This window comes from Gadus macrocephalus, chromosome 2 (assembly GCF_031168955.1).
Source record: "Gadus macrocephalus chromosome 2, ASM3116895v1".
NCBI classification, from domain to species: domain Eukaryota; kingdom Metazoa; phylum Chordata; class Actinopteri; order Gadiformes; family Gadidae; genus Gadus; species Gadus macrocephalus.
The window spans coordinates 14,137,694-14,260,264 of NC_082383.1; the positions used below are offsets into that span (position 1 = coordinate 14,137,694).

The 122,571-nt window shown below is 43.7% G+C and overlaps 7 protein-coding genes across 11 annotated transcripts; 2 read left to right on the forward strand and 5 right to left on the reverse strand.

The window, feature by feature from the left end:
• Positions 1-8,223: 8,223 nt before the first annotated feature.
• si:dkeyp-113d7.10 (uncharacterized) lies at positions 8,224-43,098 on the forward strand. The gene is made up of 6 exons (XM_060042878.1): positions 8,224-8,338; positions 9,401-9,820; positions 30,569-30,874; positions 34,874-35,182; positions 35,654-35,952; positions 38,572-43,098. The coding sequence occupies exons 2-6, from the start codon at positions 9,457-9,459 to the stop codon at positions 38,857-38,859; spliced, it is 1,566 nt and encodes a 521-aa protein (XP_059898861.1). The 5' UTR covers positions 8,224-8,338; positions 9,401-9,456; the 3' UTR covers positions 38,860-43,098.
• A 6,022-nt stretch (positions 43,099-49,120) lies between these two features.
• si:dkeyp-113d7.1 (uncharacterized protein LOC407709 homolog) lies at positions 49,121-55,329 on the forward strand. Of its 3 annotated transcripts, none has more exons than XM_060042890.1 (3): positions 49,121-49,563; positions 51,012-51,769; positions 52,578-55,329. In XM_060042890.1, the coding sequence occupies exons 2-3, from the start codon at positions 51,335-51,337 to the stop codon at positions 53,688-53,690; spliced, it is 1,548 nt and encodes a 515-aa protein (XP_059898873.1). In that variant the 5' UTR covers positions 49,121-49,563; positions 51,012-51,334; the 3' UTR covers positions 53,691-55,329. The 3 variants fall into 3 exon arrangements, with proteins under 3 accessions (XP_059898873.1, XP_059898880.1, XP_059898879.1); XM_060042897.1 differs by lacking the exon at positions 49,121-49,563 and adding an exon at positions 49,627-49,784; XM_060042896.1 differs by lacking the exon at positions 49,121-49,563 and adding an exon at positions 49,890-50,264.
• Positions 55,330-55,805: 476 nt separating this feature from the next.
• On the reverse strand, positions 55,806-59,926 carry LOC132450805 (keratin, type I cytoskeletal 13-like). The gene is made up of 8 exons (XM_060042907.1): positions 59,302-59,926; positions 58,488-58,570; positions 57,938-58,094; positions 57,623-57,784; positions 57,248-57,373; positions 56,676-56,750; positions 56,301-56,449; positions 55,806-56,154 (listed from the first exon to the last, which is right to left on the reverse strand). The coding sequence occupies exons 1-8, from the start codon at positions 59,785-59,787 to the stop codon at positions 56,040-56,042; spliced, it is 1,353 nt and encodes a 450-aa protein (XP_059898890.1). The 5' UTR covers positions 59,788-59,926; the 3' UTR covers positions 55,806-56,039.
• Positions 59,927-62,373: 2,447 nt separating this feature from the next.
• LOC132450836 (keratin, type I cytoskeletal 13-like) lies at positions 62,374-67,497 on the reverse strand. Its single transcript, XM_060042968.1, has 8 exons — positions 66,884-67,497; positions 66,063-66,145; positions 65,478-65,634; positions 64,876-65,037; positions 64,389-64,514; positions 63,859-63,933; positions 63,079-63,230; positions 62,374-62,623 (listed from the first exon to the last, which is right to left on the reverse strand). Exons 1-8 carry the CDS (start codon positions 67,331-67,333, stop codon positions 62,497-62,499), a joined length of 1,332 nt encoding a protein of 443 aa, XP_059898951.1. The 5' UTR covers positions 67,334-67,497; the 3' UTR covers positions 62,374-62,496.
• Positions 67,498-76,544: 9,047 nt separating this feature from the next.
• On the reverse strand, positions 76,545-78,925 carry LOC132450858 (keratin, type I cytoskeletal 13-like). Its single transcript, XM_060043028.1, has 6 exons — positions 78,454-78,925; positions 78,210-78,292; positions 77,861-78,017; positions 77,561-77,722; positions 77,203-77,328; positions 76,545-76,890 (listed from the first exon to the last, which is right to left on the reverse strand). Exons 1-6 carry the CDS (start codon positions 78,841-78,843, stop codon positions 76,615-76,617), a joined length of 1,194 nt encoding a protein of 397 aa, XP_059899011.1. The 5' UTR covers positions 78,844-78,925; the 3' UTR covers positions 76,545-76,614.
• Positions 78,926-82,348: 3,423 nt separating this feature from the next.
• Positions 82,349-86,478, reverse strand: LOC132450865 (keratin, type I cytoskeletal 13-like). The gene is made up of 6 exons (XM_060043040.1): positions 86,011-86,478; positions 85,491-85,573; positions 83,407-83,563; positions 83,066-83,227; positions 82,854-82,979; positions 82,349-82,724 (listed from the first exon to the last, which is right to left on the reverse strand). The coding sequence occupies exons 1-6, from the start codon at positions 86,407-86,409 to the stop codon at positions 82,506-82,508; spliced, it is 1,146 nt and encodes a 381-aa protein (XP_059899023.1). The 5' UTR covers positions 86,410-86,478; the 3' UTR covers positions 82,349-82,505.
• Positions 86,479-113,951: 27,473 nt separating this feature from the next.
• On the reverse strand, positions 113,952-117,684 carry LOC132450847 (uncharacterized). 3 transcript variants are annotated; one of them, XM_060043005.1, is made up of 9 exons: positions 117,341-117,684; positions 116,827-116,961; positions 116,532-116,671; positions 116,215-116,313; positions 115,573-115,677; positions 115,247-115,483; positions 114,983-115,166; positions 114,423-114,550; positions 113,952-114,322 (listed from the first exon to the last, which is right to left on the reverse strand). In XM_060043005.1, exons 1-9 carry the CDS (start codon positions 117,420-117,422, stop codon positions 114,170-114,172), a joined length of 1,263 nt encoding a protein of 420 aa, XP_059898988.1. In that variant the 5' UTR covers positions 117,423-117,684; the 3' UTR covers positions 113,952-114,169. The 3 variants fall into 3 exon arrangements, with proteins under 3 accessions (XP_059898988.1, XP_059898978.1, XP_059898999.1); XM_060042995.1 differs by having other exon boundaries at positions 113,952-114,331; XM_060043016.1 differs by lacking the exon at positions 116,532-116,671 and having other exon boundaries at positions 113,952-114,331; positions 117,341-117,440.
• Positions 117,685-122,571: the final 4,887 nt, after the last annotated feature.

Genomic DNA, 122,571 nt, shown 5'->3' on the forward strand with positions numbered 1-122,571 from the left:
TTTTACGACTATTGGAGAATGTTTATGTCATAACGGTAACACATTATCAAAATAATAATCGTTGGTCCTCGAGATGGTTGTAAAACCAGCTTGAATATAGAATCAGGCGCAGGATAGTGGCTGGATCCTAGGGGGTTTGACTCCAAGCGCCAAAGACACTGGGTTAGAATCCCCATGTCACATTCTACCTACAGGCATCCTTGGGCAAGATGCCTGACCCCCTATACCTGGTCTCTAAAGAAGTGTATCTCAATTCCCTATAAGTCCCTTAGTTACTATTGAAAAGGTAACAAATAACGCCTCGCCCAGATTAGTTCCAAACATCACTGAAGGTCCACATCCAGCGTCTGAGACAGTGCTTGATGACATATGACGGTGGGGGAATGTGCAGCCTCACACTCTGCGTTGTGCTCCAGTGTTTGAATTATGGAGACAATTCAATAATTTGATCATTCGATAATTGATTCATGAGTTGGATGGCCAACAGACATCACAAGTCAATCCCTTGCTCCACTGATGTTGTGCTTTATTATCTATTGGGGATCACAAAGGATTCGGTAAAAATAGAATGTATATAGTAATATATCAGCAATACAAAACTCTGCCATATTGTGCAATATGTGTGAAATACAAAACAAACACAAAGACATCCACTTCAAACATAAGAGCAGACAGCTGCTGCAAGGGTCAAAACATACAGCACTTCAAAAACAGAGCACAGAGCATCATTGAAAACATGTTCCATCGCCACTAAATGAATCCAAGACAAATGTAACAGTAGAAATATGATGGAAGGCAGCAGAAGAGAAATTTACATCTGAAATACAGATGAACACACACAGTGGATCCAGATTTAGAGCTGCACACTCCAAATGAAACAATGCTGTGCTTCAATGCGTGTTTTCTGTTTTCACTGTTTAATTCCGAAGAGCACTTCTGCCAAAAATCCGCTACCTATTATTGGTTTGAAATTAAGAGCATGAAATGAAATTTAAGGAAGTGATGTTACTGCGTACTGAATAATATGTATAAAATATTTATTTTCATTTATCTACAATAATTGTCCTAATATTATGAATGTGTATTTTTCAAGACTAGAACCCATACCACCTGCACTTTCACGATCCACCAGAGGTACATGCCCCACAGGTTGAAAAGTGGTTACAGGCTGTTGGACTCCCAGTTGAAAGGGTTTCAGGAGGGTGTACCCCAATGTCCTCGGCCTCCCTGTATTACTAAAGGCCTCTTTGAGCGAGCTGCCTTTCTCCTATCCTTTGATAACTTTGCCTTTCCCATTCGTATCATAGATCAACGCACCCCTTCATGGTGAAGGATCACTGAATTCTTCCTGAAGGACTACTGATAAAGGCCTGCCAAGGATACCAATGTCATTAGCATCTTGGATCAATAAACCCACTGAATGTGATGAGGTAGGGAGAAAGCAGACTTTAATACAACAAATAGAACGCTCTAACAAACTAAATAAGGCCTCTCCCGCTGGTATGTTGACAGACTAAATCTTTCAATTTCCTAGTCCACGAATGACGTCAATTTAAGTTCAGGAGAAAGTTAGTCCGCCTGCCTACCGATAACCACCTGTGTTTAAACCCTCCTTTATCCACCTGTTTCTCTTATATGTTGCCATGCAAGACTTGAAGGTCCTAAAATAGCCATGGTGAGACCGCAGCGTACACACAGAAGGCTGGCCTATTTAGTCAGTCTATCTATGGTGTTCATCAACAAACTCTTTACTACCATGTTGTCCCTGTTTACACTGCTGAATGAATGCTGGGCTTTCATTCAGGAATAACTTGCATCGTTGGGCCAAAGGGGTTTCATGGCGTATCATAGACCGACAGAGATCCATGTAATATTAGTTTGGCATCTGCTTATCTGCTGGAGATGCAGAATTGGCTATCATGCTGAATTCATTCATCATAAGCTCCTCTTCCTTTAGAAATACGAATGCAATATAACCAAACCCCCCCCACCACCCCCCCCCCTCCGACCCATCTATATTTTGGGATAATCCAATATTCTTATCTTTACCACAGCATTTCCACTGTACTAACTCTCTCTCTGTCTCTCTCTCTGATTGAGCGGAAGGAGTAAGTTTTGCGGAGCGCGTGTGAGAGCGATTTTGGGAAGTTTTTGCGAACCCTTTTCATAGTTTTTTTCGGTAAATGTTATATATGGTTGGGTGAAGGTTTTGCGAGGTGTTTGGTGGTTTTTGGTGCTACTTTGGGGTGTTTTTTTCACGATCGACCAGTGGCCGCTAGTCGGTGCGCCTAGAGTATGGCGGTGTTCGAGGAGCTCAGCCGCAAGTGGCTTCAAGATCTCCACCACCTTCCCGTGTTCAGTGGAGGACTGCAGTCTGGCAGTGGCAGACGTTGTCGGGCACAGCAGCATCAAGTCCGCGGCCCGGATGAACGGAGGGGTCGTTATTTTTGTGGACGGCGTGGCCAAGGAATCTGGGATCGTTGTGAATGATTTGTTTGTGTCTGTGTCTCCGCTTACAACGCCGGCAGCGAGGATTACTATTTCTAACATCCCTCCGTTCATCGGCGACGAGGTTCTGGTTCGGGAACTATCGAGGCACGGGAAAATAGTGTCTGCAATCAGGAAGCTGCCGTCAGGCTGCAAGTCTCCCCTGCTGCGGCATGTTGTGTCACACAGACGGCAAGTGCACATGATTCTGAACAAGAAGGACAGTGAACTGAGTTTAGTTTTTCAATTAAGGGTGGATGATTTTGACTATGCTGTGTTTGTAAATTCTGGAACTCTGAAGTGTTTTGGCTGTGGGAAAGAAGGGCATTTAGTCAGAGCTTGCCCGGAAATAGCCCCCAAAAATCGGGCTGAGCCTGCTGAGGCGACAGCAGGCCCCTCCAAAGATGTGGACGCTGTAAAACAGCGGGCTGCAAGCATTGAGATCACAGAAGAAAATGTTGTAACTGCAAAGCAGTGTGGGGAAAATCCAGAAAAGGCTTTTCTATTATGTGTTGACAATGAAAAAAAGAGTGAGTGCGTTGTTCAGGAGAAGGGGGACAATATTATTACAGAACCAGCAGAGAGTGTAGAGGCTGGGCCCAGCTCTGTTGCAGTAGAGCAGAGTGACAGTGAGGGTGGGTTGATGGAGGAGGAAGACAGTAGGTGTAACTGTACGTCCACACCAGGAGCGACCAAAGCGTCAAAGACGCTCTGGTCGCTCACAAAGTTTCGCTGCGAATTTTTCTGTTCGCTTTGGTCGCTCAAGTCGCTCATGACGTACAATTCAATTATGCAGACGCATTTAAAGGAACCGTATGCGTTTAGTAGGCCCTACAGACAGCCACATCAAATAGTGAACTCTCCCATACACCTTGGCCATATTGCCGAGACGGTTTTGCTTGTTCGATAAAGTGCTTCGACAACAAGTAGGACAGTGATTCCCCCCAATATAAAAAAAATCTTAAAATGTAGGCTAATTACAACCGAGAACAAAAAACCCTGCGTGCTGTAGTAGTTAAAATATGTTTCACTGATCTGGATCTGCAAATCATGATCTGCACTCATTCGTCGCATTCAAAACAAATAGACGTTGGGACACATGGCTAATTTGCATACGTGCACAGGACTGGTTGGCTCCGCAAGGCAAATAATGGAACATATCTATCTATCTATCTAGGCCTTTCTGTCTATCTATCTATCAACGCGTGTCTAGTTTTAATGTGATGTATTGTGTGTATTATCCAGTCAGACTTGTTCTGTGTGGTATTGTAGGCTACTGTCCTGTGTGGGACGAACCACCTAAATGGATTCCCGACGATTTGTGTCGTTTGGTATTAATAAAGACTTGACTATCTATCTATCTAGACTATTTAATTAAAAATTATTCACCTCAGGCTCCGTGAATAGTGGGGAATAGAGGGATAAAAGACAAGAGATATATCCCTTGTCATTTATCCCTCGTCTTGTCGATTAGTTTGTTTATGTGACGATTTCAAATAGGCCTACTATTTTGGTTTTGTTTAAAGCATGCTACACGCGATTGGTTGGTTAGATTGGTGGCATGCAGAGCAAATTATAATGATTCCCGCTTAAATACGAACGTTCTAGATGTAGCCTATAAATACTCCCGCTTATCATCACTTGATATCCAAACCACTATGGCGTTTCGATCTCTGAACTGAAAAAGGGTGGGTTCGTACAACACCGGGTGCCCAGTTACAGCCGCGATTATACTTCAGCCGACATTTTGTTCAGTGAGTGAATAAAGGTAGGTAGGAACCAAAGTGCCTGCCGATGTTCCCTGGGATCCACGCAAGCGAAGAGCGTCTACATTCCGATTGGCTGTCAGTGTTTGGTCGCTGAAGCGAATAATAGTCATTTGCATAAAGTTAAAAAGTTTTCAACTTCTTTTTGACGCTCTGGTCGCTCAACTTTGGCCGCTGGTAGCGTTGGTCGCTTTGGTCGCTCTGGTCGCTCTTGCCCATAGAAAGTGAATGACTTCCGGCGATTTGGTCGCTCAATTCGCTTCTGGTGTGGACGGACAGTAAGGCTCCCCTTCTTAAAAGGAAACAGACCAGTGAAACCTGTGGCTCTAAAGCCAAGAAAACAGCAGATGGGGAGGAGAAGGAGGTGCAGACAAAGTCTAGTGGTGAAGAGACAGTCTAGTGAGGAGGAGGAGATGGTGGACTGTGTAACAGACAGACAGCCCCTCACTGACTCACCACTGGCTTCTGCTTCACAGCTGGATGGGATAATTGTTGAAAGAAACGTTGAATAAAGTTTTTTTCAAAAATCAAAAAAAAAATCTCGCTCTCGCTCTCGCTCTCTCTCTCTCTCTCTCTCTCTCTCTCTCTCTCGCTGTCACTCTTTCCCTCATAGACAGCAATTGCACTGCACTACAAGGGAATGGACAGTTAGATTGGAACTCGTAACGTCAAGGCGGACAGGAAATGGAAGCCCTAACCCTGGTAACAGGAATGCTTTTGAGCAACGCCACACAGGAAATGGATCCAGGTTTTTTGAGTTTTGAGGGGAACCATATTTTCTATGGTGAGTTGACTGTTAGGGTCAACATTGTAAAAACTTAGTTCATGGGTGTGCATGGTAGAGTTTCATATTTACTGGAAGCTTATTGGGTTAAGTGACATATAACTTGCCAGCAGAAGGCAGTGTTCAGAAATGTTTGTATTAGCTTTAAAGACAAATAGCAATGCTTTATAATCTTCACATTTTTTAATGTTATTCATCTTAATTATGTTTATGTTTAATATGTTTGAAAAATAATAGTGTTTGATTGACAAGCAGTCGTGGAATCTGCTTCAGTGATTCTCTGTCTAACCACAGAATGTGCTGACAAAAGCCTGCTGCTGCTGCCACCACAGCATGCAGATTTATACTTTGTGAACAAGAGCTAAATTAAGTCAGGAGGCCTCAATTGCTGCCAAGATGGTATTTTACTGAGTTGGTGGTTTGAAGGAATTGTGAAAAATCTAAAAACGACTAGATTTATGTTATATATTTTGTTCAGTTATGTACTTAAATGATCTATTATCGATCTAGCATAATACAATGTGCTACTTTGATATGTGGTCCAAGCCAGCTCCCAAACTATTGCAGATTTTCCCTCGGATAGACTTAACTTTGTTGGGTTATTCATTGTTTCATTTTTTTCATCCATCCAATAAACGATGAGATCGGCAACCGATTGTGTACACAATTAAAAATAATAATAATAATAATCGTATTTCATTTTAGAGGATCTCTCTCTCACTCTCTCTTTCTCTCTCTCTCTCTCTCTCTCTCTCTCTCTCTCTCTCTCTCTCTCTCTCTCTCTCACTCTCACTCTCTATCTCTCACTGACAACAAACCATCAAGCGCCTCTCCAATCGATCATGCGCAGTATCAAGGTGTTTTTATTGCTACTTACTTAGTACACACTATTGAGTATCTTTCTTTCCAAACTCCTGTTTGCGCAATTATTTATATTTTTTATTTTGGAACAAAAAAACTCCCACTATATGGTCACCTCACGCTGTAACTATAAGGAATCTATCTATTAGGAGGTATATACGTTTTAAGCATAGGAAGTATTATAATTGATTAGATTATAATACTTTCTATAATATGACAAAAAAAAAATGCTTCATTAGTCTGAAGTTTAAGTTAAGTTAAGTTACGTTTAAGTTTATGTTGGGGAAAAGCCCAAATATATCTTGATGGAATTATCATTTATTTGAGGCACCAGTGGTGGCAAAACAATCATCCACCTACTGCACCTTCCCCACACCCCCCGCCCATGACCTTCTTCGACCCCATCAAGCCATTCGACCTGGCAGTGAGTACCGGATCATTTACAAAGCCATATTTTTAAGAAAACTATTTTATCACTTTAATAAATATTCCTCTTTCAACATCTATCTATGCATTTATTTACTTTCCATTTCTAAAAAAAATACAATGATTTGAACTGTCTTAATTCAGAATATTTGCAACAGCTACAACATATGGAGGTGCTAGGTTCCATCCTATAAACAATAATTATCATACACACAGCTGTAGAGTACGAAAGCTGAGATTCCTTTGGCCTTACCTGGGTTTCTATCAAGCAGAGACATGCTAGCAAAGTGTTTTTAGCTTTACAAAACATCTTGAATACCGGCTTCTGTAGAATAAAGAATGAACCAGCACACTTGAACTACACACAAACCAAGCAAGAGGAAAAGAGATAGAGAGAGAGCGAGAGAGAGAGAAAGAAAGAAAGAAAGAATGAGAGGATCTGATAATCTGTCTAGTACCGTACAAAAGATTAGGCCTACATGCAAAAAATATATAGTGTAGTATTGTAACACAACTGCTTACTGTTCACAACTCTTAAAATCCTAAAAACTGACAGATTTAGTTGCGATAGCTAATACAAATAGTTTTTTTGGGGGGAATTTGAGGCATATGCCACCCTAGAACCCCTCTGGACACCCCCCCGGTGATAGTTAAAATGTATCCTAAACGGCTAGTTAATGTGTATGGCATGAACATAAGGATTAGCTGATTGACTGAGTATATAGAATAAGTATGTAGTGTCAAGGTATAATTTCCTATTCTTTTTTCCCTTCCTGTTTCTCTACCTACTTATTCTTTGAAAGAACTGTGATCTTGGAAAGTTATCGCATTCTATGTATCGCCAATAAAAGCGACATAAGCCTATTGCTTCAGCCACAGCAGTTAGGGCGCACATGTGCAATAAAACTGTCCACGGGGTCCCACTGCTGCAAAATAAACCGTTGGTTTTTTTCACCAGAAGAAAAAGCCTTCCACCATCGAACCTTGTTTCAAACTTACTTTACGTTAGGCTACTCCTGGTAATACAAACTATTATTTTATTGTTATATTATAATAATATTTATTATTATAACTCATTGTATCAGGATGCAGGTGTTTTGTGAAACGCATCAGAGAATGTGTCCCGCTGACAGCCAGGTTGGTTTTCTAAACAACCAAATGGGTCGATTCTGTCATACCGTACCATAAAGGACTTAACTTAACTTAACTTAATACTGTGCGGTATTACCACACTACACACAATCCGCCGCACACAATCTGATCGAACTGGGGCACCTCGGTCTCGAGATGAGCCCCGTACAACAAAGAGAAGGCACGCAACGAGCGACAGACATCCAGTGTGTTTGACGCTTGTTACCGTATAACAGACACTAAATGCGAACGTTTCAGGGGGAGTGCCCCGTCGCTGCGGTACGTTTTATGGAAAGTGTTGGGAGAGGCTATTGCACATGTATCCCGCCCTGCCAATGCGTGATATATGAGTGAACTATGTTTAGGCCTATATGTATAAAGTATGCTTTGTATGCAGCGCGTAGGTCTGTACAGACTAGTGTTGCCTACTGCAGATAGCTGCCTGTATATATCCTGTGCATATGTAGGCCATTGTATATTTTTATGTATGTATGTATGTTTGTTTGTTTGTTTGTTTGTAGGCCTATGTATGTATGTATGTATGTATGTATGTATGTATGTATGTATGTATGTATGTATGTATGTATGTATGTATGTATGTATGTATGTATGTATGTATGTATGTATGTATTTAATTATTTAGGTATATAGATATGTAGGTAGGTGTATGTAGCTATGTATGTAGGCTATCTACCTAATACGCATTTTATACGTGCATGTATGTCTGCATGTGCGTGTGCAGGCTATTATGTTTCCATGTGGGTGCGCGCGGGCATGTATGCGCGCGTTTGTTTAGGGGAGAGGGCGGCGTTTAAAATCATATAGGCTATCCATAGCATGTCTGTTGTCGTCTGGCTGGCTATACCAGATGTTGCTATACCAGGTAGGCTACTGTTTATGAACACAGAAAAACCCACCATTGGGATTTAGTTGGCAGAAACACGTTTACCCAGGTTTATGACGAGTTTGTACTTAACTTTAAGTGGAACAAATAACGGATTGTAACGCTTCAGTTAGGCCGTATCGTGTTAACACTGTGAGTTATCAAGCTGTGTTTTTTTCGGTCAAGGGTTCCATAATTTGAGTCGAAGGACTTGAGTGTTCAACTCCTTATTCCAAGGCAGTCGTATGCTAATTGACAGTTATTAGATGAATCTTTATTTTCATTACGCAAAGTAGTCATACAGGTACAACGCCAATGAAGCCAATTTAACAACGGGAATAGGCCTATACGTGATTAATGCCCTGTTCAACTTAGACATAAGGACATGAGCAATCTTTCTTATTTCTAATGACGTTTTTTCCTATGAATGGACAACATGCAACAGAAAGGGACACTTTAATTCATGAAGGAATAAGAACCAGTTGTGCTACCTGTAGGCCTAAATACTTTTAACTTAAGTTATGTTGTAACTTGGCCTCTAGAAAATAAGATCCTATTACAAGATCAGTGTTGCATTGAAAGATATAACAGAAGTTTTCCGTTGGCTTACATTCTAATATTAATTGATGATAGGATACGTACAATTAATTAATACAATGGTCTGTGAGTCGATTAATTATGACTAATTTGATTAATGGATTTTGACTGACTCAATCAATCCTACAGTGATTTGCTGGCCACGTAGGGTGTGAAAATATGCCCGCATTGAAAATGCCGTACATTTGATTGTGTGTGCTCCATCTTTGTATCAGGGTTTGGTTATAGTTCTCATAAGCAAAATGGCGTGGATGGGGAAGCACGGCATGTGTGCTGCTGATACCATTTAGCACGGGGAAAATATTTTTGCGCTTCCGCAAGACGTCCTACGGTAGCGTCTGAAGGGGTGTGCACCAGCCTTCTATGGCGTATACACGACGCATAGTGATAGAGGAGGCAGTCCGCCGTGCGTTTCAATTGCTGGAGAGCCGACTTTGTTTCATTTGTGTTCAATTTTCTTAAAAGGAAGCGGGGGCGCAAAAGAAGAATGAAAGAGCTCTCAACGCGAACGGGACGCAATCATGAACGGGTCCTTGTACATTTCTTTCTTCCAAGGACAACTCGAGCCTGTCTTGGAGCAAGTGGTGCAACTCGCAGTCCAGGAAATAAGCAAGACTGTGGGGTCGAGTCTCAATTCTATGTTACTGGAAACTGTTGTCAAAGAACAGGAGAACAAGCAACTTAAACTGCAGCTCCAGTCGCGGGAGAATGGAGGTGTTGCCGTCGATAATGGGTGCCCGATGCCCGCTAGCAAGGCGGCCGACAGCGCGGGCAGTGGCAGAACAAAGCTCGGGCCACTACCAGACTCACACGCCCCCGTCCACTGCACCGCGCGCGGCATGCCCGCAGATACACGCAGACTGGAGCAGAAAGGGCGAGTTGTGGGTAAGATTGTGTACTCCTCCGATATATGCACCCCAACACATGCAGACACTCTCTCATGGTACTCCTTTATTGTGCTATATACAACGCGGCACATTACGTAATATAGCAAGCACACAACCAGTGGAGTGTGGGCCACAGAGAGCCCATACGAAACCAAACAAGAGTTTCTTTATGCCTTTCTGACATATTGTATTGAGATATAATAAAAAAAGCAGCACCTTATTGACGGGAATAAATGTATTTCTCAGCGTCACAAAACGTAAACATGACTAACTTTTCATTCTATTTTGATTGGGACTATATAGTGAAGGAAAGAAAGTTTTAACACATTGGTAGTGGGCTACATCATATATCCTGTTCTCCTTCATACGTAGTTACCCTATGCATGCCTATAGGCCTGTAGTTAATCTATAGGTGGATGTCTGTTTCCAGTTCGCCCAAATTAATAATTAACAACCTCCTACAACAGTATAATTCTCCCAAGATCTTTCCCAGAAAAAAAGGACTTTCACCTGTTTTTGAATGATGAAAACCCTGGGTGTATATAAAATAGTTGCACACATCTTTACAATGAACAAGATAGCATACCTTGAGTATTGAGACCAAATGTATATATCAATGAAAGCATTATCAGTTGTGTGCTTTATGTCTGGTTAAGATAGTATAGTGTATAGTATATAGTGCATAGTAGTAGTATATTTAAGTTGAGTTACAGACAACAGATGTTAGTGGGGTGTCAGTGGGGCCTTGCATTCTTTCAACGCTTGCTGTAAATGAGTCTGTTTGTTTTGGGCAAAAAGGAGACGACACATGCATAGGCACAAAGGACACGAGAAAGTGCCTTAAACAAAATGTCGACACATGGTTGCACATGAACCACGGTGGAGAAGACGCACCAGACGTCTGCTCCACTCTTCCATTTCCTAACTGAACTAGTATCTGATTCTGGCACTCACATTCATCGATCATGAAACATCTCTAATCAGAGAAAAATCGAATGGGGGAAGGAATTGTTACCCAAATGTGAATAATTGTAACATATTTAACAGAAACGCAACTGAAGGAATGATTGCTTGGGTGGAATTTTTACGAGCCAACTAGCCCCGGGCGAGCTGCCTTTCTCCCCCTCTTTTTTAAGTCTATGCTCGGTTATATTGGTCTTCTCCGCATACAGGCTTAAACCGAGAGTCAGCAGGGGGACGTTACTATTCACTTTATTATCAGGAGCGAGATTTCCCATGGTCTCTTTGTGTACACAAGGACACAACACAATGCACTGGCTCACTCAGTAGAGACAACATACATCCTTTATCTTGTTGTTTAGTTGATTCTTCATTTGTCCATTACAGCTAATGTCAGATGGATGTTAAATTGAACATTACAATTGTTATTTCTGCTGTACATATATCCTAACGCAAATACACAGATAATACGAGTCTGGTTCTAGGCCAGGTGGCAGTAATTCCATTGTTGTATAGTGCTTACAATTCAATTGGCTGAGCCTAACCTAACCCCGTCATTGGCATCATCCAATTACCGTTGGCCACCGTAAACCCCACACAATCTGTTAGGGCAGGATACATGCGGACAAATGGTGGCTTAATAACGCACAGTGGGTCATCTTTTAGATATAGCATGATCTAAGAGGGTGCGCCGCTCAAAATTTAACTATGCACGCTAGATGGAGTGTTTTATAAGGACAGAACTTGTACTGTGTCCAGTCAAAGACGGAGATCCCCCCCCCCCCCCCCCCCATCTCCATCCCTGTTCCTCCTTGTTAATGCGACCATTATCTTTACATTCCTCTGTTCGGCTTCACGCTTTTTTGGCTAGACTGAATATAACCCAAAGAAATTGTTTCCTATTCACAAGAGACAATCGTTAGGTCCTGATTTGTGTTCCCTCTAGCATTTATCTCCTACAAACGTACAGCATGCGAGTTGTATGTTTACTTAATTTACTCTGTTAAAGACATTAATACATTCCTTTGCTGAGGGTAAGTAAGTCAGTTTGTATCTGTTTTCAGGGCTTATAAGGTTAGCTTTTACTTGAAATTGCAGGAAACTTGAGTGTATATAGCCAAAGGGGTGGCTTTTTTGCGTCTTTTGAATGTCAACCCAACCAAGTATGTTGAGTTGAAGTACTCAGCTTTATCACTCTCTTCCAGGGCTTTGCATCTCTCCTTTTGAGCATGATTCAGGGGTGATTGGGGCTGAAGTCGGCTTTGATTGTCGTGCACTGGGGGGTCTCAAAAATCGCAATATGGCCGCCCCCTGTTGAGTCGGGAGGAAAAGATGTTATCAAACTGATTAGATTTTATCAGGCCCAGCTTGCGTAGTGTGGAGGGGACAAAGTCTGAAATATGCAATTACAGTGGTAATAGCCAAAATGTGAACAATCAGACTTTAACCCATTATTTTCCTTTGTGTAATCTTGAATAGTTTAATCTAGGGCTGCAACAACGAATCGATAAAAATCGATTACTAAATGCGTTGGCAACGAATTTGGTCGTCGATTCGTTGTGTCGCGCGATTAATAAGTTACTTGTAGGCGCTGCACTGTTTGCAGTGGGGTCATCCCTATGTTCCCCGGGTCCTATGTTCCCCGGGTCCTATGTTCCCCGGGTCCTATGTTCCCCGGGTCCTATGTTCCCCGGGTCCTATGTTCCCTGTTTTTCCCAAAAAGGGTCCTATGTTCCCCTGTAGCCATACATACCGGGGAGCATAGGACCCTTTTTGGGAAAATCAATCAATCTTTAAAAATATTTCAACTTTGACGCGACATTCGCATGATGACAGCCAATCGGCGTTCAACAGCGTGGCCACTGAGTGACATGTGTAACGTAACAGCCAATCAGCGTTCAACCGGCCAACTCAGTGCAGCGCAGTCCGGGGTGAACTGCAGCATGGAGGATAAAGTGATTGTTGCCGTTTGCGACTCCCGGAGCTCTTTATATAATAGTATATAATATAATATAATTGTATAATAATACCACGGCCAATAATACCACGGGAGCTCTCTTAGGGCTTGGGCTTCTCGGGGTTTGTTTACCGGCGTATGAATAGACTGCGTCAGGTTCTCCGACGTCTCTCCCTCTTCCACAAAAGGTAAAGACATCCAATGGTAGTTATCTCTGCCGGAATTTGGCAGTTATGGTGGAAAAAGTAACAGACCGGGGAACATAGAACCCTTTTTTTTTAAAAAGGGTCCTATGTTCCCCGGTCACATACATATCGGGGAACATAGGACCCTTTTTGGGAAAAGCGGGGAACATAGGACCCTTTTTAAAAAAAAAGGGTCCTATGTGCCCCAGTCTCATACAAAGAGGGGAACATAGGACCCGGGGAACATAGACACGCTCCCTTTACAGCCAGCCGCCGACATGTTGGATCATGGTTCATGCACGTCCACATCGAGCTTTAGTGTGAGCGACCACAGCTTGTATTTTGGTCATATCTTAACACCGGACTGTAGGCCTACATAAAAGTGTTGTACCTTCACTGTCTTTGGGTTAAAAAAACTCCTTCAACTCAGTATCCGTCTAGTAGTCCAACCGAAAACTGTCAGCTGCTGCTGCTGCAGACGTTGTGCATACGGGCTCGGAGTCGGCACCGCGTGCATCAACAGTCATTCAAAGCAGCGGTAGTAATCACACAACCGGACGGTGTAGAAAGTCCCGTCGGTTAAAAATAGTGATGCAGTTTTTAAATCCATGTTAAAATTGGCAGGATATAGAGCTAGTTAGCTTAAAAAAAAAAACAGACCAATGGTCACAAACAGTGTTAAATGTGATGTGTTCACGTCGGCTCAGTAATATGGTTGATGCGTTCAAATGCAACAGATTTTTTTTTTTTATAATTGAGATTTTGGTGAAAACTTGTTTTCCCAGTAATATAAAATAGATAGTAAAGATAGAATTATGACCTGTTTAATGTCCTATCTTGAACTATCATCTTATCAGCAATTAAAGCAATATTACAAGTTCTATTTCAAGGAGTCTCAAAAATGGTATCAATAGGTTTGACCGGTTAACCATGGACATCCCTTATATACATATAAAAGTATATCATACATTGTATGTTTTTTCTTTGTGTTATCCCAGTTATGTTTTTTTAATTGTTTTATTATTTAATATTACTTTTAATAGTTCCGGGACGTTGGAGCAATAACCTGGTGTTTTTACACTTCAGTCTGCACTGTGAATTTGAAGTTATGTTCAGTTTTTGAATAAAGATGCGGCAATTACAAATGTTTTTTTTTTTTTTTTCGATTCATCGATTAATCGAAAAAATAATCGACCGATTAATCGATCATTAAAATAATCGTTAGTTGCAGCCCTAGTTTAATCTGCTGCTTTTAACTATAGCAATAATTCATTTTATCTAAACTTGCTAAATGCAGACCTTAAACAATGCTTGAAACATTTGTTTCATTAGGAAATGACTCATTAGAGAAGTTTAGTTAAATCCATATTCCATTTGTAAAGTTATTTTATTAAAATAGCAGTCATCATGGGATTGCTTTTTGGAAGGTAGAAAACAGAAAGACAAATGTATTCCTTGAAAATATTAGTGAGTCAGCAATTAGTAGAGAGACGGCAATTTGCACCGCTAAATATTGATCAATTGTGGTTCTGGCAACCAACCAACTTGCATGGTAAACATTAGGGATGGGCATTTGAAGGCATATCAATATTAGAATATTCAATAAAAATACATTTGAGTAACCGGTTAACCGAACTACAAAAAAAAAGAAAGTGTAGCGCACTCATAATGTAGCCTGAAGTTCTTCCGTGATCTGGCCTTACCTTCACTAAAACAAATGTATTATTTTTCCATCTATTAGTCAAATAAATAAGGAAATCAAATCCAATTTATTGAGCATTTTTTAAGGAAAAAAACACTCAATCAGTATGCTGAATCGAAACGAGTTGAAATGAAACCATCATTTTTGACAAGAATATGAATGAACAGTATTGCATACTTGGGGCACAAACTGAAATTAGATTAATGTAAATTTAAGGAACAAACTGAACAACAGCAAAAAAGTACTGGTGGGCTTGGATATCAACAGAACTTCACTTGCAGCGCATGGGCCTGCCTCGCATTACGCATGATGCGCATATAACAGAACATCAACAGAAACATATGTGCAAGACGGAAATACAGTATGTCTAAAACGTTTCCAGTTAAATTAACAGGCGTGCTCAGATTTACGATCAAGCCCGCCGTGGAATAGACTCTCCACTGGAACGGAGGTTACCGCCATCCAAGTTTTAAATGGCATTAGTATACACGTTTAATGAACACTATGTAATTGATACAGCTAATGAATATATTTAATTAACTTTAGGCAACATTGTTAAAAAATCCGCTACAGCTATTCGAATAACCGTGCCCATCCCTAGTAAACATTAAAATTGGAGATCGATGCGCATCAGTGAATCATTACATCCCTACTTTCTTCCCGAAGAGTTTTCCTTACATTTGTATCATTATTGACAGGTAAAGATAATGGTTGCTATTAAGTTCTTCAGTATATCCGGTTTTTGAACACTTGTTGGTCTTAGTCAGCAGAAAATCCATTTCAGAATTATAATTGAATACCGTTCAATGGGAATATTGTTTTTCTATCCATACTGTATTTATAGGGTTAGGGTTAGCCTAACCCTAACCCTAACCTTAACTATGAAAGCTTTCATTGTCATTCAGTGAAGCTCTTGTATATTTGTCTAACATATTTAATCTATTTATTCTGATAACTGACTGTATTTCTTTTTTCTCAATTAAATACAACCGTAGGGAGAATGAATTTTGAATGAGCCTACATGCCTCACTGTCCTATTTTACTAATTGCTTCCCCTCAAAATATAGCTCCTGCAAATCCCAAACACGGTTTTCCCCCTTGACAACCCTTTCCCTATTCATCCTCAATTTTTCACTTCAGTTCACATCACTAAAAGGATAGCCTTCTTTTCCCTTAGGACCACCCTTTACCTTTGACCTCTGCAAATTAATGACTCATTTCTATTGTTGAAGAAATGGGCTGTCAAAGGGCTGTTTTCTAAATGCATGTGTAATGGATGTATGACAATTGGGTCATGTCTCCACATGTTGCCTCGGAGGAATGCAGAGGGTAACATCTTTAGCACTAGCCCCTGAACTGGACCTTGTAAAGCAACTGCGAGCTCATTGAAGGACGATGTCTGGGGTGTCGGCGCATGCTTGTCAACATAGCATTTTGGTTTGCTGGTATGTAAAAGGGTTTTCAATCGAGCTTGCCAGCATGGCTCCTTTAAAACACAGAAGGTCCAAAATGTAGTTGTAGAAAGCCAGAGTGGAAAAATCAACCACAAAAGCAATTGTTTTAATGTGTAAATTCTTAGCATATAGTTAAATCTACCTCCCAGTGACGGGTGTTAATTTTAGCCCTGTTTCCGCATTCCTATCTACACCAATTTGTATACCCTTGCATTTAGGTTTTGACCTTTTTGGGTTGCAGATTCTATTTCACTTGTACAAATCCTTCCGTTTGGTATTTAAACAGCCCCTCTGGCTAGTTCAGTCAGGCCTTTTTGATTATTAATCCAAGCATAACTCAGCAAAGCTTCTAGCGAGCAACTGGGGAGGAAATGCCGATATGTCGATAATAAGCAACTCTAACTAACTTTGTTTCAGAAAAGAGTGCTCTGCCTCTTTCAAAATATTTATAGTTTACATTTCACTGCAAAACACTGGATATTATCAATGTCCTTCGCATGATGGAGAGAGGAATGCAAAAAAATATTGTATATTAGTATTCATTTCCTCCAATTGTGTATTATTATTATTATAAAATATATAGATGAGGTTGGGCGATCGTCACTATTTCCATATTGTCCAATCATGTTTATTCTAGATATACGGTCCGTTTGGCAGAGGGGCGGCGGGAGGAAGGGGTTACGTCAGCCTCAAGCAATATAGTTAAAGTTATGTGGACAAACACAAAAATAGGGTGACTTTATTTGTATTTTTATCTAAAATTAAATTTCAAGGTCTATATCAAACTATGGCTCCCTTTCCAAAAGTCTGTGTGTCCGATTGGTCAGCAATATCACAGCAAAATGTTCTGTTAACATCAACATAACCAATCCAAATCTTATCCATAACGTTAACTACTCTAATGGAGTGCACAGCAAAGTTTTGGTGAGCAGCAGGCATGTGGAAAACGGAGATGCGGGGTGACAGATCCATGGAAAAAGAGACGGCAAACTGGTTTTGAAATTCACTCGTCACCCATGCTGATTGACAAGGCTAATCGGGCAGACATTCTGCTCCCCCAGAAACAGTTGGGCACAGATTCTGCAGTGCACAGATTCTGATGTTACTCTACAAACAGAGCACACGTAGACTTAATCTGAAGGTATCTCGTCACTTTTTTTCCTGGTGAATGGTGATTTTGACATTCACCAACATACTGAACAATATCTCTTAAACGTTCACAATTTAACGATATTCCTGCGGTGGTTGCGGTAGCTTTAGTGTGAGCGACCACAGCTTGTATTTTGGTCATATCTTAACACTGGACTGTAGGCCTATATAAAAGTGATGGACCTTCACTGTCTTCGGGTTAAAAAAACTCCTTCAACTCCGTATCCCTCTAGTCCAACCGAAAACTCTGTCAGCTGCTGCAGACGGTTTGCAGACGGGCTCGGAGTTCAAAGCAGCAGTAGCAATCACACAACCGGACGGTGTAGAAAGTCCCGTCAGTTAATAATAGTAATCCAGTTTTTAAATCCATGTTAAAATCGGCAGGACATAGAGCTAGTTAGCTTAAAAAAAAGTTGCAAACAGTGTCGAAATATGATCTGTTCAGATCGGCTCAGTATTATGATTGATGTGTTCAAATGAAACACAAAAAAATAAAGAAAGTTGAGATTATGGCGAAAACCTCTTTTCCCAGCAATATAAAATAGATAGTAAAGATGGAATTATGAACTGTTTAACGTCCTATCCTGAACTATGATATTTTCTTATCAGCAATTAAAGCAAAAATACAAGTTATATTTCAAGGAGTCTCGAAAATGGTAACGATCTCCTGTCATCTGAGAGAATTTAAGATGATTTAATTAACTTGTAACCGTTATTATTTACCGGTTAAAGATCTTATCGGTTGACCGGTTAACCATGGACATCCCTTGTACACTGTATATAAATGTATATCAAACATTGCATGTTTTTATTTTGTGTTATCCCAGTTATGTTTTCTTATTTTTTTGTCATTTAACATTACTTTTAATAGTTGCGGGACGTTGGATCAATAACCTGGTGTTTTTACACTTCAGTCTGCACTGTGAATTTGAAGTAATGTTCAGTTTTTGAATAAAGATGCGGCAATTACAAATGTTTCTTTTTTTTATCCGATTCATCGATTAATCATAAAAATAATCGACCGATTAATCGATTATTAAAATAATCGTTAGTTGCAGCCCTAAATGTAATGCGGAACTATTGTTAGATATGCGAGTTCTTCAAAAGGGAAAACTAATGGCGCGTTTCCACCGGAGGGTGCGGGTCGGTTCAGTTCGCCAAAAGTGGGCGCGACCCGGACTGAGCCGTATTGAGCCGTACTCGTCTCGCTGTACTCCTCCGTTGGAGTACTGAGTACTTATTTTATTTACAAGTTACGTATGAAGTCTGGAGATCATGTGGGGTACTTATTGTTTACTGTTTACATCTTAGATTAACTAGGGCTGGGTATCACGGCCAAGTTCCTGAATCGAACTTAAAATCGATTAATTTCGATTCGATTCAATCCGAATCGGTTCCATCTGCTCCTAGATTGAATGATAATTTTCTTAAATTGTAAGGAAATATTCTTTATAGGCTATCATCGTTAATTCATCACTAAAATCATTAATTGTGACTAAAATCTTGTTGTTGTGACTGTTAATTAACATCCTTAGCAAGATTTTACATTCTATTCAACGTGATGGCCTGCCTAATTCAATATATTAATGAAATTATCTCCATGCAACACACTGCAAAAGACATGTTTTTATTTTGTAGGCTACATTAATGACAATCCAGGCAACTATAAACAAAACTGCCTCCATCTTCCTAAAAGATATAAATATAACCATTGTAAAGATTATACCATTTAAGATAAAATATTCAAGTATTATAAAACTCCTTAAATTCAAATTTTTTCAACACATTTAAAAAAATAAAATAATGCCCTGTGAATCGATAGCGTGAAATTTAAACGAAATCGATCCAAAATCGATTAAATCGATTTTTTTACCCAGGCCTATAGATTACACAGCTCAGGCTGTTGCAGCTAGCTCAGGGGAGAGACTGTATGACACTAGGTGGTACAACCTGAGGCATGCACAATAAAAACTTGCCTTCTGCATTTTTGTTTTTTCTTTTCCCTTCATTTTACCGAACTCGTACGAACCGTGATGTCTGAACTGACGTATGAACCAAACCGTGAGTTCAGTGTACCATTACACCCCTAGTTCCTATGGAAATTAACTATCATGAGGTGACATTCATTAGGTGTCAGCTTGTTCGACTAATTCACATCAAGTTGATGGACTGCGCAAAATGAATGCCCGACTTCCCCATATACTTATTCCTTAAATAATAGTGTTCCATTGTAGGGTTCACTATATAGGGAATAGGGAAAGAGGGAACAAGTGAGAGCTAATCAAACAAAGCCCATGTAGTCTAAGCATGTACACAAGAGCAAGGTAAACACAGCTTAAAGAAAAAATTAAGAAAGACAATGCAATGACAAGAAAGACCATATAGGACAATATAAAACCTCATGGAAATGAAAACAAGAATAAAACAAAGAAAAAAAAAATTGCCGGCCGTGTACCAGCTATGACCTGAAGTTTGTACTTTCTCTTCCATCCATGAGCAAAATTAAAAAAAACTGAGCACAAGGCGAGCCCCCCAAATGAAAGACCTTTGCTGTTCATTCATCCATATCTCCAATGCTCCGATACTTCCTCTGCAAATGGATGGTTTACTTTCTGCCATTATGGATCATCAGCTTTACTATAAAATAGGCAGGAGGACATAGACGGGGCCTCCCAATTACAACAAAATTACACTACTAAAAAAATGTCTAGTTGAAAAGAAAAATGTCTTCAAGACCACCAATCAAAAGGTCTCGCCAGACCAGGGAGCGACCTTGGCAGTTGCTCTCCCTGATCAAACTCTCATTTCATCACTTTTCATTCATGCTTGAGGTTTCTTTCCTAGCGGTCAGGTAGATTGACGTAGGCCATAACGCAGCTGTGAAACGTGCCCAAGATATCCCCCAAATAAGAAGGTTTCAGGTGGTAGGAGGGGACAGTTTCTCCTAAAAATGTTAGATAAAATCGATAGACAACTTGACCCTCCAAAGGTATCTGCATTGCCTCAGTCCCTTTTTATTAAATTGAAAGTTAAGCAACAATGTAGATTAAAATAATCGGTGATGTACATTCAGAGTCACAGCAATGTAAAGCCACATTTGTAAAGACATAGGATTTTCTCTTTTTTAGAATTCTTTTTCCAAAAGGTTGAGGGATTACCTCTCCAACAATGATGAAGAAACCGCAAATGAGGAAGAATACTTCTAAATCCCAAAAATATCTAAAAATAACCAAAAAAAGACAAAATTGCACACACTTTGCAATTATTACATAATGTAAAAGAGTAGACAACTGTTTGTTTCTAGAGAAAACCATAAAGGGCACTTAAAAACAAAGTCCAAACAACTGTGTATAAAAAACAAGGTCTGTTCAGCAATCACTGATGACCTTCAGTAATTGAGGGGCGTGTTGTACAGATTGTTGAAACCATTGTCCCTGCACCACCACCATTGTCTATAAACATCACAGTGGCCCTTTTCACAGAATGTTTCAATCGAGTGGGAACTCTTAAAACGATGGCTTGCTCACCTACGCTACCTGTGACAAAATGATATGATATATCAGCACATAGCTCTTGATTCCCTGGTGAGGTTTACCCACAACGGCAACAGATTAGACATCGAGCCGACTGGTCAGCTGAGTTCAATGGCATCCACGTTTCTAGATCATCATTAGCATATGTTCTATATTAAGAGTACAATGGAAATGGGGCAAAATCAGCAATATATGCTCGGCAGGGGGATTCTGTGGACCGCCTAGTTTGTGTTTGCTTTTCATCAGTTATTATGATTACATTTTAGTTTACTCCTTTATTCCACTAGTTAAAAATGCTACAATATATTTAACACTTGCCAATCAAATGAATACCAACGTCTCATGAGCAAAGGAGAAAGTAAGGTTTGCTGCACCTAGCCTGGTAGTTTGCTTACCAGCTTTTTCCCTACAGACGGTTAGCAGTGGTTGAGAGCCTATCATGGAGCAGTTTATTGGAAATTAAAGTGGGAAAACAAAGCTATAATCGACAACAGTTCTAGGCCAATGACTCTATAAGGCAATGTATTCCAACTGTTCGCTTGAAAAGGCAACACACTCATGGGTTTCAGAAAAGCCGATAATGGTTTAAAATAAATGCTGTAAAATAAACATACACAACTACGATTGAAATCTTAGTGAAACTGCTAACAATCAGCAAAAATAATTCGAAAATGTTGTTTTGGCCAACATCACATAGGACAGTAAGACCCTTTGGTTTTACCTGGATTCACTAGCCTGTCCGTCTATTTAAAAGTACAATACAGATACTATTATACTAAACTATGAGTCACATGATCTTGTTGAAATATGTGATCAAGTCCCTTACAAAAAACGCTACCACTGTCAAGTGATTTATGGTTAGTTTCGGAAGGCAACACATGCCGATGTCCTTTAGGAAACCTGCATTGGAGGTTATGGTCTGTAAATTGCAGCTGTGACCCCTGACCTTTGGAGTTGGCCCACAGTCAGACACCAACGGAAGGGATGTAGAATCTATGGGGAGTTGTCACACTCGCCATTTTGTAGCCATTTGGAATAGAAGATGAGCGTAAAAAATTTAGAAGCCATTCAAATTTTGAATGTTGCACCATTGGATTCTCTTATGAATATTGCATAGCTACCGGGGCATATTGTGGTCTGAGAAAAGTTGATAATCTCCTTATGTACTTTCCATCAAGTACAGTCCCACAGACAATGCATTGGCTCATTCCTTTAAGTCAATTAATTTAAAATGCTTTTGATATTTCCGTTAGTGGAAGGAGGTCTTGTCCAAGTTGTCTTTATAGGTTTATAGCTATTAACTTATTAACCCTGTAGTTCCCAGCGTCGGCTCAAAATCCACTCCTTGCTGCCGTCAAGGAGTGAACATTTTCCCTTCACAGTATTATATGCTGAGAACAGTTTGGACACCAAACATGCCTGCTGACCCCGTTGCTAGCATTTGCTTACTGGGACTTTCCCTTCATTTGCCATGATTGCTTACGTAACCTTACCGCTAACTTTTTATGCAGTAGAATGGTCAACGTCAAAGGTGACATTGGTCCCTTGAGGTTCACAGAACTATGAACCTGTCCCATAAATACTCTGCAATGTGGGCCTGACCTCTATAGCATTACACAAAAGATTCAGCTGCAACAAAAAAGATGTTTGCTAAATTTGCCAAATGACAATAAGTGGCCTGGCACCGCAGGTTATGTTAGTTTGTTCATCTTTGAAAAATTAACAATAAACCAATTTATGAAAAATAGTGTGTGTGTGTGTGTGTGTGTGTGTGGGTGTGGGTGTGTGTGTGTTATTCCAAGCAGCATTGTGGAGCGCTCAAACCATATTCCATCATGTCAGGACTTGAACCCTTGAACCCATCAATGGGAGCTGACACCATTATAATGGGAGAAATTGAGAGGAAATGTCTTAAAACTACCTTCCTCTCAAACTTTTTTCAGGGGTGCTAGACGGTCTTCCCCATACACATCGTCACACATGGACATGTTCGAGACCTCTGCTCCAGATTTGCTTTTGCGAAACAGTTTACTTGCTTGCATATAACAAGGCCTATAGTTTATTAGTGCATTTGCTGCATCTTCCTTTACACACACACACACACACACACACACACACACACACACACACACACACACACACACACACACACACACACACACACACACACACACACACACACACACACACACACACACACACACACACACTGCATTTGCCACACTGCAGAAGGCTGGTCTATGCTAGTTAAGGGGCCTCTTTCTTCCTCCCAGGACCTTGTCTTTTTTGGAGTCGGGTTTAAAAATGTGAATGAATGAATGCGTAGCGGATCCGGATTCACCCCATTGGCAGATTGACAGTAAATGTATAGAAGGTGATGCATACAAAGATTGTTAAGATGGGTTTGAGAATAGAGAGTTGGTAGAATGAGAGACAAAAGGACAAAGACACGTCACGTGATGGAATTAACGATGGGACATAAATCAAGTCTTTCCCTTCGTACAGATAAGTTTGTGTGATGCAACCTCCTTTCATCTTTCCTTTCAGATCCTCCATCCTTTTGATCGTTGTAATGATGTAATATATTCACATTACTCTGTTGTTGTAAAAGCGCTAACGTAGATTGCGGTTCTCTGGCGAAGAATCAACTGACGTATCGGTGTTCAAAGATTTAAAATAAGTAAGATTACCAACACAGGCAAAAGAAATGGCCTATAATTGAGATAATTGGGATTTAAACCTCTGAAATCATACTAAGCCTATTTCAGCGGGGGTGTTATCCACCACTCGAAACCGTAAATACAGGACGCTTGGGGCCGTAAGTCATGTATCTGTTGCTCGTTATGTATGGCTTACAAAACAAGCGGTGTGGTCCACGCTCCTATTTTGGAAACAACGCTGAGAGTGACAACATGCCTGAAATGCCACAAGTTATTGATCATATCGATCCTCATGCTGTGATGAATTCGCAGATTTTCGACAAAGTTTTAACGATAAACAAAAGCAAATATAATAATAAATATTCTGATTATTCATCAAAAATTTGTAAAGACTTTTTTTTAATGATGAAATATAAAAAGCTTATGTTAACCACAAGGGCAAATGTAGTGTTAACATAATGTTATATATATTATAACATTATTTCAAGAGTAGAACTGGTGGTGTCCTAATAACAAGTAATATTTAACCTTGATGCATAGAATCGAATGATGTGAAAAATAGTGGTGTGCATGCAACGACAGGTAAAGCCAGACTTCATTCACTTGGCTCGGCTAGCTGTCTAATAATATAATGATAATTTGTCTGTAATGAAGATCTTGGTACCAGCAATAGAAAAGTTGCCTTAACCTGAAACATATTGTGTAATGAAAGTTGTGGGTTTAATAATGACATATGGCATACGAACATTTAATTTGGGTTTAACAAGCAACATGTCTGAATGATTCCGAAAATAAAATGTGCACCTTCTTAAGACATGGCTTGAATGAGCATGCATCCGACATTATCTAACATGCCTCCAGTCGATTGTACTATCTAAACATGGGAGCAGAACAGTGTAATCAATATGTTTTAGTGTATGCTAACTGGGTGCCTCCCAGCTGCCCTGGACTCGCTGCCCCACAGCCCAAAACTGAGCACATCATCTGAAAGGCTAGGTCGGTGGTGAAATGCATTGCTCAAAGGCAACAATGTGGTAGTAAAGGACAAAATAATTGAGTTCACAAGCGCCTCTTAGGATTGAGAGATTTAATGTTTGGTTATCCGTATATTTATCTAGTATAAATTAATTTGGGATAATATCAAGACCTGCATCCATGGCTAATGGGTAATTCCCCATTTTATTTATTAATGACAGCACTTTGCCACTCAATGATGACAATGGCCCATCATTGTATAACAGCTTTTTTTATCGCCCTGTACTGTCAAGTCTGTCTCGATGATTGATGATTCGTCATAGTGCCCCAGGCACTAAACCAGCTGAAGTACACAACTATAAACACATTCATGCATACTGTTGACAGAAAGGTACATGACACACACACACACACACACACACACACACACACACACACACACACACACACACACACACACACACACACACACACACACACACACACACACACAATAACCGCCAGTATTACTTTTTACACTGTAGTTTATCCTGAGTTGGGAGCGTGCTCTTGCTCAAGGGTTCACAGGGAGCCGGTTTATTTGCACGATGTCCCTACTAGGCCTATAATTACTGGGGCGGTAGACATGTCTTTACTCTACTTATGCCTCTAGCCTTCTTATGAGGTGAGAAAAAAGGCGAGTGCTCAGCTAATCTGTCCTGGATAGACAATGGCTATGAAGAATCTTTAAGTTTACAGTTCAATGGCGGCTCTTGAATTAGGCTTGGACTGTGGGTATGCACACGGCTCCTCCAGGTAGCTATTGAAGTTCTCTGCTCCAGGACAGGTAGCATCATTATTTTCCACAAACGGAGCAACTGAAATCAGAGATACAAACTGGCAATACAGACTACACAAATGTTTATCACCTATTTTTATCTCACTGTAATATTTTTTTGGGATTATGTTTGTGTTGTTCTACGCATTACTATAAGCAGTATTGGCTATAATTTTTTTTATTATTTATATTAATATTCAGGGTACATATTTTATGCATATTTACTTATTTGTTAACTACTTCAAATACTTTTTTATGTATTACTCTTGCTACTAATTTTGAACATTAAATTAAATTCAATTTTATTTGTATAGCCCTTAATCACCATTACAGTCTCAAAGGGCTTAACAGGCCAAATATTTGTGACACCCCCCTTTACCCATGCCCCCACACGGGCAAGAAAAAACTCCCTTGAATCAGCAAGGAAGAAATCTTGAGAAGAAACGCAGTGTAGGGGATCCCTTCTTCCAGGGATGGTCAGGAGTGCAATGGGTGCCACAAATGGCATACAGGTAAATACATGTACATCATATTAAAATGGTGATGGGGTTCTGGCCGGTTATCCATGAGGAGAGTCCAGGCATCCAGTCCAGCACCCGCAGCACGCTACAACTGACAGAATAGTGAATTAGAACGGAAAAGTACATAGTGGGAATGTATAATGTAATAAGAAAAGCACAAGCAAACAGAGTAGTCTTCACTACGCATCTGTTGTTTTCACACTCCAAATGCAAGATTGTAGAGCGTTTTGAGCTTCCCTTTGAATAGCTCCACAGAGTCAGCTTCCCTGATCGCTGATGGCAGCCTATTCCATAAAAAGGGGGCTCGATAGGCAAATGCTCTCTGTCCAGCCGATTTATTTTTAACCTTCGGCAATGAAAGAAGGCCGGCTCCCGAAGACCGGAGAGACCGAGAAGGACTATAAGGAATAATCAGGTCCTTCAGGTACAATGGAGATAGTCCATGCAAGGCTTTATAGGTTAGCAATAGCACCTTAAAGTCTGATCTGAAAGTTATTGGTAGCCAATGTAAAGAGGCGAGAATAGGTGTAATATGATCAAACTTTCTCGTTCTGGTCAGCAATCTAGCTGCCGCATTGTGTACCAGCTGTAGACTCTTTGTAGTAGAGTTCGGTAATCCCGAGAACAGTGCATTGCAATAGTCCAGTCTTGACGAGACAAACGCATGAATCAGTGTCTCTGCATCCACTACAGATAACATTGATCTGATTCTTGCAATGTTTCTCAAATGGAAAAAGGCAATTCTAGTTATACTTCTTATATGCTGATCAAAGCATAGTTGAGGGTCAAACAAGACACCAAGATTTCTGACGGATGCACTCTGTGGGATGGCGAAGCCATCCAACCACAGAGAGACATCCTCAAACTTTTCCCGGTCCCGCTTCGAGCCGATAATCATCAGCTCTGTCTTCCCAGTATTAAGCTGTAGGAAGTTTTGTGACATCCAGCCCTTCACAGCAGCCAAACAGGACTCAACCTTTTGAATCTGGGCAGAATCCCCGGAATCGACAGGAATGTAGAGCTGGGTGTCATCCGCATAGCAATGGAAACTAATTCCGAAGCCGCGGATAACGTCACCGAGGGGAAGCATATAAATTGCAAAAAGCAATGGACCAAGAACCGACCCTTGTGGTACGCCAAAGCGCAATTTACAATGCTTCGATTCTGCACCCTCATGAAGCACAAATTGGGTTCTATCTGTGAGGTACGATTCAAGCCAACCAAGAGCCGTACCCCCGAAACCAACATAGTGTTCGACGGTGAAGAAGAGTGCTATGGTCAATCGTATCAAACGCAGCGCTCAGATCCAACATCACAAGCATTGTGCTTGTGTTTTTATCCAAAGCAAGAAGGATGTCATTTACAACTCTTGTAATAGCAGTTTCAGTTGAGTGGAAATTCCTGAACCCCGACTGGAAAGGTTCGAAGAGATTATTCCTCGTCAAATAATCAACAATTTGCTTTGCTACAATCCTTTCCTGTACCTTAGACAAGAAGGGCAGATTCGATATAGGCCGATAGTTCCTGACTAATTCAGGATCTAGGCCAGGCTTTTTGAGTAGCGGTTTTAACACTGCAGCCTTGAAATTGGAAGGAACAATTCCTGTTGAAAACGAAAGATTCATAAGCAAGAGGATAACAGGCCCCACCGTTGGAAAAAGTTCCTTAAGAACCCTAGAAGGGAGCGGATCCAACATACAAGTTGTTGGCTTTGAGGCCTTTATCACCCTTTCAAGTTCCACCAAGGAAATCGCCTTAAGCTCCAAAAGAGTTGCGTCAGAGTTCACCATCCTACTTGGCAGAACCCCATCCTGCCCCACAGGATGTGTAGGATTAGCCGCCCGGTAAGCATCAATTTCCTCTCTAATTGATTGAATCTTATTCTCAAAGAAATCCATGAATTCACCTGCCGAGATCGAGGAGCCTACGGTCTGATTCTGTTTCTGAGTGAGACTCCTCACCGTGTCAAAAAGAAACGTAGGATTATTTCTATTCAAATTAATGATACTAGAAAAGTAGGCGTTCCTGGCGATAGTCAGCGCACCCTTATAGGTGATCAGACTATTATGCCATGCAAGATGAAAGACCTCAAGTTTAGTCGAGCGCCATTTGCGTTCAAGGATCCTGCAATTTCGCTTCAAAATGCGAGTTTCTGCATTAAACCAAGGAGCTGGTTTTTTCAATGTTCGTTTTTTAGTTACGTACGGAGCAACTGAATCAATGGCAACAGACAAGGCAATGTTGAGGTCATCAGTAAGGCACTCCACAGAACCACTATAGTTACAGAGAGGTGCAAGTGAACCAGATAACTTATCTTCCATAGCTGTAATGGTTGCAGGTGTGATGCGGCGACAGCTGAAAGTAGCTTGCTGATCGTCGCAGGGGCAGGATACCACCACCTGGAAAGTGAGCAAAAAGTGGTCTGATAAAGCTGAGGTGTAGGAAGAGACCACTAGCTGCGAAATGTCAACACCGCGGGTCAGAACGAGATCCAACGTGTTTCCACCGATGTGGGTTGGTTGCTGGACGAGCTGTTTGAAGCCAAGCGTATCTGTAATGGACAGAAAAGCCCTTGTGAGGGCATCAGACGGGTTATTCACGTGAATGTTGAAATCCCCAATAAGCAAAATATTGTCTGAATATGTAGCCAAATCAGCTGCAAAGTCAGAAAACTCATCCAGAAAAACTGAATACGGTCCTGGAGGACGGTATACTACAGCTAAAACAAAAGAGTCTGGAACTCGTTTTGCTTCTCGAGGAGCTGAGGTGCAGAGCGCTAGCACCTCAAAGGATCTGAAAATATATCTATTCTTCGGCTTTAAATTAAGCTTAGAATTAGATATCAGGGCTACTCCACCACCTTTCTTAACTTCTCTAGATACTTGGGTGCTAACGTAATGGGGTGGAGTAGCTTCGTTTAAGGCTAGAAACTCATCTGGTTTTAACCAGGTTTCAGAAAGCCCCAGTATGTCGATCTTTTTATCAATAATTAGATCATGGACCAAGAGCGCCTTCGATGAAAGCGACCTTATGTTCATGAACCCTATTCTGAGTACTTCCCTTTTATTATTTTCAGAGGGAGTCTGGTTAACACTCAGCTCTGAAGCGGTCAAGGGGATACCGCGGTTTCGACATACTGGTTGCGGCCCTCGTCTGCGGGTTTTACACCTCGAGACAGCGCGAGGCCGCACCACCGTACATATAGGTACAGGGTTATTTTCAGAGGGAGTCTGGTTAACACTCAGCTCTGAGGCGATCAGTGGGATCGCCAGAGTTGGACATACTGGTCGCGGCGCTCGCCTGCGGGTTTTACACCTCGAGACAGAGCGGGGCCGCGCCACCGTACATATAGGTACAGTGTTAATTTCAGGGGGAGTCCGGTTAGTTGTTAGTATTTGATTTGACATGCGGTTTATCATGCGATTTGCCATGCGATTTTGCACGCCTGTACTAGGTACAGCGTTAATTTCTGAGGGAGTGTGGTTAACACTCAGCTCTGTCATGCGAGTTAACATGCGATTTTGCACGACTGTACATATAGGTACAGCGTTAATTTCATGCGATGCGTCATGCGTCATGCGATTTACCATGCGATTTGACATGCGATTTGACATGCGGTTTGACATGCAGTTTTGGCCCACCGTACAAATAGGTACAGCGTTAGTTACAGAGGGAGTCCGGTTAACACTCAGCTCTGAAACAATTGGTGCAATAGATCCTGGTTCAGCTAACCCATCTGCTATTCTAGACTCTGTTCTAGACTCTGCAACGTAGACTATCATGTTGCTAGCAGGTTTACTAAACTCCTGCAGCCCAGCGTGCTGTGAGTGGATGAGTCACGCCTGACTAAGACATCTATCTATGTTTTTTGACATAATTGAGGCACCTAACCCAGTAGGGTGTAGGCCGTCTCATGAGCACACCAGGGCGACCCCACAGGGAGGGCCAGTTATCTATGAAACCAAAGCCCTGCTCTGAGCTATATAGGGCCAGCCAGCGATTTAGAGACAATAGTCTCATGCTTTCTACTTTTTAATTAAACTTGTCTATCTTGCATTGATGAGGAGATTTTGGATAACAAAACTTTCATTTCCAACAAGGACTACTACCTTTTCTGTTGCGCATTTAACCAATTAAGAACATGAACGTTTCAAAGAACCACACTGACCTTGTTAGGGCTTTTAACTTGACTATTTAACTGACACTTTCCGCAGTCTTAAAATATCAATGGGCCCCTCCTTATTCAACATACATTTTGATTGAATACAAGACGCTATTTAGTTCATAATCTCGAGCAAATACAGTTATGTGCAGCCACAGAGGAGTGCAAGTGGTTTTCCCTTCCACCCTGCAGTGCTACAGGGTGATTGATTGTCTTCAAGCAGCTGCCATAGCAGTCAGGTCTAAAACAATTGGGTTCTCTCAAAGCATTTCCATCTTCAAGACGGGCTGGTCAGCGTTGTGTAGTGACTACCATGTTACTTAACCCCCCTCCCCTCGACTAAAGCTAAAGTACTAACTAAAAAGACAACAAGACTGAAGAATGTCTATTTTTTTCCTTACCTCTTACCGATCATAGCAAAGTCATTTTAACAGCTGGGGCAGGCTACTCTGTAATTGCTATCAATGGGGAACCAAGCGTTTAGCACGGTGCTTTATCCTTGCTTAGGGACCCACTTTCTCCTGCCGTGAGCACCACAGAAAAAGTCAACGTCATTGAGGATTTAGGTGTAGGCGTTCCAATGTGGTTTTGCCACAGGAAAATGTACAGCACACTTCTCTTGCATTTAACAAACACCGCTGTCACCGGCTCTTCTCCTCTGTGCTTCGCAGGCCAGTTGAAGGGGGTGATGGAGCGCGTGCTGGACTTTGCCGTGTGCGAGTTGACCAAGATCGTGGAGGCCTCGTTCGATGACCTCCTCCTAGAGATCACCAAGAAGGAGCGGGAGCAGAAAACCCTGGAGGAGTACCTGGGGAGGAGCACCGGGCTGGGAGGAGGTGCACCGGGGGACAGGGGGACCAGGGGGGCAAGCCGAAGACGGGGCTCCAAACACTCTTCATCATCACCCAGCGGCTCGGAGGCCACCAGAGAGGATCTGGCTGATGTCATCGTATCCAAGGAGACGCCCGAGGCTGATGGTGAGTGGAAAGTAGGGATGGGTCCGCTCAATCGATTATTTGAATATTCGTTCACGAGTCAAAGCAGATTTTTTTACATTTGTACCTGTAAAGCAAATGTTCAATTCAAATAAACACAAATGGAAGGACCGATCACACAAGCATAAGCCGAAATATAAATAAGTATGCATACAACACAAACAAACAGCAGCAGTACACTAATGAGCGGGGAGGGAGTTGGACATCATTCAACAGTGCATTGTGTGAGTTAGGTAGTTAATAATATAGTGTTATAGGCCTTTTCTGTTGGTAAAGGCTAACTCATGTCAAAGTCCCACAAGGGTTCCACATGGGCACACTCTAAGAATATAAAAGACAATCTAAATAGGGGTATAGGGCCTCTGCAGTTATGCGGAATAGAGCTAGCGTACGCTATAGGGGCTTGACTCCGGTCAGAGAAGAGTGTAGCTCCAAGGTAAACATCCCACCATAGATTGAACAGAAGCTCTATTCCCCTTAAAGTGACAGTGACCTAAATACGGGTCAACCAAATTAAATGTTTGATACTTTTTATTCTACATGGAGCATGATGCGTTTAAGATGGTAAGCAAATTCTTGCCGTTGATCCTTAGCTGCCTTTGTGAATGTCGGCACTAATCGAAAATTTGATTATTCCACAGACATATTATTTGATCATAGAATGGACAAGCCATCAATAAATCAAATGCTCTGACAAAAATAAGAGAATAATGTGGTATCTGCAGGCCTGTCGCAGGCCTGTTATTATCCCGTCCAATCCTTTTAATTTAGCTTTCATGATCATGATAATCCTAGCTTTAACTTCAACCGGGTTTAATCTTGCTGGAGAGTTTACTGAAGATTGGGGCTACCAACAAGGATAATTATAAAGAAACATGGTCTCCTTTTAAGGGCCATTGTAGACCAGAATTTGGTGTATTTGTTCATGCATTTAATTGACTTCCTGTCCCTGTAATTAGTCCCCAACATTTCTGTGCTACGGAAACAGACAATTGGCGGTGGGGGAAATCTTCTCAGAAACCACCACAAAACTGAATTAGTTGCGTGGAATACCGAGCACATACCAAACAACACTGACATAATTTACTTGCGGTCAGTGTAATCTGACATCAGAGTCCTCTGTCTTGGGTTACCTTGCGTTCGTAACTGTTTATACAGATGGATAGATAGTAGGAAAATGTTTTATTCTAGGAATTCTCATCAAAGCCAATGTAATTACATTGATGCTTACATTTGACTGGGAAATTAGTTTTCTTCAACCAGTCCAACGAAATACAAAGAACATACGAAAAAGCAATCTACAGTAGGCACTATATTTAGCCCCAAAATAAAGTGAACATTGATTACGTAAAAATACGTTTTTTTCGTAATACAGGAAAATATTGAGCACTATTCTACAAAAGTGTTGTGCAAAGACATGACATGACACATTGGGCAGTCGAGTGTTCATCCTCTGAACATCTGGCATGGGTGAAGAGAGGGGTGGCAACCTGGCAGTTTATGGTGTGTGCCTGTTCATGCGTTTGCTTTTACTGGTTTTTAATTCTGTATCATACATCGATTGAGGTCAGCTCTTGGATGTTGTAAAACATTACAAATGCTCTTCCCAATCTTGACTGTGTACAACGGTGCCATCTGGTCTGTAAAGCTGTGGCCAAGTTCTGTTTTATTGAAATGTGTTTTTGTGAATGTGGTGTTTTTCGCAAATCTCTTTCTCTCAACACATGGGATAGATTGTCTGGAACAAAGGGAGGAAAATCCTTCTTTTATTATTGAGATCTCAAAAGATTTAATCGATCAAAATTCATGACTTGTGGAATAGGGTTGATTATTCAGGGTAATCCGTATCTGTGCACTTTATGTGACATTTTCCATAACAATGAAAGCTGGTTGAGCCTTGGCTAAAGAGTATTAGCCTGCTTGCCAAGCTTTTCCTCCAGAATGGCTAACTGGTGTTCGAAAGGTTGATTTTCCGGCAGTTTGTTTTCCCAAGTAGCGGAGACACCATTACTTTTATCGGTTTGTTTAAATGGAATATCTGTATTGAAATCTTCCGGATCCCCTAAATGCACCTTCTATGCTATATTGGCTGATAATGAATGGGGATTTGCTAATATTATGTTAATCTCTAAATCTATGACCTTAAACTTCCGACTTTAGTCTATATTGTGTGGCGACTAAAGGTCTCCAGCGTGAAAAGACAAGCCTAGTTTGAACATACTTTGGTAATAACCCATTGTCCTTGACTGGTCGATTAGAGCGCTCTGGCGGTTGCTGCAAGAACAGGTATAGCCTGCTACTCGCAATGGTTATGTAGGTAACGGTTGGGGAAATGGGGTCATCCAAGACGTCGATGATGTGATAGGGTTATATCTTATAGATCCATGGGTTTAGCCTTGCTTCACAAGATGAAATGCAAACTGCGAAGTTGAACTTTTCTGTTTTCGCACCACAGTGTTGATTATTGGACAGCGATATATTATTTCCCTGGTTCTTCTGACAAATGTACTGTACTCGCTTCGTATAAAAGCGTCTGCTAAATGCCCTAAATGTAAATGTAACTCCTCTTTAGATTTCCAAAGGGCGCCACCAACTGGCACAAAATACCTCTAAATGCAATTGGATAGGCCTACAACCAAACATAGCAAAGAAGAGGGTGACGCAGCACTGAGTGACGAAAAAACATCTTTCTTTTCAACAAAAGTAATTTGTTGACCGTCCAGTTTGTCTCTATTAGCATAATCAGCAAACGGTCCTACATCAGCGGCAGCCATCTCTGCCTTTTCGGCCCTCTGCACCATCATCGTATTCATCCAGCCTTATATTAGATAAATAGTTATGATTGGTCATAATTCGTCTGGTTCCCAGGCGTGGATAATGTATGTTATAGGTTAATTTTGCTTCAATCAATCTATAAGCCCGCTTACGGTTTAGGTGAAGCCTAAATAAAAGTGGTTAAACCAAAAATGTGACATGGATAAGTAGTTTGACTGCCTTGCTTGATAGGGTCTTAAATCGCCCCCTGGACAACTATAGGTATGTGATTCAGCATAGCAAACCGAGCTGTTACGAATGCAGCGTTCATTGTCATCTTTTTACAACTTCCTTTTCCTTGCTGTTCTCCAAGCATGGTGCCCCCGCACCTTTTGTTCTTATTACCACACTTGACAACCTTTTACTTTAAGGTCTCGCTCAGGTTTTCAACTGCTGAGTAGGAGTTTGGTTAAGATCACGTTGAACATGTTTTGTTCTCTGGAATCCCTTCTTCAATTTTCCTTCACACTTCGGTGGCCTCCTCCTCTTCGTCCTTACCTTCCTTCCTTCCCCCTTCTCCTCAAACCTCCCTTATCTCACCGTCCTCCCTCCTTCCTTCCTTGCTGATTGCTATCATGTCATTTAGCAGACCCTTTTAGCTAAAGTTACTTGGTTGTTATTTATTTTATATTTTTGAGTAAGTGGGCATCTTGCTCTGGGATTCTTGTATGTAGGCTGTTGGCTTTGATGATTACAGATCGGAGTCAAAGACACAACATTCTCCTATATATCCTTATCCTTTCGTTCTTTTTTGCCCTGATGTTCCCATAACTTTTTCACCTTGTGGATCTTTCTTTGACCTGTGCTCAAAGGGTGAGTAAATGCCCGTTTTGGCAGGAAAAAAAAAAAAATAGAACGTGGTTCTGAGCAATAAAAAAGGTTTTAGGATGGGACTGAACCATTGGGTTCCATAGGAGCGAGTGTGAGGGGGGTTCATAACGGACGGCACACTCGCTCCAGCTAAGGCGCGCAGCCAATAGAAAACGACCAATCTGGAAACACGTTTTTAGCTGGAAGTAGCTGACTTCTATTATCATACCGAGAATTTCCCCCCAACAACCGAATACATTTTAGTCCAAAAGCACTCAAATGTTGTTCAGCACTTTTCAGCTGAATAGAAGTCCTTTTTGGTGTTTACTTACCACCCCCCCCCCCCTGCCTCCCCAGACCCAGACCAGCCGGCGGTGCTGTCCATGTCCCACGACTGGGTCCCCATCCTGGACAAGGTGTTTGGACAAAAGTGGTGCAGCGACATCTGGCAGGTCAAAGAGCTGGAGGTGGTTCGGGGGAAGGGCCCGGGGGAGGGGGGCCCGAGGTCTGTCACCACCCCTTTCAACCTGGTCCCCCTGGACATGGAGCCGTCCCCCACCTTACCCCATCAGGACCCCCGCTGGACCCCCCTGGAGGACATGGAGGTCCTGTCCCCGGATGACAACAAAGCGGGGAAGGGCCATGACCGAGCCGTGAGCCCTGCAGGTGAGCTCTATGCTCTAGGTCATGTCTTCATGTAACTATCATTTAAGAGATAGGATCTACCTAGACGTATGTGATTGACGACGATGACTATGAGGCAAGATGAGGCTGATACTTCCTTTTTTAAAGTTGACATTGCAGTGTTCCCTAAAGTGTCACGTTATAGTTATTCTGCTGACTGGAGAAACAGCTGTCTAGCACAGAGGTGATCAGAAACAGCTGTATCAAGACGGATGAAATATGGCGACCAAAGGGCGGTTGATTAAATTCTCGTGCTATGGCAGAAGCCTGGTGGATGTTTCATAACCGGTTTGGTGACTCAAGCCCGGACTTTTTTCCAATAATATAAAACTGACCTGAGGCAAATCCCAGCTATGAAGAGTGCTGAGCAAACGTTATCGCCATGCTCCCCAGTCTGCTCCGACATCACTTCCTCTCACCCGTTTCCTCACTCGCTCTCTCGCTCTCCCTCAGAATCCTTGCGCCGACGCTCTTCGGCCTCCATGCTCCAGCGCCTCCTCACGCTGCCCGCTCAGCTGACGGAGGACGACGACGACTGCGGGGGCTGCGAGGTCGAGCCCGCCCACTCCATCTCCCTCAATGTCGCCGACATCCTGGATGCCCTGGCCCCTGCGGGCGGCGGGGTCCGCAGTGGCTATGATGGAGGGCTGCTTGGCGTCTCTTTCCTTTCGACCAAACAGGGAGAACCAACACCACAGCAGCAGCAAGCGGCGGTGGTGGTGGAGGAGGAAGAGGAGGAAAAAGGAAGGAAGGTAGGCATCAGAGGAAACAAAAGACTTGTGTCCTACGTTCAGTCTTTTCATTCAATTAAGTTTGGTCGTGTGGGAGTATGACAATGGAGTAAGGATGGTAAGACTCTTTCCACAATGGTGTTCTATAGGTGACTATAGGGCTCTGTGCCAGACGAGAACCTGTGGAGAGAACCAACGGGACAAACAAGACATAGACGGAACTTATTATATCATAGACAATAGGATGCCATTCAATGTGCAACCCCCGCCACTCATTCATTCTCACTATAGCGCTTTGCTTCCAAAGGGACTCGTATAATTCGATTAGCAATGAGAGAAAGAAGCACACACACACGCACTGCTCTCTAAAAGACAGTAAGTCACTCGGCTGGCTCTGAGGAGCCATAAAGCCGTTGGCTGTAGCTCAAGGTAATCAGCACCCATTCAAAAGCAACAGAGCAAGGACATCAGTCCCAGCGTTAGGAGAGAAAAGTATATCATAACAGTTGAACAGAGTCGAGACTCGAGCACACTGAAGGCAAAAACATGTAGGCTTCAGGTGAGAAATAATGGTTTGCATGGGAACTCTAACACCATCTGGTGAGAGAGACCGGTCAGATGGATTCCAAGTGGGAAGTGAAACTCCTGGGATGATTCAGGCGTTATTGTTTTGTTTTTTTATCCCTCACAAACCTCAGAATCTTTTCGAACCAAAGTCATGACTGCAGCTCAAAAAAAACATTGTGCCGGTTTCAAAGGAGGCCCAGGGACAGCTGGAGCCCATTTACAGAGCTGTTTCGGGTTTCAACTCACCTTCAAAGCAGGTTAATTGAACCTCCTGAATTCACTCCTACGACGTGTCAACCAGGGGGGTAAATCAGGGTTTGAGGTTTATTTTCTTTTTGCCATAGCAGGAACCTCTTAGCCTGACATCGCCAGACCCATATTTGTCTGGCTGCAATTGATAGACCCTCAACAAAGCAGAGCAACAGAGCAACGACACATCAGTGGCAGCCATCTTGGTTGTTTATAGAAGATGCCTCAACGGCGCTCCCATAGGTCGCTCCTCTGTACCGTGATCATATTAATCCCACCCCATATTAAATAAACAGTTTTGATGGGCCAGGTCATCTGTCTGGACAGGAGGGGGGCCAGATGTATATGCCATATGAGCTTGCAGAATCGTCCGGTTCCCAGGCTAGGAACTGCTTATTCATGTCATTGTTGGTTTGTAAAGAGTAGGTGTTTCTCAGTGAGCGAGTTGCTCTCTCAAAGACTAGTTACAGAGAAAGTAAGTCATATCGTATTTATTCAATCATAAAGATGTAAATCAAAACACACATTTAGCATTAATCAGTATTTTGCTGACTTTCAACATCCAAATTTATTAAATTTAACTTCCTCAACTTTGCGATGATGCAACGCTTTTATCCGTCACGTAATAACCAATATTACGGTTGACTATACGGTTGATATGTTGCCACATCCCTCCCCCTTACATAAAGCCTAAAACATGCCTAAACACAGCCAGGTTAGCGTGCTTCGACATAATCCAAAGGAACCGAGAACGACCAAATAACCTCCAACTTCTCCCATGCTATTATATCCTACTATAGTCAGTTCATTGTCATGTCACAGCGGTAAGATAGAATCTAAATGCCCTTTCCCTGACAACCTGTGCCTTCTAGGATATTCCTGATGAAGAGGCTAAATCGACTTAATTATTTTGCCTTCACAATGTGACAGTTGAGAAAATGGTTCCGTGTCATATTATCAGCAACGCTAAATCAGAGGCTATGACCCTCAGCAGGAAACCAGTGGATTGCCTACTCCGGGTAGGAAATGAGTCCTTGGCCCAAGTGATGGAGTTCAAGTACCTCAGGGTCTTGTTGGCAAGTTAGGGTATGATGGAGTGAGATTGGCCGGAGAATCGGAGCAGCGGGGGTGGTATTGCGAACGCTTTACCTCTCCGTTATGACGAAAAGAGAGCTGAGCGGCAAGGCAAAGATCTCGATCTACAGGTCGATCTTCGTTCCTGCCCTGACCTATGGTCATGAAGGATGGGTGATGACCGTAAGGACGAGATTGCGGGTACAAGCGGCTAAGATTGGTTTTCTCAGGAGGGTGGTTGGCGTCTCCCTTAGGGATGGGGTGAGAAGCTCAGCCATCCGTGAGGAACTTGGATTAGAGCCGCTCCCCTGCTTAGAAAGGAAGTCAGTGGGGGTGGTTCAGGCATTTGGTAAGGCGCCTCCCTAGGGAGGTGTTCCAGGCAGGACCAGTGGGGAGGAGACCTCAGGGTAGACCCAGGACTAGGTGGAGAGATGATATCTCAATACTGGCCTGGGAGCGCCTCGGGATCCCCCGTCAGAGCTGCTCAATGTGACCCAGGAAAGGGAAGTCTGGGGGGTCCCTGCTGGAGCTGCTGCCCCTGCGACCCGACCCCGGATAAGCGGTTTGAAGATGACGATGACGATGAGGGGCCCCATTAGGTTGATTTTTTAACAGAACAGAACTACCAACTGGAACTGCCACGGAAACGTGTTGTTTTCTTCAGTTGGGAAAGTGTCTCAAGTGTGAGTGTTGTGGACAGATGTACTTCAACAAACTATTTTTTTCTCTGTCTCTCTCTCCTCCCTCCAGAAGAGGAGGCGGGTGTGGTTGGAGTGTGACGAGTGCGGCCGGCGGTTCAGCCGCGCCTCGCTGCTCAAGACGCACCGGCAGACGCACGCCGCCGACGCCGCCTCCTCCGCCTCCTTCGCCACCGCCGCGGGCGAGCCCTCCGCCTCCCCGCCGGGCGGCGGAGACGAGAGGCCTCCGTCGGCGCTGACCGTCCTGCGGTGCTCCGAGTGCAGGAAGCACTTCTCCTCGGCCGCCCGCCTGCAGACCCATGTCCAGAACCAGCACCCGCCCTCCGGGCAACAGCTCTGAGGCCACGGGCCGAGACCACGCGACCGAGGGGTCCGGGCGGGGCAGACCTGAAGAAAGCCGAGGACTGTCGGGAAGCGGGACGGAACCGAAACGGGAAGAAAGGAAATGCAACGGGTGGGATAGGAGAGCCGGATCTGAGCCAACCATCTGTCGGCTCAGATCAGGCAGATTGACTGAACAGATGAACACGAGTCATCACATTTGATTGAGATTGGACTGGAATAAGAGGGAGGGACAAGCCAGAGCAGGTCGATTGATCGAGGGTGGAACCATCTTTATTGACGCTAAGATGTAAATTGGCAGAAACAAACAATACTACAACGCACATAATACTGCAACCACAATAATGCTTATTTTGCTTTCAGTGTTGATGTTCAGGTATGGATAGTACCAGGGATCAATACTGCTACTGTAACGGATCACCGAGGGACCACGCACATAACCAGTCAATGAAATGTGAAGTTTCCAGAAACGAACAATAGAATGATTACTACTACAATACCAATAACATATCAGAGCCAAACCTGAGGCCCAACCGTAGGAAACCGAGTGAGTCCAAAACAAAATGGATCCCATGGCAATACATGGGATGGATTGTGATAGGTAGAAACTTGAATATAGGAGGGCGGTAAGCAGAAACAAAACAAGCACGCACAAGCAAAGGTTTTGAAGGCTGTATGGTTCTCTTCACGTGGGTGCCATTGAACTCAGCTGACCTGTCAGCTCGATGTCGAATATGTTGCCGTTGTGGGTAAACCCCACCAGGGAAACGAGCTGTGTGCTGATATATCGTAACATTTTGTCACAGGTAGCGTAGGTGAGTAAGCCATCATTTTGAGAGTTCCCACTCAATTGAGACATTCTGTGAAAAGGGCCACTGTGATGTTTATAGACAATGGTGGTGGTGCAGGGACAATGGTGACAACAATCTGTACAACGCGCCACTCAATTACTGAAGGTCATCAGTGATTGCTGAACAGACTTCGATTTTTATACAGAGTTGTTCAGACTTTGTTTTTAAGTGCCCTTTATGGTTTTCTCTAGAAACAAACAGTTGTCTACTCTTTTACATTATGTGATAATCGCAAAGTGTGTTATTTTGTCTTTTTTTTGTTGATTTTTTGATATTTTTTAGATATAGAAGTAGATTCTTCCTCATTTGCGGTTTCTTCATTATTGATGGAGAGGCAATCCCTCAACATTTTGCAAAAATAATTCTAAAAAGAGAAAATCCAAAAAACACCAAAAGATGTAACTGAAGTGTGCATTGTGTCTGTACATATGTGGCATTGCTGTGACTCTGTGAATGTACATCACAGGTTTTTTCCTTTTATATATCTACATTGTTGCTTAAATTTCAATTTAATAAGGGACTGAGGCAATGCAGATACCTTTGGAGGGTAAAGTTGTCTAGCGATTTTATGTAAACGTAAAACGATGGATTGCCCTCCTCTTTTCCCTCTGATTATTTTCTGCTCCTCATTGTTAGTACCATGTCAACATTACCACACAAATACCTCTGTTAAGTAAATGTTTGTTTTTTTACATACTGTACCTTTCGTTGAACGGCCCTGTTACATTGTCCGTTTTGCATTGCCTAGCAACTAGCGATAGTACCCTTATGGTTGTAGGCATCCAGTAGGCGCGGATAGGGCCGTGAGAAACTGTCCGCTCCTACCACCTGAAACTGTCTACTTGGGGGATCTCTTGGGCACGTTTTATGGCTGCCTTATGGCCTACTTCCATCACCCTGACCGCTAGGAAAGACACCTCAAGCATGAATGAAAAGTGATGAAAGGAGAGTCTGATCAGGGAGAGCAACTGCCAAGGTCGCTCCCTGGTCTGGCGAGGCCTTTTGATTCGTGGTCATGAAGACATTTTTCTTTTCAACTAGACATTTTTTTGTAGTGTAGTTTTCTAGAAGTAGATTTGTTGTGAATGTGAGGCCCTGTCCATGTCCTCCTGCCTCTTTTATAGTACGGCTGACGATCCATAATGGCAGAAAGTAAACCATCCATCTGCAGAGGAAGTATCGGAGCAAGGAGATATGGATGAATGAACAGCCATGGTCTTTCATTTGGGGGGCTCGCCTTGTGCTCAGTTTTTTTTAATTTTGCTCATGGATGGAAGAGAAAGAACAAACTTCAGGTCATGGCTGGTACACAGCTGGCAATTTTTTGTTGTCTTTCCGTTTAATTCTTGTTTTCATTTCCATGAGGTTTGATGTTGTCCTATATGGTCTTTCTTGTCATTGCATTGTCTTCCTTAATGTTTTCTTTCAGCTGTGTTTAACTTGCTCTTGTGTGCTTAGAATACATTGGCTATGTTTGATTTGTCTCACTTGTTCCCTCATTCCCTATTCCCTATATAGTGTACCCTACAATGGAACACTATTATTGGAGGCATAAGTATATGGGGAAGCCGGGCATTCATTTTGCGCAGTCCATCGACTTGATGTGAATTAGTCTAACAACCTGACACCTAATTAATGTCACCTCGTGATAGTTAATTTGCATAGGAACCTGTTTGTGCTATTGTCTATTGGTTGAATCCAATGGCCATGAAAGCTGCAGTGCATCATGGGATTTAGTGGGAATTTGCATGTGCATCGTTGTTCACTCATTTTACGATGCATTTTGAGTATTAAGTCGTGCACTATGTGGTAAACTAGATTTGTACACTTCACATTTTTGGACAACACTGCAAAATGCTGAGGCCCTAACTATATAGTGAACAGGTGGACCAATTCAAACAGCCATGAAGCATGTAGAGCGCTAGCAATCAAGGATGCGTTTACAAATCACATTCATTCATTATTGTTACATGTTTTTTTGTCCTAAATGCAGTGAGCTTGAAAGCTCCCCCTTTAGTTCTGTGACGAGGTGCACTCATCAAATTACTTTGATTTCCCCAATGAAATAAATATAAAGTGACTGACATTGATTCAACGTAATCGACCACAAGGTTACAGAATGTGACCCACCCAGCGATAGTAACGATTAATCTTGTCATTGAGCTTTAAACAAGCCTCAATGTTTGACAACATTATGAACTTTAAAAGTTCTCCCCCCTCATTTGAATGTCTGCTATCTTCAATATTAGCCTCTACATTATGTAGCATTCAGGTTTATTTACAACTAAAGACAAACCATGCCACAATAGAGAGATAACTTAAAATTATAAATCTTATCTTATTTATTTTTATCCGAGACTTGTGAGGATGAGGACATGAATGATTATCATTGATGTGATTTGGTTCTATAATATCAAAAAACTAGGCACTACAAATATATTTATTTATATTGCCCCGTAGTAACCAAAGTTTAAGTTAGGGTTAAAATTGGAATAAGAAATTTGTTTGCAGAGTTCAAGGGAAAGATTAATGATTATTATTTTAAATATATATATTTTCTTTTCTATAGACCTGATCTGACCTGCTTTTCTGACCCGACAGTTAACTCCTCCATTTTGTTTAAATACAGGTCCTCGAGTCTTCTTAGTTTTCATTTTTGAGCCATAAAAGCCTGTTATTAGAATTTACAGCTGGGGAAAATGCGTAATAACATTGTTTGATTATTTGTATTATTAATTATGTACGTATTTGATGCTTCACATACACGGGACAGTGCTATACCATCAGCTGTTGGCCAAATATGAATAGGCAAGCAGAGTCTTATACATGTTGCTATAGCTCCCGGTCGAGGTGTACGTTGTGCATTGGAACCTTAGTCGTCATGGTTAGGGAAGGGAAGATCATTACTATTTAACCCGTTTTCTTTTCCAGGCTGTTAAATCGGTCGAGGTACCAGAATATGTGCTAGCACTATTGTACCCAAGTATAGTTGTGCTTCAGGTGTACATGTTTTTGTGTCTTGTTGTAGCAACATGTCCATTCTCTTTTCTTCTCTTTGGCCTGTATGGTTCAAAGTTACAGTGTGCAAGGGGGTCGGGTGGAGGGGAGGAACAGTCTAGTCTTCATGTATCAAAAAAACATGTTTACACAGGCCTCGTGGGTACTTTGTCGTATGCACAGTATGAAGGGAAATTTGAAATGGCGGTAGAATACTGGAAATGGCAATGGGGTTTGTTGTGTATTGTTTGCATTTTCAATGAATTGTATGAACGTTTATGAGGAATAAAAGGACCCTTTTTGGGGGATGGCTCATTCGAGGAAGCATCTCCAAGGCGGAAACCCCCGAAAGATGTAAAATAAGCTTTCCTAAATAAAATAACGGACAATACGATTCATCTCAGTTTTTTGCATCACAAACGTGGATTTCTATGAAGATCTGTCCCACAGTAATTATTTTGAGGTGGTGTTGGTCATTGATGGATGCATTTGTTGGTGCAAAGCAAGAATTATACTGCTCTGCTGCACTTACTATTTTCTGGTGAAATTTAATTGTCCGGCTTTTTTTTATCATGAAGGAAAACTTATTTTATGAATTGTGATCCTTCACATTCTGATGAACTCGGAGCCGCCTATAGTGGCACTGTGGGATGAAAGGCAGCATTATGTATGGTTCACAATTTCTTAGCTGTAACTCTCAACATGTGACATTTACATCATGCAAAATATGAAATAAGGCACTAAAAAGTGGTTATTGGTGACCCTCTAGTCTAGAATATACATGACATTATCGCCCCCCCCCCCCCCCCCCCCAAAAAAAAAAAATCCTAAATTGTGTGTGTGTGGTGGGGGGGGGGGAGGGGGGGGGGTGACCTCTCATGCCATATTCTTGACCAGAAGGGTCAGCGTTTCCGTTTGGCTTCATGCCTGCACAACAAGCACATTTACCATCAAACAAAGGTCCCCACCTATGGTTTTTTCATACCTCGGTTCACTTTTTTTGGCTGTTGCAAGTAAAGATTTGGGAACTATTTGTGCTGACGGTATGTTGTTTAGGGGACACATTGACTCCCTGAATGGGAAAAAATCTTAAGGCCTCAAAAGGGCCTGGCAACGGGGCGCTACTCTGTGAGCGACTCGCGGCGTGCTGCTCCCGTAATTTGTATGTTTTTGGAGTTGTTTTGTGTTTTCTGAGAGTCCTTAAGTGCGGTATTTACCGACAGCAAGTATAACTACTACGCTCAAGTATTTAGCGAGTTTGTGTGTCCTGATCGCCTTTCTGGAACCAGTATTTGCGATCTGTATCACACCGGCAAACTCCATGACACGCCATGGAGGGAGGCTCACCTACTCACAGGAGGCTCTGCTGGATCTGCAGCCTGCCTCGCTGGATCTACAAGCAACACCTTCTTGCCTGAATGGGATTCCTCAGCATCTACAGAGGAATCATTACATCAAGCGCATTCGTAGGAAAAGGGGATCCAGAGGAGGAATACGGAACAGAATGAGGAGACGAGGTAGGAGGCTGTCACTACCTGCAATAACTCTCCAACGTGCGATCATTACGCAACAAAATAACTGAACTTTCCGCACTCATCAAACTTGACTCAGACTACCGTCAAACCAGCCTCTTCTGCTTCACGGAGACATGGTTGTCAGAAGAAATAACCGATGTCGATATAGATGGATTTAAGATCATTCGTTTTGACAGAGACACTAGGATGACGCGGAAGTCGATTGGGGGCGGGCTCTGTATGGCTGTCAACACAAAGTGGGCTGTCAACTTCACTGTAAGAGAGACTGAATGCAGTAAACACCATGAAGTCATGACCGTGTCGTTCAGGCCTCACTACCTTCCCCGTGAATTTACACAAATTACAGCCATCCTAGTGTATGTCCCTGGACCTGATTTCACATGTGCAGCGGAGCGCATTGCTGACTGCTACAACAGAGCTGTCAATCAGAGCAGCGATCAGCCTGTCCTCCTGCTAGGGGATTTTAACAGATGCGATGTCACCACACTGCTTCCAAACTTGGAGCAGTATGTCACCACACCTACCAGACTTGACAGAACGCTGGATCCGTGCTTCGGTAACATACCGGGAGCTTATGTCGCAAAGCCCCGCCCACCACTCGGTCGCTCCGACCACAATGTCATTCTGCTGCTTCCAAAATACAGACAAAAACTAAAAACAGAAGACATACAAACAAAAACTGTTCAAGTCTGGAACAATGACTCTGTTGATGCATTAAGGGGCTGCATGGAGATCACAGACTGGGAAATATTTTTCCAAAGCTGTGAGGGAGACCTTAATCTGCTGACAGACTCTATCACCTCCTATTTGTCCTTCTGTGTGGACACTGTTATTCCAACAAAGCAGGTCAAGATGTACCCGAACAACAAGCCTTGGGTTACCAAGGACCGGAAACAGTGTCTTAACAACAAAAAGGTGGCATTCCTACAGGGAGACAAAAACAGAGTGAAAGAGTGCAACAGTGAATTGAGAAGGAAGACCAGGCTGGCCAAACTCCACTATAAGAACAAAGTGGAGGAAAAATTCACCACTGGCAATGCAAGGGAGGCATGGCAGGGACTAAACACCATGATGGGCAGAGCCCAGAAACCGGCCCTCATCCAATGCTCTGACCCTGCCACCTTTGCAGAGCAGCTCAACACATACTACAGCAGGTTCAACATGCCACACCCCCAGAATGACTGGACCCTCACCAGCAATTCATCACTCACAGTGGATAAAGGGAAGGTCACATCCATGCTGGGCCGCATCAACCCTCACAAAGCCTCTGGCCCGGACAGGCTCAGGGGCAAGGTGCTGAGGGAATGCTCAGCTCAGCTGGGTGATATAATCACTCGACTATTCCAGCATCTCCTGGACTCCAGCTGTGTCCCACGGATGTGGAAGGAGTCCACGCTTATACCAGTGCCGAAGAGAGCCAACGCCAGGGAGATGAAAGACTTCAGACCGGTGGCCCTCACATCTATTCTCTCTAAGTGTATGGAGAGGGTGGTGTGTGATCACCTCACTTCTATGGTGGTGGACAAGCTTGACCCATTTCAGTTTGCCTATAAGGCAAAGCGGGGGGTGGAGGATGCCTGTTTGACTCTCCTGGACACCGTTTGCAGACAGCTGGACTCCCCACACTCCCACACACAGATTTTATTCATGGACTTTTCTTCCGCTTTTAAAACAGTCAACCCGGCCACCCTCTGCAACCGCCTTCTGGATATACAAGTCCACCCATCACTCATCCTGTGGATAAAAGACTTCCTGCAGGACCGGTCCCAGCACGTGGTGGTAAATGGCTTTAAATCCAAGAACATGATTTTAAACACCGGTGTCCCCCAGGGTTGTGTTTTATCACCAATCTTATTTTCCATCTACACAAACAACATAACAAACAACAGTGACATTCCCCTTTTTAAGTATGCAGATGACATGGCTCTGGTGGCCGACATCAAGGATCACTCCTCTCTGGCTGCCTACTATCAGCAGGTCAACGCCCTGATGCAGTGGATCAAAGAGAGCTCTTTGGAGCTCAACATCTCCAAGACCAAGGAGCTGTGTTGTGGGGGGAGGCAAACATCTTCCCCCCAACCTCTCTTTGAACCTCTGAGGCTGAATGGGCAGACAGTGGAGCAGGTAGAGGCCTTTAGATACCTGGGCACAGATATGGACACCCACCTGTCCTTCTCCCAGCACACAGACTCTGTGTACAAAAAGGCACAGCAACGCCTGTTCCTGCTGAGGAAACTCAGGAGCTTTGATGTCAAACAGGACATTTTAACAGCTGTCTATAAATCACTCATAGAATCTGTACTCACGTTCAACATCACATCCTGGTTCACCCTCACCTCTGTCAAAAACAAATCAAAGCTTTCCCGGATCGTCAATCAAGGAAGCAAAATAACTGGCAAAACTCAAATTCAATTATCAGTACTCCACAGCCAGGCAGTTAAAAGGAAAGCCCACCTCATTACACAGGATCCCACCCACCCCCTGCACAAGTCCTTCCAACTTCTGCCATCAGGCCGCCGGTATAGAGTACCCCTATCTAAGAAAAACATACACAAAAACTCATTCATACCCATTGCCATAAACAGCTTAAATAAACAATGAACTATGGACAAAGGAACTCTGACGCACTGTCACTTTACACTTTACACATATCCACAGCTTTTATTTAGTTATTTTTACAGTTTTTAATATTTATACTTGTTTTAAGATCTATACACACTGTATGTGCTCTCAGAGATCAATGTTGTTGTATGAATGCCTATCAGTACATTTTCATGTTTGTATGTCGAGCCACGTCAAAGATGATTTTCTGTTACGACAGACAATAAAGTTTTCTGAATCTGAATCTGAATCTGAAAAGATCAACAAAGCAACATCAGACAAGGTGGTTAGTATTGTTTCCCACCCTTTTTATTTGCACAAGGTATGTAAGCCCATTCTAAAGAAACTACTGCTTATGTAATTTTTACAAATGGAAAAAGGATGCACCCTGGTGGTTTCATGTGTCCTACCAGGATAAACCCTAGATTAAACCTGCAGGACAGTAAATCCTGCTAAACACTATCGTCGATTAAAGTACAATTGCAATGCATCTGTTAGGTGTGTTTTTCATCTTGAAGCAACATTTCTTGAAGCGAAATTCCTACTAATAAGGCAGTGCAGTTTAGTTGCGAGTTATGGTATTGGTTTAAAAGGGATAAAGTTCTCGGTGAGGCACCAAGTCATACAGAAATATGAGCTCAGTAGACCGGCTATCAGGCTGTGGGATAATCACTCAATACTGTGTAATATATAATGGTATGTCAGTATAATAATACTGACAATGAGAGATTCATTATTTAATTAACACTTGACTTCCTTTTTTTCCGTTTTACTGAAGAGAACTTGGCTACGGGGGAAATTTGTGGACAAGCTATACAGTATGGGTGACATATAAACTGTTTCATGTGACATGGACAAATGTAGAAAGAGTAAGTGAATATGTTTTTCCAACAACAGCCCTGGCCTAAACGACATGGCCTAAAATTGTCTGTGCTCGGTTAGGGTGAATGTATTCCACATCATTAGTCTCTTTTATAAGGTCTCAACAGTTTTCAACCAAACAATGATACATTAATATCACTTACACTTACTGTGGCATCCCGCCACGTAAACCTCGGCCTGGACGGGCCCGAGGTACCGTGAAGGACGGGGTATACCACCCCCACCCACCAGCCGGCGAAGGAGGGCATCCCTCTCGCCTCCCCAATCAGGGGGATTGGTGGACACCTGGCCGGTGGCAGAGGAGCCATTTTAAAAGGAGGTCCAGGACAGCACAGCACGGCAAGGAGGAAGTGTCCGTGTCCGTGTCCGTGTCCGTGTCCGTGTCCGTGTCCGTGTCCGTGTCCGTGTCCGTGTGCGTGTGCGTGTGCGTGTCCGGGAGAGGCTAGAGGCTAGAGGCCCTAGAGACTGCGAGCTCCTTGTGGTATTTAAGTTGATTGTGAATAAATGCCTGCAATGGCTAAAACCCCAATGTCAAGCGTGTTTTGTCCGTGGAACCCGGCCCAACCGAGCACCGGGTTACCACATTACAGACAAACAGTCTGCATGATTTTCCTCTTTTGTACAACAAGGCAGAATACTGGACTCTTGAATTGTTTGTTATGGCTTTTTGATGTAGGCCTACTTTATATGTCAGAGAACACCATTTAATGAGGATTTGTTGGAATTCAGATTATACTTTTTTTAAACCTAATATATTTGACATAGCTTGCTGCAATGTTACATTTTAATGATCATCTGTATTTAAATATACTTTTGCATTTAGCTCAAGAAATGTGATAGAGGTCTATTTATGTGATAGATGACAAAGGAAGGGAGTAAGTTCCACAGGCTACATTGAAGTCATTTGACAATATTTTGTATAGGCCTAATTCATCCAATGATGAAAATAGTCCAAAGGGGAAATAATGTATATTTCTGCTCGGCTTGACCATTTTTTCGTCCCCAGGATTTGTTTTTTTCATGTTGTTATCGATGTTGCCCAGAGTAGGCCTTTATTGAACGGTTTCAACGGAATTTAAACATAACTGGAAACACGTCGACATCAGACAATAAGGGAACCTAATTAGTTTTGGTTTTAAATTTCCACTCACTGATTCCTATCCTAGACACTGAAATTGCCATTTTTTTTTACTTGTCTGTACCGATTAATGTCAATGTGGCGAAGGCGTAGGTCTCATCGCCCATTGTAGTTAAGTTAATTAACTGGCATTGTAACGGAGTTATTTTGTGAAGAATAAAACGCCTTAATGCTTATTGACCGCGGTGACCCCGTGCCATTATCACACACAATACGTTCCGCTTGGATTCCCATCCCGCTCCCAGCGGGCAGCCTGCTCCTGCGCGACAATAGTTGCTTTGATTTATGACACCGGGGCGCATGAAGAGGAACGGGAGGACGGTGCTCACAACAATACAGCAAGCGCGTGCCTGCATAAACGACCGATTCGGTTATTACTAGTCGCCCGGGTTATGCGAATCGGTGCGGAGGATGAGGGCGTGCACGCACACTGACAATCAAACCCGTCCACCAAACGAAGGACGGAAGTACAGAAGCAGAAACAGAGAAGGGAAAGAAATGAGAAGGGACCGAGGGAGGGAGTCGGTGAGAGTGGAGCGGAATTAGTCAATGATAGAGGGAGGAGGAGAGAAGAGAAGAAAGAGAGGCAGAAGGGTAGTGCTCCGGAGGTGGACGTGGCGGGTCCGGTGGTGGAGTTAAAAGTCAGGCGATTGTGGCGCTGTCACAACATAAAGAACCATGAAGCGAGCAGACGGCAGGTAAACCCTCTATATTTCTGCAGGCATGTGATGTTTTTCAACGTGGCAGCAGTGAGACTGGCGTGCTTAGATTTTCTTTTTTTCCTCTTTCTGACAATCTTGGTGAATGCACCCCCCCCCCCCACCCCCCGGCAGCCAGGGTTTTCACTATGTGACACACTTTGTCTTTAATCAGAGGCCACGCCAAGGGCTCCACTATCCTAAGCACACGCCGAATCAAGGTTAGGAGATTGTGTCCCCCCCCCCGGCTCGTTTTGTGGCTTTCACGCATCACTCTCACTTTCCACGGTTCCCCTGTATGCCACTGAGCGATAGCGGAGCGTTAGCTGGCAAGCTAACACTAGCTATCCTAGCTCCCAACCAGAAATCGACGGCAGTAGTAGACAACAAAATGGCCACTGGCTAGCCCAGCTAGCTAGACATGGCACCTTGCCCTGTCTTTGTATACTACAAACGCTGGGACTAATGTATCTATTTTGCACGTTGTTTACTATTTTTGTTTACCGCCCAGTGCGGTATTGGCCGTGTGTCATTGTTTTCAGTGTCCAAACCGCATTAATAGTCAGATTGTACAGACACGATACACAATTTGAACAGGAAAAAAAATCACCGCCAGAATCTTCTGAGCCAACTAGTAGTAGCTAGTGTGTAGGTTGCGTGGCGAGGTTAGATCGCTACCTGGATAGCGTTAGATCCGACAGGTAGGCGAACTAACTCCCCCCTTTTGTATCCGTTTCAAGACATGGCTATAATAAAGCCCTGTGTTTTAAAACCGATTGTTGATATTGTCCCTCCGCTCATCTTGAAAGATTTAACTTTCTTAGGTGTAACTTGTGGCAAGTGTTGCAGAGCTTCCTGCAAACTTTTCCGTGTGTGCATAGGCCATTTCGCCGTGACCGGAGTTGACCAGGTTTTATGCATAAGGGAGCGCATCAACTTGTAATATCATCTTATATACATGTGGTTTTTCTTAATAAAACAATATGTATAACTGATTAATTAAGTAATGAACACCGATTCGTTCGTATCACATCGAAATACGTACTCATCATTTCAATATACCTTGCCCCTTCGGTTTGTTGACCTTTTTTCCTCGCAATTTAGTTTTTGTGTTGCTTGGCCAATTCATGTTAAAACTTTAACCATTTCATGTCAACCATTTCATTGACCTAATAAGCCTAATAGTAATTATTAAATGACCTTCTTCAATAACGTGTAATAATGACATAACTTCTCATTTTCTAATATAATGCGGCCTCTGAAGCTCATCATTCACCGATCACAGCAATGATCTTTAGTTGAACTGAGATTACCTCTTCGTTGGTGTAACAATAAAACCTATAAGTCTGTTCTCGACAGCAATATCGAGTAACTGTTATAACCTCCATATTAACACTAGGATGTTCTTCCTTCGTAACACATTTCTTTGTCTGTTCTCCTTTCCCCAGATGATTCCCAGGCAACTGGCTGGTGACACCAGCAGGAGGTGTTGGGGCCCCCACTGTGGCTCATTATATGTTTTCAGGGAACCAACCAGGTGTGCCAGTATTCCATTCTACCTCCTCCATTGACCGGTAGATTTTGAGAAACGCGCAGGAGGTTGGACAAGGCGGAAGAAGAATTCGGCGACAAGGGAGAAGAGACCGATTCGGGGGGATCAAGTGCGTCTTGTGCGCCGCAACACGTTAAGTGACGGAGAGTGGAAGAACGGTGCTGGGATCAGTACCTGGAAGAGTGGGACGACTTTGGAAGGCAGCTTTTCCCCCTCACCATGACAGCGTTGGAGGCAGAGTGCATGAGCCTGAGCCTGGCTCATTCCATGTCCTCGGAGTGTGGCTCTCCAGGTTCTCTTGGCTCAGACTCGCCCGCCTCGCTGGTCCTCCTCTCGTCGGCCTGCCCCACGCCCACCCTCAGCTCCCTGGGGGCCGACATAGCCGAGCCCCTGGTGATGTTGCCCTGCATCAAGAGCGAGCCCGAGGACCCCGATCTGGAGCCCATCCAGACGGTGGACCTGTCGGAGATCCAGCCACTGTCCACCGCCGAGCTGGGCCAGGATCAGATCAAGATGGAGATCAGTGGCCTGGACTACATCAGGTCTGAGCACCACGGCAGCAACCACCTGGGACCGTTCCACAACGCTGATGTCACCGAACTGGACTACAAGTCCCAATACGAGCCCATCCTGGTGTTTGACTACATTTCCCAGGTATCACCATACTGTATATTCATGATGGGAGTTTTCTCTAGAGCACGTCTTTGAGTAGCAAAGGCTTTTGGTCAACTGTAATTCACACAAAACCCACTGGAGCTGCCTGCTTCCTAACTATAATATAATACACTCAAACCACAATATTATAGGATTCTTAATTTTGGGGGTTGAATGCCTCATTCATGAATTTCCCTGAGCTAGGATAAGAGGGTTCTTTATTAATCTGGGATTGGAAAATTGGTGTATACTGCGTGTATATCCATTGTTGCTTTGGTGGCTCTATTTATTCAGAACATTTTAAACAGACTAATTTCCATTTGTGACTGGTGTTGTCTCTACTCTTTTGCTAGTAGATTGTATGAGTAAATATGCCATCATTATTACAATATGTAATTCTTATTATCAGCCCATGTTATCTGCCTTTTCTCAGTGCTGCATAGAATGTTGGTTCCGAAAGTTTTTCAAAAACAGTTGAAGCGTTCCATCAGTTAAGAACACAGGTGTTGTTTATTCAGGGACTACACTATGGATCAGTTCAGAGTTGCATTAGGAGTTGCTGCTGGGCCGCTGCTTTCTTTTTTTTATTGGCCCCCAACTTACCAATAGTTTGGATTTTTTCTTTTTTCGACCGAAGGCAGCCAAGCTTTCCTGGCAGGTTTCCTCACAGTTCAATCGTTTTGATGCAGTGCAAAGCATCTGGCATTCGATTGTGCCTTCGTGTGCCACATCCGTTGCCGTACAGCTGAAACGTTAGCGTCTGCTTAACCCCGATAGCTGACCTCTACCTTTTCTATTCTTTGTAAAGGTGTCCGACACTCTGGAGTACATCAAGTCGGACCACCACGTGGATCTGCACTGCTACTACACCACCGAACTGGGCTCCCTGAAACCAGATTACCCCGAACACAACTTCATGTCCAGCCACCTCCAGCGGCCCGACCTGCACCACCACCACCACCTCCACCACCCCAACACGCTGGAGTCGATCCACATGGCCGAGCTCCGTGACGAGCTCAACAAACTGCGACCGGACCCCATGCTCATGGACGGCGTGGTGAAGGTCGAGCCCGAGTCCGGCGACGGCGCGTACGGCCTCCTGACCGGGGAGGGGGGCAAAGCGTCAGCCGGCGGATGCAAAGGCCAGAGCCTCGCCTCGCGTAAGCCCCGCAACATGCAGGGCGAGAAGCCCTTCTCGTGCCCGCAGTGCGGCAAGAACTTCAGCACGCTGGGCAACCTGAAGACCCACCAGCGCATCCACACAGGCGAGCGGCCCTACGCCTGCTCGCAGTGCGGCAAGAGCTTCGGCCAGGCGGGCAACCTGAAGCGCCACCAGTTGATCCACACGGGCCAGAAGCCCTACGTGTGTGCCCACTGCCCCAAGGGCTTCACCAAGGCGGACGACCTGCGCTCGCACCAGCGCCTGCACACGGGCGAGCGGCCGTTCAGCTGCGGCACCTGCGGCAAGAGCTTTGGCCAGTCCAAGGAGCTGAAGGCCCACCAGCTCAGCCACACGGGCGAGCGACCCTACTGCTGCCAGCACTGCGGCAAGAGCTTCACCAAGGAGATGAGCTACCGCAACCACCTGCAGATCCACGCCGGCGAGAAGCCTTTCAGCTGCTCGCAGTGCGGCAAGACTTTCAGCAACTCGGGTGTGCTCAAAACCCACGAGAAGATCCACTCCGGGGAGCGACCGTTCGGGTGCACCCAGTGCGGCAAGAGCTTTGGGCGCCTGGGGCACCTGAAGGCCCACCAGCAGATCCACACCGGGGAGCGGCCCTTCGCCTGTCCCCAGTGCGGTAAGACGTTCAGCCAGTCCGGCCACCTCAAAGCACACGAGCAGATCCACAAGCGGGAGCGCTCCGACACGGGAAGCACCAACAGCAATGAAAGCAGCACTCTGGGAAATGACAGTAGCTAAAACAAAACAGTTTATACACCATTTAATGTCATGGGTAGGGGGGGGAAAAAGTATTATTCCTTTTTTATATAATGCATATAGATATATATATATGTGTGTTTTGTTCCTTATTTTGTTTTCAAATGTTCATACCGTTGTGCTTTTCTTTCTCTCTCTCTCTCTCTCTCTCTGTGTGTGTGTGTGTGTGTGTGTGTGTGTGTGTGTGTGTGTGTGTGTGTGTGTGTGTGTGTGTGTGTGTGTGTGTGTGTGTGTGTGTGTGTGTGTGTGTTACTAAGGGCCTTGTTGATTTTGTGTTAATGGTTTGTCCGTACTATATCAAGTATAGAGGTGAACCCTAAATCATCTTTTTATAGGACCAAGTATGGGTACTTATTTTTCTTTTCCTGTAAGTACTTACCAATACCAAGCACCAAGTGGTTTGATGACCAATTTACAGTACTTGTTTTTGTACTTTTCAATACGCAGTACCAACCTTTAGCAGACCAAACTGTGAGTACTTGTGTACTTGTCAATAGCATTTATTATTACGAGTACTTTATTCTGTGTACTATGCCATACTGAGGGCCAAAATATAAATAAGTACTTATTTTTCAGTACTTGCCAGTACAAAATGCCAGTGTTTTTACTGACCACGATGGGTATTTGCTGACGACAGATCAGAACTTTTTTTTTTACTTGATGTGATACCATTACATTTTAATACATAAGCTAAAAATACTTTGGTTGGATGTGAAGTTATTTTAGTATTCCAAACTAAATAATTACGCCAAGGAGTTTAGATGTTTCCTCTGAAAATTTAATTCGATTTTGTCATTTTTCTTGGTGAATAATAAGGAAGTACAAAAGGTCTGCCTGTTGGGCTATATATATATATATATATATATATATATATATATATATATATATATATATATATATATATATATATATATATATATATATATATATATATATATATATATATATATATTATATGATATATATTTTTTTTTAAACCATATTAAATTATGATGCTGTTTTTTGACTGCAACGTCAAAAGTTTTAAATGTACATTTATAAATGTATACATTTTCAGTTTTGCTCCGGGGTAAAAAAAAATGTAATACTGGTGCACAATGAATTTACGTGTAAATGGTTAAACTTGAGCAAGAGGAACAGCAGATCCCCATTACTTGACATCATTCCAGTAGTCTTGTTATTACCGTTTTCTAGGTCGTCAGTGCGGATTAACGATACCAAGTACATAATTAATCAATTCACTGAAACCCATGAACGTAAAGACCATGTTATACTTCTATGTCGAACAGCCGGCTTGGAGTTCGCCTGCATAGCCCACAGAGGGCGCTGTTTACCGTGCCAGACTACACTCAGGATTACAGACGAAGTGTAGTTACGGGCAGAGAGACCCAGTAATGGTTCCTTCATGATGCAGAAGTGTAATTTCGGCCTTAACCCACTGCTACGCGAGTACAGGGTACTCACCAGACCAACTGGACTCCAATACCTGTCCAGCGATCGCTCACTGTGTTAAAAAAAAGATTACAAAATATCTATTGTAAACATTTTTAATTTCTAAAAAAATAAATGAACAGCAGTATCATGTACTTGAAAGAATTATTAAAGAAACTAATGAAATATGCTTTCTGCTTTTAATGTTTGGTTTTGTGCGGCATGTTTGTGCAACTGCTTCGAGAAGGCGTGTTTCAAAAGCTGGAATCTTGTTTTATTATTTTTTTGGTATCCCTTCTGTGAACTTTGGAGCATAAGCTGGTGGTAGCATCATGGAGTCTTAAAGGATTTTCTAGGCTTTGGTTGTCAACTCTTGTCAACTCTTTATCCATGGCGTCGAACTACCTGTTTGAAGTGTTAACGGATATAAACAAGCCTGTGACCTCGTTGAACTATTGGCCAATCTGTTAATTGTGGCTGTGGCCTGTCATATTATTGCTGTTATGCTCATTATGACTGATTATGGAGTGGGTGGAAAAAAACGAATCTAAGTCCTTAATTCATGTGGACTTTCATTTGAGCTCTGAACGCCACTGTTCCCCTACGGACAGTTCTTGCATGTACATTCACATACACCAACACACATGAAAACACAATATCAAGGAATTGCTTATAGTTTGCTTTATTTTTTCCAACCATCTACCAGACAGAGGTTATCACGTAGTAGACATGTTGCCCCAATTGAAGGTGTTTCAGTGTGAAGGAAGCACAAGGTAATAATCTGTTGAATCTGACAGACATTAGTAAAGAGATCCATGAGTAGATAGAGAAAGGGGGGGGGGGGGGTGTTGTTGGACAAGATGTGACTCCCAGTCTTCTCCGATTGCTGAGGCCAACGGTTTATCCGACCACCTCCTCGATGATCTTCACCACGGTGGTCGTCTTGGAGGTGGAGGAGGAGGAGGAGGACATTCCCCCGGAGGAGTAGGACATCGAGGACGATGATTTGCTCATGCTTGAAGGGATGAAGCCATCGAGATGCATCAGATACATGTCCAAGCTGAAGGACACTAGCTAACTGACTTTGGACTGGCTACATTTGTGTGTGTGTGTGTGTGTGTGTGTCATTGTTCAGCCAACATTGTGATTTGTGCTGCTTACCCAATGCCGCCCTCTCCGTCCAGAAGCCTCCTGTACTCAGCGATCTCCATCTCCAGTCTGCTCTTGATGTCCAGCAGCATCTGGTACTCCTGCCCCTGGCGCTCCAGGTCACCTCTGAGCTGCACCAGCTGTTCCTCCATGCTGGTCACCTTGAAGGTCGGACAGAAAGTGTGGAGGCGGGTTTCATTGTGTGTTGGGACTCGAGACATCCATCGAGGCATGATTGATTAACTAACCCTAACCCTTATGCTGATATTTACCTTTGTATTACATCTGCTTGCCGCCGGAATAGTGGCCAAATTTGCTGTTAGCTGCTCTTTTTGGGACTAAAGTGTCGATATGCATGCTGGTAATGATCAAATGCTTTGTGCTCACCTGGTTCTGGTAGCCGGCCAGTCGCATGCCGTAACGGTTCTGGACGTCTGCCAGAGATGCTTCTAGAGATGCTTTCTGCAAGAACATGGAGATTAGATTGGGGATGGAAGGAGCCGGTAGAAACTCACATTAGACCCTATTTTACCACCATGATGTGGTATGCTGATAAGCCATTATCCTGGTACAGCTGGGCACACATCCTCATTATAATGCACAATTTGAAATTGCAATTGTAAGTCAACATCACACCTGGTGGTAAAATAAGGGTCCTTGAAGCAGTGGGCACCACACGGTAACACTACTGTGGCAGAGTGGCGCAGAGAATATGTACAACAATGACCAAGATTGAGGTTAAAATCCTTTAACTGTGATTTAATAGTGATGGCTGATCAAACTAATTATGTTTTGGGGAGGGGGCATGCGCCAAAAACAGCCCCTTTGTGACCATGCCCCTGCTTTGAAGCTCTTCAACAGACTACTATGCTTCCTATAGCCACAAGGTTTCTGCCCAATGCGCATTGGCAGTTGGCGGCGCCAATGTACATTACAAACCAAGTGATCCGAGTTCTCACCATGCTGAGCTGTGACTGGAGCTCAATCTCCAGAGCCTGCAGACTGCTCTTTACGTCCTTCATCTCTGAGCTGGTGGTCTTCACGGTCATTTCAGCTTCTGCTACCTCCACACTGATGGCTTCGCTCTGCAAGGGGGCACCAAAGAGGTCAAGGAACGGAAGAGACACAGGTGGAGGCAAGAAGATGGAGGGAGAGAAGAGAGGGAATAAGAACCGGGGAGAGGATCGAGATGAGGAAGAGGGATGAAAGGGAAAAGGAGGAGAGGGTTAAGAGTTGCCGTGCCAATGATTTGTCGATCTGATTTGAATCATGTATTGACTATTTGGACTCTTTTCTTTTGACCGTTGTGATTGGATAGGGATTTGGGTGTGTACCTTGGCCTGGAACCAAGCCTCCAGTTCCTTCCTGCTCTTCGCGGCCGACGCCTCGTACTGCTCTCTGAGATCGTCCAGGATGGCGGTCAGGTCGACCTGGGGCGCGGCGTTCACCTCAACGTTCACCTGCCCACTCATCTGGGCACGTGCTGACAGGAGGTCCTGGAGGAGGAGGAGGAGGAGAAGGAGTAGAAGGTTTGGTGTTACAAAGAATGCCCCTGTAGCTTTAACTCAAAGCTGCTGATGAACAGCCTTTCATAAACATTGCTCTGGGTTTAAGAGAGCCAGGGACTACGCTTGATCTGAGGCTCAGACCTCCTCGTGGTTCTTCTTCATGTAGGCAAGCTCCTCCGTCAGACTCTCTATCTGCATAGTGAGGTCCGTCTTGGCCATGCCCAGCTCGTTCATCAGCATCCTCAGACCAGCGATGTCTGCCTCCACCGATTGACGCATTCCCAGTTCATTCTCATATCTGGGAAGACATGGGAAGAGGAAATGTGTGGATGTGTGTTTTTTTTTTCATTTCTGAGGCGAATACCCTTTCAGCCTTTACAATGATCCGACATGCTCTTTTTGTATCATGACGTGAGGCCAGCAGGGGGGGCTATACCGCAGGTAGGAAACTTATCAAACCAATCTGTATACTTTTTTACCGACACACCCTTTTGAAATATTTTACGCCGCGAGCCTAGGTAGGGCTCAATGTTTCATTTGACTTTGAGCATCCCTCTATTGTTCCGTTTAGTTCATATTGTATCGCTATAGTTGTATAGGCATATACAAATATTTACCACAAACCAAACTACGGCTACAAAAGCGTCCCAAAGTTGAAAAGAAAGTGCCAGGTAAATGATAAATGACTTACTTGACCCTGAAGTCGTCCGCGGCCAGCTTGGCGTTGTCAAGGCTAAGGATGACTGTGGCTCTCGCGGTGATGGCATCCAAGATCTGTGACAACACAAACACTATTTATTAGCTTATTTTATGAATTTAATGTAACTGCATGATTCTTGCAATTTCTGCGTTGTATTTTCATAGTCGAATGCACTTATTGTCGCTGAGGATAGAAGTGCCGCCATATAAATGTAATGTTATTTGTACACTACCAACAATGAAAAGCAACTTATTGTACGCTGCTTGCATTGGAATGTGCATGTTGTGTTATGTTTTACATTCAACTAGCCTATGGTTTAGCTACATTCTTGCATTACATTTGAGCAATTTGTTATATTTTAGAAGTTATTAATTGTTCTGAGCAAAGCTACTACAATATGTTCAACCAAAGCAGGAGTCTTCATCCTCCATCTTCATCTATCAATCTCATACGGAGCTAAGCTCCAGCTGCCTACAACAACTGACCTCTCTCTCTCTCTCTCTCTCTCTCTCGCTTTTGCTCCCTCTCTCTTCCTTGCTCTCTTTCTCTCTCTCTCTCGCTCTCGCTTTTGCTCCCTCTCTCTTCCTTGCTCTCTTTCTCACTCTCTCTCTCTCTCTCTCTCTCTCTCTCTCTCTCTCTCTCTCTCTCTCTCTCTCGCTTTCTCTCACTCTCTCTCGCTTTCTCTCCCTCTCGTTTGCTCACTCTATCTCTCTTTCTTTCTCTATCTCTTTCTCTCTCTCTCTTTCTCCCTATCCCTCTCTCTCCTCTCTTTTTTTCTCTCTCTCTCTCCCTTCCCTTTCCTCACCTTGTCTTGCAGTTCCTTGATGATGACGAAGAAGGCACTGTAGTCCCGGGTGGTGGGACCGGACTTGCTGTCCACAAAGCCGTGGATCTTCAGCTCCAGCTCAGAGTTGGCCTGCTGCAGGTCGGACACCTTCTTCAGGTAGGTGGCCAGGCGGTCGTTCAGGTTCTGCATGGTGCCCTTCTCGTTGCCCATGACGCTATCGTCTCCGCCGCCGAAACCTCCACCGCCACCGCCGAACCCGGCGCCACCGCCGTAGCCACCGCCAAACCCGCCGCCACCGCCACCGCCACCTCCGAAACCGCCGCCACCGCCGAAGCCTCCGCCACCTCCGCCACCTCCTCCATATGAGGAAAAGGAGCTACCGCCGCCGCCACCACCGCCGGAGGAGAATGAACGGGATACACTCGAGATGCGGACATCTCCCGCCCCGCCGTACATGCTGCGTCCCGAGGCTCCTCCCGACATGGACATTCGACCGAAGTTCATGATGAGAGAAAAAGGAGGTGGAGGTGGAGATACAGGTGGAGGCTGTGTGCCCTTCTGTCTGCTCTGACCGGAGAGGTGGGTAGAGGAGAGAGAGAGAGTTGGCGTTGAGGGTAGAGTCTTCTCCTTTTATTGGCGATGATCAGGGAGGGGTGAGGGGGGAGCAGTATGTGAGGTGGGCGTTGGCTCTTTCAATATAAACTCATATATCTCCTTTTTTTTCTTTCCTCCGGGTGAAGTGATTGACAGGGGATTCAACATGTCTTAGCAGGGAGCGCGTCCCTCTTCTGAGTGTGAAACCCGGAGAGGCATGAGAACAGCCCCCTGGCAAAATAAAACCTGCTGCCAAGATTACCCTATGATCTAAGCATGTGAAATGTGTCCTTGTCTCTATCTTAAGCAAGTGGCTTTTTGTGAGGTTGCATTGAGAGGCTGTCAAGAGGGCGCTGAAAGACAAAGCCCCGTGGGTGACCACTGCCAGATGCTCGGGTGCATGTGTGTGTGTGTGTGTGTGTGTGTGTGCATGAATGTGTGTTTGTGCGTGAATGAGTGTGTGTGTGTGTGCGTAAATGGGCGTGTGTGTTTGTGTGTGTGTGTGTGCACGTACGAATGCCAATGCACCATTCCTGCGTAAATTGGGTGTGCGTTTGTCTGTGTATGTGTGAATGGGTGTTTTTGTCTTTGTGTGTGCGCGTGTTTGTGTGTGTGCATGTACGAATGTCAGTGCACCTTGCGTGCGTGAATGGGTGTGTGCATGTGTGTGTGTGCATAGGTGCACAAATGTCGGTGCACATCAGAAATAGACCTGTGTGTGCATATATAAACACAATATATATTTCCTATATATATCCTATATATTTCAATATATATACATGAATGGGAAACCTTACCATTTCCAGTGTTGGCAACACATAACTGCAGCTACAGCAGCTTAACAATGCTGTTACAAAAAACGATTTACACCAAGAGGTGTAACAGTATATTATTTGATTGGAATGTGTGCCTTTGTTGGAAAGACAGTCAAGTGGGATGGAAGGGGGAGGGAACAACCTGTAGCATTTAGGTGTGAATCATGGCTGAAAGGCCACTTGACTATGTGGTGAAGGCCTCACATTTGAGCGAACGTACTGTACATGCCTGCTAGGCTAGGCATGTGTTGTAACGTGTAGTATAGTGGAAGAAAAGAAAGTATCCAATAATAAATGGCAGGCCGCGAGGGTTCACCATTAAGTGAACCGTTGAACTCAATGCTGTTTTGGCTACTTACAAAAAACATGCATTGAACACAAGTTGCAAAGGCATACAACAACATATTTACATCAGAATTAGTTATTTAACATTTATTTAATTTCACCTTTCCAATGCAATATTCTATTCGGGTGAATTCTGTGTGCATGCATTTATGCCTGTGTGTGTGTATACACTAGTATGTGGGCATCCATGCTTTGCATGTGTGTGTGTGTGTGTGTGTGTGTGTGTGTCTGTGTGTGTGTGGTTCTGTGTTTGTGTGTGTGCGTGTTTTTGTGCCTGTGAGTGTACATACATGCCTCACTTTGTACTAGCATGCCTTTGTGTGGGTGTGGCTGTATAAGTGTGTGTGTGTGTGTGTGTGTGTGTGTGTGTGTGTGTGTGTGTGTGTGTGTGTGTGTTTATGGGTGTGTCTTTATGGGTGTGTGCAGGTATGTCCTCTTGAGAGGCAGTGACTCTCCCCGTGGGCAGGTGAAACCCCCCCCCTACTCAGCCATGTAAGCTCTGATGAGTTGAAACACAGCCTAGATGCCGCAGACGCTAAATAGTGGCATCATGAAATGCTGGGAAGATACAGAGTGGAGAGAAATCAACGGAGAGCTGCCAAGCTGCAACAGTCACGCATTAACACGCAGTGTAAGGGGAATAGTTCAACCCCCTCTAGCTGTATGCGCAGATTTATAATGCCGTAAAACATTTTGACAGTGCACTTGACTTTTCTGTCTTTTACCTTTTCTAAAAAAAAACATAGACTGAGTCTATTTTACTCAGAAGCACCTCATCTGGAAGCAGACATGGTAGACGTCTTATTCAAGGGACCTTTACTGTAGGTAGACTGCAGAAGGGGTGTGATCCCGTCCCCTTCGGTTAGGGAGTCAAACACACTAACCACAAGACCACTTTGCCTCCCAACGTGTCCACGTTGACCTAACTTGAACTCCGTTTGCAGATCACACGTGCATGCACAGACACAAGAAGGAATGTGAAGGTTCTTGCTCATTCTATTGTAACTAACTCAGTAGCATTTTTTTTCTTTTTAAACCATTGTTTGGCCATTGCTATTCTGCAAGTATGAACTAGAACACTTGAAGTTAAACACAAAAGATGCATTTGACTTCATGCCGAGTAAACATCGCTAACTAATTGCTTACACTTTCATGAACAATTGTTTATATAATTATAGTACCTTTTTATATAGTGTGTTTTATATAAACGTATAACTGATTTGCTGCTGCTAGGCAAAGGAGCCAGAACCGATGCCTTGTACTGCCACCTACTTGTATATGACATGTACCAATAAATAATGTTGAATGTTGAAAGTCATAGTCACACACATGGTGATTGTAGTTTGGATTCAAATTTTATTTGAGAGCAGACCCCGGATAGGTGGTTTGAAGATGAGGATGAAGAGGTTCTTGTGCTTTATTGGGTGGGGCTCTTGAAAAACATGACGCGGGGATCTCGTCAGCGGAACAGGCCGCGGGAGGTGGATGATGAGCTTGTGGATGACACCACCTTTCCATCCACCACCATTTCTTCCACCACCATCGTCTTGGTTCGGCTCGTTACCGAGGAAGAGGAGGTTCTACTGCTGCAAAACAGAAGCAACATAGAGTTCATCGAACAATGATTGAAGCCTGGGATTAAGATTGACGTAAATAATTCTAAAGGAGAGATTTAGCTGAACTGGTGCACTGTTAATTACGTTACGTAACTTAGACCAACTTAGATCAATCAAGAAGGTACCATGAGAGCAAGACGCGTTCTTGGCAGAGATAAAGTGTACACAAGGATAGATTGAGCTACGAGTTGAACCGCATACCTCAATGAATCAATTAAATGGTACATACTGTATATAATTCTTCACATGAAGAAGTCCCTTCTTAGTTTCATACTGTTTAAAGTACTTTAAATGTTATCTCCTCATCGAGTCCCACTCTTTGTCACATTTCCTTTCTTTTTATTTTAGTGTGCTATGTATTTTTAATTTGTATCTATATATTCCCCTGTATTTTTCAACCCATCTCCGGTACTGCAGGTGCTAACCTCATGCTGCTGCCCTCTCCGTCCAGAAGCCTCCTGTACTCAGCGATCTCCATCTCCAGTCTGGTCTTGATGTCCAGCAGCATCTGGTACTCCTGTCCCTGGCGCTCGAGGTCAGCTCTGAGTCCCATCAGCTGCTCCTCCAGGCTGGTCACCTGGTTGATGATTCAAATGAAGAGGAGAAAAGGGGGTCAACCAATCGATTTTTGGGGCGAGTGATCATCCATCCAGGGCCGCCGGACTGCGGGTATAAGTTACACAGTTGTAGGGGGGCCAAAGGCAGAGGGGGGCCCATGGAATGAAAAAACTAATCTTTACAGGGCCCAGAATTTGGTGCTACGGCCCTGCATCCACCCATAGTATTTAGGCGTTGTGTCTTTGAGCTGTGCATTTAAATAGCCATGTTTCAATGCTTGCTTGGTTGTGCTTCTTGGGCGTCTTTGGCACGTTTCTAATTAACGGTGGCGTGTGTATTCGTAGATCGTGCTTACATGCAACTTGACCATTTTAAGGCTTTCAGAGGTCATCTGAAGATCTTACAGTCAATGTTCAGGTTGTTCTACCAACCACCCTTTTACTGAATAATCGTTGCAGAAAGAGAGGGTTAGGATTGGCCTCCAGATGGCGCTCCAATCCAGATTGTCAAGTTTAAGGGCTGCGTTTTACATCAAGTTGTGACATGTTGTGAAAGGAGATTTAAGGGAGGAGAGGGCATAGAAGGAGGAGAATAAAGAGGGGAAGGGGAGTATAAGGCATCACCAGGAGAAGGAACGGCGGCATTACCTGGAACTGGAAGCCTGAGAGCTGCATGCTGTAGCGGCCCTGGATCTCCGCCAGATTGCTCTCCAAAGAAGATTTCTGGTAGGGGGAGAGGAACACCTCACATCTTCACTAGCACTTTTTATGGAAGCCTTCTCTGAGAATTTTTGTGTTGTGTGTGTGTGCGTGTATATATGTATGTATGTAAATATATAAAGGGTTATATATATACATATATATATGTATACATATAAAATGTGTGCTTTTGATTTTTTTTTTTACTTAAAACATTTGAACCAAATGATTCCAAAGTGTGATTCTGTTCAATGATTCCAAAGTGTGATTCTGACAATAACAAAAGGTGCCTTTAACACGAAGCCACATGGGGGAAAGTAGATCATTATCCATGATCCATATATTTGTACATCTCCCTATGTCCCATTGGGTCCATTAAGTGAATGCATCTCGCCACAGCGACGTCTAGCCGTAAACACACTACCCTGCCCCTCCTCTTGGTGGTCAGCAGTCATTGGGCCCCAGGGTCCTCCACTCACCATGCCCATCACGGCCTGCAGCTCGATCTGCAGCGACTGAAGGGTGCGCTTCACCTCTGTGATCTCAGACCTGGAGGACTCCAGGACAGTGGTCTGCGTGATCACCTCCTTGTTCAGCGTCTCTGTCTGCTCAGAACAGACACACACACAGATACACATCGTTTTAGTCTTCAAAATGTTTTACTTAACCCTAAACATTGGGTGTTTAGGGTCTACTTTATATTCCCCTATAAAGTAGAGGGTTTGCTTCAACATTTCTCTCTGTATTTGAAAAGCAGGTCTTTGATTGTTTTCATTGGAATCATGGCACGTTGGTCTGACAAAGAATAACGTACTTCTCCACACGTGATATAATGACCCACGAAGTGATCCAATGTGCCCCTTGAAACATACTCCCACATCCATCTCCCCAAAGCACTCCCACCACAGTGTGCACAGCACAGTGCAGAAGGTCTTACGTCTAACAATACGTCCCCCCCCCCATTACCTTGGTGTGGAACCATGCCTCCAGCTCCTTGCGGCTCTTGGCGTTCATGGCCTCGTAGTGCTCCCTGACCTCAGCCAGGACCTTGCTGAGGTCCTCCTGGGGCGCAGCGTCCACCTCAACGTGTACCTGTCCCCCAATGTTCGCGCGCGCCACGATGAGCTCCTGGAGGGACCCAAAGCAACAGCACACTGGTTAGACTATTTGGTTCTTATCACTCTTTACTTGCTCCACTTTCCCCCTGATAGTGTTGCTCAGGTCAGGAGCTTGCTTGGCTCTTGAACCACCACCTAATGATTCAACCACCACTTTTACTAAACATGCACTATAAAATGTGTTACATCTCTCATCTTAATATAAACATTTCAATGTCCATTAATATAATTATATATCGCAACCTTAGCATTAACAGATCAGGGCTTCTGGTGTTTAATTACACATTGTTTCATTAAGTTGTGTTTATCCAGGTGTGTGTGTATGTGATTGTATGCATGCAGTGGTGGCAGTACAAGGCATCGGTTCTGGCTCCTTTGCCTAGCAGCAGCAAATCAGTTATACGTTTATATAAAACACACTATATAAAAAGGTACTATATGCAACCACACCTCCTTGTGGTTGCTCTGCAGGTATAGGAGCTCCTCGTTCAGGCCCTCCACTTGCATGGTCAGGTCAGTCTTGGCCATGCTCAACTCATCCAAGACCCTCCTCAGACCGGCAATATCCGCCTCCACCGACATGCGCATATTCAGCTCGTTTTCATACCTGCATACATGGAAGCGTGTGTGTGTGTGTGTGTGTGTGTGTGTGTGTGTGTGTGTGTGTGGGGGGGGGTGATATGAGTAGAGAAGTAAGAATAGCATCTCCAAAGCTTTTCTTCGCTCATCTTGTGCAGGCACAAAGCCAGCATGTGGTTAAAGCAATACACATTTTAAAGTTGTAATATATTGCTCAATAGATGGATTTGTAATGTGTGAATGTAGAATTCACTAAATATATAACCATTTGTATTTTTTGGAGAAAATTAATAAATACACATTTTACATTTATATGATATGTATATATATTAAAAAAGCCAAAAGGTAAACATAAAATAGATCGCCTTACATAAAACAAGATAGTGTAGTCATACTATGAGTGTGTGATGATTTATTTTTCTCCATGGGTTAGGGTTAGGGAGGAGTAGTACTCACTTCATTTTGAAGTCCTCTGCAGCTAGCCTGGCATTGTCGATGCTGAGATGGACAGAACCATTGGCCAAGCTGGCAGCTCTGATCTAAACAATGAAGACGAACAAGCACAGATGTTCATAGCCCAAATTAAAGCTACAGTCGATTTTTTTGTCCTATTTGTTGAATTTCCCTTTACATCCTGACAGTAGTATCTGTGGCTATCACAGGCCAGTAATACGCCTGTCAAATCATTTAATTCCCTCAATTGAAATTATTGGATGGCCTACCAGTTGGCTTACCCAACCGGTTACCTGTGTGTACTCTGCCCATTCACTCACTGCGCCTCCCCCAGATTTGGGGGAGTGGTTCTGGTGGGAGGCATGGAGTCAGGGGTGTGATTTTTTCAGTTGGATACTCTCCAGAAATCACATATGAATATGTCTGCAAGTCTGCAAGCAAGGCTGCAAGACTTAATCGCGCAACAAAGAAGTCAGTCGATTGGCATGGCCTTAGTATCAGACTTCGTGGCTACTGTGGGAATGCAAATGCAAACTACCTTAACAACACTAAAGATAGAGAGAGGAAGGGAGGTATCTCTAGGTCCAAGGCGAATGCAGAAGAAATCGAGCTTCCCAAAATTGCCTACTCTAGCTTTATGTAGAAATGCATGGCTTTAAATATCCCCCCACACCTCCCCATGTTAATGTAGTAACTACTAATGTAGTAAGCTACTTTAGTTGGTATCAGGGGATGGTGCTTATCCGGGGGGGAAAAAAACTCACAACCCAAGAACATGACATGCCCATTCAAATAGTAATGCGTCACCGTAAGATAAGGCTCACCTTGCCCAACAACTCAGCGATGGTGGCGAAGAAAGCAATGTGGTCCTTGGTGACGGGCCCGGTCTTGCTCTCCATGAACTGGCGGATCTTCACCTCCAGGCTAGCGTTGGCCGTCTCCAGGCTGCGCACCTTGACCAGGTAGGTAGCCAGGCGGTCGTTGAGGTTCTGCATGGTGAACTTCTCATTGCCCATGACGCAGTCGTCCATCCCGGAGGCGTTGAAGCTGCCCGAGTATCCTCCACCCATGCCGAACGCAGAACCGCCACCACCCAACGAGAAGGACCTGGAGGAGGAGGAGACACGCACCCTGGAGCCCCCAGCTTCACCGTAGACACTGGCAGCCCTCCCGCCCATGGACATTCCTCCGCCACCCATTCCAGCCATCAAAGAGCCTCCTGACATGGAGCCGCCGTAGGAGGTCCTGGAGCGAGATGAGAAGCTGGCTGCCATGGTAGAAGGAATGCTGTGTTTTCTGCTCTGGCTGAAGACCACAACTGGAGAGAGAGCAGGAGAGTGCGGGAGAAGTGTGAGCAGATGGGGGATGTACAGCTCTTATTTAAAGCGGGAGGCTGATGATGTTAATCACTTGTGGGGAAGAGAGTACAGTTCCCAAAGGTGCGGTACCTCCCTGGTGCGGTTCTTGAAGGTCAGGCAGGAATGTAACCTTTATGCTGCCATGATAACAAAGATGGCATTTCGGTTCTATGCTTTCACCATGCCGGGACCTGCTGGTGATAAAGTCAACTAAGCCTTCGGGCTCAGGGTGTCCTTTGGAGGGAAATTACTAACTATTACTTCAGCACTGTTGTCAAAGCACGTCAATTAAGTCAATTCAAAGAGCGCCCACTTAAGTGGTGGGCTGGTGAATGGATATTAGAAATATGATCCTGTGTGCTGGAGGTGGCAGGAACCGAGGAGAGGCAGATATAAAAGGTGCACAAAAACAACAAATACCAGTCAACTCACAGCTGTCAAAATGCAGTATAATTGCACATGCATCATATAAATATATAAATACATATTGCCTAATGTGAACGGTTGATTTTGATCTCACAAACAGATGGTATGTGCTGTTAAAGTGTATCATTTTGCATACGGGTCGGCTTAGCTCAGACGTGGGAGCGGGTTGGCCTGTAACCGGAAGGTTGCCAGTTCAATCCTCGGCTCCTCCTTGATGGGTGTCAAGGAGCGATGAGCGAGACACCTTACCCTAAATAAGTGCTCCCGACGAGTTGGCTGCCGTCATCTCGTCTGAGAAAGCAGAAAGAGACGAAGAAAAGGAGACCAGGTGAGGATAAAAAAAAAGTGTGAGAAAATAGAGTTGGAAGGAGTTGGGTGGTAAAATATGTGAATGCATATAAGAAAAAACATGAATGTTTATTTACCAAAAGCCCATCCTTCCTAATTAATGTTAAGGAAGAGAGAGAATTGTTAGTTTTTAGATAGAAGAAGAAACTACCACACGTTATTCACTGGAACGAAAGCGACCTGGAATAATGTCTATTATACACTCTGAATGACCTATGATGTATAGGGCTTGTACGTTGGACGTCACAATGACATCCATTTTGAAGCACAAGAGCATTGGAAAGTTGGTTATTATGTTAGAATTAATGTATTTGGACTGCTTTTGTACAGTACTATCTTGAAATGATTTGATTGTTAGGAATTGTTGAAACTGCCACAGTTTTTCTCATGCTCAATGCCCTAAATGTAAATGTTATGCAATGAGTGGTGATGCAGTCGTATCGATGCAATCGTAATGATATGACCTCATACTTAAGAATCCATCCATCATACCAATGCAGAGACAATGACACATATTCAAAGCAAAGCCAGTGATGTTTCTAACAGTATATCAACTCAATATATGCAAATCTTTGTCCACAATCATCATGCCAATGCGAAAACCAGTTTACACGCCCCAGCCCTTCCTCTTCACCCAATTCCTCAATTTAAAGCTTTCTTTATCTTTGTTAAAGAACAATGTCGCCATTGTTGTATTGAAGTCTTCCTGAGGTGATGGCTTTTTCTGAGTAAGAACATGAAACACCAAAACAGGCTGAGCTATATGACCACAAACTTTAGTTAGTATCAGTATGGTTAGTTAGTATTTATCAAAAGAGGATTAATGGACTTTCGTTTGGTCATTATGAGATGGCTCAGTACAAAGTGACTTCCAGAGCACACATATTAATGTTTTTAATAAGCAGCTGGGGGGGTTTGGTCCTTTAGGGAATCCTACAGGTGGTGGGAGGTTGCGGTTTGAACACAGACCCCTCTACTGGATGGTTTAGGGGGCAGGATGTGCTGGTGCTAAATTTAGCCAAGGGATTTGTAGCAGTTGGAAATGTATCTCCTGACCTTTTATTTGTTTCAACATGATCAAGAAAATGACAGGACTCCGGGGCACCATGCCAAAGAGTTCATTGTTTGTAAATGTCAAGATAGAAAGGTGAATGTCATAATTGCATTCATTCCACAACTTCAGGTGTGACCACAAAAGGTCGAGTTCTACTTCTTTTCAGGACACACACACACACACACACACACACACACACACACACACACACACACACACACACACACACACACACACACACACACACACACACACACACACACACACACACACACACACACACACACACACACACACACACACACACACCAGCAATGTGTAATATGGGGTGAGGGCTAGGGTTCAAGGGCACAAGTTGTTTGTTACTTTTATTCATTTTATTCTACATAATGCACATGCACAAACCAGTCCATAACACATAGTTTTGACTTCATGCAACTAAATCTGTCTCTGAGTTCAGTTTACCTCTACTTTAAAGCAGGCCACTCGATTGACATTTACCTAGCCACACCACCTTCAAATAATCGTACCTCGAACCAAAACCCAAAGTATGATATGAACATACCGTCAAAGAAGTAGATTTGCATTGCAATTATAACCAAAAGTACTGAATAAAAACAACATTATTTGTCTAAGTTATGCCTATGTGTCCGCCAATCATGCGCCATATTGAGAGGACGCAAGAAAGTTGTTGTACTGTAAAAATCCTAAATCAACTTGAATAAACCGTAACCTAGGCTAATAAATACTTTGTTGCAAAGTTCTTGCATGGGAAACGCTGTGGCTGTTTCAAACAACAATTCCTAACAATCATGTCATGACGAAACATTTCAAGATTCAGTACTGAACAATGAGGAAAAATCTTTATAGGCCTAGTAACATTAGGCCTGAAATCACAACGTACAAGCCCTAAACATCATAGTTAATTTACACTGGATAATGGACATTGTTCAAGGTCGCTTTCATTCCAACCAAAAACTGCATTGTGTTTCTTTTTGTTTTTCACACATTTGTTTTTCACACGAGCAGATTGTACGAAGCCCCTAGGGTAATTATATATTTTTTTAAGGGACATTTTAAAGGGGACATATTATACCACCAGGTTAGGAGTGAGTGTGAGTGTGATTAGCCTTACAAGCCATATGACATAGTGGGCGTGTCCACCTAGATCTGTGCAGGATAGATGAGCAACCTTTACTTCAGTCCACTGGGTAGGCTGGTAGACTGATCTATCAAACACAGATCTAGGTGGACACGCCCATTATGATGTCATATGGGGCAGATTTTCGGAATGGCTTGTAAAGCTAATCACACTCACACCTGGTGGTATAATCTGTCCCCTTTAAATCTACTTTTGGTTCCCTCCCCCCAAAAAATACGGAACCTGCGCGTGACTGAAGCCGCCCCCAGCTGCCCTGGATATGACAAAAGCAGCATTATATACAATTAGTGCAATTATATGCCCAAAGCAGCATGTGTAATTTAATTCTACCTAGGTATCTCTCTAGGTCGTCCTCGGACGAGTCCTCCAGCGGTGCTTCCAATCCTCTCGATCCTCCATGCATCTGGCTAGTTCGCTAGTGCTTTCTGCTCCCACGTCTTTCAGAAGTAGGCCCTATGTCCACGTATGTTGGTGTGGGACGTCCTCTTGATCGATGCCCGTGTGTTGGTTACCATAGCACCAGCCTGCTTGCTGGAAGCTCTGGCAATGACCGGCTAGTCTCATTCTCCTGACTGCTACCTTCTTCTTAGGTATGGTAGTATTATGTGGGTGTTATAAATATGGGTGAAAAAAAAAGAGATAAGTTGGCTAGCTGTACTGCCTCTTATTCATGTTTCAGCATTTACATCATGTGATGTCATGAACCTGTGGTCTGCAATTAAATATATAAAGACCAATAATTAGCAAATTTTGCTCTCGCAAGAGCTTCTGCAACAAATGCCTGTCTGTCGTTTATTTTTTCTTACAAGAAATAAGCAATGGCAATCTGCTCTCAGTTCCTTCTCTTTTATCTGAACTATAGTTCTTTGCAAATAATTCACCAAATTTGAAATAAGGCCACCACTACATATTGGTAGGTTTGAAAGTTGGTGGACTTTGGGTGCAGAACAAACGCTGGCTATGTTCCCAAGACTCTGTGGGCTCTTTGAATTTTTTTTCAGCAAAAATCCAAACTTGCCTCATCTTGTTGCTTCTCCTTCAATCCGAAGATTATACTGCCACTGTGCCAGGAAGACATTTAGCAAAAGCTAGATTGTCGATTCCTTTGAACTCTTCATCATGAATAAGTCCTATGCACACTTTGCGAGCTAATCCAAGCTGTTGAAAAAAAGCAAACAACGCACACTATCACTGTACATGCTAAGTCAAATGACAGTCACAGTACATAGGCCTACAGCATGAATCTATTGTATCTATGAATAAAATTACTTGTAATTAAAAAATATACGGAGGAACGCCGTAGGCCACCTTAGCCCCCAGAGGCCGCTGTCGTAACGTACTAGCACCTGTTAGAAACTGCAGCTGTATAGTGTAAGGGCTTAGATTCGTAAGGCATGCCCAGACTCATTTGGTGAAGTGGGGCGAGAATTGAGAGTTGCAGAGAATATAGGACCCTACTTCAAGAAATGAAAGGAATGGCAGACATTGATCAACAATAATAATTTGGTGTTACAAATATGATCCACAAACTATCCATAAACGTTAGCGGATCGGGTGGCCTCACCCATTTTTCGGTGGGTATGTCGTTTTGTACCTGTATTGTAAAAATGAGGCAATTATTTATTTTTTTCATTAACCAGCCCGTCATTGTCTCACCAGCAAGAAAATAAATAATGAGGGTAGTATGAGTAGTATCAGTACAACATCAATAAAGACCTGCTGTAACGGAGAATCAACTCAAGGATTTATGTATGTTGTGTTTAACAAGAATAATATTAATACAAATTGCAAACAAAATGTTTTGCGAGCAACTGCATGAGTATAATTTACATATGCATACATTGATACATAAACATCAACGTTTTAGATTCATGCATTGCAGACTATATATTTAAATGTGCAGATGTGACATGAGCATTTAGCATACCTGGGGGTCATTTGCGCCGCCTACAGGCCAACAGTGTGTATATGTGAAGAGACGTCGCAGTGTTGTCCCGCTGCAGGTAGATGGCAGTCTGATAACGGCAAACAAACAGTGCAGACCTTGTCTCGGGCTGTCTTACCTCTGCCAAAGTGCCATTTTATGATGTTAATTAATTTGCATGGCACTTCAAAACATATAAGAAAGAAAACAATGTCTTTAAACGTTGATATGTTTAAGACCTTGGATGATACTGCAGGGATGAACTATAATAGAAAAGAGTTTCCTCTGCCAAGCAGTTTAACATTTTCCCGGGTCGGGTGGGGGATATGATATCTGAAACACTTATAAGACGGCATGCACCGTTGAATTATAAGATATCAACGGTGCATGCCAATCAGCCAAATGGGGTGTGGTAAAGGGCGTGGCACACAAAAAGGTGCATCATTTATTTTAGATTAGCATGAACCAGCAACAAATAATCCTGAACGTTTTTTCAAGGGTTCAAAATGAATTTTAATTGACCTCCCCCAGCCCATGCAAACTTCCCGTTTTCTTGAAAATCTCCAAAGGAGACCATGTGGATTGTCAGACTCAGAGCAGCCAATCAGAGGCCTGTTTCAGGTAGCTGGTTTTGAGGCAACCCCGAGTTTGTTCGCTCCGAGTTAGTGGAAACTCTGGGTTTTCCGTTTCAGGTAGCAGGTTCAGCGCAACCGAGAGTTAGTTGCTGCGGCAACATACGCCGTGGACCTAACCTGCTCGGGAGGTGGTTAGACCTACTCTGAGTTTGTTGTCTATAAGGCTGAAGGCAGCTCTCCGACAGAAGGAAGTGTTAGAAATGGCATGTCCTTTTCTACGAGAGCCTGTGGATGTAGAGGCTGCGATCCTCAGAAGGAATCTCCGTGAGGAACAATTATTAAGAACCCGGTTGGATATACTTTCTTTTCCTGATAATTTTCACGAGCGCTATCGTTTTTTAGCGCAATCTATCATTTATTTAGTCCACCTTCTCAGTCCCCATGTTAACTGTCAAACGCACCGGGGGCATGCTTTAAGTTTAAGTTTTGTTTTTTTACGCAATTAACACATATGCAGAATGATCCGCCCCGTGCTTCCCGCCCGCTCTGTACTACATTCACTTTAACGTTGTGGCTTTCCCATGATCAGAGTAGCTGACTAACCACGGACCTATTACTGCTGCAAGTCAAGAAACTAATTTTAAGAATGCAAGGCAGAAAAGACCCTGGTACTGCTTTTAACCAGATGCTGTTCTTCTCTACATGCACATGCTCCGCATAATCGTCTGCATTGTTCACTGAAGTAAAACCCTTTGAGTAAACTGTTCAACAAAATAACTTTTCCCAACACAGCCCGTGTTCTAATAAATACAATCTACTTTTTATGAGGATTTCTTTATTTCCTGAAAGCACAAAAAGTCATTCATATCGGGTATGTTTTTAGAGCAGGGAACAGTATCCCAGTTTGCACCTCACTCACCTTTAACTTATGTTCCAAAATTTGGATCTCCAAAGCATCCTTTTGCATATTTTGAATTGTTACAATTGCATGGAGGTTGGTGAGGGCATCTGGTTCAAGTAGGGCGATGACGCCATGGAAGAAGATGATTAGACAGTGAAATTATTACTTGAGCGCAGAATATTGCCCCATCCAATTTGCAACATGCTGGGTTGCATGTACATATTTAATTATTTTGAATAACCAACCTCTTATAAAGGCACTTCTATCCTGGGGGGTGGGGATCAGAGGAGCTCTCCCCAGGGATGCCCTCAGCCACAGGACGTGTTGTCTGAGGGCCATCTCCTCAGCCTCTGTGAGGGCTGCAGAGGTGGCCTCTGCTTTTTTTTCGATTTGCTAACATGGAGGAAAATGTTACCCTAATATTCAGTAAGCGCTATTTTGAAGACAATATATATATATATATATATATATATATATATATATATATATATAGGCAGTGTTGGGGGTGGCTGGGAAATGTACTACTTACATTTACTCCTTAAATATAGGCCCATCACATGTTGAATATAGCTGTTAAATTAGGTACAGCAGGCAAAACCGCACAATTGATTTGATTTCAATTCAACATTAGTTTACCTGTTTGAACTATATTTTTCTACTTCATCTTCATTTGCTGCCAAGTCCTCTTGGGGCAACTCGGGGTTGCGTAAATTGACACACACACACACACACACACACACACACACACACACACACACACACACACACACACACACACACACACACACACACACACACACACACACACACACACACACACACACACACACACACACACACACACACACACACACACACACACACACACACACACCATTTACATAGGAAGATATTAAACTTTCCTCTTATTTTTTTTTATTTTACTAATTTATTTTACTCACGCATTGACTTGTTCAGCTATTTCAGGCCAAGCTCTCTCTGGGTAACTGCTCGGCATACGCGTTCATTAGAATTTCCAATTCCGTGGGAGAAATTAAGTGGATCTACGCTTTTGGTCCATGTTTGATCATGTTATCAGAGATCCATTGATGATGGCTCTTTAGAGTCAACAGGCACGCCCTCAACCCAGAGTGAACATACTCAGAGTTGATTAACCCAACGCTGATCACCTGTTCTGAAACCGAAAACACAGAGTTTCTTTTCAACCCTGAACTCTGAGTCAACCAACTCAGAGCGCAGGATTAAACTCAGAGTATGTTAAACCAGCTACCTGAAACAGGCCTCAGGTCCTTCAAGGGTTGCTGTCGTTTGACCACCACCCCCCACACACACACCTTTCAGTTTCTTTAAGCAGTGTTCATCAGGAAATGTGTTACGTATGCAACCCTGTATGCCCACCTACTTCTGCGTAGGCCTACAGTGCAAGGTTCATTCGATTCTTCTTGAGTCCTGGAACTAGCCAAATTGTCGCCAACAAATGTTGTGTAGCTTGGAATGTGTAACATGGGTAAAAAATACAGCTATCCTACAACAATATATATTTGGTCCGATATTGAAAAAACTGTTATTATTTGTAATGTAACCGTTTGATACTATTTCACAATTAATAACATTTTTATAGAATAAAAGTCTTATATATCTGAAAAACCAATGTTTAGTCAAAATATATGTAGGCTATATTACATTTTTATGTCAGCAACCAACAAAGGGCTAATTTACTTAAGAAGTTGCTGACAACTTCACAACATTCAGTAAAAGAAAGAAAAAGTTCTACCAAATGTAGTAGATGTTGCATTTTGCAGTGAATTAAGTATGCACACTTCCACTTGTTCTGACAGTAGACCACAAACTGCTAGTTTGTTTTTAATTTCACACATATGCCATCTTGTCTCTTCGAATTTTGTTGAAGTCAATCTATATACACATAGCCTTTTATCACAGGGATTGAGAATTTCAGTCGAAAATGTATATAGGTGTTCAAAAGGTACATCAGGGCACTATCTAAATGTTGCTTTAACACGTTACCCATGTAAGTGTGATTTTGTAGTAAAGGGAGGACGGAATGTTTTGTCACAATTATGAGAAAGAATTGTTCTATATGCGCAGAAGACAGTTTGGAGCATGTGAAAGAGTGGCGAGAGAGATTTCATGTTTTATGTTATGCTTTTAAAAGTTATTGAAAACGCAATATCTAAATCTTTATCATTGGAAAATGTAGATCGGAGAATGCAGACAGCACAGCCGATGACCATTTGTTACCACATTGTTTCCCAAGTTTTCCCTGGCCGGGTTCATTTATGACGTTCAGTTCAACAACTGCTATTTCTTGTTTATTCCAGTCAGGTAAGTTTTCATTGAGGGTTGTAATTTGTCGGTACAGCACAGTGAGCCCAGAATCCCTCCCATTACTACTCCAAGCCCTCCCGTCACTCCATCAATGACTCCTCTCTCTTGGATCGTCTATGCTTTGGTTCACCATTTATTTCTTGGCTCCTATTTGTTTTTATTATTGGCCATCCTCTTGTTTGTTTTACACAAAGTCTTTAAATCCCAACATTTCCTCTACAATTTTTAAATGAGCAATTCTTGTCTGTTACTTTTCTCCAGTGCTTTTATTTATGCAGTTTCATGTGCCCCCTCATAACAAATCAATCAGCCAGTGATTTGTTTGGCACTTGGCAAAGTCGAAATATCATTGCAAGAACACACAAGATAACATATACAAAGGCAGTTCATGTCAGTTCTTCAGAAAAGATTTATTTTTCAGATTTAACGGAACATCATTAAGGCACAAGTAAGTGTAAGATTTATTGTGCGACAACAGTAGTAGTGTAAGTTCTAGTTGTAGTAGTAGAAGTAGATTCAGACAGCTCTCCGTCCATCAGCCTCCTGTACTCAGCGATCTCCAGCTCCAGCCTGGTCTTGATGTCCAGCAGCATCTGATACTGTTCTCTCTGGTTAGCCAGGCCGGCCCTCAGGTCACCCAGCTGTTCCTCCAGAGCCGTCACCTGTCTCTGGTAGCCTGCTAGCATGTTGCCATACCTGCCCTGTGTATCTCCCAGGTTGCTTCGCAGGGACGCAATCTTTTGGAGGAATGGGAGAAAAGACATAACAATGCATGATGTTTTGATCCAATGTTCCTTGTCGCATCAACCAAAGAAATACCTTTACGTGCCATACATGTCATTAAGGAGCAGGTAGGTGGTAAGAAATCTAGCCCTCAGGGATCACTATAGGTAGCCTGCAGACTTGGAGTCAAAAGACCTGACCATTTATAGTTCAGAATATTCTTCCCTCTTTTGACATTGATTCTATTCTATCCCATTGTACACTAGACCATGCTATACCATCTCACTCTGCTCTGAATAGTGATGCATGATGTCTCGGGATCTTACCATGCTGCTTTGGGATTGGAGCTCAATCTCCAGACTCTGCATGGAGCGTCGGATCTCGGTGAGCTCGCTCTTGGAAGACTCGACCGTCAAGGTGCTGGCAGAAACTTGGCTGTTGAGTTCGTTGGTCTGGAGATAAAGAAGATCATTAGAAACATTGTATCGAGAATTAAAGATATAATCGGAAAGAGGAGCCTCCTTTTGTAAAAACTAAGCATATTTGAAAGAAAAATAAATAATACCCCAAAGGAATCAAAAGACAAGACATACCGAATCAAAGAAAATCCTTTAACAAGTGATTGTGCACGGGCAACACGTGCAACCATAGGGTTTCAAGCATGACATGGTGCAGCCAGCCCACCTTGGTGAAGAACCAAGCCTCCAGCGCCTTGTGGTTCTTCTCTGTCACTCCCTCGTAGTGACTCCTAATCTCGGCCATGGCGACGGACAGGTCCGCCTGTGGTGCAGCATCCACCTCCACGTTCACCTGACCTCCCAACTGGGATCGAATAACCAGTAGCTCCTGGAAAAGCACAAACACACACAATCACACACACATCAACAAAAACATGAACCAAAAGCTTGATTTCACTGTTAACTGACAATATGGCCCGCTCCACAATCATGTTAGGGTGTCTCTTTCTGTGTTGTTTTGCCTTACCTCCTCGTGTGTCTGCTTCATCTTGAAGAGCTCAAGTGTAAGCCCCTCAATGTCCTCCTGCAGGCTGCTCCTGTCTCTGGTCAGCTCCACCATAACCCCTTTGAGATTAGTAATGTCTGCCTCCACCATCTGATGCATAGCCAGCTCATTCTCATACCTGGACAATGAAATTAAAGCTGCTTAATGCGGATGTACACACTTTTGCTGATGATCAATGCAAGACACATATAGTCAATGATATACTGTATCTGTGTTTGAATGTCAGTTAGGTCATCAGCCCCAGCATGTGTTTTAGGACTTTATGTTGCATCATGTAAGAAGTCATGGAATAAACACAAGGTGAACTCACTTCATTTTGAAGTCATCTGCTGCAAGTTTGGCATTGTCAATAGATAGGAAGATACTAGAGTTTCCACGGGCGGCCAAGTTAATCTGAAAGAAAGGTTGAATAGAATGGAAAGTAGAGTCTTATTATTCAATGTTCAACAAAATATACACCTTATAGTAACTCCCAAATTTAGAGAACTTTAAATCCTTTGAATGGTGGAAATGACATTCAAGTCAGTAAAGCAGAAAAACATATCAACGCTTACCTGGTACTGAATGTCTTTGATTGTTGCCTGGAAGCCAACCAAGTCGTGGGCCTCTGGCAACATCTTGGTCTCCATGAACCTCATGATGTTCAGCTCCAGCTCGTGGTTGGCCTTCTCGAGGATGCTCACCTTCTCCAGGTAGCTGGCCAGACGGTTGTTCAGGTTCTGCATGGTGGCCTTCTCGCTGATGGACTGGTTCATGGAGCCGGCCTGGTTGAACCCTGAGCCCTGACTGATGCGGACACCGAAGCCCCCTGCGCCGCCATACACACTGCCGCCACCGGCCCCGGAGGCCTGGGCACCAGACATGTCAGACGAGGAGGACATCATCCTGGAGCTCCTGATGGCTGAGCCAGAAGAGTAACCGCTGCGGCTAGAGAAGGAGGCCATTGAGTCAGTGGTTGTTTCTGAGCGGCTGCTGTGGTTGTTGTTGTTGCTCTGCTGGTCAGGGGCTTGAATGAGCTGCTGAAGAGGCAGCCTCTTATATGGGCCTTCTGAAGGGCCGATAGGTTTGTGATTTTCACAATAGTTGTTTGACCTAAAATGCTGCCCAGGGCAAGGAATGTGCCCTGGCCAGGGAAAGTGCCCCTGAAACCACCCCCCCCCCCCCCCCCCTCACCTGGCAGCATTGTTTTAACTAGTCTGGTCACTCTAAGGGGCTGTGCCCTTTTAGTCCCTTACAGCTTGAGGCCATCCAAGCACACCTTCAACATTCTGCTGAATTACATCAGATTACTAGCGTGCCTTTTACAGTAAAATAATGACGATGGTTTATGTTATAAATATTGATTATTGGATGTTTAACATATCAGCAAGCTAATATACTTGATTTAGAAATTATGGAGTTTCAACAATCGATCAAGGCCCACCAAGTTCGGGGTCCCGGCTCGCATGCGGGAGAACGACACATGAAGAACGAGACAGATTGACGAGACATTCAAATATTTGAGTAATCTGGCATGACACAGAGAATACAAAGACAGCATGCATTTACCATTTCACTGATATTTAATAGTTTTATTGTACACTTGCTCACTAAGCCTCTGCACCACTCAAAGTCAGTGAATGAACAGCGAGTCAGCTACTCAGCGACTAGTGGGTCTGGGAGGAGTCGACTCGGAGAACGAACGAGACAAACGAGATGAACGAGAGAGAATAATCAGGTCGGTTCGCTCTTGTTAAAGATTCGTTCATTCGAACTGATTCGGTCACAAATGACCCATCACTAGTATGTATATATGTATATACATCTACATATATATATATATATATATATATATATATATATATATATATATATATATATATATATATATATTTACGTAGATATATACATGATCACTGGGCCACTTCTCTTTGTTTGAATTTGCATTTATACACTTTAATACACTGTGAAGTACTGGTACTTCGCCACATTCTAATTTACACTTTACACGTTATAATTTATATTGTTTACACCGTCTGTTTTGAATACCCTGTTTGTTCTGTTTGCCTTTACTTTAGCATTTACTTTAGCTTCTATTTTTGTTTATCATTAGTACCTTGTATTTTTATTGTATTGTATTTTATCCTGGATTTTCCACTACTGCTGGGCTGTTGTAACTAAGGAATATCCCCTCCAAGGGATTAATAAAGTTGTTTTCTATCTATGTATTATCTATCTATCTTTCTAAAACAAATAGTTTTGGTGTTAATAACATGGCTGATATCTTACAACATAAGATGTCCAGGTACGGACCAGGTACGGGATGTAGTTGGTATTGGTTGGTTTAAATTGGTTTATTATTTTACTTCAACTCCCTTAATGGCAGACTGCATTCATGTTTTCATTCAAGAATAAACCGTTCAGTTTCCTTCAGTGTTCATCAGGAATGCTATGTGCTACGTATGCATCCCTGAGGGTGCCCCCCGACCCGCCCATTGCTTCTGCTTAGGCCTACAGTGCATCGCTTGGAGCGGTAGGCCAGTTGGACTTCATTCCATTCTTCTTGAACATCTAGGCCCATATGTCATCATAGTATCTGAGTAACCAACATAATTGTAATACCTCTTTATCCCTCCTTTTCTTTATTAAACAATCCTTGGCGTTGTATCAGAGGATACTGGAAAAAATAAATTCAAAACAATGTAGGCTACTAGGAACATTTGGAACTAGATTAATTTGTATTTCTTTACAAATATTGCGTTGCTTTGAAATTGAGAAATGGATAAAAAATTACCGCTTTCCTGGACCAAATGCTCTCCCAAAAGGGATTTGGAAGTGTACCATTGTCTTGTTTGTTTAGATCTGGTATGAGTTCCTTGTGTTTCACGGTTTATATCTGCCGGGGACATGGTCAGGAGCAGGGGTTGTTGCCAATTCAGTGGTCTGTCCACTGGCCACGGTCGCTCACACCGACCCCTGGTTACTACCACTAAGGGGCGCCCAAGCCTTTGTTTTCTATCTATGCTAAGCCTATATCTTTTCCAGTTAGCGAATAGTCTGTGGAGTGGTATTCAAATGATGAAACAATTTTAAATCCCCACCTCACACCCTGCAGCTCCACCTGCCACTCCCCCCTGTCCCCTCCTTGGACGCGTCAGGGATCTCATGATACAATACAAATTGTATAGGATATTTCAAACATAGTAATATTGGACTTGGTAGGCGATCAGAACTGTTAACTTTGAGCTCTTCTTAATGTACAAAATGCTAGATAAAAGGCACAAACTTTCACGTATTCATTCTCACTAATCCATTTAAGACCTCACCTCATCACACTACCTATCACTCCTCCACCGGTCACTCCTCAACTTCTCACTCCTCCAACTGTCTCTCCTCCACCTGCAACTCCTCCAACATCCACTCCTTCCTCAGCTGCCTCTTCCCGGTTTGTAGCATTCTCGTGCGAGTGTATCCGCGGATGCATCATTCATTTCTTTTTTGATTATCACTTAATAGGGTCCTTTTTTATGTGGTGTTTAAATATGTGTACTGTTTGTCGAATTGTCTATTTAAAAAAAAATTCTAGCATAGCCCTCGACGTTTTCACGTTCTTACCGTATATCACCCTATATATGCGCAAGTGCATTCAACTGCCGTATATTACATGCATTATTTCTATGCACAAATGAATGCTCCGACTCATTTGTTAATTTGAACGAGATGCGAGGGTCAAAATTCGGAAAAGATCCAGACGTTGCATCACTTGTGCCAAAACCCCTGGTTCATATGCCAATCATGGAGATAACCTTAATGCGAACACCTTGGTTTGAAGCAATAACAATCATGAACTAATATGAGTTCTAAACATCAATAAAGGTTATGTATCTACAGACCGTTGGAGTGGCTTGAGTAGGTATAATGCACATTAAATATCAAACTTTAAAAAAGAAGAGATACTTATGCCATTATCCACACTGAGACGTCACCTCGTTCCTTTTCCCCAGCAAAACCGGAACCATTTTAGCATATTTGAAATTACCCAACAGGCAGGTTTTATGCAACAGAATCGGGGAGCACACATTTTGTTGTAAAATGGTTAATTTTAACATATTCTTACAAATATTGGCATTCAAAGCGATTTATGTGTGTGGAAATCCAACACATAGTCCCTTTAAATTATTGTTTTACCCATGCATTTTTCTGTGCTCCCTTGTTTCAAATCCATCAACAAGTAAAAAAATGGCTATTCAGAATAGAGGAATTATCATTCCAAGAACACATAGGAAAAAACGTGTCAGGACTCAAATGTCGGTTCCACAGAAATAGTTTTATTTCCAAAATTCTGTGAACGGTACGTAGTTTATTGAATGTTACTTTTTGTGCTGAGAGGATATTTGATAGATCTACTTCTCCTTAGTAATCAGGTTTGGAGCAGGGCTGGGGAACAAAGAGCATAAAGTAAAAAGTATATTCGGGAAAGCATCAACTTTATTTAATCTTCAAAGACAGAGATGAAACATAATGTAAATGCGGGGGACACAGTCAATCCCACTTTGCCAGTCAATGGTAATCATAGAATACTAAAAGTAGTGGTAGGAATTATCCAACTACAAAAGGAGACACGTCCTTACAGCTCTCCGTCCATCAGCCTCCTGTACTCAGCGATCTCCAGCTCCAGCCTGGTCTTGATGTCCAGCAGCATCTGGTACTGTTGTCCCTGCGTAGCCAGGCCGGCCCTCAGGTCTCCCAGCTGTTCCTCCAGAGCCGTCACCTGTCTCTGGTATCCTGCCAGCATGTTGCCATACCTGCCCTGTGTATCTCTCAGGGTGCCTTCCAGAGATGCTTTCTGTAGAACACAACCAAGGAGAAAGTGTATTGATGACAAATTCCACTGGCCTCACGATTCACAGAGGAATCAGGGAGAATTGAGAGGATTGAGACTGACTCAAATAAAAAATGGAACTTGGGTACCCACCATGCTTAATTGGGACTGGAGCTCAATCTCCAGGCTCTGTAGTGTGCGTTTGACTTCGGTGATCTCAGAACGAGAGCTTTGGAGTGTTTCAGTGCTGACAGAAACTTCCTTGTTCAGCTCCTCTGACTGAAAACGAAAACCACAAAGAATAAATACAAAATCATATCCATTTCATATTGGATTCAGTATTAGGCAAGGGAAGGTAGGTCTACCTTGGCTTGGAACCAGACTTCCAGTGCCTTGCGGTTCTTGGTGGCAACGGCCTCATAGTGCTCCCTCATTGTTGCCAGGGTGACAGACATATCCTCCTGTGGTGCGGCGTCCACTTCCACGTTCACCTGACCTCCAATACTGGAGCGCGCAAGCAGCAGTTCCTTTACAAAGAAAGGGCAACTTGGGTCAAAAGTCTCATCCATTTCTAGCCATATTAGTGGTCCTGATACAAGCAATCGTTGTGTCATAGTGATGCAATGATGTTATTTTGGTCATTTGACCAAAAAAATTGATATTGATATTATATTTCGCTCTGCAATGCATGTTGAAACCCCCTTACTTCTTCGTGGTTGCTCTTGATTTGAATAAGCTCCTCCCTCAGCCCTTCGACCTGCATCTCTAGGTCAGCTCTGCCCATGGTCAGCTCGTCATAGAGCCTCTTGAGTCCGGAAATGTCCGCCTCCACACTTTGGCGCATGTTGAGCTCATTGTCATACCTGCAATAAAAACCACAATACAACAGTTTTGTACTTTTGTACAACGTGGCGTTCTGTAACGTGGCAAGGATGGCATGCTTTAATGTTATAGACTCTCAAAATCTTGTGGAAACTGTGACACAACTAAAGCCATCCACCTGTTGCCTTGATACTTTACCTACCAACCTCTTTAAGAATGTTTTCGACTGCCTAGCAGTAGGCATATTGCAGATAGTTAACAACTCTCTCCAGTCAGGCAATTTCCCAAAAGCTTTGAAAACTGCAGTTATTAAACCCCTTTTAAAAAAGACTAGAGCCTAGATGCCTCTATTATTAACAACTACAGACCAATATCAAATCTACCCTTCAAAAGTAAAATCATTGAGAAAGTTGTCCTCCAGCAACTTAATCACTTCCTGGCATCAACTGGTTGCTTTGACTCCTTCCAATCAGGATTTTGACCCCTGCACAGCACTGAGACCGCCCTTATTGAAGTTGTAAACGACATCCGTCTTAACACAGACTCTGGCAAAACCTCAATACTAATGCTACTTGACCTCAGTGCTGCATTCGAGACTGTAGACCATAGATTACTTCTGGACAGGTTAGAAAACTGGGTGGGGCTTTCAGGCACAGTCTTAAATTGGTTCAGATCCTACCTACAAAATAGGAACTACTTTGTTTCCATTGGCGACTTTGTATCAGAATCAACCAATGTGACATGTGGAGTCCCACAAGGTTCGATCTTAGGACCCTCTTTATTTTAAATCGACATGCTCCCACTAGGGCAAATCATGCAAAATAACGATATTGACCATCATTGCTATGCTGATGACACGCAAATCTATGTATCGCTATCACCAAATGACTATCGGCCCATAGATCTGCTGTGCCAGTGCATTGAGAAAGTGAAAAAATGGATGTGCCGAAATTTCCTTCAACTAAATGAGGACAAAACAGAGGTAATTGTATTTGGTTCTAAAACAGAAAGGCTTAAAGTAACCCAACACCTTCACTCTCTGTCCCTGAAAACCTCAATCAAAGCCAGAAATCTAGGGGTTATCATGGATTCAGATTTACATTTCGACAGTCACATCAAATCAGTTACAAAATCGGCATATTATCACCAAGTACACCAAATGTAGCAAGACTTAGAGGGCTCATGTCCACCGAAGACTTACAAAAACTTGTACATGCTTTTATCACTAGTAAGTCTCCTTACAGGTCTCCCAAAACAAACCCTGAGGAAGCTTCAGCTTGTTCAGAATGCTGCTGCTAGAGTTCTAACAAAGACCAACATTTTTTAACATATTACACCAATTCTGAAATTGTTACATTGGCTTCCTGTAGGTCAGAGAATTGATTTTAAAATCATGTTGCTAACCTATAAATCCCTACATGGTTTAGGCCCAAAATATTTAACTGATATGCTTCCGCTACATAAGCCTTCTAGACCACTAAGATCCTCTGAGACCAATCTGTTAATTATCCCCAGAGTAAACACGAAACATAGGAAAGCAGGATTTAGTTACTATGCAACAAATAGCTGGAATAAACTCCCAGAGGATTTAAGACTTGCCCCAACTCTGAGCACCTTTAAAACAAGACTGAAGTTAGCTTTAGCTTTCTGCTAAATCTTAAATACATTGCACTTTCTAAAAAGCTTTTTTAACTTCGCCTTTATTTTCTATTTTAATACTAAAATGCCTTTTTAACTTTCTATTTTACCCATTTCTTTGCATATGTTTTATTATTTTATTTTATTGTATGACAATGTTTATACATGCACTTTGAGTCTGCCTTGTGTATGAAAAGTGCTATATAAATAAAGTTGCCTTGCCTTGCCTACTTCTGTGAAACATTGGATTAAACTAAATATATACTTCAATGTTATATTATTATTATAATTTCAATAAACATCCAGTGTTGCTTCTGCTGTTGTACTGACTTAACCCTGAAGTCATCTGAGGCAAGCGTAGCATTGTCAATAGCCAGAAGGACTGCTCCTCTTGAGCGGGTTGCATCAATAATCTGAAATGAGAAACAACATTTATTCGTTAAATATTTGATAAATAACTATTTTTAAATCGCTCAAATATTTACTTAACATTTATGTAAAGTTAGGTCAAGTTTGCACTGTTTTCTGTTCTGTTAAACTAGTTCAGTTTTCAGGGCATACTTTTGGGCGTGGCTATACACACAGAACATGGAGCTGTGCTTGGCCTGGTTCCTCTAAGCAAACAGGCCCAATATCAAATGTCTCACCTGGTCTTTCTTGTTATAGAACAGGTCTTTGTTTGTGTTAATTTATCAAACATGCTTTGTTAACATGGACTCATTGTCCTACTGTTCCACAAAGACATCGCTATTCATTGATACACAGACATTGGATTGCCCATCAGAGTTAATAAACTCACACTGTATGATAAATGTATGTTCTCATGATGTCAGGCTTGAAGTGGTCTCACCTGCTCCTGAAGGAGCCTGATGGTGGCCTTGTGGGCGGTGCAGTCGTGAGTCTCCACCGAGGTCTTGTTCAACAAGAACTGGTGGATCTTCGCCTCCAGATCGGCGTTGGCCCTCTCCAGGGTGCGCACCTTCTCCAGGTAGCTGCCCAGGCGGTCGTTCAGGTTCTGCATGGTGGCCTTCTTAGATTCGTTGATGTCCAGGGCGTCTGACAGCTGGAAGCCTGATCCACCAGATGCAAAGCCAGAGCCGGCCCCGGCGGCCCCGAAGGACCTGGAGGCGTTGGTGCTGGAGATGCGGACCCCGCTGCCTCCAGCGCCACCGTACACGCTTCCGGCCCGCATGGAGCCCAGGCGGCTGCCGCCGGATCCACCGTAGGAACGAGAGAAGGAGGAAGTCATGGCTGCTGTGTGAGGGTCTGTCTGCTCTGAGAGGAGAAGGGAACTGGTGTCAAGCGGTTGGACCTCCCTCCTTTTGTATGCAACCAAAACATAAGGAAGGGCTTCAGGAACAGCCCAGCCCCCATTCCCTGCAGGCAAATTATTAGGGAAATGAAGACACACACAGGCCCTGACACACAGCCAGACCCAAACACACACACAGTCTTTCACACTTCTGGACTTAACGTCCATCCCCAAGAGATGGGGCATGGTGGGCATGATATATTGGACAATATATCAGAGGTGGAATTTTACGTTTTTCCCAGAAACATCAGACAAATATGCAGTGTTTTTTATGAAACAAGACCGCTTTGACGCCTTTTAAAATATGTGGTCTAGTAAAGCACAGGTTTAGTGTTCTAATGGCAACAGAATCCTCTTGCATTCATTCATTAAAAAAAAAACGTATTGGGCATTCTTGCGCCCATTACCACGCCCCAAAGGTCGGAGTAAATTGGAATTTGAATTACAGGTGTTGCCAAGCAACGTGGCCATAGCGTCTTCATAGGGTCAACGTCTTTCCTAGGTGTAAATTAACACTTTTTAACCTACACCCTCCAGACAATCAGAATCGAGTATTCACCCAGACCATGGTAGAAATGGAGATAATGCAATGATTAGCATTCCATACTGCTTGCCAGCATGATAGTAACATTCATGTAAACAGATTTTGAATATTTTGATTGGCTGCATTACAATATTAGCAGAAATTAAACCAAGGATACTTACATTTTAGCTGACTTTTAAGTTTTAAGTTAGCTAGAATTACAAGTAGTCTACCCTTAGATTAATAGCTGCTATTTATTGTAGGCTAATGCAGCAAATAGTCATGCCCAGCTCAATCCAATCAAATAGACTGTTGACAACATTGTTTAATATGTTTATTTTTATGGGGACATATTCTGAATTATATGATGTATCTTAGAGTCAGGGCCCTCTTCAAGCCATGATGAACCCACCGAAGAAACCAGTGAGGTTGAAATAGAAGAAGGGGAAAAGGAGTACAGTCTAAGCAGAAGCAGCACTGTCACAGTCTATTAGCTTATTTCGGTCTATAGTAACTACAAGCCAGGTAAATGTGTAACTAAATACTAACTAACTATCTAGTGTACAAAGTAGCCTATGTAAGTAGGTAGGTTTATCATGTTGTTATTCAGTTGTTATTCATTTTCTTCTGATGAGAATGACTAACCAATTTTGACCCAGTATTAACCAATATTTAATGATCATAAAATGTGAATGAATATATAACATAAAACATGTAGGCTATACATATAGGGGGGGAGGGGGGGGCTCCATAACTGAATTCTGTCAGGGGGCCCAGAATTCCTAGGGACGTCCCTGCGACACACACACACACACACACACACACACACACACACACACACACACACACACACACACACACACACACACACACACACACACACACACACACACACACACACACACACACACAAATACACACACACAAACGTTCTAGTCTCTACTTGTCTCAATAGGAGACGAGTAGATCTGCCAACAGACTTTTGTTGATTTAGTGTGAGATCACAATGGAATTGCTTTGTCTTTTGCGCAAATGAAAGAGAGGACAAGAAAGGCTTCAAAGAACCAAAGCTCGGAAGCAGAAATTTGTTACGGCCTGGGTAAAGTGTGAATCTAAATCCAACGATGTGTTTGTAAAACAAAATATCTTCTTAACTGAAGTAAGTAACAGACGTTCTGGCAAAATCCAATGCAACAAACATTTGTGAACACTCAGCAGGAAGTAAGGGGAGCAGAGGGAATAAATAGACAGGATTTGTTCATTATTGTACAGTGTCGGGGAGGATACCAACATGCTTGTACTGTCTACAAGCTGCAGACGTTAAGTTACGGGGCGATCCAGTGGATCACTTTCAAAGGACCGATAAAGCTCCCGGGTAGAGAGCCATGCTTCCAGGTGGGGTTCGAGCTGTGCGCCCATGAGTAGCAGATGTCGTCTAAAAATATACATGAGCACAGTGGTTGAGGAGTTCCCTCAGGACAGCGTTAACCATCGCCTTGAATATCCCAGGTACATTAACTAGATCAAAGGGCATCACCAGATATTCATACTCTTCCACTCTCCCTCCCTTAGTGAAGCAAGCCCAACAGAGACTGTACTTCCTGAGGAAACTCCAACTACGCCTCACTACCTCTGAGCATCCTCACCACGTTCTACAGGGTGGAGAGTGTGCTGACGTACGCCAACTCTACATGGTTCTCCAGCTGCAGTGCGGTGGACAAAAAGGCCCTGCAGAGAGTGGTGAGATCAACGGAAAAGGTAATTGGAGCCTCACTTCCCTCTGGCCAGGACATATTCCTGAGCCGCTGCAGGAATAGGGCCGAGAAAATAGTGGGAGACCCCTCTCACCCTCTGAACAGCTTCTTTCAGCTCCTACCCTCCAAGAAGCGCTATCGCAGCATAAGATGCTCCACCAACAGGCTGCTAAACAGCTTCCTGCCTCAAGCTGTCAGGGTGCTCAACACACCAGCGTCCTAGATCTCCTCACTGGACTCACTGGACTTGCACATAACATTTTAAATAATTTCTAATCTGTTGCACTTTATCTATTTATTAGAGCATTTAAAATGTATTTATTTATTCAGTGCATATATGTGTATTATGTTGCAACCCGGTCTCACGAGAATACGTGACACTGTCACGTTATTTAATCTATTGAAACGTGATCAGGGACACGTATTTTCAAAATTTTCGTGTCAAAAAGCACAAATTTCAAACCCATGTATTTCAATTGGAAGTATTTGTCGTGTCACTAAGCACGACTTCCAAACTATGGTTCTGTCCGGGAGTGTTCTCCCTAATGTCCCTTAAGGAGCTCCGTACAGAACATTTATTGCTAAAAATTGTCTGTGATGATAACTAACAATATGACAGCTTTTGGCCACCCGTTTCTACTTAAACTTGTCTGTGAACAATATGACAGCTTTAGGCCACCCGTTTCTACTTTCACCTTTGATTCTGAGAAATTGTGACAATTCACGGATATATTAAATGCAGGTGCGCTGCTCAGGCAAACCGCGAAGGAAAAAAGGGTAGCTGCTTCATCTGTTCTTTTTAGAATTGTATGTCTTGATGTTTTGATCTAGCCATAGATCTATTGTCTTGTTTTTGGCTATGTGAATGGAAGTCCGCGTCGATGCCTCGCAAGTCCAGTGTCGCGAGCGGACGTGACATCTAGAAATCATACCGTATAATAATGGGTTATCATTAATATTGATGTGTAGGGGTTGATTATAACTCGTGAATAATATTGTTTATACCACAGTCTGGGGGAATACTCGTATTCTGATTGGCTGCAGGGTGTGTATTATCTCCTGATATAGGCCTACAGACACCTGCTAAGTAGTTCCAGTCAGTGTTTAGATTCTCTGCCCGAGCCCGACCCGACCCGACCCGCGGGCCGGGTTGGGCCGATATTTCCCACCACTATCCTCGGGCCGGGCCTTTGATCGAGCGATTTTATTTTTATTTTATCATTGGTTTATTGGCCTAATCTGAGGAGAAATCGATGCCATAAACAGAAATATTATAGGTCTTTATTACACGGGTCGTCTCAATGCCGTGGAACGCTCCGTTCACTTGCATGGGTCCGGTGACTTGTCAACCCCTCTGCTGATCAACACTACGAATGCTGGTAACGAATAAATTGTAAAAAAGACACAGCATGTGAAGTTATTTTTTCGTTTTGGCAGTAGCCGTGTAATAAGCGGGCTAATGTATAGAACGTCGCCGGTCAATATCGAAAATAAGACCCTTCAGGGCGAAGCAAGACACCTTCGCTGCGCGTCGGTGTACTGTTTTCCCGATAATGACCGGCGTTCTATGCATTATCCCTACATATATATTTAGCAGAGTACACTAATTGTGAACAAAGTTACATATGTATTAAAAAAAATGTTGGGTTGAAATCGGGCTCGTAATTACAGTTAATCTGTCGGGGCGGGCCGGGCTCGGACAGAACGTGCACGGGTTTGGGCTTGGTTTTCTTTATTAATCGAATGGGAAATGCAATAGGCCTATTTTAGGACCGAATCACCGTTGAAGTTGTTTCTAATAACATTCCTAGCAAGAAATATACTTTTTACTTGCATAATCTTTAGTCAGTGATTACGTCTGATCTTTAGTTTTATAGTTATTAGGTTTCAACGACGTCAGGTTGCTAGGGACGCTGCTTTCGCTAAACTAGCAGCTCACGTGTTTCCTGCGTTTGTGTTATTAAACCGTTACTTTATGTAGCCTAACTTTTAATGATATCATCTTGTTAGAAACAAGTATATCTGAGAGCCAACCCAGTCGCCAAAAGCATACGTTGACAGTGTACGTTTTCGTGAACACTGGATTACGTCGCATTTCAACATAAAATAGCGTGTTACACACACACACACACACACACACACACACACACACACACACACACACACACACACACACACACACACACACACACACACACACACACACACACACACACACACACACACACACACACACACACACACACAATGCATTTCGCTGCTAAAACAACAACAACAGATATTCCCTCAATTATTATTACTTTCAAAACGTTGGCCAAGGTGGAATATCCTTTTTATTTGGGCTGCTTCTAGGACATTTTGGGTGGATTTTGAACGGTATGTGGGCAGGACGTTTTTTGCAGGACCTGGCAACCCTGCGCTGTTGCCCGAGGTGCAGAAATGCTCCGGAACAGATCTGGATCCACTATGGCCAAAAGACTTGTATGCCCCCCCCCCCCCCCCCTTAAATAAATTCTATGGCAGAATAAAGAATAAATTCATGCATTATCATTCAACTTGAACATGTGTTTTTACAGTATAGCGTGGTGGAGGGGTGACGTATGTTGGCCAACCCGGAAGTGAGCGTAGCCCTGGTTTCCCTTGACAAAAAGCCAACGGGTTTTTCCATTGGATTTTGGATTATTGCAGAAAAATTAGCATCTTTGAAGCACCTCCTCAAAAACTGAAAATAAATAAATAAATAAAAATATCTGTGCTCCAAAGAACGAAATGTAAACCAATGCATTCTGAATGGGAGTGTTTCTCAGATTTTTCCATGCTACACAGAACGAAATGTAAACCCATGCAAATAAAGACTTCATAATAATTTAAATATCATTAATCTCCTGAGTGTTTAGAGTGGTATTCTATTTTTTCTCAACGGGGCTGCATCCAGTCACTTGACCGTCATGGTTGCTATGGTGGTTGCTATCGACCGCCCCCTCTAATCCTTGCATGGTTCTAAAAACCACGCGGCAAAGGAGCTGCCGTCCATTGTGTGGTTTTTGTCGTAAACTAGGGTCCGACGGTTAAAAAATAGACAGATATTCCAAGGTATCCTTAAAAGGCAGCTTGGATGTTTTTATTTTGTGCAGTTTAGACTTCTTCTATATCCTATTTTTGAAAGCAAAACACCAAGCTCATTGATTTAACGAGGCAGGGTTATTTGAAACAATTTATTAAATAAATATTTATGAGAGGTCATTCCTTCTCCTGAGTTTGCTTCCTATTTATGTCTAGTGTACAACCCTACTGTCCACAAGCATCACCCCCCCCCTCCCCATATGGATTTGGAGAATTGCTGCCACGTCCCAGTGGTGGAGGTATCATATATATGAAAGAGGGCATTCAATTATACTACAATGATCAATTAGGAGGCCGAAGCCCTAAAGGAAGTGATGCAATAGGTGACTGAGTCGACAACATTTAAGTAAGCCTTGGGGTCTCTTATATATCAAAGGGGGTCTCAAAGGACGCATATACGCTTCAACCTGTGGCTTACAGGAAATGACTCAGCAAGTGCTCCATCTCGTTGCACCTCACCTCACCCAGCGGCTCGCTTGCAAGATTTTGGCCTGAAGTTCTTCCCAGACCTACACCGTAGCCATCCAACCTGCATATCTGAGAATCAGGCCTCTCTTTAATAATGACAAAAAGTTATGAGAGAAATACACATAAACTTTTGTTGTCTCATAAGCGGCGTGGTGCCAGCTCCTTTTGACCTTTTGACCCCAGACTTCTGAGGGAATAGCTGAATCAATTCATTAGTCAATCAGAAGTATGTAAATATCTTCCCGGGGGCGTAAGAGGGCGAACAAGGTGTCCTTCAACATCTACGCTTCCAGGCGATTGCAACGGCACACATGAGCATATTCGAACATGTTTAATGGTAGTAATTAGCTGTCGAAATTGGAGGCCTTAATCAATAATGAGCAGCTATTGATTTACTTCCCGATAGAAATTTGTGACAAATGACATGTTATTTAGCATCTACACGTTGAGCTGAGTCCAATGACACTAAGCATGACACTCTAGCAAATGGTAACATGTATTTTACATGGTACATATGGTCTAGGACATGATCTCGGTGTGGCAAGAGGGCGAGCTTGATCTCATTGGACTCAGCTTAACGTGTAGATGGTAAATAACATGTAATTTGTCAAAAATCTCCATCGGGAAGCAAATCTATAGCTGGTCATTATTGATAAAGGCCTCCAAAATCGACAGCTAATTACTACCCCGAAACATATTCAAATATGATCATGTGTGACACTGTTGCAATCGCCTCGAAACGTAGATGTCACAGAAAACGATCATTTCTTAAAACTCCGGCCAAAGTGGAGATTTCTGAAAACGCCGGTTATGTGTTGTCGTGTCAACGGGGAGAAACGGGATTTTAGGTTCTGAAGCGTCACATTATGCACCAGGAAATGCTTAACGTCATGTGAGCGCCCGCTGTACCGTATTGGTCCGAATATAAACACAAACCCCATTGTAAGACGACCTATATTTGGAAAAAAGATTTGAAGACCAGATCTTGTTTTTAAGAATAAATAAATTGTATTCATTGAAATAATATACGAAAATAAAAAGGCATAGAATAAAACACTGCATTGCCACTAAACAGTAGTGCAAATAGGCCGTACTGATGTGTACACCAAAGACTATTCCTGGCACTCCTCTGCCCCGCTGTGTTCGCACTGGCTGTGGTCGCTCCGAACTGTTTCGGCCCGTGGCAAAGCGAGTCATCCTCGCTGCTGTCCAAGGCATTTTGAGACGCAGCATTTATTTAATGCTCATATGACCTAGTGCTGAAAAAAGGTTATTTTACATTAAACGGTCACATAAATCATTACTATTTTTAGAAAATGTATGTTTGTTTCATATAATTGTATTGGAAGTCCAGGTTTTCACTAGGGTTGCCGCGGTGTGGACATTTTACACCGAGTAATACACTCGTCTCAACACCGGTATTACCGAGTATAAACGGTATAAACTTTGAAACTAGGTCAACCGCCACACAAGCATCGGTTTTTAGACCCTTCTCGTCCTTCAGTTGCCGCCAACGTTCGAAAGCAGCGCCTACGATTATTCTTGATTTCAGTTTTTCTCTTTCAGCGTTTTTATTATCAATTACTCTCTGAAAAGGAGTTTTCCTTCTCTTTGCTGGTGGTGGTGGTGGTGGTGGTGGGGATGGTGGCGTCTTGTCTGCCATGGAAATTGTCTTCTACTGCTAGGTCCAAATGTGGATTAACTAGTTCCAGTAGCTACCGCAGGATAACAACAAACAGGAGCTTGCTCTGGGTCACGAGCTCTGGGTCACGAGTACTGCACGAAGGGGTCGCGCGCGGGGCGCGGGGGAGGGGGAGTGCAGTACGACCGTTTGATTGACGTACTTACTGTCCAATGCAACTCGGTGGCAATGCAAATGATTGGCTGGAGTTTTTCAAGCCCTGCCCGTTCCACAGATGATTGACAAGTTTAATTTTCATGTCAGTACTTCTAACTCAGTGGCTGTAAGCGGGTTATGATAAGGATTTCAAGTAATTTTGCAAAAATGGCCAAAAAAGAAAATTCCATACCCAACCTTTAAGCGGCTGCAGCAGAAGTGTTGAGACGAAAGATGATATCAAGACATTTATAGAATATTCCAATTCACATTATGATTCTTCGTCATAACTATCCGACCAAACATCCTTCACATTCACTGAGCGAAGATTATGAAAGTCCAGGCCCCCCCTTCATGCACTCGGGGTCCGACTGGGCCAAGTTTTGGGCAGGAAGGGCCCTCGGGGTCCGACCGGGCCAAGTTTCGGTGCGGGGGTCCCAGTTAGGCCCTAGAATAAGGTATTCAAATTTCAGAGCGGTAGGACCTTCCTATCTCAAAAACTGTTTTTCCACCACATTCTGGACCATTAGGTCTTGCAGGCAACACTTCTGAGGGTCTGATAACAAAAAGTTCTTGTGTATTTCTCTCATAACTTTTTGTCACTATTAAAGAGAGATATGCATGTTGGATGGCTAGGGTGTAGGTCTGGGAAGAACTTCAGGCCAAAATCATGCAAGCGAGCCGCTGGGTGCAGGTGCAACGAGATGGAGGGGGGCCAGGACTTTCATAATCTTCGCTCAGTGAATGTGAAGGATGTTTGGTCGGATAGTTATGACGAAGAATCATAATGTGAATCGGAATATTCTATAAATGTCTTGATATCATCTTTCGTCTCAACACTTCTGCTGCAGCCACTTAAAGTCTCACTCCGAGAACCTTAAAATATGAATCAATCCATTAGAAGTATGAAAATATCTTCCCGGAGGCGTAACGGGGCAAACAAGGTGTCCTTTGACATCTACGTTTCGAGGCGATTGCAAGAGTGCCACACATGATCATATTTGAATATGTTTCGGGGTAGTAATTCTGTCGATTTTGGAGGCCTTTATCAATAATGACCAGCTATAGATTTGCTTCCCGATGGAGATTTTTGACAAATTACATGTTATTTAGCATCTACACGTTAAGCTGAGTCCAATGAGATCAAGCTCGCCCTCTTGCCACACCGAGATCATGTCCTAGACCATATGTACCATGTAAAATACATGTTACCATTTGCTAGAGTGTCATGCTTGGTGTCATTGGACTCAGCTCAACGTGTAGATGCTAAATAACATGTCATTTGTCACAAATTTCTATCGGGAAGTAAATCAATAGCTGCTCATTATTGATTAAGGCCTCCAATTTCGACAGCTAATTACTACCATTAAACATGTTCGAATATGCTCATGTGTGGCACCGTTGCAATCGCCTGGAAGCGTAGATGTTGAAGGACACCTTGTTCGCCCTCTTACGCCCCCGGGAAGATATTTACATACTTCTGATTGACTAATTAATTGATTCAGCTATTCCCTCAGAAGTCTGGGGTCAAAAGGTCAAAAGGAGCCGGCACCACGCCGCTTATGAGACAACAAAAGTTTATGTGTATTTCTCTCATAACTTTTTGTCATTATTAAAGAGAGGCCTGATTCTCAGATATGCAGGTTGGATGGCTACGGTGTAGGTCTGGGAAGAACTTCAGGCCAAAATCTTGCAAGCGAGCCGCTGGGTGAGGTGCAACGAGATGGAGCACTTGCTGAGTCATTTCCTGTAAGCCACAGGTTGAAGCGTATATGCGTCCTTTGAGACCCCCTTTGATATATAAGAGACCCCAAGGCTTACTTAAATGTTGTCGACTCAGTCACCTATTGCATCACTTCCTTTAGGGCTTCGGCCTCCTAATTGATCATTGTAGTATAATTGAATGCCCTCTTTCATATATATGATACCTCCACCACTGGGACGTGGCAGCAATTCTCCAAATCCATATGGGGAGGGGGGGGGGGGTGATGCTTGTGGACAGTAGGGTTGTACACTAGACATAAATAGGAAGCAAACTCAGGAGAAGGAATGACCTCTCATAAATATTTATTTAATAAATGGTTTCAAATAACCCTGCCTCGTTAAATCAATGAGCTTGGTGTTTTGCTTTCAAAAATAGGTTATAGAAGAAGTCTAAACTGCACAAAATAAAAACATCCAAGCTGCCTTTTAAAGGGGTAGTTCGGAATTTTGGACATAGGGCCTGATTCCCAAGTGAGCATTGGTATTCTATATCACTGGAGACAGTTTTCAACACATTTCATACAGTCCTTCTAGTTGCAGAGTTCTATTAAAAACAGTCTTACCCACTCCACAGTACACCCGAGGTAAATCAATTATAACGCCAGACTATAGATTTAAATGTCTGTGTTGATAGAATAATGTTAGAAATAAAACTAACCTTGCATCGCATGAATCATCGAGGGACTACTCTCTCAGCAGAAGCGGAATTTTACTATGCGCTGGTTAGGTTTGTAACCGAATCACGACAGAAGAACGTAAACAGAGAAGCGTGGGACAGAAGCGCAATTGAACGACTAGGCAACATGATGGTTCAGTGTGCTTTTAGAAATTGTAGAAATAAACGGTACAGATGGGCACCACAAAGTTTCCACCAATTTCCAGTGCGAGATCCAGAAAGGACTCAACTGTGGCTTGTTGCTGCTGGCTTGGACATCAAAACACCGGCTCGTACATGTACGGTTCGTTGGATACAACAAATTCCTCATAATCGTCTTCAAAAGCAGATGCATCGCTAACTCCTCCAAACGTGGGCATATCTTGTTAATTGAATACGCTTATAGAATTCCTTCGTTCACTGTACTCTGCGTTTGTAGCAATGACAGCGGCAGGTAAACTATGGTATCAGTCCGCCACTGCCGTAGCCTACGTACAGGAATATAAACACTGCTGCTGAGACCCCGCAATTCCCTCAAAATGCAATGCAATGCAAGGTTGGTTTTATTTATTTTATTTATTTATTTATTTCTAACATTATTCTATCAACACAGACATTTAGATTTATAGTCTGTCGTTATAATTGATTTACCTCGGGTGTACTGTGGAGTGGGTAAGACTGTTTTTAATAGCAGGCTAGCATTGCCCGTTGACTTGCGCTAGCCTAGCACGAGCGAACTCTGCAACTAGAAGGACTGTATGAAATGTGTTGAAAACTGTCTCCAGTGATATAGAATACCAATGCTCACTTGGGAATCAGGCCCTATGTCCAAAATTCCGAACTACCCCTTTAAGGATACCTTGGAATATCTGTCTATTTTTTAACCGTCGGACCCTAGTTTACGACAAAAACCACACAATGGACGGCAGCTCCTTTGCCGCGTGGTTTTTAGAACCATGTAAGGATTAGAGGGGGCGGTCGATAGCAACCACCATAGCAACCATGACGGTCAAGTGACTGGATGCAGCCCCGTTGAAAAAAATAGAATACCACTCTAAACACTCAGGAGATTAATGATATTTAAATTATTATGAACATGAAGTCTTTATTTGCATGGGTTTACATTTCGTTCTGTGTAGCATGGAAAAATCGGAGAAACACTCCCATTCAGAATGCATTGGTTTACATTTTGTTCTTTGGAGCACAGATATTTTTATTTATTTATTTATTTTCAGTTTTTGAGGAGGTGCTTCAAAGATGCTAATTTTTCTGCAATAATCCAAAATCCAATGGAAAAACCCGTTGGCTTTTTGTCAAGGGAAACCAGGGCTACGCTCACTTCCGGGTTGGCCAACATACGTCACCCCTCCACCACGCTATACTGTAAAAACACATGTTCAAGTTGAATGATATTGCATGAATTTATTCTTTATTCTGCCATAGAATTTATTTAAGGGGGGGGGGGGGGGGGGGGCATACAAGTCTTTTGGCCATAGTGGATCCAGATCTGTTCCGGAGCATTTCTGCACCTCGGGCAACAGCGCAGGGTTGCCAGGTCCTGCAAAAAACGTCCTGCCCACATACTGTTCAAAATCCACCCAAAATGTCCTAGAAGCAGCCCAAATAAAAAGGATATTCCACCTTGGCCAACGTTTTGAAAGTAATAATAATTGAGGGAATATCGATGTTGTTTTAGCAGCGAAATGCATTGTGTGTGTGTGTGTGTGCGTGTGTGTGTGTGTGTGTGTGTGTGTGTGTGTGTGTGTGTGTGTGTGTGTGTGTGTGTGTGTGTGTGTGTGTGTGTGTGTATAACACGCTATTGAAATGCGACGTAATCCAGTGTTCACGAAAACGTACACTGTCAACGTATGCTTTTGGCGACTGGGTTGGCTCTCAGATATACGTGTTTCTAACAAGATGATATCATTAAAAGTTAGGCTACATAAAGTAACGGTTCAATAACACAAACGCAGGAAACACGTGAGCTGCTAGTTTAGCGAAAGCAGCGTCCCTAGCAACCTGACGTCGTTGAAACATGCGAGCGAGCCGATAAAATCTTCCTAATAACTATAAAACTAAAGATCAGACGTAATCACTGACTAAAGATTATGCAAGTAAAAAGTATATTTCTCGCTAGAAATGTTATTAGAAACAAGTTCAACGGTGATTCGGTCCTAAAATGGGCCTATTGCATTTCCCATTCGATTAATAAAGAAAACCAAGCCCGAGCCCGTGCACGTTCTGTCCGAGCCCGGCCCGCCCCGACAGATTAACTGTAATTATGAGCCCGAGCCCGATTTCAATCCAACATTTTTTTTAATACATATGTAACTTTGTTCACATTTAGTCTACTTTGCTAAATATATACAGGCATGTAGGGATAATGCATAGAACGCCGGTCATTATCGGGAAAATAAGCCCCACCAGGGCGAACAGTACACCGACGCGCAGCGAAGATGTCTTGCTTCGCCCTGAAGGGTCTTATTTTCGATATTGACCGGCGACGTTCTATACATTAGCCCGCTTATTACACGGCTACTGCCAAAACGAAAAAATAACTTCACATGCTGTGTCTTTTTTACAATTTATTTGTTACCAGCATTCGTAGTGTTGATCAGCAGAGGGGTTGACAAGTCACCGGACCCATGCAAGTGAACGGAGCGTTCCACGGCATTGAGAAGACCCGTGTAATAAAGACCTATAATATTTCTGTTTATGGCATAGATTTCTCCTCAGATTAGGCTAATAAACCAATGATAAAATAAAAATAAAAACGCTCGATCAAAGGCCCGGCCCGAGGATAGTAGTGGGAAATATCGGGTCGGGTCGGGCTCGGGCTCGGGCAGAGAATCTAAACACTGACTGGAACTACTTAGCAGGTGTCTGTAGGCCTATATCAGGAGATAATACACACCCTGTGCAGCCAATCAGAATACGAGTATTCCCCCAGACTGTGGTATAAACAATATTATTCACGAGTTATAATCAACCCCTACACATCAATATTAATGATAACCCATTATTATACGGTATGACTTCTAGATGTCACGTCCGCTCGCGACACTGGACTTGCGAGGCATCGACGCGGACTTCCATTCTATTACGTAGTTCTTCAAGGAAAGTGGTCAAATCCAAAGGAATAGCTTTAAAGAGACTTTATTTAGTATAAAGTATTTTCGGTATGGTAAACTGATACTCTGAAGCAAGGAGAGATTGAAGATGTGTCTAAGCACGTGCTGAGCGTTCTCCTAGCTGATCAATAGACCTTAACCCTGTCCAATAGCTGCCGGAAGAATTCTAGCTTGCTCTGGCTCCAACCGTCTGTTATGGTATGGATCCTCAAGCCCGGAAGTTGTGGGAGGAGCCGGGTTGACGTATTACCCTTGGCCTCCTTACCTGTCTGGTGCTGCCCTCTGTGGATGGAGCTGTTATTGCAGCCTTCAGTAAGGTCCTGTTCCCCTTGTGGCTATGTATAGTATTTACGGCTTATATGTTTGGTCCTGCTTCATAAGGTCTATGTGTGGGTTGCTTTAGGTTCTTAAAATACGTAACAATCCCTCCTTGGTCATCTCAGATGACCATACAATAATATTTTAAATCATAAACACCATTTACCACACCGAAAACCTAGTCAAAGTAGGATAAATCATCAACATGGTAATACAAGTCATATTAACAATACAACAATGAACATACATCCTGGTTATCATACAATCATATGGTCAAAAAGCACACAAACAAAAGTATCCATAGAAATCCTAAGCTAATATTTTTGGTTGTGTGCTACAAGGTCAGAGTAAAAATTGGTAGTCATACAATTTTAAAAATTCAAAATGTTTGATAAGCTAGCATGGATTTGGGTGGTTTTGGGCGTTGTTATTATTGTAGCCATTGTTTCTTCTGTCGCCGTCGGGCCTGTAATTCATGAACCCAAGACTCGTCCCTCCTTGTCAAGGGCTCAGCTCACAGAGAGGTTACTTTTACATCATGGGAGCCTCCAAACAGGTTCTCCATCGTCGTCGTGTCAGCAACAGGTGGCCTGTAAACAACCGTCTCAAAGAAGATCAACAGTACCATTACCAATGCAGCGATTCAGAAATAATGGGTTGCACTCGCAACCAAACAATGCTATATAACAACAAACACAACTCGTCTTGGTGGTTCAATAACTAATTATTCAAGTAAATCCAGGATATTGATTATTTTAGTCACAGGTGCTACAAATGGTGGTGTTTTTTCTATATATTGTAACTGGATAGGTTCGGGTTCCTCAGGTGGTATCTCATCCAAGTTCAACGGATTATATCTGATTCCTACGTAAACATGAATGCCACCTGGCACTGGATTATGCCTTTCCACCTACCAAACAGGTTCTCCATCCATCCAGCTTTTGGGTCACTAATACCGGAGTTCTTGGCCAACTCCAACTTGAGGGATCGCAGTCCGGCCAACGCCCTGGCCACGGACCCATCTGGTGCTGTGTTATTGGGGATAAAAGTACAACATGTTGTCCCTATCATCCCGCACACCCCTCCTCGTTCTGCTAATAACATATCTAAGGCTAGCCTATTCTGATATGTCATCCGGGAGGTGGCATCCAATTGTTCGGACAGTCCTTTGACTGCATCTTCTGTAAAATTAACAAACCGTTGTTGATTATAGTATATGTAATTTATCCACTACTCCTACTCCTATTGCGTCTATGTATATGTTTTTATCAAAACTACCCGGGACTGGTGCATACTCGTTTCCGACGGGTCAAATCTGGGAGACCACCGCTCGTGGATAATGTGAGATCCATCACAGTCTTGGCACATGTACTTTTCTGCCTGGTAGACCCGGTCCATCCTGGTCCCACAGGGCAGCATCTCACAAAAATTCAGCTCAAAGATACTTTCTGTCCCTCGACAGTACCTTAACGAGACCTGACCTGTTGTTGTTGGTGTAATCGGGGATGTAGGTCCGGCTATATCCTGTCAGTCCTAGGAATGCTAGCATTTGTCGGACTGTGATTGGCTTTGGATAGGTTTTGATCGCGCTTCTGTGTCCTTTGCCGATCTCTCTTCTATTCCCTCCTATTACTTTCCCCAAGAAAGTAATCTCTTCTTTAACCAGTTGTAGTTTTGTGTTTGAGTGTTCTTCACGTTCACCACAATGTTGTGCTGCGGGGTGTGTCCCACATCATACGGTCCATTTGCCCACACCGTCTTCTCAATGCGTGTAAGCATGGTGGTCACTTCTGGGTCTTCTGGGTCGTCGCTCTTGGTGTTGTTGTCGATCACCATCCGATGTCCGTCCACTCTTCGGCCGATCGCCTTGTTCGTGGTTCGTGAGGATATTCTCCAGAATTCTGCATCCGGGCTTCTGGGTAGATATTGTTTGTCTGTGGATTGCCATTCACGGACCTCTTGTGCTCTTTTCACCATTGGTCCGAGTTGTTTGGGTTCGTGGTCTGTGCTGACCAAGAGGGAGACATGAGGGACACTCTCTGGTTCCAGCTGGAACCAGGATAGTTGTTCTTCTGTGAGGTCGACTCCTGCCGCCACTCCTTCGGGTCCCAGGTATATATCTCCACATCGTAGGTCCTCCAGCTGTCCATCCTTCTGGTTGTACCATGGTTCATCATAGGTCAGGTCCTGCTCGTGTGTGATGTTGAGCGTGCAGTGTAATGGGTCCAACAGTTCATTGTATTCCCCGATTTCCTGGATCCACATTTCCCAATCCCGAAATGTGCTTTCCAGTCCTGGAGTTGTCTGTGCTGTTCCCTGCCAGTAGATGGTGGTGTCGTCATGAGCTTCTGGCTTTGGGTCGTCTATTAACATGAACATGTGTGCTTCATCTGGGGCGGGTTTGGCGGGGTGGTACCGGGTGATGCCTCCCAAGTTGCAGGCAAGAGTGATTTGTAGGGAACCCATTAGGTCCCTTCCTAATAGATTGAAGGGGGCATTTTGGGGCGTATAGGAATGAATGAAATCCTTTCTGTTCTAGTATGTCGAAGTTGAGTGGGGTTGTGAACGGTCGTTCCATGGGTTTCCCAGAGAATCCCATGGTTTTTAGAGAGCGGCGAGAGAGTGGGGGTGTTTTTCCCGCGAGACTTCCGATAGTTGATACGGATGCTCCCGAGTCCACTAGAAACGTGCATCTGTGTCCACCTACGTATGCGTCCACAGTAGGTAGTCCGACGCCAAGTTCCTTTCTCGCCCGCTCGTCCTCTGGGCATCCCTATTGTTGTAAGTTTAACATGGAGTTGCCCGATGCGGGCAGATCCTTGAGGCCAGTATTTAGATTTTTTAGATTTTGTTGTTGTGACGGGAACCTAGATTGGGCCATGTCGGAGTGGTACTTGGGGCAGTCCTTGATCCAGTGTCCCATTTGGTTGCAATGCATGCATGGATACTGACGTATCAGCCTTTCCCTTTCTCTTCCTCTTCCTGGTCCTCCTCCTCTGTATGGATGGTTCTGTCTTTGTTGACCTGATTGTTGCATGGCGACGGCCACGTATGCAGCGTATGCGGTGGGGTTGTTGCCCTGTTGTAGCCACTCTGGAAGTGGGGTCACCTGAGGGACTGTTTCATGTTGATGTGACATTAGGGACATCATGGCCATGTAATCCGGGTCTTCTTCGGCTCTCTTGAGCTGCCGGGTCTCCTCCACGTCCTTTTTTATGTTCACCCTGCACATCTGTTTAAATAGTTCCCCCAGACCTCCGTCGTGGTGTGCTTGCTTCTTTTTGCTAAGATTGAAGTGGTGAATGAGGTGTTCCATCCACTCTGCCTTCGGTTTGACGCACAGTCCAACCACCGTCTCCAGTCCATTCTGGGCCTCGGGCGGTAGCCCACTCAAGACCGCCTTTCGGAAGGTGTTGTTTGCCAGGTTGGTTTCGTACGGGTGGCAGTAATTTTTGTCTGCCCAGAGTATTTCGGCTCTCCTTACGTAAGCATGGACGGTTTCTTCTGGTTTGATGGTCAGGCCTTGGATCCCCACTGCACTGAGGTCTGGTGGGTATTGTAGTTTGAGGTTATCCCAGAAGGCATTTCGGTATCTGTCGAAGGGTGTTTTGTCTGGCACTTGAGTAGTACGGGTCATTCTTTCCAGTTCTATTGTTTTGTCGGAACCGTGGGCTCTTCCGATGATGGCCCTTACATCTCCTATGGCCAGGACATCACCTGATGTCTCCTCCTCGAACGTCCTGATCCAGGCCGCAGCTCCCGCCGTGATCGAAGGCAAGCGGTAGCCCAGGGCAAGCCTTTCTCGGTGTCCCCATGATGAGAATATTTCTCTATCCCATGCGTCCGTCATCAGGGGTGCTATCAAGGCGGCGCCGTTGCCGTCCGAGCATTCGTCGCCGGACCGGTTCGGACTGGTATCCTTCGTCTTGGTCTTCTTAGTGCGGCGATCCGTCTTGGTCGTGCGATCTTTGCCTCGGGTTGCGGGTTGGGAGGCTGATTTTGTTGCTCTTGCCTTGATTCCGAGGTTGCTCCCGCGTGAGTGCCGTGCGTCTTCTGTACGGCCCCCGTACTTGCATCATTGTTTACGGGGTTCCCTTGTACGCACTGTGGGTTTTCACTGTTGTCTTGCCCTTGTTCTTGAATGTTAGGGGAGTTCGGGCTCCCCAGGTGTCCTTGTCCGTGCTGTCCTTGGTTGGAACAGCCTTGGTCTCCTTGTAGATGCTGGATGGGTTGTTGAATTTCCTGGTGTTGCGGTAGTTGTGGATTGTATTGTAGTTGTTGTTGGGGTGCGTAGAGTAGGGTTGAGTCGGGTTGGGGGTTGTGTTGTAGCTGCTGATGCTGCTTGCCTGAGTAGAGTTGAGGGTTGGGTTGTAGCTGCTGCTGGGCTGAGTAGAGTTGAGGGTTGGGTTGTATCTGCTGCTGGGCTGAGTAGAGTTGAGTATTGGGTTGTAGCTGCTGCTGGGCTGAGTAGAGTTGAGGGTTGGGTTGTTGCTGCTGTTGTTGCTGGGGTTGTTGGTGGGTCGAGTCGGGTTGAGGGTTGGGTTGTAGCTGCTGCTGGGCTGAGTAGAGTTGAGGGTTGGGTTGTATCTGCTGCTGGGCTGAGTAGAGTTGAGGGTTGGGTTGTAGTTGCTGCTGGGCTGAGGAGAGTTGAGGGTTGGGTTGTAGCAGCTGCTGGGCTGAGTAGAGTTGAGGGTTGAGTTGTTGCTGCTGTTGTTGGGGTTGTTGGTGGGTTGAGTCGGGTTGAGTGACGTCTTGTTGTTGTTGTCGCTGCTGCTGCTGCGCTGAGTAGAGCCGGGGGTTCGGTAGTAGCTGCTGCTGCTGCGTTGGGTAGGGCTGGGGAATGGGTAGTAGGTGCTGTTACTGCTGCTGCGTTGGGTAGGGCTGGGGAATGGGTAGTAGTTGCTGCTGCTGCTGCTGCTGCTGGGGGTAGGGCTGGGGAATGGGTAGTAGATGCTGTTGCGTTGGGTAGGGCCGGGGAATGGGTAGTAGATGCTGTTGCGTTGGGTAGGGCTGGGGGATGGGTAGTAGATGCTGCTGCTGCTGGGGGTAGGGCTGGGGAATGGGTAGTAGATGCTGTTGCGTTGGGTAGGGCCGGGGAATGGGTAGTAGCTGCTGTTGCTGCTGCTGCGTTGGGTAGGGCTGGGGAATGGGTAGTAGCTGCTGTTGCTGCTGTTGCGTTGGGTAGGGCTGGGGAATGGGCAGTAGATGCTGTTGCTGCGTTGAGTAGGGCTGGGGGATGGGTAGTAGATGCTGTTGCGTTGGGTAGGGCTGGGGGATGGGTAGTAGATGCTGTTGCTGCTGCTGCTGTGTTGGGTAGGGCTGGGGGATGGGTAGTAGATGCTGTTGCTGCTGCTGCTGCGTTGGGTAGGGCTGGGGGATGGGTAGTAGATGCTGTTGCGTTGGGTAGGGCTGGGGGATGGGTAGTAGTTGCTGCTGCTGCTGTTGGTGCTGGGGGTTGGGTTGTAGCTGCTGATGCTGCTGTTGGTGCTGGGAGTTGGGTTGTAGCTGCTGATGCTGCTGCTGCTGTTGGTGGTGCTGGGGGTTGGGTTGTTGCTGCTGCTGCGTTGGGTAGGGCTGGGGAATGGGTAGTAGCTGCTGTTGATGCTGCTGCTGCTGCTGCAGTTGCTGGGAGTTGGGTTGTAGCTGCCGATACTGCTGTTGCTGTTGTTGTTGGATGTTGGGTTGTAGCTGCTGATGTTGCTGATGCTGCTGCTGTTGCAGTTGCTGGGAGTTGGGTTGTAGTTGCTGATGCTGCTGCTGTTGGTGGTGCTGGGGGTTGGGTTGTAGCTGCTGATGTTGCTGCTGCTGTTGGTGCTGGGGGTTGGGTTGTAGCTGCTGTTGCTGGGTTGAGTAGGATTGGGGGTTGCCGACGTTCGTTGCGCCCGGAGGGTGGTCCGCTTCTCGACCAATTATTGCACCCGGGCCGCTCCTCCCTTTTATCACGCGGTCGGTCCCGTTCTTTGGCCCCTTCGTCGAGTCGTACTCAACGCCACCGTAATCCTGACTTCCTCCTGCGAACGACGGTGGGGGTTGATCGTTGTACGAGATTTCTACAGGTCCCTTCTCTATGTGGAGTATTGGGAATTGGAGGGCAGGGTCTTTGGAATTTCGAGGCGCCGAGTGGTCATAGCAGCCGTATGGTGATGGAGCCCTTGTAACGTTTGGGAAAGGCGGGTTTTCTTCGAGGCTGGGGTAGGTGTTGTTGCGGAGGCTGGTGTTGTCCTCTCCACATGGCGTTCCTTTATCTTCAACGTCCGCTCCATCCAGGGTGAGTGGGGCCGCATGCTTCTCGACGTGAGGTGGTGCAGACAGCCCTTTCAATACGGTTTTCTCTTGGCGGGAAAGGTCGCTCTTCCCTCTTCCGTGCTTCCATGTTGATTGCCGCATTGTATGCGTTGAGTAGGGCGTAGGTGTATTTCTCCCTCTTCTTCCTGTAGTCGACTGAATCCTTCTCTCGTACCTTCTTCGTGTTTCCGCGTCTTGTCGCAGCCCATTCGCTCTCCTTCAGGGTTTGCTCCCAGGCCGCTGTGGTAAGGCCGGTGGTGACCTTTACCCCAACAGCCCAAACTCCAATCTGTTCCCACTCCTTTCTGTACTTTTCCTCTCGCGCAGCCCATTTTTTCTGTTGTTTAGTGGACAACGCCTTGTCCTTCAGGGCGTTCGCTGCCAAATACCTGGCTACTGCCGCCCTCATCTGGGCCGGGGTGTCTGGATCAGGTCTCGCTTCCGTTAGGCGAGGTTGCACATCGAGCGAGGCCATGATGTCTGGAAAGGCGCGTCTGTTGGGGCTAGGCGTGGGTGAGCAGTTGGGGGCCGCTGTCTGGAGAGTAGGAATGAGGTGTTGCGGCAGGAGTGAGGCAGGCGTTGTTCCGGCCAGCAGGGGGAGGGGGTCGCGGCACAGGGGCTATGGCCAACACTTAAATGACTAAGCACACACTATTCGCACGCCGCGCTGACGACCAGACCTGTGGAGACAAAAGGATGGGGAGAGGGGGGGGGGGGGGGGTCTGACGACCGGACCTTATGGTGGCCCGGCTTAACTTCGGCACATTCACCATATAACACTAAAACCACAGGTAATACGTCTCCCACGTTGGTACAAACATAAGATCTAGACGGGATTGGATACAGTCTATCGACAAACCCATATAAAACACACTCCTAGCTCTTTGCTTTTTGAGGCAGTTATTTAATTTAATCTGTTAGCGTATCCGAGGCCGTTTATCTAACCGGCTGTTTATGAATTTCAATCCGAGACCACGAGACCCCGCAGCCAGGCGGAGGCAGTACAAGCTATTTGCCTAAATGTTACTATTCTAACTATTACAGATTTTGGTCATTGACAACAGGCTCTGTTTACCTTTCAATGGCGCCTGCATCCAGCTTGTATTGCGTCCCGACGGCCTCGTGGTCGCTAGTCTCGGTCCGGAACTTCCCAAGAACGTCAAGGGGTCACCAAATTATTACGTAGTTCTTCAAGGAAAGTGGTCAAATCCAAAGGAATAGCTTTAAAGAGACTTTATTTAGTATAAAGTATTTTCGGTATGGTAAACTGATACTCTGAAGCAAGGAGAGATTGAAGATGTGTCTAAGCACGTGCGAGCGTTCTCCTAGCTGATCAATAGACCTATAACCCTGTCCAATAGCTACCGGGAGAATTCTAGCTTGCTCTGGCTCCAACCGTCTGTTATGGTATGGATCCTCAAGCCCGGAAGTAGTGGGAGGAGCCGGGTTGACGTATTACCCTCGGCCTCCTTACCTGTCTGGTGCTGCCCTCTGTGGATGGAGCTGTTATTGCAGCCTTCAGTAAGGTCCTGTTCCCCTTGTGGCTATGTATAGTATTTACGGCTTATATGTTTGGTCCTGCTTCATAAGGTCTATGTGTGGGTTGCTTTAGGTTCTTAAAATACGTAACAATTCACATAGCCAAAAACAAGACAATAGATATATGGCTAGATCAAAACATCAAGACATACAATTCTAAAAAGAACAGATGAAGCAGCTACCCTTTTTTCCTTCGCGGTTTGCCTGAGCAGCGCACCTGCATTTAATATATCCGTGAATTGTCACAATTTCTCAGAATCAAAGGTGAAAGTAGAAACGGGTGGCCAAAAGCTGTCATATTGTTAGTTATCACAGACAATTTTTAACAATAAATGTTCTGTACGGAGCTCCTTAAGGGACATTAGGGAGAACACTCCCGGACAGAACCTTAGTTTGGAAGTCGTGCTTAGTGACACGACAAATACTCCCAATTGAAATACATGGGTTTGAAATTTGTGCTTTTTGACACGAAATTTTTGAAAATACGTGTCCCTGATCACGTTTCAATAGATTAAATAACGTGACAGTGTCACGTATTTTCGTGAGACCGGGTTGTATGTTATGGTCTTTTAGCTATTTAAGCCATCCAGCTACATCTATTTTATTCATCATTGGGATGTATGTGTGAAATGAATGTGTGGCAATGTATGTACTGAATTGATCATGATCCCTGAGAAACACCTTCTCGTTTTGTTGTTACTTGTAATCAACAAAATGACAATAAATTTGATTTGATTTGGTTTTGATTGATTTGATTCTCTTTGTAAGCACTTCTAGGTCTAATTTAGGGAAAATCTGAGCTCCATGTACAGTTTTGAACGCTGTGTTTATAAGGGGTAGAAGATTGCGGTTCTTAACAATGATCCCGTTGAGTCCCCTGTTATCTATGCAAGGCCGCGAATCCTTTGGCCACGAAGAAGAACCCTGCACCGGCGGGAGATGTAGTCAAGTGAAGTCTAGTAAATTTTTATTTCTATAGCGCATTTACAGAGAGAAAATTTAAAAGGTAACAAGGGGACACTATTCACTGGCAATTAAAAAAAGGAGACACTAATGAAATGCAAGTGAAAAGAGGTGGGTCCTTAAATGGGACTTAAAAATATTTAGAGACTGGGCTGCATGGATGTGGAGGCCAGGAAAAAGCTTTTCCTAACTACTGCACTGATCTGCTGCTCCAACTTGAAGGCACTGTCAAAAATCACCCCGAGATTTCTGACAGAAGGCCTGATGTTAGAGGCGATAGGGCCCAGGGCATTGGTGGAGAGGATGTAGAGGTGTCGGATATTGTTGTCACTAGGCAACAAACGGAGAGGACGCTGGCGCTGTCTGTTCGCCGCTTCTCCAAGCAATTTTTGGGCCAATTTTGGCCAATTTTACTTTAAAAAGTGATTTTTTGTTGACATATAATCTCTACTTGGTTCCCTGCAAGCTACATCAGCGACGAAAAGCAAGCTTATGGACTGTCTTTAGTTGTTCCAGTGTTATTGTGTTATTGTGAAGAGCCGTGTAGCTCACTTGTTATTTTGGCGTCCCTAGTAACAACGGCTAAAAACAAGTAGCTCGGTGATCCTGCAGTCGGTTGCACCAGCAGAACGTAAGGCCGATCGTAAGTTCGGGTGTAAAGTCCGCCGTAACCCTACGTTCGACGTAGCTAGTGTCAAACTAAAGGTGTTCTAAATTTTGGTTGCACCACCATAACTTAAGTTGTAACGTTACTGGTAGTGCGTAAATTGTACTAGTGTCGCTTTTAATGACGTTTAGATAATTTCAAGCCAATCATTGACAGCTAACAATGTAAACAGGAAATACCGGCAAGTTTCCAACTTATCCGAGTGAAGACGCGTTAGCACCCAAATGGGCAAACAAAACAGTTTCAGTCATTTATTCTCTAAAATGATATAGTATAAGTAGTAGTAATAAAGAAATAAATATGCTTTGTATGCTATTCGTTGTGTGTGTCGTGAGTTTTTAACCTCTACCTGGCTATGCATTGTATGGAATAGCTCTAGAAATGTTGGTTTGTACGTGGGCTCGAGGAGTTTTTTATTTTATCTCTCGAGGAGGTAAGACAGTTGATTAGCAACTAATTTCACGTGAAGAAGGTATTAACGGAATTAACTGCCAACTTCTGCAAAATTGCCAAGCAAGAAAACTACTCTACGACGACGACGAGAGATCATCAGTCCTAGGTAAGTCAGTTTCACACTATTCAATCAGCAACTGTGCTTAATGTTATTATTTCGTTTGGTCTACTTCTCGTTGCTGCCATTTGTGTTAATAACATGTTTACAATGTTTCTGAAGTGATAACGTAAAGTAACGCTAGCTGCTAGTGCTAGTAGTTACGCCCCTTTTGGGGCCGTTGACATGGACTAAAGTGTATAATGGCAGGAGTCCGTTATTTTGTCTGCTGTAGGAAATAAAGTATAGAATGAGCTAGTAACAAGTCATGCTTTGATTTTCATGTGTTTCAGGCTTGACCATGTCTGACCGCCGTGCTCGCAAGAAAAACTTCACCCATGATGAAATTGTGCTACTGTTAAATCTATACAGTGAGAACAAAACACTCCTTGAAGCCAAGCTTAATAATTTTATCACTAACAAAAAAAAAAATGAGACATGGGAACAAATTACCGAAGCAATTACTGCCAAAGGGGTAGAATTGAGGGAGGTAAAAGATGTGCGCAAGAAATGGAGTGACCTAAAGATACAGGCAGCTGAAGATTTCCCAAAGAATGTGCCAACTGGGGGTGGTGGAAAAGGGGATATGGGGCCATACTCCTCTATGGTTTTAGATATAATTGGGGACACCTCTCCTTGTCTTAGAGGGATTGTTGGGGGGGGCGTGGAGAGTGGCGTGGTGCAACCCATGGTCCAGGAGGAGGCCGAAGCTACTGCTGGCCTGGAGAACACCACGTCCAACGTGACCGTGGAGGATTCTGCACCCATGCCCGTGGAGGACCCTGGGACTGTGCCCATGACGAGCCATGAGGAAACTGCGCCCATCACCATCCCAGAAAGCCTTCCACCACCACCACCACCAAAACGTTTGAGGAGAGGAACTGACATTGACTTCCTTAGAGAGGAGCTTTTACGAGTAGAAATAGAGAAAAGTAAGCAAGAGACAGAAAAGATAAAGATAGAGAAGGAGAAATTAGAATTGGAAAAACAGAAACTAAATTTAGAAATATTAAAGTTGCAGGAGGAGCTGAGAATCTATGGTTACAAGACATTCACTGAGATTTAATAAATTCATTAACTGATGAATCTGTTTATGTTGTTCTTCATTCCAAAAGGCAAGACGTACAGTTTCAGTACAATCTGAGAAATACTCAGGTATTTAATTGCTGTATTAGTCCAATCTGTAGTAATTCAGTGTATTTTGTGTCATTGACAACAAGTAAGTTCACATTGTAATAAGAGTACATCTGTAAATGGTATTATGCAGTACCACTTTTACGCCATTAGATGGTGTAATGAGTATTCAGGAACAATCAAGCTTTAGTAATGTGGGGCTTTCCAGTGTTTGTTGTCAGATAAGTCAACATGCATATTGATAATAGTAAAGAAATATTGTGTATGTAGATTTGGCTACTTCGTGTATGGGAAATTAGAACTGTATTCTATTTATTTTTTTGGCCTACCCCGGGGGAAAAATGGGTTTAACAGACATTGGCTGCTGTCAAAGGTTGTCCTACAAAAATCAAATCTATGATGTCTAAGGATTATAAACTGGGTTACTGTAGATCACATCCTGAGGGTGTATGCTTTCAGAAAAATATTGTTTGTATGGTTGAATCAGTCATTCATGCTAGATAGGACTACTTTTTCAAAAAATTTAACTGGTTATAAGTCATCTGCATCTGAGTAAATCATCTATGTCTACTGAGGAGTAACCGATGCACCTTGTCTGTTCATGAACTGTTGCTCTAATCTTAACCTATCAATATGGTGTTAGTATGACTTATTTATACCGTATAAGAACACTTAGAACACGTAGAATTTAGGGTGGCTACATAGTAGCTTAATTTATTACAGCCTTCATCCAAAATAGGTGGTAGCGAGGTAGTCCCGGGTAGCTACTGCCCCGGCTGGTACAACCACATTATGCAGGGGGACGTCTTGGTCTCCTTCGAGGTCCTGCAATCCATCCTCCATCAGAGGCACCTTCCACTCCATTGCCATGTTGTGGAGAACAACGCAGGCACCTGCTACAACAGCTGCCCTGTCTGGCTCCATATTGATGCCTGTTAGTGATAATAATTAATTAATTAATGAATTCATACAGGAGGAATAGCCTTAGACCTGCTTATAACTTCTTACATGTACAGTTTTTCGAAAGACTTGCAAATCGTACATCTTAATACAGATTTAGGACTTTTTAATCACAGAAGAGTCTCTGACAATAGGATTTCACAAAGACTAACTAATTTAGAATTAGAAATCAGCAATATTTTTTTAGTCACCTCTGTGCAAACAGGCCCACCGCTTCTTCAGCACTCCTATGCAGCGTTCGACCACATTTCTTGTGCGAATGTGGGCAACATTGTAGCGCTCCTGCGAGCGACTGGCAGGTGACAAATATGGGGTCATAAGCCAATCCCTAAGGGGGTACCCAGAGTCACCGAGGAGCCTTCCAGGGTGTCTCCCTGCCTCAAAGTCTTCCCCGAACTGTGAGTGCCGTAATACGTAACTGTCATGTTTAGATCCTGGCCATTTTATGACACAATTCGTAATCTTAAGGTCGGCGTCACAGACTATCTGTGCATTTATGGAATGGTATCCTTTTCTGTTGACAAAAACAGGTTTGTGGTCCGTTGGGGTCTTGATACGGATGTGCGTTCCGTCAACACAGCCTGTCACATTTGGGAAACCAGCGATCCGGTAAAATTGTTGACGGACATGGTTTAGTTCCCCAGGCTGTACAGGGAAGCGAACATATGTGTGTTCAGATGCCTGCACAGCAAATTTTAAATCGACATTTTTACACTGAAAGAGTTAAATCCAACACTTTCAGGGTGTATATATGGGGACCACCACAAAAGTGTTAATTTGACACTTTCATTAGTGTAATAAACTACAACACTAACAAAGTGATAAAATGTTACACTTTAAGAGTTCCTCAGGAACACCAAGCCGGAATCATTTACTCCAGCTTATTGTTATTTCTTTCCCTAAATTTAACTCCAAGTGTTATTTTTAAACACCAGTTTATTGTTACCTTTCCTTTATTATCAACTCCAAAAGTGTTATTTTTAAACACCAGTTTATTGTTACCTTTCCTTTATTATCAACTCCAAAAGTGTTATTTTTAAACACCAGTTTATTGTTATTTCCTTTGATATCAACTCCAAAAGTGTTATTTTTTAACATTTCACCCAGTGTCAAATTGACAATATAGGTGTTGTTTTTACTTTATATTATGCTACAAAATGTTAGTTGGTCTTTTCCATATGAACCTGAACAAAAATACTTACTAGAAATGCATTATATTAGACTTTTTTTAATTAAATCTCATCTGACAAAATCGCACCATGACTCATCTTACAAAATTCAGCAGCAACGCCATCTTACAAAATGCAGCAGTCAGGTACAATATAAAACAATGCGTCACAGCCATAGGACATCTGCAGGTCGAAAGGCTTGTGATGCTGCAAATCATCTCGATTTACAATGTACATATGGTCAATTTCTTCAACTTGAAAGGCATGGAGATGCTCAACAGAATTTAACTCAATAAGAACAAAATGTATAGCCTCTTTTTTTAGGATTATTAAAACAATTTTACCAAACAATGGCATTTCTTCCTCAACATCTACACACAGCAGATCCTATGTGATAGTCAATGCCGTCGCATTTCACCCATGCAGTAGAAGATACAGTAGAGGACCTATCGAGTTGAAAATATTCACAGACCAGCTCTTCTTCATCTAATTCACTTAACATTTGGGTTTTTACTGGTCCTGATTCAATACCTCTAACCGTGAACGCCTCCCAATGATAGGCAATAGCTAACTGATGTTTTAATGCTAAAGACTAAATTCTAAATTCTAAGCAACAACCAGGATACAACTTATGTAACAGTTTAAGGTGTTGAACCAAGGCCCCACTAGAGCCAAGTAGTGTCCTACAAATGTAACACCTATACATCATGCAGCAACTTTGCCCGCAACTCTTTTAGTTTCGGACTCTCTTTGGTTGATCCCACATCAATGTTGTAGATCGTTGTCTGGATAAACGTGTACATACTGCGAAGAGACTCATCGTAATTCAAACTGAAGACAAAATGGACCTTGAAAAGTTAATCGAATGCTGCAAGAGATGTGTTTCCCTGGCATGGGACGAGCTTCTTATCCATGGTGATGTAGAAGGCGCTGATGGCTCGTTTGGTGGTTCCAGAGGCAAGCAGATACGGCTGTTGACGTTCATCAGAATCCAAATGTTCATCCAGACTCTGGCATGACTGAAGGGAACATGGAAGAAAGGACAATAATAAGTATTCAAGTCTAAATCAAACCACAATTCAAAGCAGTTTTTGTACCGGAATTACAAACCTTGTGAAAAACGACCAGGTGGTCAATGGCATCCCTTGCACTGATCTTGTGACCCCTTTTCCTCCCAGCTGGCTGAGGTGACAGGATGTGTAACAGGAGGAGTAAAGTGGACATATCGCTGTCCCAACCTGGTTTGGGGAAGTTATATATAAAAATCCAGAATAAGGGATGATAATGAGATGGTGTTTTATAAGTAATTAGGCCGTGAGCTACGGGGGCCTTATCGTGCAACCCCTTCCACAAAAACCAACTTTTTTTTTTTTTTTAAATAAAGGTCTGACCCTGCTGAACATGAATTATAGATTTACATTGAAAATCAATGCGTTACAATACATTGTAGGAACATGACATAGGTGGAAGGTGTGACATCTGTCTTTGCATGTTTATTCACATCTAGAGGACATGAGCTTGGAAAATGGTATGGTTTGAGTGGTTTAAAAGTTAGTGTATACAAATACATATATATCCATTTACAAACTCTTTAGCATCTATAACTCCACCCTTAACACTGCCATTTAACGCATTCACTTATTGGCATGCTTAAACCAATGAACATTTACCTGGGTGGTAATCTGCCGATGACTCCACTTGTTCCCCTCTGGCAGATTGTAAAAGGCGTTGCAATAACGGGGTCTGTACCAGGGCAGCGGCTTCTTTTATCAACTTTGGTTTGTATGAGGGCCACCTTTCCAGAAGTCTGGCTGCTGTTTCTGCTCCGAAGAGAAGGCTGAAGTCTTGAAGAACCTGGAAGATAACACAAATGACAATTGAGAATAAGGCAGTCGAAAAGCAGAATACTTCACTTGTAGCATTTACAGACTTACCAATCCTTTTGTGTCCAAAAGTCTTGGGAACATGGACAGGACTGATGCCGAGGTTTCAGGATTGTGGATGAGCCCCTGCCGGAAATGGAAGGTTTCTTGCATCTTCTGGAAGATGGTGTCACGCTCGTTGGTATGAGTCATCAAGGAAATGGCCTCTTTGCATTGCTCATCCTGAAGCTGATCTTCTTGACTGTTGTCCCTGACGAGTGTTGGACCACCTCCCATCACAACAGCAGCCTTAGATTAGATGAGATTCAACTTTATTGTCAGTAGCAGAGTACAGGTACAGAACCAATGAAATGCAGTTAAAAATGAAATGCAGTTACCTTAGGGGAACTAGATGACTCGGGATGAAATTTGGTCTTCCGTTGAATAGTCTTGAGTCTCCAAGCCAGGAAGCCTGATCCACTTTGGGCATCATAGAAATGCTCCTAACAAAAACACAATTCTCTGTTATCTATGTCCCTACAATGAATGACCAGAGTACTCTGGAAGAGAGAAAATTACACCTTCTCTCACATCACCCCTGCACAATGCTATATTCTTCCATGAACTAATATTTACAATTAATTGCCTCCCCGTTCCCCGTTTGTTGGCGGGGGGGGGGCACGCATACTCTGGCGACGCATTCTCCGGTTCCGATCGTCGGGGGGGGGGGGGAGGGGGGTGAAGTCGGTGGCCTCCGATCTCGGAGGCCACCGGCCCACATGTGGACCCCAAAATATTAAATAGAACTTACATAGCCTTTCTTTGACATTGGATCTTGCAGGGAAGGGAACAAAGTGACGATGCCAAGTGCATATTTCTCCTTAGTCAGTCGTTGTGGAATTCTCCTAATATGAACAAATAAAAATACAATACTACATGCTTTTTTTGTACTACATAAAATGGAAGAACCATGATTAACAAATAAGTTTAGGACTATCATACCCCTCTTTTTCTGTCATGTGTGCTGCTAAAATGTTCACCATCTGCCGTCTGGAACTGTCACATATTTTCCCAGTGTCCTCGTACTCCTTCAGGACTGTTGCACCACCAGGCTTCTCCAGCAGAACATTCTTCACCAACTGAAATCATCGCGAAGACACGCATCACTAGAAAATAGTCGTAACATTCAACAACAAAGTGAAAACTGTACATTGAGTAATGTCCTGCTTATTCTTTTTACAAAAAACATTCTGTGGTGCACACATCCAGGTGTTGGACAAAAAAGTAAAAGTAAAGCAAAAAGGCGAATATCCGACACATTTAAGCCTGTCCAGTATATGAATATTTGCAGACTCACATCTTTCGCTGTAACACACTGCAACATCTCTGCCCCCAAGCATGCCCTTTTGCTTTGGCTAAGTTCGACCTCACTACCCTGACTACTCAACAGGGAAAGTGTATCCGTGAGGCTACCTGAAGACTCACTGGCAGGCGACTCTAGCAAAGGGGGGGGGGGGGGGGGGGGAAACACTTTCAAGTACACTTTAACCATGAATACCACAATTCCTCACTAGCAACATCTCTGCATTGCAACTCCATGCAAGTTGGTGTTTTAGCGTGCGTACAAACATACTTCACTATATGTAACATACCTCCTTCAGAATCATGGATGACCAAGCACACGTCCTTTGTAACCAACTCTGGAAACACATCAGCATCGACTTCAGTTCCTCCATCATCGGTCACTGTCAAGGTCTTGTCTTCAGGAATGGAGAACTTTACCCGAACTGAAATATATAAAGAAAAGAGAATCAAGTTAGTTTACCCTACATCTGAACACAAAACGCTATAAGAAAACAGGTAAAAATGGGAATTCAAGAACAGGAACAGGGTTTTTTTCTTCAGTCGCTTGTTTTGGGCTTGTTTTCAGCGTCCCGGTTGCTTATTTTCTGTGAGAGTTGGCAACACTGCTCACATTGCTTCTACCCAAACGGTCCTGAAGCACTGAGAGGTAGCGCAAGCACATTTTACTTTGTAGCCCTAGATGTGGTCTGGATTTCCAGGCTACCCACACAGCACAATTAGACAAGTTAAGTTCAAGCTAATATCAGCACCTTCAGACAACCACCTCTTCACATTAACCTTGCCTATCTCGTTAGCACTTACCTTCAGTTATGAACATTTCCAAACATGGCTCAGATATCTTTACATATTTCTTCAAGTTGAAGTACTTCACCTTGATAATCATCGTCACTGCGTCACCGTGTCAGGGTGACGTTACCTGATGATGAGAAATGAACGTTTTAAAATGTCACTAATTTCAACATGGGCTAGAATTCTAGCTAACTGGAAACAATGTGCACTGATTTACACCGGCAGCGTTCTACGCCCGTCTCACGGCCGCTTAGTTTTACGCCGTTTCTAAAGCGTCTCGGCGCCAGGGTTGCCAGATTGGCCCAGATTTCCCGCTCAATCTGGCAATCCTAGCTGCAGCGCGCTGCCCAATCTGGCAACCCTAGCTGCAGCGCGCTAGGGCGAGAAATCGGGCCCGATCTGGCAAGCCTCCCGCCGGGGCTTCGGGAGGCTGCGCTGGGCTCACTGCTCCGGGAGTGTTGGTGGTTGTGCTTGTTCTAATAAAGAAACATTCAGACATTCCGACGGTGGCGGTGTGAACTGATACACCTGTTACGCTCACGTCTCTCCATGTCACCTAAAAATAAAAGTTTTTTTCTTCCGTGTTTACGGTCTTTATTCATTCATTGCGCCGCCGGGTTCTCCCGACTCTCTGGTACTTCTACAACAAGTAAAGACTCACAGTGGAAGTTATCTCGGCTATGGTGTTGAAGGAATTGGTGGAAAGGTATTCAACGCTCTGTTCCGACCTCTCGGTCGTATGCGGACTCCTCCGGCTGGACTCGTCCGCATACGACGAGAGGTCGGAACAACAGAGCGTCGGAGAAATAACATGTGGACTTCGCCCCTTCCTCCTCCATGTAACGGTTCAGTCTCTGGACTTTAGAGAGTCAAAGCCAACGTTCCTTTCCCTCAGTTCCTTCTCCAACACGGCCGAGATAACCCCACACCGTGGTGGTGTGGGGTTATCTCGGCCATGATGGACATGTGTGGAAGTACCAGAGAGTCGAGAACCCGACGGCGCAGTCCTTAAGATTCATATCATTGAATATCCCGAATTTACTACTTTACAACCTCGTTGATGAGCAACATTTAGAAAAACATGTACTTTTAATTCAGCCTCGACTTAACTTTACGTTTGACTTCGAGCGGGAAAGGTATCGTGGCATGGTAGGCCTACATTGTTCAAACCTAGCGTTTTATAAAAAGCAAAATCACATTTATACATCGGAAAAAGCAACAGACAAATACTGGTTCTTTATCGATCGACGTTTTTCAAACGTAGACTCAATAAACATAACTTACTTACCACAGAACTATGGACCACGTCGTGCTCACGCATCAGTTTCAGGCGAAGTAATGGCGGACTTCTTGGCGGAAGATTCAGGTGGATGTAAAATACCCCGGATGGAACTCCCAACACCGAATAGGTGTTGATTGACACTAACGCTGCCAATCAACGATGACGTTTAATTGAAGCTACACCATTAGTGTAGATAGTACAACAGTTATCACTGCGACGTCGTTAATTTGTCAAAACGCCGGAAATATAACACCCATGAATTTGCTGTGTGCACAGAGACACTGCCACAGCTCGAACCGCTCTGCAGACAGTAGACTTGTGCACATGGACCGAGTCACCAACTAGGTTTTGAAAAGACCCAGTGGCAAAATATCTCAGAGCCAAACACACTTGCATCGCTGGACTTAGAGCCGAATTTCGGTTGGTGTTGTGCCGCAGGTCGTTGTCCAGAAGGCCGGTTATTCTGAGTAATTCCGCCTGGCAAAACCGAAATCGCGCATATAATTCTACATCATCGTAATAAAGAAATGGATCGATACGGTCACGGACAATCCGTTCCCGGCGCAAACCGCGTTGAAACTCCTCTTCCCATTGCTCAAAACGAATAGCCATCTTTACCCTGCGTTAGTGTTGAAATCTTTAAACGTTTTTTTCTTTTAACGGTTCTTTATCTTATATGGAACTTACACCAGCTAGAGGGGAGGTGTAGAAGATAAGTTATAACTTAGTGTTACGTCGAAACTATCTGCTTGGTGCAACTGCTATTTTTTTAGTAGAGTGTAAAGTCGAACGTTTGGGCGATTTACGTTCAACGTAGCCTAAGTTGGACCTTACGTTCTGCTGGTGCAACCAGCTGCTGGTGAGGAATATGCCCTGGTCAACCTGCTAAGCTGTCTCTACTGTCTCGTGGATTTTCTGCACTGCCTCCCAGCTCTTCCCCAGATGCGTCGGGTCCGTACCTAGCTACAAACAGGCAAACATCACTCAACATCAGGTTCGATGTTGACGTACTTCGCCCCACAGCTGCTGAAGTACAACAATCGCTCCATCCCACCCTGTATTTCCACCATTAAGCAGCTAGGACTATTGCGTAGACCTCGATATATCCACAGAGGCTCAGGGAGAAACTTTATTTATGGTCAGCCTGCCGGCTTCATCACATCCATTAGGTCCGCTGAGACGGCTGAGGGCAAAAGACGTAACATCGCGAGATCCCCGCACTCCCGGCTGGATAGATTTCATGGAGTGGATTCCAACCTGCGCGGAGTGGATTTTAAGGCTCTGCGACCTGTACAGAGAATAACTCCACAGTCACTGGTTAAATTTGAACTTTTCAACACTCAATCCTTAAATAATAAATCCAGCTTGATTGAAGAGCATATCAGGGAAAAAGGACTTGACTTCATGTGTCTAACAGAAACCTGGCACCAGCCAGAGGTTTACTCTGCCCTAAACGAAGCCTGTCCCCCAGGCTACAGTTACTTGGAGGCAGCCCGCAGAACTGGACGCGGTGGTGGCCTAGCTGTCATCCACAAACAGGACCTGGAGTTGTCCCCCATGGTGCTGCCTACAACTTCCTCCTTTGAATGTCTTGCATTCACATGCAAGCCCCCCCATCCCATGACTGTTCTACTCATATACAGGCCCCCAAAACCCAACTCTGCTTTCATCCCGGAAATGTCTGATCTCCTCACAACACTCTGTACTACCTCTGCCAATACCATCATTCTGGGTGATTTAAATATTCATGTTGACACCCCCTCATGCCAGCCCGCTGCTGATTTTCTTCAGCTGCCAGACTCCCTCAACCTACAACAACATGTTGATGCCCCCACACACTCCAGAGGACACACAATTGACCTGGTCATCTCAAACTCCGCCCCCATCAGCAACCTACAGGTCTATGATCTTGGCGTCTCGGATCACAGAGTTGTTTCAATGGAGCTCCCTTTTCCTTCCTCCCACACCAAACCAAAGCGGCAGATCCACTTCAGGAATGTGAAAAATATCAACATGGATGCCCTGGCCCTGGACCTTCAACATCTCTCCTCTGGCTCAACTGACTCCCTCTCTGTTGCTGACTCAGTGGACTTATACAACCAGTCCCTGAGCAGTCTCCTCGATCTCCACGCCCCCTTAACATCGAGGTCAGTCTCCTTCTCGCGCTCCGCACCCTGGTACACCAGTGAACTACATACAATGAAGGCTGCTGGGCATGTCCTTGAGCGGTGACTCAAGGCCTCTGGTCTGACCGTTTACAAACAGGCATACAGGGAACACAGGAGGGCATATGCTGAAGCCCTGAATAATGCACGGTCCAGGTTCTATTCCGCAATAATCAACAATAGCCCTGGTAACTCCAAACAGCTCTTTTCAACTATCCATCACCTTCTCAAACCCCCATTACCATCCCAATCTGATGTCACCACGGAGAGGTGCAACATGCACATCAACTTTTTTAAACAAAAAGTGAATAACATCCGCTCACACCTCTCCACCACTACTGCCCTGCCCCTTCCAACTGCTGACCCAACGATTGACTCTGTCCAGACCCTCTGCTCCTTCTCCAGCATCACAAAGGAAGAGGTGGAGGACGTCATCAGGAAAATGAAGCCATCCACCTGTGCACTAGACCCCTTCCCTACAGCTCTGCTGAAGGCCAACATCTCTGCTGTCTCTCCACTCATCACCAATATCATTAACCACTCCCTCCTGGCCGGCCATATCCCATCTGCATTAAAAACTGCTGTCATCAGACCAACATTAAAAAAACCTACCCTTGATCCAGAAGTCCTCTCCAACTACAGGCCCATCTCAAATCTCCCATTTCTGTCAAAAGTTCTGGAAAAAACAGTTGCAGCACAACTCCAGGATCACCTCATACAACATCACTTGTTTGAAAAATTCCAGTCTGGTTTCCGCTATGGCCACAGTACAGAAACAGCCTTGGTCAGGGTCACAAATTACCTCCTGATGGCAGCAGACACCGGCTCCCCATCTCTCCTCATCCTCCTGGACTTAACAGCTGCTTTTGATACGGTTGACCACAATATTCTCCTTCACCGCCTGCAATACACCATTGGACTATCAGGAAATGTAAAGAACTGGTTCACCTCGTACCTCACTGACAGAACTGAGCACGTTGCCCTGGGCAAAGCAAAATCACACACCAACAACGTCACCTGCGGTGTCCCCCAGGGCTCGGTGTTGGGCCCCACACTGTTCTCACTGTACATGCTCCCCCTGGGTAGTGTCATTAGCAGGCATGGCTTATCTTACCACTGCTATGCTGATGATACACAGCTCTACATCAGGACAACCCCCACTTCTTCTGCCCCTCTGCCAACATCCACACTGACCACCTGCCTGGAGGAGATAGAGGCGTGGATGAAGCTCAACTTCCTACAACTTAACAGCCATAAAACGGAAGCCATCCTTGTTGGCACGCCACATCAGCTCCGCTCCCCCACCATCACCAATATCACCTTCTCTGGCAAAAACATCCCCCTTTCCACATCCGTCACCAACCTCGGTGTTAAAATGGACCCACAACTTAATTTTGACACCCACATCAAACACCTCTGTAAGACAGCTTTATACCACCTCAGGAACATCGCCAAACTCCGCCAATCACTCACCCTGGCTGATGCAGAGAAGCTCGTCCATGCCTTTGTCTCCTCCAGGTTGGACTACTGCAATGCACTCCTCATTGAGATCCCTGGCAAGAGCATCCAGAGGCTCCAATAAATTCAAAACAGTGCTGCCAGGGTCCTGATGAGGGTGCGCAAGCATGACCACATCACCCCCATCCTGAAATCACTGCACTGGCTCCCTGTCCCACTCAGAATTGAGTACAAGGTCTCCCTCCTCACCCACCAGTGCCTTCACGGACTTGCCCCCCACTACCTTCAGGAACTCCTCACCCCCCCGACAAACTCACGTACACTCCGTTCAGGATCCA

Excerpts from the sequence above, each read along its gene's own strand:
- si:dkeyp-113d7.10 (XM_060042878.1), top strand. The coding sequence starts at position 9,457 with ATGAACGGGTCCTTGTACATTTCTTTCTTCCAAGGACAACTCGAGCCT. Across the intron at positions 9,821-30,568 it reads GCAGAAAGGGCGAGTTGTGG|GCCAGTTGAAGGGGGTGATG; the intron begins GTAAGATTGTGT and ends TGTGCTTCGCAG. Across the intron at positions 35,953-38,571 it reads AGGAGGAAAAAGGAAGGAAG|AAGAGGAGGCGGGTGTGGTT; the intron begins GTAGGCATCAGA and ends TCCTCCCTCCAG.
- si:dkeyp-113d7.1 (XM_060042890.1), top strand. The coding sequence starts at position 51,335 with ATGACAGCGTTGGAGGCAGAGTGCATGAGCCTGAGCCTGGCTCATTCC. Across the intron at positions 51,770-52,577 it reads TGTTTGACTACATTTCCCAG|GTGTCCGACACTCTGGAGTA; the intron begins GTATCACCATAC and ends TTCTTTGTAAAG.
- LOC132450805 (XM_060042907.1), bottom strand. The coding sequence starts at position 59,787 with ATGAACTTCGGTCGAATGTCCATGTCGGGAGGAGCCTCGGGACGCAGC. Across the intron at positions 56,751-57,247 it reads TCCAGTCACAGCTCAGCATG|AAAGCATCTCTAGAAGCATC; the intron begins GTGAGAACTCGG and ends ATGTTCTTGCAG. Across the intron at positions 56,155-56,300 it reads GACGGAGAGGGCGGCATTGG|CATGAGCAAATCATCGTCCT; the intron begins GTAAGCAGCACA and ends CATCCCTTCAAG.
- LOC132450836 (XM_060042968.1), bottom strand. The coding sequence starts at position 67,333 with ATGGCAGCCAGCTTCTCATCTCGCTCCAGGACCTCCTACGGCGGCTCC. Across the intron at positions 63,231-63,858 it reads TCTCAGGCTTCCAGTTCCAG|GTGACCAGCCTGGAGGAGCA; the intron begins GTAATGCCGCCG and ends ATCATCAACCAG. Across the intron at positions 62,624-63,078 it reads GGAGAGGGCAGCAGCATGAG|CAGTAGAACCTCCTCTTCCT; the intron begins GTTAGCACCTGC and ends TCTGTTTTGCAG.
- LOC132450858 (XM_060043028.1), bottom strand. The coding sequence starts at position 78,843 with ATGGCCTCCTTCTCTAGCCGCAGCGGTTACTCTTCTGGCTCAGCCATC. Across the intron at positions 77,723-77,860 it reads TGAAGCAGACACACGAGGAG|GAGCTACTGGTTATTCGATC; the intron begins GTAAGGCAAAAC and ends GTGCTTTTCCAG. Across the intron at positions 76,891-77,202 it reads TCCAATCCCAAAGCAGCATG|ATTGCGTCCCTGCGAAGCAA; the intron begins GTAAGATCCCGA and ends TTCCTCCAAAAG.
- LOC132450865 (XM_060043040.1), bottom strand. The coding sequence starts at position 86,409 with ATGACTTCCTCCTTCTCTCGTTCCTACGGTGGATCCGGCGGCAGCCGC. Across the intron at positions 83,228-83,406 it reads TCAAGAGCAACCACGAAGAA|GAACTGCTGCTTGCGCGCTC; the intron begins GTAAGGGGGTTT and ends TTCTTTGTAAAG. Across the intron at positions 82,725-82,853 it reads TCCAGTCCCAATTAAGCATG|AAAGCATCTCTGGAAGGCAC; the intron begins GTGGGTACCCAA and ends TGTGTTCTACAG.
- LOC132450847 (XM_060042995.1), bottom strand. The coding sequence starts at position 117,422 with ATGATTATCAAGGTGAAGTACTTCAACTTGAAGAAATATGTAAAGATA. Across the intron at positions 114,551-114,982 it reads ATCGGCAGATTACCACCCAG|GTTGGGACAGCGATATGTCC; the intron begins GTAAATGTTCAT and ends TCCCCAAACCAG. Across the intron at positions 114,332-114,422 it reads ACCTGGTCGTTTTTCACAAG|TCATGCCAGAGTCTGGATGA; the intron begins GTTTGTAATTCC and ends TGTTCCCTTCAG.